We start from the raw sequence: 123568 nt of genomic DNA on the forward strand, positions 1-123568 counted from the left end.
CGCCCCTTCAGGCACTGGATTCCAGATTGTAACCCACTGCATATGTCACTGTTTATTTTGTCAATTGCCTTAAATGTGTGCCACCTGGGCACCAGCTCCCCTGTCAGCGTAAACGGTTTCTTCCCCCAGCACTCTTATCAAATCCCCTCATAATGTTAAACACCAAGTAAATCTAAAACCTTGACCTTTCCCACTATAAGGAGAACAGTCCCAGCTACTCTGGACTCTCCGTTTCCTGATGCTCCTCATCTCTCGTGCAATTGGGTGGCGCGGTGGCACAATGGTTAGCACGGTTGTCTCAGCGCCAGGGACCCGGGTTCAATTCGCGGCTTGGGTCAGTGTCTGTGCAGAATTTGCACATTCTCCCCGTGTCCGCGTGGGTTTCCTCCCACAGTCCAAAAGATGTGCTGGTTAGGTTCATTGGCCATGCTAAATTCTCACTCAGTGTACCCGAACAGGCGCCGGAGTGTGGTGACTAGGGGATTTTCACAGTAACTTCTTTGCAGTGTGAATGTCAGCCCTACTTATAAAGATACTAATAAATGCATTTAAACTTTAATTCTAGTAATTTGCTCTTCAGCCTTGTGCTTGATAAAATATCAGCTGAGACCTAGCCAGCGATTTATAAAGATCTAACGTAGCTTTCTTGCTTTCATATTCTTAATGTGGAGATGCCGGCATTGGACTGGGGTGGCACAGTAAGAAGACTTATAACACCAGGTTAAAGTCAAACAGGTTTATTTGGAATCACAAGTTTTCGGAGCGTTGCTCCTTCATCAGGTGAGTGCTCCGAAAGCTCATGATGCCAAATAAACCTGTTAGACTTTAACCTGGTGTTGTGAGACTTATTACTGTTCATATTAAGGTCTGGGCTTCACAGTCACAATGACAGGGAAATGGTCAGTGTTCACCATCATTACCTGTGTGAAACTGATTGCAACTTCTGGAGTCTGTACATGTGTAGTTGTGATGTGGAGATGCCGGCGTTGGACTGGGGTAAACACAGTAAGAAGTTTAACAACACCAGGTTAAAGTCCAACAGGTTTATTTGGTAGCAAAAGCCACACAAGCTTTCGGAGCTGCAAGCCCCTTCTTCAGGTGAGTGGGAATTCTGTTCACAAACAGAGCATATAAAGACACAACCTCAATTTACATGAATAATGGTTGGAATGCGAATACTTACAACTAATCAAGTCTTTAAGAAACAAAACAACGTGAGTGGAGAGAGCATCAAGACAGGCTAAAAAGATGTGTATTGTCTCCAGACAAGACAGCTAGTGAAACTCTGCGGGGGTTACAAATAGTGTGACATGAACCCAATATCCCGGTTGAGGCCGTCCTTGTGTGTCCGGAACTTGGCTATCAGTGTAGTTGAACATGGAAAATTCAGAAGCTGCTGTCAGTGATTTTGTGCTTCCCCATAGAGTGCAGTGTTGTCAAACCTCCAGATACCATGAAGTAGAAATCGCTGAACTGACCAAAATTTGTTAAAAGAATCCTCGAAAAAGCGATAGAATGTTGAATGAGGTTTTTGATTTGAATTTGAATTTGATTTATTATCACATGTATTGGTATACAGTGAAAAGTATTATTTCTTGCACGCAATACAGATAAAGCATACCGTTCATAGAGTACATAGGGGAGAAGGAAAGGAGAGAGGGTGCAGAATGTCGTGTTACAGTCATAGCTAGGGTGCAGAGAAAGATCAACTTAATTATAAGGTACGTCCATTCAAAAGTCTGACAGCAGCATGGAAGAAGTTGTTCTTGAATCGGTTGGTACTTGTTTTCAGACTTTTGTATCATTTTCCCGGTGGAAGAAGTTGGAAGAGAGTACGTCCGGGATGCGTGAGGTCCTTGATTATGCTGGCTGCTTTTCCGATGCAGTAGGAAGTGTGGACAGAGTCAATTGATGGGAGGCTGGTTTGTGTGATGGATTGGGCTACATGCACAACGCTTTACAGTTTCTTGCGGTCTTGGGCAGAGCAGGAGCCACACCAAGCTTTCTATGGTGCATCTGTAAAAATTGTTGAGGGTCGTAGTGGACATGCCAAATTTGCTTAGCCTTTTGAAAAAGTAGAGGCGTTGGTGGTCTTTCTTAACTATAGCATTGATGTGGAAGGTCCAGGACAGGTTGTCGGTGTGTGAATCTTGAAATACTCCTTATCTAGCTTGGCTTCGACAAAAATCGATTCAACTCCAGGTATCTGGTTAACTTCTTTATTCCCTTTAACGACGTCGGGTCAGCCTTCCGTAATGGTGCGGGTTACCGAAGCCTCCAGCCATCAGAGACTGAACCCAGTTCCCGCGCTTTTTACAGTTTAAATACTGCTTCAGAACCGGCGCCAAAAACATCACGTGACCGCACCAACCGCACATTCAAATACTAGAACAGGCGCCAAAACATCGCGATTTGAGCAACGCTCTGTATATTTACATCCACAGGTGAACTGTGTTTTTAATGGCAAACTAAATTCACGGCTGCTGTTCACCAGATTCCCTGGCCCTGAAAAACTCTCTTTATATCTGTGGAATGTCAACTTTCTCCATTTTGATGATGCCTATATTTTTAATTTCTTAAAATAATGTTACTTCAGCTTCAACCTTAACACCACTCTCTGTAAAATGTTAAAAAGAGAAACATTGAGTAGATATTATTTCCTGGTTTGCAGTCTGTCAGAATGCTGAACTGTGATTGGTAGTTTATCCTGTCAGGTGACATCATAAAATCATCCCAGCCTGGCACTGGATTCAAACTGACTTCAGGACAAAGGAAATGCATTTCCGAGATCTCTGGATCACTGGGCAGCTTACTTCATGGTCAATTGCAAGCTACTGACTGCATAATCTGGAACTAATTCTCTAATCTTAAAGCCCAGAATCCCAAATGCCTTTTTAACAAAGTTATCAATTTGTCCTGATCTCTCCAAAGATTTGTATACGTAAATCCTGAGTCTTTCCATTTCTGCACCCAGTTTAAAATTATGCTATATATTGTCTCTCCTCACTCTCCCTTCCCAATCTTTCACTCCGGAGTTTCCTGCATTCAATTTCATCCGCTGTGTGGCTGTCCTCTTGAATTTGTTCCATCCCTTTCCACGTGTCCAAGTTTTGCATTTGCAAACTTTCGAATTAGACCCATTAACTCCAAGCTCACATCATTGGTATGTCGTAAAAGAGCAGTGGTCATATTACCAACTCCTGGGCAACACCAATGTATACTTTCCCCCCAGTCCAAAAACAACAGTTCACCACAATTCTCAGCGTTCTGTCTCTCAGCCAATTTTGTATCGTTGCTGGGAGATAGTCCCATTGGTCACATGGTCTTTGTGAGCAACTCTTTTTATGTGATATGTTATTAAACATCTTTTAAAAATCCGTGCGTACAGCACAAAATGCACAACCCACATTGACTCCCATAAGTTACTTCAAAAAACTGATGAATGGCAAATGGAGTTTAATATAGATAAATGCGAGGATATGCATTTTGGTAGATTGAACCACAGCAGGATTATTCAGTTAATGGTAGGGCAATGGGGAGAGTTATAGAACAAAGAGATCTAGGGGTACAGGTTGAAAGTGGAGTCACAGGTGGACAGAGTGGTGAAGAAGGCATTCGGCATGCTTGGTTACATTGAATACAGGAGTTGGGACGTCTTGTTGAAGTTGTACAGGGCATTGGTAAGGCCACACTTGGAATACTGTGTACAGTTCTGGTTGCCCTGTTATATACATATAAACTAGGAAGAGTACAGAAAAGATTTATTAGGATGCTACCGGGGCTTGATGGGTTGAGTTATAAGGAGAGGTTGGATAGACTGGCCTGCTTTTCCCTGGAGCGTAGGAGGCTTAGGGGTGATCTTATAGAGGTCTATAAAATAATCATAGAAATCCTACAGTGCGGAAAGAGGCCATTTGGCCCATCGAGTCTGCACCGACCACAATCCCACCCAGGCCCTGCCCCCATATCCCTACATATTTACCCACTAATCCCTCTAACCTATGCATCTCAGGACACTAAGGGGCAATTTTAGCACGGCCAATCAACCTAACCCGCACATCTTTGGACTGTGGGAGGATGAGGGGCATAGATGAGGTAAATAGTCAACATCTTTTTCCAATGGTAGGGGAGTCTAAAACTAGAGGGCATAGGTTTAAGGTGAGAGGGGAGAGAAAAGAGAATCCAGAGGGGCAATCTTCACACAGAGGGTGGCAAGTGTCTGGAACAAGCTGCCAGAGGTAGTAGTAGAGGCGGGAACAATTTTGTCTTTTAAAAAGCATTTAGACAGTTACCTGGTAAGATTGGTATAGAGGGATATGGCTCAAATGCGGGCAATTGGGACTAGCTTAATGGTAAAAACTGGGTGGCATGGACAAGTTGGGTTGAAGGGCCTATTTTCATGCTGTAAACCTCTATGTCACTATGACTAACTTGATCATGGTTGACAGACACAATTTGCCTTTAACAAATCCCAGCTAGCTGTCATTCATGACCCCATGTTTTTCAGAGTGATTGTGAATTTTGTCCTGATTTTTTGCCTCTATAAGTTTCCTCATGACTGATATTGGGGTGACTGGGTCATAGTTACCGAGTGTATCCTTTTCCCCTTTCTTTGAACAGGAGGTCTTTCATATGAGGAAAGACTAAATCGGTTAGGATTATATTCACTGGAGTTTAGAAGAGTGAGAGGGGATCTCATAGAAACTTATAAAATTGTAACAGCATTAGACAGGGTAGATTCAGAAAGAGTGTTCCCAATGGTGGAGGAGTCCAGAACTAGGGGTCGTATTTTGAGAATAACAGGTAAACCTTTTAGAACTGAGGGGAGGAGAAATTTCTTCACCCAGAAGGTGGTGAATGTGTGGAATTCACTACCACAGAAAGTAGTTGAAGCCAAAATGTTGTCTGATTTCAAGAAGAAATTAGATATAGCTCTTGGGGCTAAAGGGATATGGGAGGAAGGGGGATCAGGATGTTGAATTTGATGATCAGCCATAATCTAAATGAATGGCGCAGCAGGCTCGTAGGGCCGAATGGTCTACTCCTGCTTCTCGTTTCAATGGGTGTAATGTGTGTAATCATCCAGTCTTCTGGCACAACTCTCAAATCCAAGTGGGTACAAAGGACTGTTTCTAGAGCCTCTACTTTCTCCACCTTTACGCCTTGTAAAATGTATTACTTTTATTTTAGCTGCGAACCTCTGACTGATTTTAGTTGCAGCAGTAATTGGACCACAAGCTCTTTACATTTCACAGTGGGCTTACGTTGTCCAGTGTAACTCAAGGACACATCTTTGGTAGCTTTGCCATATGAATCAGATATCTGTGTATTTAGTCTCCATACGCCTCTCCAATTAAAGCCCTGGTAAGATGAGGTCTGTATTGAATGATTATATTGCTTCATATCAGATGTGTTTAAAGAGCAACAGTTATGCTCACCAGAATAACCCTTCGCATAATAATACAAAATGAACAAATCTGCTATGTTTCTCCGTGTCTATCCTGCTTGAATGAAAGAAAATAACAGATAATTAAACTCCTACGCTCTCTTTCTGAGCCTCGCCACACTTTTCTCATGCAGCTTTCTGGTTTAAAAAAGCCTAGTAAGAAGTTTCACAACACCAGGTTAAAGTCCAACAGGTTTATTTGGTAGCAAAATCCACTAGCTTTCGGAGCACTGCTCCTTCATCCGGTGAGTGGGAGTTGTGTTCACAAACAGGGCATATAAAGACACAATTTACAAAATAATGGTTGGAATGCGAGTCTTTATAGGTAATCGAGTCTTAAAGGTACAGACAATGTGAGTGGAGAGAGGGTTAAGCACAGGTTAAAGAGCTGTGTATTGTCTCCAGCCAGGACAGTTAGTGAGATTTTGCAATCCCCGGCAAGTTGTGGGGGTTACAGATAATGTGACATGAACCCAAGATCCCGGTTGAGGCCGTCCTCATGTGTGCGGAACTTGGCTATCAGTCTCTGCTCAGCGACTCTGCGCTGTCATGTGTCGTGAAGGCCACCTTGGAGAACGCTTACCTGAAGATCAGAGGCCGAATGCCCGTGACCGCTGAAGTGCTCCCCAACAGGAAGAGGACACTCTTGCCTGGTGATTGTCAAGCGGTGTTCATTCATCCGTTGTCATAGCGTCTGCATGGTCTTCCCAATGTACCATGCCTCGGGACATCCTTTCCTGCAGCGTATCAGGTAGACAACGTTGGCCGAGTTGCAAGAGTATGTACCGTGTACCTGGTGAATGGTGTTCTCACGTGAGATGATGGCATCTGTGTCGATGATCCGGCAGATGACCTCTTGCAGAGGTTGCTGTGGCAGGGTTGTGTGGTGTCGTGGTCACTGTTCTCCTGAAGGCTGGGTAGTTTGCTGCGGACAATGGTCTGTTTGAGGTTATGCGGTTGTTTGAAGGCAAGAAGTGGGGGTGTGGGGATGGCCTTGGCGAGATGTTTGTCTTCATCAATGACATGTTGAAGGCTCCGGAGAAGATGTCGTAGCTTCTCCGCTCCGGGGAAGTACTGGACGATGAAGGGTACTCTGTCCACCGTGTCCCATGTTTGTCTTCTGAGGAGGTCGGTGCAGTTTTTCGCTGTGGCGCGTCGGAACTGTCAATCGATGAGTCGAGCGCCATATCCTGTTCTTATGAGGGCTCATGAGTTCATGTCACACTCTCGGTAACCCCCCACGACTTGCCTGGGCTTGCAAAATCTCACTAACTGTCCTGTCTGGAGACAGTACACATCTCTTTAACCTGTGCTTAACGCTCTCTCCACTCGCATAGTTTGCACCTTTAAGACTTGATTACCTGTAAAGATTCGCATTCCAACCATTATTTTGTAATTTGAGTTTGTGTCTTTATATGCCATGTTTGAGAACAGAAAAGAGGCCCCGGGCCAATCGGGAGGCCCGGAACCATCGCAGCTCAGCCACAACCACAGCATCATTGTTTTAAAAAAAAAATATGATGCTATTTTCGAATTATTTTTCCTTTCCTCGTTTAAAAATGTATCCGATACCAATTCCAGGCGGTTTATGAGTCTTATAATACTTGACCGAAATTCAAGCAGTTCGGCACCAAGGAAAATGGCGGTGAGTCCGGGTAACTCACCACAACTGAAACCCCAAAATATTCACATCATCCGCTGTGAGAATTAGGGTCAGCTCCGGGAGACCGAAAACCGAGCAGGTGGCATTTTTACAAACTCGGATTAAATCGGATGCACTCGTGGAGGGGAAAAAAAATCGAGCGACGGGTCTAAAAAAACCCGAATCCGCCCGCATCGAGGGATGCAATTTAACCGACAGCCGGCATAGTTCCTTGGACTACATTCTGCTCAGCCTTCAACACTATTATTCCCACGAAACAAAAAATAGAGAACAGAACTCCCACTCACCTGACGAAGGGGCAGTGCTCTGAAAGCTCGTGGATTTTGCTACCAAATAAACCTGTTGGACTTTAACCTGGTTTTGTGAGACTTCTTACTGTGTTTACCCCAGTCCAACGCCGGCATCTCCACATTATTAAAAAAGCCTGCCCGGCTTGCAGCCTTGGTTGTACCTGACAATGAAACATTTCCATTTCAAGGAGAAATTCGCAGGGCTATAGGGATAGAGCAGGGTGGTGTGGTTAACTAGTTCATAGAATGTGACCGTACAATCCCCACAGTACAGAAGGTGGTCATTCAACCTATCAAGTTTGCACCAACAACAATCCCACCCATACACCCCGCTAATCCCTCTCACCCACACACCCTGGGACACTAAGGGGCAATTTAGCATGGCCAATGCACCAAACCCACACATCTTTAGACTGTGGGAGGAAACCGGAGCACCCGGAGGAAACCCACGCAGACACGGGGAGAACGTGCAAACTCCACACAGACAGTGACCCAAGCCGGGAATCGAACCCAGGTCCCTGGAGCTGTGAAGCAGCAGTGTTAACCACTGTGCCACTCCTTCAAAGAGCCGACAGAGGCACGGTGGGCTGAGTGACCTCTTTCTGTGCTGTAAAATTCGATGCTTTTGGTTTTTATCTTTGGCATTCAGACCCTGCCAGTTCACACATTTCTTAACAATGGGTGTGAGGTATTTACTAATAAGTTAATTAATTGTTTATTCTTCAAATTGTTTGGGGGAAAATAACACCAGTGTTTATCTCTCTAACCTGTGATTCATCTTTCACCGAGATTTTAAAAAGAACTACTGTAAATCACTTTAAACGACTATTATTTAAAACTTGTTTTATTTTGCCAAGTGCTTTCTGTGGGAACATGGTGAGCGAATCCTCCCAATGCGATGTCACTGTAGTTAATCAAGGAACAGAGACTGGGGCAATTGATGAGCCGTGAAAGGTGCACAATCTCTCTGGTGGTTCGAGGGAAAGTGAAGAGGATCATAGATTGTGTTGCAAGGCAATTTTTGAACAAATTGAAGGATACCAAGGCTGTGAACGGTTCTGATAATACACTTCCGCAATTATTGCATCCAGTTTAATTCCCACATAATAGTTAAGAATAACTAGGATCTGGAGGTAGGGACGAGACTTCTTGAGTGTCAAGGTATGTCCCAGTGGTAGGAGTATTGTAGGCATGATGGGAAAGTGGCCAAGGTTTTTAAAGTTTTTAAAGATGAAATGACTGGACACAAGTTGGATAAGATATTTTAAATTGATACAGAGAGTAGAACTATTAAATCTGGAGGCAAAGCATTAGCTGAGGTACCAGAAGTATTTGTTGTCAACTTACTATCCTTTGCAACAAGTACTGTGATATGGTTGGTACAGTATTGCTACAATGCTTTAAAAGAAAGCTGACAGCTTCTGAGATGAGATCTCCGGTTATAAAGAGCTAGTTAGCAAGCTAGTTAGAGGGCGGCACGGTGGCACAGTGGTTAGCACTGCTGCTTCACAGCTCCAGGGACCTGGGTTTGATTCCCGGCTTGGGTCACTGTCTGTGTGGAGTTTGCACCTTCTCCCCCTGTCTGCGTGGGTTTCCTCCGGGTGCTCCGGCTTCCTCCCACAGTCCAAAGATGTGCAGGTTAGATGCATTGGCAATGCTAAGTTGTCCCTTAGTGTTATGGGGATGGGGCCTGGGTGGGGTTGAGGTCAGTGCAGACTCAAATGGGTTGAATGGCCTCCTTCTGCACTGTTGGATTCTAAGTGCTGCTTGAGAACACTGTCAGTCATACCTTCTGTCATTTTGATAGTTGAGAGTCGACTGCTGGGGTTGCAATTGTCCAAATTAGACTTGTCTTGCTTTTTGTTGATGGGAAACATCTGGACAGTTTTCCACCCTGCTGTTTAGATGCCAGTGCTTTAACTGCACGGTAATGGCTGCAATGTAGAGGCACAGCTAGTTCCAGAGCACTTCTTCAGCACCACAGCTGGGACGATGTCATGCCCCCTGGCCTTTTCTGTATCCAACCACTTCTTGATATCATGGAGTGAATCAAATTGTCCGGTGGGTGGCACCCATGATGCTGGGGTCTTCAGGAGATGATTCATCCGTTCGGCACATCTGGCCGAAGGTGGTTGCATCTGTCTGCTTTGTGAACAGCTGCTTTGGAGGCTGTTTATGAAAGATACAGAAAGTGCATTTATTTAGCAACATTTTCATCTTCAGATCATCCCCGTGGAATAGATCATCACTGATTGAGGGAAGAATCTTAGCCAAAGAACTGGGAGAGCTGTCACGTCTAAGTGGGCAGGTGAGGCCACCTGGATGGTGGTACATCTGGCAGAGCTGTGCTCTCTCCGTACTTCAGCCTAGCTATTACCTTCAAGTCTTTGAAGTGGAACTTGAATCTACGACCTACTTTCTCAGATGCAAAAGCACTCGATTCTGATGCCTAGTCACAAAGCAAACATTGCAACACTGAGTGGATTTCTAAGTTCCATTATTGGCATTGGCGGCATGCTGAGATTGTGAGAAGTGCTACATCAGTTCCCATTGTGACTCCAGCAGTTCAAATTGTTGTGCCTGTGAAAGTGTGGTTGGGGGGTGGTGGGAGGACGGAATTGTTAGAGTGGGATGAGGGAGTTGCAATGTCATTTTTAAAAATTCATTCATGGGACATGGGTGTCGCTGGCTGGCCAGCATTTATTGCCCATCCCTAGTTACCCTTGCTCAGAGGGTAGTTGAGAGTCAACCATATTGCTGAGGCTCTGGAGTCACATGTAAGCCAGACCAGGTAAGGGCAGCAGATTTCCTTCCCTGAAGGACATCAGTTTTAGTTAAGTTTATTTATTAGAAACATAGAAAAACTACAGCACAAACAGGCCCTTCAGCCTACAAGTTGTGCCGAACACATCCCTACCTTCTAGACCTACCTATGACCCTCCATCCTATTAAGCTCCATGTACTCATCCAGGAATCTCTTAAAAGACCCTATTGAGTTCGCCTCCACCACCACTGACAGCAGCCGATTCCACTCGCCCACCACCCTCTGTGTGAAAAACTTACCCCTAACATCTCCCCTGTACCTACCCCCCAAAGTGTCACAAGTAGGCTTACATTAACATTGCAATGAAGTTACTGTGAAAGTGAACCAGATGGGTTTTTTCGACAATGGTTTCATGGTCATCAGTAGATTCTTAATTCCAGGTATTTTTTGTTGAATTTAAATTCCACCATCTGCTGTGGCGAGATTCGAACCCGGGTCCCCAGAAAATGAGCTGAGTTTTTGAATTAATAGTCTAATGATAATACCAGTAGACCATTGACTCCCCAATATCGTTTTGTAAATTTTGAACTTTGCCTTTCTTTCCAGTGGCTTTATGTAGATAGGGTTGTCAATTAGTTTAATGTGCTCAAACATACTTGTACATTTGTCAGACTGAAGTGTAACCCTGCAATTTTGTTTGTTATGACAGGTGGAGATGACCGTCGCGTCTTGTTGTGGCACATAGATAAGTCAATTCATTCAAAAGCGAAACCTACCCAACTGAAAGGCGAGCATCTATCCAACATCTTCTGCTTAGCATTTGACAGCACAAATACCCACCTCTTCTCTGGAGGTAAGAAACCTCGGATCCCATAAAATGAAGATTATCCTCACTTAAACATTGATTCCTTTGAACATTAAATGTGGCTTTGCTAAGCATAATTTAGATTATAGATATCTAACAATTAACGGAAACGAATGTCCAACAATTCTTGCTTTCTGTAAACAGCTGTGCTTCATCTGATTTGAAATCATTCAGATGGGCCTGTTCAACATGGATGTGTGCGCTTGTATTTTTCTTTGATATGTCGGCGTAGGCTAATTAAATGATTCTTTAAATTCTTCCAAAATGGTGGAAGGGAGCTTATTTAAGTGAGATGCTGAATGCTGTGCTAACCAAAGAGTAACATGAGCAAATTGCAATTTTGGTCAAAGTTTGAATGGGCTACAAATGATTAGACCTGATCCGTGTGTCTGCTGCTGTGAATGGGTGACGGGAGTCTTTTGCAGAACAAAGGCTGAATCAACTAGCTTTCTCTGAGGTCCTGGACAGAATTCAAGTGAATTCAGATTTCAAGTGAAGCAGTTGAGGCGACCTCATTGAATGTTTTAAGACAAGGATAGATAGATTTTTGAACAGTAAAGGAATTAAGGGTTATGGTGAGCGGGCGGGTAAGTGGAGCTGAGTCCACAAAAAGACCAGCCATAATCTTATTGAATGGTGGAACAGGTTTGAGGGGCCAAATGGCTTCCTCCTGCTCCTAGTTCTTATGTTCTTATGAATGCCAATAAATTCCAGTGATGGACAGTATGGTTTCAGCTTTATTTTATAAATCTGAAGTTAAAGCCACACAATGTTCTATTCAAGTATGCCTGTGTTGCATTTAATTTGGTTCACGAAACATTGAAAGCCCTCGTATTTCAAACCTCGGTTCTCTCGACAGTTCTGCCAAGCCCAGGATTTCCCTTGTACAGTAATGCCAGATCAAAGAACCACCTCATATTTTCAAACTCCTGCAGCGCCACCACCGTTCTCCCTCTCGGAACCTCACCTCTATACATTCTGCAAGCCCTAAAGTTTATTTATTAGTGTCACAAGTAGGCTTACATTAACACTGCAATGAAGTTACTGTGACAATTCCCTAGTCGCCACACTCCGGTGCCTGTTCGAGCACACTGAGGGAGAATTTAGCATGGCCAATACACCCTAACCGGCATGTCTTTCAGTCTGTGGGAGGAAAGCGGAGCACCCGGAGGAAACCCACGCAGACATGGGGAGAATGTGCAGACTCTGCACAGACAGTGACCCAAGCCAGGAATCGAACCCGGGTCCCTGGCGCAGTGAGGCAGCAGCGCTAACCACTGTGCCACCCTAGGATCAGCTGAGTAATTGCATTACCCCTTTTCAAGACGGGTTGATATCAAATACCTCCCTCCAGCTGATACTGACTTGTTGTGTCTGCAGTTATAGAATGGCAAGGAATAAAAATTAAACTGGTTAATGTAGAATCCACTACTGCATAATCTCCACCACGTATTGGAGTTGCAAAATTCAATTTCAACAACACCGGTAAAGGTCACAGAATGCTGTTTAATAAAAATGGAATTTGCCTTGCTCATTCACTGTAAATCTGTGGCCCCAATGCTGTTCCCATAATTTGAAAATGGCAAATTCACTGAAACACATTAGGCCATGGAAAACCAACTAAAATAATCCTGCATTTCAGATCTTTGTTATTGCTTGAATCTAATTTAGTTTAAGAAAGGTCCATATAATGAGGCAAAAGGCCACTTAATTTTAAAGGAATCTATGAATAATACTGCCTTTGGTTTATAATGAGAAGGCCCAATGAATGTCTGCAAAACCACAGCCAAGATGTGCCCAATAAGTCGGTCAGTGGGGTGGCACGGTGGCACAGTGGTTAGCACTGCTGCCTCACAGTGCCAGAGACCCGGGTTTGGGTCACCCTTTGTGGAGAGTTTGTACGTTCTCCCCGTGTCTGCGTGGGTTTCCTCCGGGTGCTCTGGTTTCCTCCCACAGTCCAAAAGACATGCTGGTTAGGTGGATTGGCCATGCTAAATTCTTCCTCAGTGTACCCGAACAGGCGCCGGAGTGTGGCGACTAGGGGATTTTCACAGTAACTTCATTACAGCATTAATGTAAGCCTACTTGTGACCCTAATAAATAAACTAGACTGAGTCACTATTGAGCAACATCTGAGCTGAAGTCCTTTGTTACTCCAACTGTTGCAGAGAACATAGATGTGTTTGAAGTGCTTCTTATTTTTGGGCCAATTCAACTCTCTGTGATGGCTTTCAACACCAGGTTAAAGTCCACCAGGTTTATTTGGTAGCACAAGCCATGAGCTTTCAAAGTGTTGCTCCTTCATCAGGTGAGTGGGAGTTCTGTTCACAAACAGGGCATACAAAGGCACAAACTCAATTTAGAAAATAATGGCTGGAATGCGAGTCTTTACAAGTAATCAAGTCTTAAAGGTACAGACAATGTGAGTGGAGAGAGGGTTAAGCACAGGTTAAGGAGATGTGTATTGTCTCCAGCCAGAACAGTTAGTGAGATTTTGCAAGCCCAGGCAAGTCGTGGGGGGTTACAGATAGTGTGACATGAACCCAAGATCTCGGTTGAGGCTGTCCTCATGTGTGCGGAACTTGGCTGTCAGTTTCTGCTCAGTGATTCTGTGTTGTCGTGTGTCGTGAAGGCCTCCTTGGAGAAAGCTTACCCGAAGATCAGAGGCTGAATGCCCGTGACTGCTGAAGTGTTCCCCAACAGGAAGAGAACACTCTTGTCTGGTTTGTCTCAGCCGAGGGCTCAATTTCTGCCCCACCACCAAAATAGACCCCATCAGTCTCGCAGCGGACACAGAGGAATTCATCAGGCGAATGAGGCTGCAGGAGTTCTTCCACAAACCCCAAGAGGCCAACAGCGAACACAATGAGATAGTCAATGAACTGGAACAGCCGACAGAGATCTGCGGTGCAGCAACCGAAGAGGAAAGAGTTGAATTGGACTCCTCCGGAAGGCCGCTGCCCTCGACATGTATGCCCAAGCTGTCAGGAGGTGCGTCAACACCAGATTCATCAGCCGCACTCAAGACAGCCCCGAACATCACCCAAGCACAATGCAACGCCATCCGCACTCTCAAGACCAACCGCACCATTGTCATCAAACCAGCAGACAAAGGAGGGGCCATCGTCATACTGAACAGAACGGATTACTGCAAAGAAGTACCGACAACGGGAAACACTACAGTCGGCAGATCTGACCAAAGAACACACCCGTCAACTCAACAGACTGATCAAGACCTTTGATGCGGACCTTCAGAGCACCCTCCGTGCTCTCATCCCACGTACTCCCTGCATTGGAGATCTGTACTGCCTCCCAAAGATACACGAGGCAAACACACCTGGCTGTCCCATCATATCGGGCAATGGGACCGTGTGAGAACCTCTCCGGCTATGTCAAGGGCACCCTGAAACCCTTTGTACAAAGAACCCCCAGCTTTTGTCGCGACACTATGGACTTCCTACAGAAACTCAGCACACATGGAGCAGTTGAACCAGGAGCACTCCTCGTCACAATAGATGTCTCGGCACTCTCCACCAGCATCCCCCACGACAATGGCATTGCTGCAACTACCTCAGTACTCAACGCCGACAACTGCCAATCTCCAGATGCAATTTTACAACTCATCCACTTCATCCTGGACCACAATGTCTTCACCTTCAACAACCAGTTCTTCATCCAGACACACGGAACAGCCATGGGGACCAAATTCAATATGCCATCATTTTCATGCACAGGTTCGAACAAGACTTCTTCACCTCACAGGACCTTCAACCGATGCTATACACTAGATACATCGATGACATTTTCTTCCTTTAGACTCATGGTGAGCAATCACTGAAACAACTATATGATGACATCAACAAGTTCCATCCCACCATCAGACTCACCATGGACTACTCTCCGGAATCAGTTGCATTCTTGGACACATGCATCTCCATCAAGGACGGTCACCTCAGCACTTCACTGTACCGCAAGCTCACGGATAACCTCACGATGCTCCACTTTCTCCAGCTTCCACCCTAAACACGTTAAAGAAGCCACCCCCTACGGACAAGCCCTCCGTATACACAGGATTTGCTTAGATGAGGATTGCAACAGACACCTCCAGACGCTGAAAGATGCCCTCATAAGAACAGGATATAAGAACATAAGAAATAGGAGCAGGAGTAGCCCCTAGAGCCTGCCCCGCCATTCAATAAGATCATGGCTGATCTGATAGTGGTTTAGTTCCACTTACCCGCCCACTCCCCATAACCCTTAATTCCCTTATTGATCAGAAATCTATCTACCTGTGACTTAAACATATTTAACGAGGTAGCCTCCACTGCTTCAATAGGCAGAGAATTCCAGAGATTCACTACCCTCTGAGAGAAGAAGTTCCTCCTCAACTCTGTCCTAAACTGACTCCCCGTTATTTTGAGGCTGTGTCGTCTAGTTCTTGTTTCCTTTCTAAGTGGAAAGAATCTCTCTGCATCTACCCTGTCTAGCCCCTTCATTATCTTATATGTCTCTATAGGATCTCCCCTCAGCCTTCTAAACTCCAACGAGTACAGGCCCAATCTACTCAATCTCTCCTCATAAGCTAACCCCCTCATCTCCGGTATCAACCTGGTGAACCTTCTCTGTACTCCCTCCAAGGCCAATACATCCTTCCGCAAATAAGGGGACCAAAATTGCACACAGTACTCTAGTTGCGGCCTTACCAGTACCTTGTACAATTGCAGCAAGCCCTCCCTGCTTTTAAACTCCATCCCCTTCGCGATAAAGGCCAACATTCCATTTGCCTTCTTGATCACCTGCTGCACCTGCAAACTGAGTTTTTGCGATTCATGCACAAGGGCCCCCAGGTCCCTCTGCACAGTAGCATGTTGTAATTTTTCACCATTTAAATAATAGTCCATTTTACTATTATCCCTTCCAAAGTGGATAACCTCGCACTTGTCAACGTTATACTCCATCTGCCAGATCCTTGCCCACTCACTTAGCCTATCCAAATCTCTCTGCAAACTTTCCGCATCCTCCACGCAATTTGCTTTCCTGTTCATCTTTGTGTCATCCGCAAACTTTGTTACCCTACACTCGGTCCCCTCCTCCAGATCGTCTATGTATATGGCGCTCGACTCATGAATCGACAGTTCCAATGCACCACAGCGAAAAACCGCGCCGACCTTCTCAGAAGACAAACACGGGACACAGCAGACAGAATACCCTTCGTCGTCCAGTACTTCCCCGGGGCGGAGAAGCTACGACATCTTCTCCGGAGCCTTCAACATGTTATCGATGAAGACGAACATCTCGCCAAGGCCATCTCCACACCCCCATTTCTTGCCTTCAAATAACCACACAACCTCAAACAGACCATTGTCTGCAGCAAACTACCCAGCCTTCAGGAGAACAGTGACCACGACACCACACAACCCTGCCACAGCAACCTCTGCAAGACGTGCCGGATCATCGACACGGATGCCATCATCTCACATGAGAACACCATCCACCAGGTACACGGTACATACTCTTGCAACTCGGCCAACGTTGTCTACCTGATACGCTGCAGGAAAGGATGTCCCGAGGCATGGTACATTGGGGAGACCATGCAGACGCTACGACAACGGATGAATGAACACCGCTCAACAATCACCAGGCAAGAGTGTTCTCTTCCTGTTGGGGGACACTTCAGCGGTCACGGGCATTCAGCCTCTGATCTTCGGGTAAGCGTTCTCCAAGGTGGCCTTCACGACACACGACAACGCAGAGTCGCTGAGCAGAGACTGGTAGCCAAGTTCTGCACACATGAGGACGGCCTCAACCGAGATCTTGGGTTCATGTCACACTATCTTGAGTGCGGATGGCGTTGCATTGTGCTTGGGTGATGTTCGGGGCTGTCTTGAGTGCGGCTGATGAATCTGGTGTTGACGCACCTCCTGACAGCTTGGGCATACATGTCGAGGGCAGCGGCCTTCCGGAGGAGTCCAATTCAACTCTTTCCTCTTCGGTTGCTGCACCGCAGATCTCTGTCGGCTGTTCCAGTTCATTGACTATCTCATTGTGTTCGCTGTTGGCCTCTTGGGGTTTGTGGAAGAACTCCTGCAGCCTCATTCGCCTGATGAATTCCTCTGTGTCCGCTGCGAGACTGATGGGGTCTATTTTGGTGGTGGGGCAGAAATTGAGCCCTCGGCTGAGACAAACCAGACAAGAGTGTTCTCTTCCTGTTGGGGAACACTTCAGCAGTCACGGGCATTCAGCCTCTGATCTTCGGGTAAGCGTTCTCCAAGGTGGCCTTCACGACACACGACAACGCAGAGTCGCTGAGCAGAGACTGGTAGCCAAGTTCTGCACACATGAGGACGGCCTCAACCGAGATCTTGGGTTCATGTCACACTATCTGTAACCCCCCACGACTTGCCTGGGCTTGCAAAATCTCACTAACTGTCCTGTCTGGAGACAATACCCATCTCTTTAACCTGTGCTTAACCCTCTCTCCACTCACATTGTCTGTCCCTTTAAGACTTGATTACCTGTAAAGACTCACATTCCAACCATTATTTTGTAAATTGAGTTTGTGTCTTTATATGCCCTGTTTGTGAACAGAACTCCCACTCACCTGATGAAGGAGCAGCGCTCTGAAAGCTTGTGGCTTGTGCTACCAAATAAACCTGTTGGACTTTAACCTGGTGTTGTGAGACTTCTTAGTGTGCCCATTCCAGTCCAACGCCGGCATCTCCATATCATGTGATGGCTTTTCCACAGGCAATTTTTTGACATGTTTTTTCCAGGTCAGGCGCATGCTGTGTCAGTTCAACAGATAATCTACATAATATTCTATTATAGTTCTCCAAGAGTATTAATTTTCTTGTTTCTTCCAATTTCTTAATAGAATGCTTTCATGAATTAGGTTTTCCTTATTTTCCTTTCTGGTGACATTGATAATTTAGTAAGTAAGAGAGAGGTTTGGTGTTGAACCTATCGGTTGTCCTCTGTAACTGGCTGCAGAGACGTATGAGGGGTGGTGTATAGGAACATTTTTTGTGTGTGTTCGTGTTCCCAGCCTTCTGTTGCAGAGAAGTGATGTTGATCAACCAACCAAAAATTGGAACATTGCCACTTTGGAAATTGTTGGCCTATACTCGCATTCTTTCAAATGATGAAATGGTTTACCGCCGTTCCATGGTAGAGAAAGACAAGCTGAAGCATGGACTGCCAGGTTCATGCAATTTCCCCAAAGAATAAAGCCATTATAAGAGATATCAGACAGTAAATTTAATTACTGAGTCTGTCTTAAAGGATTAAATTTCAGTATGAATAAATCAACATAGGATAGAAAATATGAACAGGAGTAGGCCATTCCGCCCTTTGAGCCTGCTCCGCCGTTCATTGTGATCACGGCTCATACTCTATCTCGACACAATACTCCCAGCGCTTCCCTTGGGGAGGCAGTGGTGTAGTGGTATTGTCACTGGACGTGTCATTCGATGGTGTAATCTGAATCCAAATAAAAAAAATCTGGAATTAAAAGTCTAATGACGACCATGAAATGATTGTTGTAAAAACCCATCTGGTTCGCTAATGCCCTTTAGGAAAGGAAACCTTCTGTCCTTACCTGGTCTGGCCTACATGTCTACATGTGACTCCAGACCCACAGCAATATGGTTGACTCTTAAAATTTCCTCAGAGGTGGGCAATAAATGCTAGCTCAGCCAGCGACGCCCGCATCCATGAACAAACTTTTAAAAAATACCCTTAGTGTCTAAAAATCTATTTCCTGGTGTATAGATTTTTCGATACTTTTAAATTTGTTCTGTGGTAGAGAATTCCACAGGCTCACCACCCTCTGAGTGAAGATACTTGGGTTTATCTCAGTCCTAAATGGCCTACCCGGTATCCAGAGGTTGTGACCCTCTTGTTCGAGACATAGACACACACTTCCCAGAGGAAACAGCACCCCTGCGTCCAGTCTGTCTAGCCCTGCCAGGATGTCATACATTTCAATTAGACCCCCTCTCATTCTTCCAAATTCCATCGAATGCAGGCCTAGTTGACCCAATCTCTCCTCATCCGACAACGATTTCTACTGACTTCAATAAATTGCACAGCCCTCAGTTGATGATGGTTTAGTGTTGTGACGCTCTGTGATCAGTAGCTTGTTCGAGCGTGGTAACATTGGACTGAGCAATTGATTTTGCTGCCTGTTGTTGTCTGGAAATCTTCATCTTATACTTTGAGCTTGCAAAAGCTTCTCATGTTTAGATCTTGCTTCTCCCTGTGACGATTTGTTTTAGCTTTAACTATCACCGCTAGGCATGTTGAACTCGAAACAAAGACTTCATGAAAAGGTCAGCTGAGCTTGTTTTCATGTTAGTTAGAACAGTGTCCTGATTTTTAACCTTTGAAGTGCTGGTAGTTTGCGTCCCATAAAGATTTGGAAAGCAAAAGACCCATTAATTTGGGTTCAGTGACTGGAATCTAATCTTGAAATGCACGCTTGAGAGCATTTGGTGATGGAATCAAATTTTCTATTCTTCCAATGGAATTTACCTGCTCCTCTAGGTGAGCTGTGTGTAATGCAGTGAACAGTGAAATTCTGTTCCAGCATTTAAACATCTTTTACACCAAGTTAATCCACTCATCTGAGTGGATTTGGCTTTGATAATGAGGAATTCTGGGCTCTGTGTTATGTCTTTTACGCACAAGGTTCCAGTGGATTGAGGACTCTGGGTCTGTACTCGTTGGAGTTGAGAAGGATGAGGGAGGATCTTATTGAAACTTACAGGATACTGCCTGGATAGACTGGAGGTGGAGAGGATGTTTCCACTAATAGGAAAAACTAGAACCAGAGGGCACAACCTCGGGCTAAAGGGACGATCCTTTAAAACAGAGATGAGGAGGAATTTCTTCAGCCAGAGAGTGGTGAATCTGTGGAACTCTTGGCCGTAGAAGGCTGTGGAGGCCAGGTCACTGAGTGTCTTTAAGACAGAGATAGATAGGTTCTCGATTAATAAGGGGATCAAGGGTTATGGGGAAAAGGCAGGAGAATGGGGATGAGAAAAATATCAGCCATGATTGAATGGCGGAGCAGACTCGATGGGCCGAGTGGCCTAACTCTGCTCCTATGTCTTATGGAATTTTATTTTCTTTCACAGCCTGCATCAATTGATGTTGGTGTGTCCCATCAGTAACTTCACTCCCAGGATCTCTGAAAGGAAATCAGCAAAATGGTCTCCTCAGATATTTGCTTCCTTTTTAGACAAAAGTAGCAAACTGGAGCTTGTAGGTCAATGCTTAATGTATTGCGCTTCAGAGTTGCTTTGCCTCGTTGGGTCAATTGTACAGATGGTGAGACCAGATCTGGAGCAGTGTGCACAGTATTGGTCACCACATTTAATGAAGGATGTAAATGCATTGGAAGAAGTTCAGATAAAGGTTTACCAGAATACAAAGAACAGTGCAGCACAGGAACAGGCCCAAGCTGTGCCAACACGTGATGCCTGTCTAAACTAAAGACCTTTTGCCTCTACTCAGTTCGTATCCCTCTATTTCCTGCCTATTCATGTATCTGTCAAGATGCCTCTTAAACGTTGCTATTGTATCTGCTTCTACCACCTCCTCTGGCAGCGCATTTCCATGTACTTAACATGGAAGTAACAAAACCTGCCTCTTACATCTCAATGCCTCTACTTTCTCAGGAGACTAAGGAAATTTGGCATGTCTGCTATGACTCTCACCAACTTCTACAAATATACCCTAGAAAGCATTCTTTCTGGTTGTGTCACAGCTTGGTATGGCTCCTGCTCCATCTAAGACTGCAAGAAACTAGAAAGGGTTGTGAACAAAGCCCAGTCCATCACTCAAACCAGCCTCCCATCCACTGACACTGTCTACACTTCCCGCTGCCTCAGAAAAGCAGCCAGCATAATCAAGGACCCCATGCACCTCGCGTCTCCTTTAAATTTCCCCCCTTTTTTTAAGCCTATGTCCCCTAGTAATTGGGAAAAAGACTCTGAATATCCATCATTCTAACCGTGCCTCTCATAATTTTGTAAACTTCTATCAGGTCGCCCCTCAACCTCCGATGTTCAAGTGAAAACAAACCAAGTTTGTCCAATCTCTCCTCATAGGTAATACCCTCCAAACCAGACAATAACCTTATCTGCACCCTCTCCAAAGTCTGCACAACCTTCTAGCAGTGTGGCGACCAGAACTATACACATCATTCTAAATGTGGCCTAACTAAAGTTCTATGCAGTAATGCCTGGAAAGGATGCATTGTCTCATGAGGAAAGGTTGGACTGGCTAGGCTTGTATCCGCTGGAGTCTAGAAGAGTTAGAGGCGACTTGATTGAAACCTTTATAATCCTGAGGGGTTTTGACAGGGTGGATGTGGAGAGGATGATTCCCCTTGTGGGAGAATCGAGAACTAGGGATCAGTGTTTAAAAATAAGGGATCATCCCTTGAAAGCAGATGAGGCAAAATCTTTTCACTCGAGTCTTTGGAACTCCCTTCCTGAATAGGTGGTGGAAGCAGTCTTTGAATATTTATAAGGCAGAGCTGGATAGATTCTTGGTGAGCAAGGAGACGATGGGTTATCAGGGAGGCAGGATGCAGATTTGAGGTTACTATCAGTTCAGCCATGAACTAGCCGGGGGGGGGGCGTCATGGCGGCACAGTGGTTAGCATTGCTGCTTCACAGCGCCAGGGACCCGGGTTCAATTCCCAGCTTGGGTCACTGTGTTGAGTTTGTACGTTCTCCCCGTGTCTGCATGGGTTTCCTCCGGGTGCTCCGATTTTCTCCCACAGTCCAAAAGATATGTAGGTTAGGTGGATAGAACATGCTAAATTCTCCCTCGGTGTACCCAAACAGGTGCCGGAGTGTGGTGACTAGGGGATTTTCACAGTAGCTTCATTGCAGTGTTAATGTAAGCCTACTTAAAAGTAAAGTTTATTTATTAGTCACAAGTAGGCTTACTTTAACACTGCAATGAAGTTACTGTGAAAATCCCCCAGTCTCCACACTCCGGCGCCTGTTCGGGTACACTGAGGGAGAATTTAGCACGGCCAATGCACCCTAACCACCACATCGTTCGGACACGGTGAGATCGTGCAGATTCCGCACACACACTGACCCAAGCTGGGAATCAAACCCAGGTCCCTGGCACTGTGAGGCAGCAGTGCCGACCACTGTGCCATCGTACTGCCCTACTGTGCGCCGTCTTTTAACCCTATGGTTAAATAAACGATCGATTTGTCACCAGCACTGTATAAACTTCAATATCAACAAATGTTTTATGTCTTCATATCTCATCAAGAAAAGGCATAATTTGAAACTGTAAATTCACAAGATGCTCATATTCCAAAGCTCCAGATTTCTCAACTGCCCAAAGAAGCAGGAATTCCCTAAGAAACCAAGATACGGATTATATCCACTATTAATTTTGAAGATCAAATTTGGACAGAGTAATTGATAGGTCAATTTAATTGTGCATGACACTCTTGTAACCTTACTTTGTCCAAATTTGATCTTCAAAATTAATAGTGGATATAATCCGTATCTTGGTTTCTGAGGGAATTCCTGCTTCTCTGGGCAGTTGAGAAATCTGGAGCTTTGGAATATGAGCATCTTGTGAATTTACAGTTTCAAATTATGCCTTTTCTTGATGAGATATGAAGACATAAAACATTTGTTGATATTGAAGTTTATACAGTGCGGGTGAGAAATCGATCGTTTATTTGCTTTTAATCAATTTTACTCAATAAATATGGTTTTCTCGTTGCGATTTGTAGTTGTTTGTTGGAGCCTTTTATCCTAGGCCACTAAAGTCATATCGAAGAGCCAAAATGCTAACTCCCATTTATTGATTTACGCAATTGAATACGACAGGAGATTGATAAATTGTGACCATTTGAAACCTGGTATTCTTGTGTTTGTCCTGATGAGTGCAAGATGAAAAGTTTCAGCAACGATTGCTCTCTTTTCAGCAATCTTCAACAGGTTGAGTTGAGCTGTGCTAGTAGCTTATATTGCACTGCAACGCAATGGGCGAGACTCTCCGGCCTCCCAGCCACGTGTTTCCCGCCGCCGGGAGGTGGTGCGTTGTTTGCTAATGGCGGGATTCTCTGGTCCTGCCGCTGTCAAGGGGAATCCCATTGACGTCACCCCACTCCAGCAGGAAACCCGTGGGGGGGCGGGGTGTGCTGCCGGCGGGACTGGAAAATCCCACTGGCATGAACGGCCGGAGAATTCTGGCCAATATGTTTCTTCTCGTATAGTAACATTTAAAATTGAGAGAAAATGTAGAATTTGGAAATCTGAAATAAAAACAGAAAATGCTGAAAATACTCTTGATTCTGGCAGCACCTATGGAGGGGGAAAAAGTTAATGTTTCGGGTCTGCAGTGTTTCGCCAGCACTGACCTGAAACATTAACTCTGTTTTTCTCTCCACAGCTGCTGTCCGGCATGCTGAGTATTTCCAGCATTTTCTGTTTTGATTTAAAATTGAGAACAGTCATTAACTGGGAGTAATTGTAAGATGCAATCTAACAAAGTAGTTCAGATCGCATTCATACAGCGAGATAAAAGCTCAAGCTCCAGACAGCTGACCTGAGAATGATGGTTGAAAACATGCCTGCTTTTGTTTGGTGTGTATGTGTGTCACGATATCCCTTTAGTCCTTCAAGTGCTGAGTGGTAATGACAGTTGACCACACATTCTCAGCCATTTGATGTGCTTTGATGTTGACAAAAGAGCAATGGCGTTTTTGATACTGAAGTATATTATAGCTTGTAGTTATTCAACGAGGAGTTTTATATTGAGTCGCCATTTTAACTTCTGAGTGATTGAAAAATACAGACGACATGAGCATGACTTGATGTGTGCAAGATAACGTTTGAGCTTCAGATTGTCTGGAAAAATTGGAATTGGTGTACATTTACACGGTGGTGTGTGTAAATGAAGTTTATTTATTAGTCACAAGTAGGCTTACATCAACACTGCAATGAAGTTACTGTGAAAATCCTCTAGTCGCCACACTCCTGCGCTTGTTCGGGTACACTGAGGGAGAATTTAACACGGCCAGTTCACCTAACCAGCGCGTCTTTCGGACTGTGGGAGGAAACTGGAGCACCCGGAGGAAACCCACGCAGACACGGGGAGAACGTGCAAACTCCACACAGTCACCCGAGGCTGGAATTGAACCCAGGTCCTTGGCGCTGTGAGGCAGCAATGCTAACCACTGTGCCACCATGCCACTCATAAAAGTGATGATTTACCCAGTCTGCTAAACTTCAAGGCCAGTTGCATTTGGTTAAAGGCTGCAATCCCAAGCAGTGACTTTCCCAAGAGCTGCTTCCCTCAAACCCAACCATAAAGCAAGTTTAAGTTTATTTATTAGTGTCACAAGTAGGCTTTATTTAACACTGCAATGAAGTTACTGCGAAAATCCCCTAGTGGCCACATTCTGGCTCCTGTTCGGGTACACTGAGGGAGAATTTAGCATGGCCAATGCACCTAACCAACACATCTTTTGGACTGTGGGAGGGAACCAGAGCACTCAGAGGAAACCCACGCAGACACGGGGAGAACGTACAAACTCTGTACAGACAATGACCCAAGCTGGGAATTGAACCCGGGTCCCTGGCGCTGTGAGGCAGCTGTGCTAACCACCGTGCCACCCAAGTTGAAATAATTATCCAAGATATTTTAGTAACATTTTGGTTCATGAGTGACGGCATTCATGTGGGAGGATGGTTATACAGCACCTTGATGCTTAGGAATGATCCACTTTCAGATTGTGACAACATTATCCAATAACGTATCATACGCTTCACCTGTTCATGTAACCATATGTTCATGGCATATCATTTGTAACCTTAATATAATTCTCCCCTGTGGTATCAAAGATATGATTCTTTCATTTGCCTTCAGGCAATCCTACTGTATAATTTCATGTCAAGTTATGTACTATGTAAACACTGTCATGTAATATCAGATAACCTTGCATTGATGCCTCGCATACAACCTCTTTATTTTAAAGGTACTCGGTATCCATTTTATCTTGAGGAAAGGTTTTGAACTATGTCCTCTGGATTTTTTTAAAAAGGTTTAACCGATGGTTGCCAGGTAGAAAGCGGTAAAGAAAGATAGCTCATAACACATCCCGCTAAAGCAGGCACACTAACTGAGCTTAGACCGTACAATCCAAATTCACCACTCAGAATCTTGTCAGTCACGTTAATCTAAAGCTCAGAATCATAGAATCCTATAGTGCAGAAAGAGGCCATTCAGCCCATCGAGTCTGCACCAACCACAATCCCACCCAGGCCCTATCCACATATCTCTACATATTTACCCACTAATCCCTTTAACCTATGCATCCCGGGACACTAAGGGTCAATTTAGCATGGCCAATCAACCGAACCCGCACATCTTTGGGCTGTGGGAGGAAACCGGAGCACCCGGAGGAAACTCACGCAGTCACAGGGAGAATGTGCAAACTCCACACAGACAGCGACCCGAGCCGGGATTCGAACCCGGGTCCCTGAAACTGTGAAGCAGCAGTGCCGCCCTTGTCAGGTTGTGGGAGAGGATGAGACTTCAATTAACAACTTTCATCAAGACATTAAAGGCCAAAAAAAGACCGTGAAATGGATCAATTTAATCATGCAAAGTTATATAATTACGGTTTTTAGTTTATTTCAATTGTTATTTAGAATAATTGAAATTTCTGAGATTCAGAGGGAGTGACAGGTGAAAGAAAATCATTAAGAATTTTGGGCTATTTCTGGGATTCTGTGAGCACTCTATCCCTGATGCTGTCACTAAAGAGCAGCTCCTGTGTAGCACACTTAACATTGAAGGTATCTAAGACTAAGGAAATTTTAGCTACGACTCTCACTAACTTTTACAGATACACCATAGAAAGCGTTCTTTCTGCTTGTATCACAGTTTGGTATGGCTCCTACTCTGCCCAAGACCGCAAGAAACTACAAAAGGTCCTGAATGTAGCCCAATCAGTCACGCAAACCAGCCTCCCATCCATTGACTCTGTCTACACTTCCCGCTGCCTCGGCAAAGCAGCCAGCATAATTAAGGACCCAGTGCACCCCGGATATTCTGTCTTCCACCCTCTTCCGTCGGGAAAAAGATACAAAAGTCTGAGGTCACGTACCAATAAACTCAAGAACAGCTTCTTCCCTGCTGCCATGAATGGACTTACTTTGCATTAAGTTGATCTTTCTCTACACCCTAGCTATGACTGTAACACTACATTCTGCACTCTCTCGTTTCCTTCTCTCTGAACAGTATGTTTTGTCTGTATAGCGTGCAAGAAACAATACTTTTCACTGTATACTAATACATGTGACAATAATAAATCAAATCAAAATCTATCACGCTACTATTAGGGGAGACAGTAGCGTAGTGGTAATGCCAGGGGACTAGTATTCCAGAATAGTTTAGATGGGTTTGAATCCCACCACAGCAGCGGTGGAACTTAAATCCAATTGATGAATTTGTAATATTGTCAGTTGTCTTAAAAACCCAACTGGTCCACTAATTCTGTTAACTTAGTTCAAAGACAATTAGGGATGGGCAACAAATGCTGGTCTTACCAGCAACATCTCATGAAAGATTTTTTTAAATGTAAAGAGCCAGGAGGTACATAGATTGGAACATGCTCCTCGTAAATGAATTTTAATACATAATAGGTGCTGCCAGTGACATCAGTAACTCGTCCCTACTGACCAAGCTGGCCAGGATAATATAGCTGCAAGACTGGGCAATAAATGCTGGCTAAGCCTTGCATCCCACAAATTATAAAACAAAAAATAAAATAATCATGACTTTTACAGAGTGTATATGTTTAAGTTCATTAAGCACTGTAGAAAAGATAAATCATTACAAGTATAGGAAGCATACATTCTACTAGATGAAAGGTGAATTGGGATCATGGGTAAGCTATGTAGCTTCCACGGTTCGATTTCTGGCCATGTGCTCAAACCCAAAACGAGCGTCCCACAGCTCTGAAGCGTGCTAACCTGCACGGTAATGGGCAGGAGAGGATAATCCAACTCCAAGAGTACATTTACTCAAACACAAAAATTGAAAGCAGGCTTGGAGATGAAACGAATATGTTACTCTTCCACAAGACACCCAGATGATTAGGAACAAAAACACAAACTTGACATGAGGTGACCTAGTGCAGGAATGGTGGTAAAGTTGAACATCCAGACAACTAAAGCCACAGGCCGGAAGGTGTATTGACAAAAAGCTGTACAGTGATTATGCTTTCAATTATTTGAAGTGATACCACAATGTAATGTACCGCATTTTAGTGTTCACTGCAGCTGCCGTGTTTTAAGTGCAAAATAAATCACCGCTTCAGTGTCTGTATATAAACTAACAGAGTTGTTCCCTGAGATCTTTGCCAATACAAGTAGAAGTACCAAGTTTCAAAGCAATGTTTTTTAACAGCAACTTCTTGAGAACAAACTTCTGGGTTTTTTTGACAGCTAATTTCCTTCCTTTTCTCCTTCCTGTAGGAAACGATGAGCAAGTGATTGTTCATGATGTTGAAAGGTAAGAACAAAAAGCAAACTTCAATCTAAAGCTGCATCACAGCATTTATAAACAGGGCTGAGAACTTCATAGAGGTACAGAGGAAAATAATCTATACTTCAAAGGAATTATTAAAATAGCAATTGATAGGGTGATGTGAGCAATATTGAGGGCACTTTGAGTCTAACTTCTTGTTTAGATTGTGCAGTTTATATAAGTACAATACGTCTGATTAGCTTGGTTACAGCATTTTCACAGAATCATAGAATCCCTACAGTGCAGAAAGAGGCCACTTGGCCCATCGAGCCTGCACTGACAACCATCCCACCCAGGCCCCAACCCCGCTAATCCCCCCCAAGGGGCAATTTGGCACGGCCAATCAACCTAACCTGCACATCTTTGGACTGTGGGAGGAAACCGGAGCACCCGGAGGAAACCCACGCAGACACGGGGAGAATGTGCAGACTCCACACAGACAGTGACCCAAGCCGGGAATCGAACCCGGGTCCCTGGCGCTGTGAGGCAGCAGTGCGAACCACTGTGCCACCGTGCCGCCCATTTTGAAGTTCATGTCCGAAAATGAAAATATTCATCAACTTGTGTGTGCGCTAATTTGTACTAATTTAATAAAAGGTCATTCTACCTAATTCTATTCCAGTTTAAATTTTGGTGTACGCCAATCTAATTTTGGGTGTGGTCTTGATGTACCCATGGTTGAGAAGGGGGTCATGGATTAGTGTACAATGGTAAAATGCAGACAGTGAAGTTCTTGATGGGTTCAGGAGTGAAACCTGGGAGGCTGCTAATGCTTCAAGATGCGAACAGTATGGACTGCAATGGGAACAGGGGTGGGGATGGATGTATTCTGGAGGTGGAAGCAGACACTGCGGATGACTGACTCGATATGGAATTTGACATTCGACTCTGGGGCTGACAACAAGCTTGCCATTCAGCAAGCAACCCTAATGGATGGTGGAATAAGCACCATATGCATGCATATAGGACAGTATGGCTTCCGCCATGCCAGTTTTTAGTTGGAATTAGCACGAGTGCAAACGCGTGTTTGCCTTGTTGAAAGTCAGCAGTACAAATTCAGGTCTATTCAGTCCACCCACATGGGTTCAAATCCTGAACTTGGATTACTTGGCAGCAATGTTTTGTGTACGCAGATCTGTGGCGCAGACAGTTTTACATGAATGTGCTATCCATCTCGAGCTGTCCAGAAAGCTTTGTGTGATGCTTTGAAAATGCAAATTGAGCTCGGTGGTGAATACTTACAGCAGTTATATGTAATCAGTCCTAGAGACATAGGGCTGTTTGTGTTCAGTCTGCCTTGAATGCTCTTGGTTTATTGCATGGACGCTCTAAATGTTTGATAAAAGAATGAGTCATTGCAGTGTTTCAGAGCAGCACAAACTGCAAAGTGTTATGGAAAAGGGCTATGCTCGTTTTGGGAGGTGAGGAATAAAGTACAGCTTATTATTTCTACATATCTGGTAAATGGATTATACAAATCATCTGTTTCTATCTCAGCCTTTGGCTAAGATCAAGTGTAGTTTTGCTGTTCTGATAGAAGTCAATGAGGTTTCACTGAAGCTTCAATTGAAGCAATTTTTTAAAACGGCATCTAGGCCTTTTGGCTAAGATGCAAATGAGATCAAGCACTGGAGTGGGTGTAATGCCTACTCCTATCGGCTTGGATCATGTAGATCAAGCCCAAGACAGGAAGAGGCTTGCCTGTCTTGTCAGCTTAAGTTAAAGTTTATTTATTAGTGTCACAAGTAAGGCTTACATTCACACTGCAATGAAGTTACTGTGAAATTCCCCTAGTCGCCACACTCCGACACTGAAGGAGAATTTAGCATGGTCAATTCACCTAACTGCATATCTTTTGGACTGTGGGAGGAAGCCGGAACACCTGGAGGAAACCCACGCAGACACAGGGAGAATGTGCAAACTCCACACAGACAGCGACCCAAGCCGGGAATCGATCCCGGGTCCCTGGCGCTGTGAGGCGGCAGTGCTAACCACTGTGCCACCACCATATGTAATGTTTCACTGGTTGAGACTTTGAATTAGATTAGATTGGATATAATTTTTTTTAAAACTTGTTTTCTAAACATATTGTTACTTGCATCTATTTCCAACTTTGCTCTCTCACTCGCTCCTTTATGTTATGATGTGAGTTTAGTATCTCCTGTTCCTCCCATCTCTCCACAGGTTAGCAGCTCATCTGGAATTGTTAATGGTGCAAATTTAGGTACATTTTCATCCTCTGTCATTTTCTTTCAGCACTGAAATAGTGAATGTTTTCCCCCATGACGATGCTGTGTACGGCCTGTCCGTGAGCCCTGTGAACGACAACGTGTTTGCCAGTTCCTCCGATGATGGCAGAGTTCTCATCTGGGATATTCGGGACTCTCATGGAGGTGAGCGTTAGAGAGTGCGTGATACACACGGTATCACCCATGTCATTCAAACAAACTACTAAGCTTCTTGGAACTAGATTATAACCTTTTTGTTTGCTTATGTAACAGTTACTAGACATATGTGTGCGTGTGACTGAATGTGTGTGTGTGTGCGCGCGCGTGCGTGCGTGCGTGCATACCTTGCGTCTCCGTCCATCCCGAGAATGTAACTTGGGCTGAAAGATGGCAACTGACATTTGCGCCACGCAGATGCCAGGCAATGACCATCACCAACACAAGAGGATCTAATCAGCGCCCCTTGATATTCAATCGCATTACCGTCGCTGAATCCTCTACAATCAACTTCCTGGGCAGGGCTACCATTGGTCAGAAACGGAACTGGACTAGCCATATACTGTGGCTATCAGAGCAAGTCAAAGCCTAGAAATTCTGCGTTGAATAACTCCCCTCCTGCCTCCACAATGCTTGTCCACCATCGACAAGGCACAAGTTAGGAGTGTAATGGAATACTCTCCACTTGCCTGGATGGATACAGCACCAACAACACTCAAGAAGCTTGATTCGTCCAGGACAAAACTTGATTGCTGCAGACATTCAATCCCTCCACCACCAATGAACAGTGGCAGCAGTGTGTACCATCTACAAGATGCACTGCAAGAAGTCCCCAAAGCTCCTTAGGCAGCACCTTCCAAACCCATGACCACTCCTATCTAGAAGGACAAGGGCAGCAAATAAATGGGAACACCACCACCTGGACGTTCCCCTCCAAGCCACTCTCCATCCTCATTTGGAAATATATCGGCCGTTTCTTCACTTTCGCCGAATCGCAATCCTGGAACTCTCTCCCTAACAGCACTGTGGGTGTACCTACACAAAAAGACTCCAGTGGTTCAAGAAAGCAGCTCATCACCACCTTCTGAAAGGCAACTAGGGATGGGCAATAAATGCTGGCCAGCCAGCGACACCCGCATCTCAGAAATGAATTTTTAAAAAAATGTCTGCTTTCAGATTAATGAGATTTAGTCGTTGTCCTAAGCTGACAAAGATGTCTTTGATTAGAATACTCTATGGTCTTGATATGCTTCACTGTGTGCATAGGAGAGTCAGTGATTGTAATCCCTTTCACCCCCACCAAAAAAGATTCCAATCCAGGAAACTGTTCCAAAATATACTGAGGTGTTTTTCTAAATAAGCGCATTGCAGAACACTGCTGACTCTCAAGTTGAAGAACGCAAAAAATGCCCTTTATTTCATCCCTGCTCTCCCCCATTTTGTTTCGTACTGAAGTTACACACCTGGGCTGCCCATTTGCTGTTGGACAGTTTTGTCCATGTGCATTTTGTTTTGTTTCTTTAACCGGCGGCGAGACTTTTTCGGCCGCCACTTCTTTTTGGCTGTGCTTCTGTGAAATGGTCCACGGTGCTTTTCTGCATTGAAAGTGCTAGATAAATGCAAGTTGTTGTATTTACTATCCCTCCTATCCGTAGCTTTGCCTAATGTTTGAAGTATACAGGCCTAATCAGTGATGGAGTGCCTCAGTCAATACCCGCAGTTTGTTCATTTTCCTTAGCGAACAAGTTGTTAAAAATCAAAAGAGAAAATGCTGGAAAATCTCAGCCGTTCTGGCAGCATCTGTGAGGAGAGAAAAGAGCTGACGTTTCGAGTCCAGATGACCCTTTGTCAAAGCTAAAAGGCAGAGAAAGTGAGAGAAATTTATACTGCAGGGGGAGGGAATGAAAGATGAGTCATAGCCAATGAAACAAGGGGAAAGGCTGCTAATGGCTGTCGACATAGAGAATAGAAGGTGTGAATGGCCGAACAGCAGAGAAGCTGAAATCAGAGGGTAAACGGTGACAGATGAAGATGTGGGGGGAGAGGGAGAGATGGGTGGGAGAGAGGTAAAATAGAGAAAAGGGGGGAGAAAATACAGGGAAAGAGTGGGGGAGAGGAAGAAAAATAAAGAAAGGCAATAAAGAAATAAAAGCTTTGACAAAGAGTCATCAGGACTCGAAACGTCAGCTCTTTTCTCTGCTTACAGATGCTGCCAGACCCGCTGAGATTTTCCAGAATTTTCTCTTTGGTTTCAGATTCCAGCATCTGCAGTAATTTGCTTTTATTAAATTGTTAAAAATTATTCTCTGGATTAAATGCCGGGCATATTATCTTCTAATGTCAGTATTATAAATTCAAGACAATTAGACTGCCAATTTGTTCGTCTAGTTATTATTTAAATATACAGATCAAATCTAGTGCAGTATCTCTCATTTCCCTAATCGAGTTTTCATGATACAACAATATGACAACAAAAGAAAGCTAAAAATACCAATACATCTACCATGCAAGTGTTTATCTTTGTGGTTGCAGAAGAGCTATAGTTTTAAGGTGGAATTTAACACGTTTTTTCTTCCTGATTTGGCTCCTGACGCAGTTGAACTGAAATATCAAGGTTTTGCAATTTGTGTAAAATCTGCAAACATGCACAACAGGATCTTTACAATAGTCTCCAACATTGGAATCCATTGATATTTATTTCCACCTGAATTTAAATATGTATCATGTGTACACTTCAATGAATTAAATTTAATTAAATCTAAAGTTACATAATGTTGTAGTGAATGATTAGTTAGTTATATCTATATACAATAGTTTGGTATCAAAGTAAAACCAAGCAGCGTGCCTTAATGACTATCGGCCGGTGGCTCTGACATCCATCATTATGAAGTGCTTCGAAAGGTTAGTCATGGCACGAATCAATTCCAGCCTCCCGGACTACCTGGATCCACTACAGTTTGTCCATCGCCGCAACAGGTCCACAGCAGACGCTATCTCCCTGGCCCTGCACTCCACTCTGGAACACCTGGATAACAAGGACACCTATGTCAGACTCCTATTTATTGACTACAGCTCAGCCACCAACACTACTATTCCCATAAAATTCATCTCCAAACTCCATGGCCTGGGCCTCGGCACCTCCCTCTGTGACTGGATCCTGAACTTCCTAACTCACAGACCACAATCAGTAAGGATAGGCAACAACACCTCCTCCACGATCATCCTCAACACCAGGCTGTGTTCTCAGCCCCCTACTATACTCCTTATACGCTTACAACCAGATCACCAATAACCTGTCCTGGTCCCCCAACGCCTCCACTTTCTCAGAAGACTAAGGAAATTTGGCATGTCAGCTACGACTCTCACCAACTTTTACAGATGCACCATAGAAAGCATTCTTTCTGCTTGTATCACAGCTTGGGTATGATATGCTCCTGCTCTGATCAAGACCACAAGGAACTACAAAAGGTCGTCAATGCAGCCCAATCCATCACGCAAACCAGCCTCCCAACCATTGACTCTGTCTACACTTCCCACTGCCTCGACAAAGCAGCCAGCATAATTAAGGACCCACGCACCCCAGACATTCTCTCTTTCCATCATCTTCTGTCGGGAAAAAGTTACAAAAGTCTGAGGTCACGTACCAACCGACTCAAGAACAGCTTCTTCCCTGCTGCTGTCAGACTTTTGAATGGACTTACCTTGCATTAAGTTGATCTTTCTCTACACCCTAGCTATGACTGTAACACTACATTCTGCACTCTCTCCTTTCCTTCTTTATGAACGGTATGCTTTGTCTGCATAGTACACAAGAAACAATACTTTTCACTATGTTAATACATGTGACAATAATAAATCAAATCAAAATCAAAAAGCTAGAATTTGCTGGCAAAATAGCGGATAGTTGAAGGCGCGCATTGTTATTGGTATGTAAGTGACCCAGTAGTTTACGGTCAGGAACCGTGCACATTGTGTTACGACTTGCCACACATTTCTGGATCATTTGTGCTGTTTCGCCATTAGTCTTCCAAACATCAGAGCTCTCCATCAACCTCTCCATGTGGAACAAGATATTTCTGCATTTTCTCCATAAATGCAAATTAAACTCATCGCAGAAAGTTCGGGCTGTTATTTAATGCTTTGAGAGCCCAGTTGTGACGTATTTAATGTTTCTCGTGGCCTTCCACTTTGGCAATTAAATGACTGTTATCCTGCACACACCACATAAAACGCACGACCAGAATACCAGTTAAACTGATTTGTTAAATTGATTTGCGATGAATTATGACTCAGAGTAAAGTGAGTGCTAAATTGGTTTCAGCTTGGCAAGAATTAACTATCACTCCCAGCTCCCATCCTCCTTGCCCCCAGCCAAGTATCTTGGGTATATAATTTATAAGTAACCAACCATTAACATGCTGATTCCAGAAATGATGTCTGCTTCGAATTGCGAGACAATGTCCAGCTTTTGTGTATAGGCAGCAGATACCAGCGGTACCTGGACTTAACCTGAACCCTGGGCAGTAGGCTTAGATGTCTAGATGCTGGGTAAGCACAGTAAGAAGTCTCACAACACCAGGTTAAAGTCCAAGTAGGCTTAGAACCATAGAATCCCTACAGTGCAGGAAGAGACCATCCAGCCCATCGAGTCTGCACCAACTCTTCCGAAAGGGTATCCCAATCAAGCCCTCCCCTCTGCCCTATCCCCGTAACCCCACACATTTATCATGGCTAATCCACGAATCCTGCACATCTTTGGACACTAAGGGGCAATTTAGTATGGTCACTCCACCTAACCTACACATCTTTGGCCTGTGGAGGAAACCTGAGCACCTGGAGGAAATCCACGCAGACACAGGGAAAACGTGCAAACTCCACACAGAGAGTGACCCGAGGCTGGAATTGAACCCGGGTCCCTGGCGCTGTGAGGCGGCAGTGCTAACCACCGTGTCACTCTTTCTTAGTCATCTGTTCGTGTCATGTGCCAAATGTAGAACAACTTGGAGCTTTTTTTTGCATTAAATTAAGGTGATAAACTTTGCTAAAATAACATCCAAGCTGTGACTTCAGACTCTGCTAGGCATTTAAGTCCTTAAATTTAATTGGTTAAGGTGATCAATTAGTGGTCCTATCATTCACCCAGGTCCCAAATATAACTTATCATCAAGTCACACTTCCAGCATTTTGCAGCACTCATGCATGAGTGAAGGAACCCAACCCCTCTGAGATTCCCCTCTGCAGCAAATCCTGGGTCACTACAACCACCTGTTTATATAATATTCATTTTGAATTAATAGCCTGAATGAAACTTCGTACCTTTACTCCACCACTGCAGGTTTTGACCTTTGAATGCACCTTGTTTATTCCAGAACCATTTTGTTTGGCAAATTACCCATCGGCCTTTCACAGTGTGATGTTTAACCCCGTGGAGCCCAGACTCCTGGCTACTGCAAATTCCAAAGAAGGAGTGGGCCTGTGGGACATCCGCAAGCCTCGAAGGTGAGCTAATTCTCCGCTTTGTCTTTTAGTGTTTGAACGATTCATGCAGAACCCGACGCAGCAAAACTACCAGTGAGTCTGAATGCTACCCTATCGGTGAGAGGGTTGGGGACATGACCTGCCACTCTGGAGCGAATCAGAATTTAACATATGGTTATTGCTATCAATTTGTTCTTACTGTCATGGATTAAAAGAACATTGGCATCCTCAGCAGTTGATTCGGTTACATGACATTTGGTTAAGAGGTCTCTGTAGTTCAATAATACATGTAATTAACCAGCAGGGCAGTGGGCTAAGGGAGGTAGCGGTATTATCACTGGCCATAGAATCCAGAGATAGCAGGCAATGCTTTGGGGACCCGGGTTCTAATCCCACCACAGTAGATGATGAAATTTGAATTCAGTTCAATCCTGTGGTTGAAAGCCCAATGACCATGAAGCCATGAACAATTATATATAAAAAAGGTACGGTCTCAACATCGAATTCAACAATTTCAGATGATTCGCTCTACCCCACTTTGACCCCTTTGTTTTCATTTTATTTAATTTTTAACTGTTCTCTACTTTTTACTTTTCTTATTGTCTGTCTTTATTTTTCTTCCCCCCCCTCTTTCATCACATTTTATCCCCCCTTTTCTCCCCCTTTGCTTCCCCTTTCTCTCCATTTTACCTCTCTCCCACCCATCTCCCCCTTCCCCCAACATCTCCATCTGTCACAGTTTACCCTCTGATTTCAGCTTCTCTGCTGTTTGGCAATTCACACCTTCTATTCTCTCTATGGGCTGCCATTAGCAGCCTTTCCCCTGGTTTCTGTCGCTATGACTCATCTTTCATTCCCTCCCCTGCAGTATAAATATCTCCCACTTTCTATGCCTTTTAACTTTGACAAAGGGTCATCCAGACTCGAAGCGTCAGTTCTTTTCTCTCCTTACAGATGCTGCCAGACCTGCTGAGATTTTCCAGCATTTTCTCTTTTGGAGCCATTGCTTGCTTGCTGCTAGATGGCGCAGTGGCTTAGTTGGTTAAAGCACCGTCTAGTAAACAGGAGATCCTGAGTTCAAATCTCATCAGTTTGGTCAATTAATAGCTTTAAGCTGCTGGCCGGTGAGCTCAGATGATTAGAACGTGGTACTAATAACGCCAAGCTCTCAGGTTCGAACCCCATACAGGCCAACATCACTAGCCTGTCTTAAAACAAGCATGGTGCCTGTTACGTTCAGTTCCAATTGCTTTACCATCATAGTGCAGGATGCTTTCGAATAAGATGTCTCAATCCTGTAGCATCACAGACTCCATTTTATCAGCAGAACTGGCTCAGTTGGGAGAGTGTTAGACTGAAGATCTAAAGGTCTCTGGTTCGATCCTGGGTTTCGGCATGCAGCTACATGCCGGTTCCCTTCTCTATCACCTAATTCTCACTGATTTTAGTGCTCGTTTCTGCAACACGTACAAAGAAGATTAGCATGGCCCCTACATGTAGATGCCACATACATTTGTGAAGCGTTCCATGTTTTGCACTTTCAAAACATTGTAGCATGTGCAGTAATCAAGGAGCCTAGGCCGTGCTAAATTGCCTCTTAGTGTCTGGGGGATTAGCGGGGTAAATACGTGGGGTTACGGAGATAGGGCCTGGGTGGGATTGTTGTCGGTGCAGGCTCGATGGGCCAAATGGCCTCTTTCTGCACTGTGGGAATTCTATGATTCCATGACCCCGCGCACCCCGGACATACTCTCTTTCACCTCCGTCGGGAAAAAGGTACAAAAGTCTGAGATCGTGTACCAACCGATTCAAAAACAGCTTCTTCCCTGCTGCCATCAAACTTTTGAATGGACCTACCATACATTAAGTTGATCTTTCTCTACACCTCTAACTTTCTCTAATTTTCTTTGTTCTTTTCGGTAAGGGGAAGGGTAGGGGGTTTTAGTTCAGTCCGGCAGCATGGTCGATGCAGGCATGGAGGGCCGAAGGGCCTGTTCCTGTGCTGTAATTTTCTTTGTCCTTTGTTCTTTGTTCACCCTAGCTATGACTGTAAACACTACATTCTGCACCCTCTCCTTCCCATCTCTCCTGTGAACTCTATGAACGGTATGCTTGTGTCTATGTAGCGAGCAAGAAACAATACTTTTCACTGCATCCCAATACATGCAACAATAATAAATCAAATCATATAATGGTGCCACTGGATAGGATTGGTGAGTTTGACCGATTAAACATGTTCTTGAAAACAACAACAAAGTCTTCAAAGTGAACTGTTTTACTCTGTGACATGACCATCTGCAATGTTGGTCCTAAATTGGCATGGTGTGATTTTGTTGGTGAGCTGCAGAACCTGCAATTTTAAAACCTTGACCTCATTAATTTTCACCCCTAAATTCTAGACGTTTTACTGATCAGCTAAATTTTACAAGTTGCAAACACTCAGGAGTTTTGTAAGTTTTTTCTCTTGAGCTTCAGTGGAACCAAAATTGCAAATGCAGCCTTAATTCAAAGCTGCTTAATTCGCGTTGTCTGATAGTTCAGTTTTTAGCATAAATTCCCACGTTGCAGCATTTAAATTCCGTAATTTCTTTGCGCAGTTGACAAAAAGCAATTTTGAAGTATCAGGAATTGATTCTAAATGAATCTTGACGCGGCCCCCTGAGACACACCTAAATAATTCACAGGCAGTGAAATTGTAAAATTGTCTTTGGTGTTGATTAGTTTTCAAATTTTAAAAGAAAAATTGTCATAATCGTTTGGATTGATGCTTTTTTGGGAGATAATTGAACCGCTGTGTATAATATAATCAAGTAGAAGGGAACATTCTTGATTGGTGAAACCATCATGTGAAAGGCAGTATAGTGATTAAACCATTCAGTTATGAAATCTGTTATAGATTGTAGTTGAATGGAATTTAGGAAACTAATATTTTAATTATTATTTAAGTTGAATAATATAAGTTTTCTTTATTCGTCACAAGTAGGCTTACATTGACACTGCAATGAAGTTACTGTGAAAATCCCCTAGTCGCCACACTCCAGCGCCTGTTCGGGTACACTAAGGGAGAATTTAGCCAATATACATACCTAGCGCACCTTTTGGACTGTGGGAGGAAACCGGAGCACCCGGAGGAAACCCACGCAGACACGGGGAGAACAGGCAAACTCCGCATAGACAGTGACCCAAGCCTGGAATTGAACCCGGGTCCCGAGCGCTGTGAGGCAGCAGTGCTAACCACTGTGCCACCGTCCTGCCCTGTGCTAATATAAGGTTTTTAACCAATTTTATTGAACAGAAAATTACAAGGCTAGTGATTGAAATTATAAAATTCTGCAATCTGTGCAAATTCACAGAATAGCTTAATTAACCTAGCAAAACATACATAATTGTTACTGATTGCTGTACATTTTTAATTATTTCTTTTAAAAAAAACAATGAACATAATCCTGTTTTTTCTACTGATTTGTTTTATACTCGCTACTCTATGATACCAGAGTGTGGCCAGGTGACAGTCTAACTCGCTAAGCCATGGGCACCCAAACCAACCAATCAGTATATTTGCGATAAAAAAACACGACTGTTGTGTAGGTACACCCTCAGTGCTGTTAGGGAGAAAATTCCAGGATTTTGAACCAGTGACAGTGAAGAAATGGCAGTGTAGTTTGAAGCCAGGATGGTGAGTGGCTTGGAGGGGAACTTGCAGGTGATGGTGTTCCCATGTATCTGTTGCCCTTGTCCTTCTAGGTGTTGGCGCTAGTGGGTTTGATCAGCACTGTTGACTGAGACTTGAAGGATTTCTGCAGCATATCTTGTTGTACATCGGTGATGGAGAGAGTGAATGTTTAAGATAGCGGACGGGGTGTCAATCAAGTGGACTGCTTTGTACTGATGTTGAGCTTCATGAGTGTTGTTGGAGCTGCTAAGTGTTCAGTATTCCTTCACACTCCTGACTTGTGCCTTGTAGATGGTGGGCAGGAAGTGCATAGCTCTTTGCAGAATTCCCAGCCTCTGACCCGCTCTTGTACAAAGAAAATTACAGCACAGACCCTTCGGCCCTCCAAGCCTGCACCGACCATGAACTAAAACCCTCTCCCCTTCCAGGGAACATACCCCTCTGTTCCCATTCTATTCATATATTTGTCAAGATGCCCCTTAAAACTCACTATCGTATCTGCATTGTAGCCCCATTATTTATATGACTGGTTCAGTTGAGTCTCTGGTCAATGGAAGCCCCAGGGATGTTGATAGTGGGGGATTCAGCAATGATAATGTCATTGAATATCAAGGGGAGATGGTCTGATTCTCTCTTGTTGGAGCTGGGACCTATTGCATCCATATCATGTTCTCTCTGGGAACTCCCAAGATAATTTACACGCCCTTGATAACCATGAGTGCAGGGAGTGCCACGAGATGCTTGAGCTCAGTTTTTTAACTTGAGAAACAGCTGGAGTTGGTGCTGCATCCAGAAGTCTGAGCATTTCCTCGACTGTACGATAATGGTAAGTGGTCATTACACAGCTACAGGTGCAGGTGCTGAATGAATTCGTGACTGCTGGACAAGTTAGAAGGAAAACACAGTGTAGAAATTTCCCAAGTCACCAGCACCCACTAACCTGTTTTCAGTTTTGAAAACCAGGGAGTTTGACTACTGCTTGGCAGAAGGCAGTAACAATCATGCCACCATCATTGTGGGAGATTTGGCTGTACTTGGCAAAAAAAGGAGAGTAGTAATGGCATTGTCCAGGACGTTTCGATAGTTAGGGGAACAGACAAGCCTTTCTATAATTGCAAATGTGATTCGAGAATGGCTTATTGCCTCCCTAGCACCAAAGTGAAGGACATTACCAAGCGGAGGCTGGATGGTCAGTGATGAATAAGGGAACAGCAAGAAGTCATGGGTGGCACAGTGGTTAGCGCTGCTGCCTCACAGCGCCAGGGAGCCGGGTTCGATTCCTGGCTTGGGTCACTGTCTTGTGCTGAGTCTGCACATTCTCCCCGTGTCTGCATGGGTTTCCTCCTGGTGCCCTGGTTTCCTCCCATAGTCCGAAAGACGTGTTGGTTAGGTGCATTGGCCGTGCTAAATTCTCCCTCTGTGTACCTGAACAGGCGACAGGGAGTGGCGACTAGGGGATTTTCACAGTAGCTTCATTGCAGTGTTAATGTAAGCTGACTTGTGACACTGATAAATAAACTTTAAACTTTTAAACGAACACGGTAATCCAGACTACGATTGACCGCCTGTCTATTGTTTTAAAACTAAGGGCAAGAGAATCAGTTTTAATCCTGGCCATAGCAGAATTTAGCAGACATACAGGGCAGAATTCTCCCCAGGAAGATCCTGCCCGTGAGAAGGACCAGGAAATTCAGCTCACGGGATAAGTTCTCCTCTCATCACTTAAATTAGCAACATTATTGTTGGTTAGAACGAATACGTAATGAATATTTTGGGAAAGGTTATCTTCTATGGATGTCTTTTTGTGAAGGTGGTAGAGGCAGATTGCCTCACATCCTTTTAAAAAGTATCTGGATGAGCACTTGGCACATCATAACATTCAAGGTTATGGGCCAAGTGCTGGTAAATGGGATTGGGTAGGTCAGGTGTTTCTCACGTGTTGGTACAGACTTGATGGGCCGAAGGGCCTCTACTGCACTGAGAGATTCTATGATTCTATGGATTAGTGATTACAGGAATTTTAATGAACATTTCAAGTTTTTGGAGCAGCCGAATATAGGATCTGTGCTTGCTTTAAAAGTAAAGTTTATTTATTAGTCACAAGTAAGGCTTACATTAACACTGCAATGAAGTTATTGTGAAATTCCTTTAGTCGCCACACTCCGGCGCCCGTTCGGTCAATGCACCTAAGCAGCACGTCTTTCGGACTGTGGGAGGAAACCCACGCCGACACGGGGAGAACGTGACAGTGACCCAAGCTGGGAATCAAACCCGGGTCCCTGGCGCTGTGCAGCAGCAGTGCTAGCCACCGTGCCGTCATCGTTTTGCATCATTTGTGACACGTATGCTTTTTCTGATAAATGAGTGGCCCAAACTGACTTTCACCCGACTGTGCAATCTTCCCCTGTGAGCCATGTGTATCAATTTCTGTAGAATCTGCCATCAACCGAGCGAAGTGCGCTGCTTAAGGGAGTTCAGACAGATGTTCAGCTGCATCTCCTCGTGTAGATTTAGCAAAACATTGCAGAACAGGTAAGGAACTAGGCATTCATTCTGTTGGTGTTGGATGGATAGCTAGGTAAGTTACAGGCCAACGAGATATAAATGTATTATTGCTACTCCTGTTCTCTCCTCTGTTCACAATCCTGTGTCACACACACACTCAGTAACTAACATCGCAAATTAATTGCACCGGTTCCTGCGGGATTCTTAAGGCACATCATGTATGCGAGTTAGTGTATTATGTGACTTTTGATATCTCTACTCATGCGCTGTGGGAAGCTTTACAACTTCAGGTTTATTCACCGATTAAATAAACTAGTGAACATCCTGTTGTAGATCAAGATTGTTTTCAGATATTAAGTTCCCCGTACAAAAGAGCGGGTACATTTGTATTACATCCAGACGCCCGTGGGGTTGACGTGTTACCTGTTGAGTTTTGTCCCTTAACAGATCTGAATTTGTAATTGCTGTTCCTAATTTTGCGTTGTATTGGGATTCTCATCTTTTCAAAATGGTTTTGATGATGCCAAAGCTAACATTTGGGAGCGTGGGGGGGTGATTGTGATTGGTGAGCAGTGAAGGTAGAGAAATTGAGAGGGATTTATGATTTAGACGCATTGAGCAAAATAATGAAATTAAGCAGCAGGTGGCTCCAGAAATACATTACTGGACCCCTTTGATTTGTATCCCGATGTAAAAGGGTAGACTTAACTGGTATTTGAACTGCATTATCCCCAGTTGTGTTTCACCAGCTCTCGGCTGGTATACTATATTTTTCAGTATAATGTGATTGCTGACCCTATCAGATGAACCTCATACTTAATCTCCTGTCCAAACCTGCAATCGATTAGCCATGTTATGAAAAAAAACACTGCTGCCCAATAAACCTTGCGGGTTTTCACGTGTCTTAGTCGGGATTGATTTTTCTATATGGAGCCATTGATTGCTTGTCCGAAGCAGATAGGTTTATAGTGGATCCCTATGTAACATAACCTCATGATGTGGAGATGCCGGTGTTGGGCTGGAGTGGACACTATAAGAGGTCTTATAACCGCTCGACAATCACCAGGCAGGAATGTTCTCTTCCTGTTGGGGAACACTTCAGCAGTCACGGGCATTCAGCCTCTGATCTTCGGGTAAGCGTTCTCCAAGGCGGCCTTCACGACACACGACAACGCAGAATCGCTGAGCAGAGACTGATAGCCAAGTTCCGCACACGTGGGGACGGCCTCAACCGGGATCTTGGGTTCATGTCACACAATCTGTAACCCCCACAACTTGTCTGGGCTTGCAAAATCTCACTAACTGTCCTGGCTGGAGACAATACACATCTCTTTAACCTGTGCTTAACCCTCTCTCCACTCACATTGTCTGTACCTTTAAGACTTGATTACCTCACATTCCAACCATTATCTTGTAAATTGAGTTTGTGTCTGTATATGCCCTGTTTGTGAACACAACTCCTCACTCACCTGAAGAAGGAGTGATATTCCGAAAGCTAGTGCTACCAAATAAACCTGTTGGACTTTAACCTGGTGTTATGAGACCTCTTACAGGTCTTATAACACCAGGTTAAAGTCCAACAGGTTTATTTGGAATCACGAGCTTTCGGAGCACTGCTCTTTCCTCAGGTGAGTCACCAAATAAACCTGTTGGACTTTAACCTGATGTTGTAAGACTTCTTATTGTGACATAAACATATAGCTCATCATGAGCTTTCGGAGCTCTGCTCCTTCATCAGGTGAGTGGTCCACTCACCTGATGAAGGAGCAGTGCTCTGAAAGCTCGTGATTCCAAATAAACCTCGTGATTCCAAATAAACCTGTTGGCCTTTAACCTGGTGTTGTGAGACCTCTTACTGTATCCACCCCAGTCCAACGCCGGCATCTCCACACCAACATAAGCTCATGGCAGAGATAAGTTCTGGAATAATCAGAATTTTGGCAGGTGAGTACGTTTCTGGATATTTGTATTTTGTAACCCCCCTGACCCCCTTGTGTTTTTCTTGTAGCTCCTTGCTCCGCTATGGAGGGAAGCTCCCCATGCAGAGTGCCATGAGTGTCCGCTTCAACAGTAGCGGGACCCAGCTGCTGGCGCTGCGACGTCGGTTGCCTCCGGTGTTGTATGACATTCACTCGCCGCAGTCTGTGTTTGAGTTTGATAACCAGGGATACTTCAACTCCTGCACCATGAAGAGCTGTTGCTTTGCTGGAGACCGTGACCAAGTGAGTAAAAACCATTTAAAAGGATTGACATAAAGTAGCTTTTCGCTACTTACGTTCGCACCTGCTGCGAGTCTGAGGGACTTGAGTAAGCTGATCACTCTCATTGTGGTGTGAAATTATTTGCAGAATTGCTCAATTAAGTCATGTGCCTACATTTCAAGGTAATATAGTGTCGCTGTATGGGCGGCACAATGGTTAGCATTGCTATTTCACAACGCCAGGGACCCGGGTTCGATTCCCAACTTGGGTCACTGTCTGTGTGGAGTTTGCACATTCTCCCCGTGTCTGCGTGGGTTTCCTCCGGGTGCTCCGGTTTCCTCCCACAGTCCAAAGATGTGCAGGTTAGGTGGATTGACCATGCTAAGTTGATGGGGGGCGGGGGGGATGCTGTTTCGGAGAGTCAGCACAAACTCGATGGGCTCAATGGCCTCCTTCTGCACTTTAGGGATTCTGCAGTTACATAAAGTTTAAAAGTTTATTTATCAGTCACAAGTAGGCTTACATTAACACTGCAATGAAGTTACTGTGAAAATCCCCGAGTTGCCACACTCCGGCGCCTGTTCAGGTACACTGAGGGAGAATTTAGCATGGCCAATGCACCTGACCAGCACGTCTTTCGGACTGTGGGAGGAAACCGGAGCACCCGGAGGAAACACACGCAGACACAGGGAGAATGTGCAAACTCCGCACAGACAGTGACCCAAGCCGGTATTCGAACCCGGGTCCCAGCACAGCGATGCAGCAGTGCTAACCACTGTGCCATCCCATAAATGTATGCTGTTTTAGGGAATGTATCATATTGTTCACTAACCTGTTGAGCAATATAAGCAGTGGCATGGAGAAATATTTTGGGGAAAAAATACACATTAACTCACCAAATGGGGGAAGAAAAGCAGTACCACACCAGCATTTAGAAACCTTTCAGGGAGATAAATGCCTGTTTGTCCATGTCAGACGTATTTCTTCTACATTTAAACTGTGAAGTATTCTGTTGCCATTATTCAGTGCAGGAGTATGTTTGGAATGTCTAGTAGACTTGTTATATTTTTATCTTCCTATGTAACTAGAGTCTTGCCTTTATGGGTGAGCTCATCGACTAGAGATTTAATTAATTTCCGTAATAGACAAAACTTTTGAGCATTAATGTACTGTGTCCATATTTGAATCGTCTTCCTTTGCGTATGTGGGAGTACAAAAAAAAATCAAAAATGTTGATGCGATATTCTTTAACTTATTTGAATGGTAAATTAGTTATAAATATAAAATGGTGGATCTATGAGATTAGGACTATTGTTCATGTTAAGCGTTGGCGACAGAGTGTCGTATTGCTGACTTTGCATCACTTGGTATTTGGGCATAGCAGATTACAATGCAAATTACAATGTACTCGTAAAGCTGAGTTCAGGGCCATCCATTCATGGTAGAATGGTGGAAATTTCCATTTGGGTAAATGTATACAATTCCCCATTTCACATTCCCCGTTTCAGGGTGGCACGATGGTTAGCACTGCTGCCTCACAGCGCCAGGGACCCGGGTTCAATTCCGGCCTCGGGTCACTGTCTGTGTGGAGTTTACACATTCTCCCCGTGTCTGCGTGGGTTTCCTCCGGGTGCTCCGGTTTCCTCCCACAGTCCAAAGATGTGCGGGTTAGGTTAATTGGCCACGCTAAATTGACCCTCGTGTCAGGGGATTAGCAGGGTAAATATGTGGGATTATGGGAATAGGGCCTGGGTGGGATTGTGGTTGGTGCAGACTCGATGGGCCGAATAACCTCCTTCTGCACTGTGGGGATTTTATGATTCTATGAATTGCTAGCCAGGATTTGAATTGCCCTCTGGCTGGTGTCCTCCATTATGCTGGACTTGTGTGCATTGCTAAAAATATGAAAATGTTGGTAAAACTTTATTGACAATCCTGTTAGCACAGCATTATCTATCTTCTGAAATATTATTGTCCCACTAAATTACAGGCAATTCTAAAACCAGTGTTTGTCACGTGAATCATTTGACAATAGACCTTTGTTGTTCCTTAATAGAAGTGCTTTAACTTTGGGGAGTTTGCCTCATAATTGAGGCAGTGTTGATTTATGCTGCTGAAGCTGGACATTTTTAACTTTCATCCCTTTAATTTGAAGTGTACCATGGTTTGTGTTTTTATTAGTGTTGATAATGTTAAAAGAAGATGGCAAATGCTTTGGTTTACTTCAAAGGCAGCCATGTCTCCTCAATCTCATCTCCGACAACAAGTGCGAGGAGTTCAGGAGCTTTCTTTTATGAAGATCAAGACCATCCTTCAACTGCCTCTGCAACTTCCTATCCCTTGACCAATTCTATATCCATCCTGCAATTGCCCCTTATCCCATGGGCTTAATTTTGTTAACCAGTATCTTGTGTCATACTTTATCTAATTTTTTTGAAAGTCCACTTTATAACATTAACTGCAGTGCCCTCTCTGTCACCTCAATAAAAAAATCAATCATATTAATGATCTCTCAAATTCTGAAGGAGCTTAACAGGGTAGATTCTGAGAGGGCATTTCTCTGGGTGGGAGAATTTAGAACTGGGCACACAGTTTAAAAATAAGGGGCAAAAACAGAAAAATGCTGGAAAATGTCAGCAGGTCTGACAGCATCTATGGAGAGACAATAGAGCCAACTTTTCAAGTCTAGATGACCCTTCCACAGATACTGTCAGACCTGCTGAGATTTTACCTAGAATCCTACAGTACAGAAGGAGGCCATTTGGCCCATCGAGTCTGCACAGACCACAATCCCACCCAGGCCTTATCCCCATAACCCCATGCATTTACCCTAGCTAGGCCCCCTCACGCTAAGGGGCAATTTAGCGCGGCCAATCCACCTAACCCGCACATCTTTGGACTGTGGGAAGAAACTGGAGCACCCGGAGGAAACCCACACAGACACGGGGATAATGTGCAGACTCCGCACAGACAGTGACCCAAGCCGGGAATCAAACCCGGGTTCCTGGCGCTGTGAGGCAACAGTGCTAACCACTGTGCCGCCGTGTCGCCCCAGCATTTTTTTGTTTTTGTTTCAGATTCCAGCATTCGCGGTATTTTGCATTTATCTTAAAAATAAGGGGTCTCCCATTTAAGACTGAGATGTGGAGGAATTCCTCTCATTGGGTTGTTAGCCTTTGGAATTCTCTTCCTCAGAGAGCAGTGGAGGCTGAGCCATTGAATCTATTCAAGGCCAACTTGGACAGAGGTTTGATCTGGAAGGGAGTCAATGGTTATGGTGGCAGACAGGGAAGTGGAGTTAAGACCACAAACAGATCAGCCGTGATCTGTGTGGCACAGTGGTTAGTACTGCTGCCTCACAGCGCCAGGGTCCCAGGTTCGATTCCTGGCTCAGGTCACTGTCTGAGTGGAGTTTGCACTTTCTCCCCATGTCTGTGTGGGCTTCCTCCGGGTGCTCCGGTTTCTTCCCACAGTCCAAAGATGTGATTGGCCATGTTAAATTGACCCTAGTGTCAGGGGGATTAGCAGGGTAAATGCGTGGTGTTATGGGAATAGGACCTGGGTGGGATTGTGGTCGGTACAGACTTGATGGGTCGAATGGCCTCCTTCTGTACTGTAGGGATTCTATGATTCTAAAAGATCTACTTGAGTGGTGGAGCAAGCTTGAGGGGCTGAGCAACCTACTCCTATTATGGTCTTGCGAACATCGATGGTAATTCCTCTTGTACATTGTACTGTACTGTCAAAGCTAAAAGTTTTGCAAGTAATGTTATTTTACACTTACTGTGTCTGGTATGTTTGAACTAACCAACTTACTCTGGCAGACTGTGAGTTCGTCCAGTGTGCAGCTAAACCACATAGACGCAAAAGCCCCATGTTTAATCCCCAGTCTCTGCGCAATTAACAACAGTGTTTAGAATATCCCATTTGACAGCAACCCTCGGAGCAATTTCTGACCCAACAGTACATGTCTGGCTCTGGGTGCTGATCCATTCTGTGATAGCATGCCTGTCCAACAGTAGCCCCCTGTCTCTCTGTATTCCTGGTCAAGTTTCAGGTCATATCAATGGCAGAATGGATCGTTGTTTTTCACTGGTGGCTACAGGATTGATATTTAACTAAATTGAATCATTGTGTCGTGTCTGAGCTGATTAAAGGTCTCAGAGCTTGAAGATTGTGAATTAAAGGGTTTTGCTGAGAGATACCGGTCTGTTTGAATGTTGGTAAGACAACTGTTCTGGGGACAGAACAATTTGCATTTTTAACGTTGAAGAATTGTTAAGAGAAGGAAAGAAAAGGACATCTGGAGAAGTGACCAAAGGCCTGGGCATTGGTGCATGTCCGAAACGGATCAGAGGGGGATGGCTTCAGGGCCCAGTGCTGAAGACACGGTGTGGCAACCAGCTAGAGATAAGAAATGGGAGAGGCAGAGAAACAGAGAGCCTGCTGTGGGGGGTAGGGGGGTTGCCACAGGGACACAACAATTAGGAGATTGCAGAGGCTGAGGGGAATTCAGGAACTGGTTAGTGGGTTTAAAATGGAGGTGCAATGCTGGGGATCCAGGAGCCAACACTATCAGAAAGGGATAAGGATCATAGGAGAGGGGAATATGGTGTGCGACGCAGGCAGCAGAAATTAGCATAAACTGAAGATTAGGACTGGGAATATTCCTATCCAGAGGTGACAAGGACAGGGTTGAGTGTTTCAGAGCTTGAACTCCCACCTTCCTCCAAAGATGTGCGGGTTAGGTTGATTGGCTACGGTAAATTGCCGCTAAGTGTCAGGGGGACTAGCTAGGGTAAATATGTGGTGTCAAGGGGATAGGGCTTGGGTGGGATTGTGGTTGGTGCAGACTCGATGGGCCGAATGGCCTCCTTCTGCACTGTAGGGATTCTCTGATTCTCAGTTTACATCATCTTTGCGATTGCGTAGCATTTCTTCTCACTGTGACGCTGCTTGTTTTAACTGCTACACAAGCAGAGCTGTAGCCAATTGTCCAATTTGCCAACTCTGAGGATTGAGCTTCAACAGTTAATGATTTGGCATTATTAATCGAAACTCCCATCTTTGAAGTCCTGTGATCGATCTCTCAGCCTTGCCAGCATTAATCAACCCAATCTGTACACTGCATGGAAAGAATGAAGGATCCAGTGTAGCTCATTAACTGTTTTGATATCTTTTTAAGAGGGATTAATTGGGCGAGTTTTCTGGCAAAGTGCAAACCTGTAAAAACAATCAAAAAATTTTCATTAATCCTCAAATCCGTGCCGATTCCAGTTCCAAGGTCAGGAATGCAGTGGAATTGTGATCTTCAATAATCCAGAAGCTTCGGGTAAATTCATATAAATTAGCTCATTTGAGAGTTAGTTTAGCCCTGTATTGGGAATTGACAGGACCTAACCAGGACTGTGGGCAACAAGCGTGCACTGTACTGACTTAATTTCTCTCACTCCAGGCACTTGGCAGTTTGATGGTACCTGCACTGCAGGCAAGTGTATGGAATGCCGTAAAGTTGTTTTGTTTGGTCCTATACCTCCTGAACCAAAAGTCTCCTGCTGTTGTAGCTGATTCTCTCTGTGGACTTCAGAAAGCTTTTGAGAAGGGTCTGCAGAAGAGATCATTAGCAAGAATAGCAGCAAGCTGAATTGGAGGTAACCTTGCAATTGTGTCATTAATTAGTTGGAAGGTAGGAAACCGAGTAGGGATGAAAGGAATATATTCTGATTGGCGGAATGTGACATGTCGTTCACTCGGAATCTGTACTGAGGGCTCAAGCTTTTCACCAGATGGATCAATCATAGAGTCCATACAGAAGGAAGCCATTCGGCCCATCGAGTCTGTACCGATCACAATCCCACCCAGACCCTATTCCTGTAATCCCTCATATTTACCCTGCTAATCCCCCTGACACTAGGATTAATTTAGCATAGCCAATCAACCTAACCCGCACATCTTTGGACTGTGGGAGGAAACCGGAGCACCCGGAGGAAACCCACGCAGACACGGGGAGAACGTGCAAACTCCACACAGACAGTGACCCGAGGCTGGGAATCGAACCCAGGTCCCCTGCTGCTGTGAGACAGCAGTGCGAACCACTGTGCCACCCAGTCGGATAAAACATCAGCTGTACTTTCAAGCTCGCAGATGACACTTGTGTTAGGAGGCAAAGTAAGTTGTGTAGATGGGAGCAAGAAGTTACTAAGAGGCATGAACAAGATAAATGAGTGGACAAAGCTAGGGCCAATTTGAGTTCAAAGAAGGGGAAGTGTGAAAGTCAAGCACCTTGGATCCAGGAATGAAACATCACGATAGGTTCTTCATGGCAAGAGGGTAGGAACTGTGGAGGAACAAAGGGTTTGTGTGTCCAGGGAGATAACATTAAGTGCTGATGAGCAGGTATAAAAAGAAATCACAATGACTGGTGGACTTTTAGCCTTTATCTTAGATTTTAGTTTGGTAAGCATATCCAGGGATATTAATCCTAGACAGGTCAATGGGCGTGTAAGCACAGACCAGTTGTGATCTAATTGAATGGCGAAAAAGGCTTCAGGAGCTGTGTAGCCTATTCCTACCCCAATGTTATCAAAGTGTCCAGCTCCAATAGATTTGATGCAGCACCCAAGCCGGAAAGCTTTTGGGAAAACCCTTCAGCTCATTTCTCCAGCATTGCTTTCGCCAATCGCATTCTGCTGACTCCCTCCAGTCCTCTAATACCAGAAAGAAGAAACTAGGCTGCGTTTATTTGTACCACAACACTAAATCGAGCACTTCCTGAACACGTGCAGATGTAGTTATGGCGATGCAGGAATTAGTGTTGCATCCACCGTATATTCCACCCTGAAAGTGTGCCTCAAAATTAAGACTAGCTTCACAAAACCACACACACAGTAAGAGGGGAAAATACCAGCAAGAAAGTGGCGGCAGTGCCAGCAACAATAACTGGCTCCCTCTGTGCTAAATCCAAGTGCCTTCCAATGAATGTGTCAGAAACAATGTTTCGTAATGGAAAAAGCCATATCTGTCAAAGAACTGTGTCCAAACTACCTTGTCAAGACATTTCTTGCTTAGTTAATAGAGTACAATTTATTACCACCTTAATTTTTTTATTGAATATTTTAATTATCACCCAGTGTGGTGCTGGAGGCCATGAAGCTGGGATTAAGAGTCCCATTCACAACCAACTGAGCTAGCCGGGCCATGCAACAACTTGCTCCACGAAGCCGTTGCAACTTGAGTGATGGTTCCACAACTCACTGCCCGAACCCTTTCAAAGTTTTGTCCCCCGTAATTCTGAACTAGAAACCTTTTGGACAAGGGTAGTCTGGACACAGTTCTTTTTGCAGCTGTGGTGTGCTCCGTGACAATGTTGTAGCTGACACACTCATTGCTGTGGCTGCCGGCACTGCCGTGACTTCCTCATTGGCACTTTGCCCTCTTATTCTGTCGTGGATTTGCTACCCTGTCCCTTGTCGTGAGACGTGATGACACTGGCAAAACAGGTTTTAAATTTGCCCATTCTCCTGCCGCCAACCGGAAACGTGTCAAGAGCAGTTGCGCATGTGCCGGTGACAGCAGTGAGTGCGCATGTCCTCCCATTCCTGATGCCTGTCCAGTTGGCGGCAAGAGTTAGAGAAATAATTAACATATTAGGAAAATCAGTAAACTCGATTAATTTGCCCAGCCAATGCTACTTTTTTGTTTAACCTGCAGTTAACAGCAAAACAAAGCGTTAACACCAGATCTTTATACGGATAAACAAATGTAACAAATTTAGACATATGTCTGAAAGTTAATGGGTGGGATTTTCCAGCTGGAAGTTCCCGCCCGAGGTCGGCAGATCTTTACTCGCTCCGCTGAATTTTCTGTCCTGTTACAGGTGGAATGGGAAATTTCCGGCCAATGTCTCCTCAACCAATGGCAAGCTGAAGCCTCCTGAGTTCGTTCCCATTGACTTTTTTTTTAAAAAGAAAGAGTATTGAGTTCAGTATCTTGGGTCCAGTTTGAATCATATTAACACTCCCTAAATTGGACTGGTTGTGCCGGCTGGTTTTTATGTGATGTCTTTTCCCTCTTTGCCTTCTCTTCGAACCAAAATAATAAACATCATCTCAAAGCACCTTTTTAATCATTTCACCCATTCAAGGCAATCCTTTGTTTGTAACACAAAAAGCAGAAAATGCTAGCAAATCTCAGCATCTGTGGAAAGGGAACAGAACTAATGTTTCGAGTCTGGATGAGTGTCTGCCAGAGCTCTGACAAAGATTCATAAAGACTTGAAACGTTGGCTGTGTTCTCTCTACAGACGCTGAAATTTTTCAGCATTTTCTGTTTCAGACTCCAGCATCCTCAGTAATTTGCTTTTACCTTTGATTTTTAAATGATGTTGAAAGCATTGCGTAATAGCATTTCACAGATAGGTTTGCTTGCCGTGTACAGACTTCTGAGATGCAGTGTGAACTTCACAGAGGGCTGTCTGGGCTGTTGAGCAGGGGGGACCGGCCAGCTTTGCTTTTCCAACAATTAGAACACCTCCACGTACAAACTGTGAGTGCTTTGAACTTTGTACCCGAGGTAACCAAGCGATGGAGTGACATCCTGCTTGTTGTATTTGTAATCAGATTAACCTGCCATTCTCTATTATTAAACTGTCTTGGTTTCCTGGATAATTTCACAAACCGACAGGTGGAGGGAAATATCACTACTGTTTCTGATCAATCCTGCTTGTTGTAACCAACTTGCATCCTGAATAATAGTTTTACTTCCTCCTGCTCCTCCAAAACAAGGCAGCGCAGTGGTTAGCACTGCTGTCTCACAGCGCCGGGGACCCAGGGTTCGATTCTTGGCTTGGGTCACTGTCTATGTGGAGTCTGCGCGTTCTCCCCGTATCTGTGTGGGTTTCCTCCGGGTGCTCCGGTTTCCTCCCACAGTCCGAAAGACGTGCTGGTTAGGTGCATTGGTCGTGCTAACTTCTCCCTCAGTGTACCCGAACAGGCACCGGAGTGTGGCTGCTGGGGGATTTTCACAGTAACTTCATTGCCGTGTTAATGTAAGCCTTATTGTGACAATAAGGCTTACTTTAAAACTTTTAACAAATTTCAGTTGTGTTCCAGCTCGCGACAACTTATATTTATATAGTACAGTTCACCTAATGAAAAGCATTATAAAATAAGGTATAGCACTGAGCCAGATATTAGAGCAGATGACCAAAAGCTTGGTCAAAGAGAGAGTTTTAAGGAGTGTCTTAAAGGAGGAAGGCAGGTTAGAGAGGGATGCCAGAACTTGGGACTGAGGCAACTGAAGGGATAGTCACCAGTGGAGGAGCAGTTATGATTAGGAATGCACAGAAGGGCAGAATTAAAGCATGCATATCTCATGGGGTTGTAGAGTTGGCAGTAGGGACGGGCGTGGCGTGGATGGATTTGAAAACGAGGATGAGAATTTAAAAATCAAGATGTTGCTCGACTGGCAGCAGTGTAGACCAGCAAGCATAGGAAAGGGGAATGGCTCTGAGTTCAGGCATGTGCAGCAGAGTTTTGGATTACTTTAATTTGTTTTTAATTGGGCCAGATTTCTGAAATGTTTGTGGGGTTAAATTTAGGAACTTAACCTGAAACCTGGTGTCAAAGCGCAATTGTGTAGGGTGGGAAAGATTTTTTTAAAATTAAAACAAGCAAAACAATTTGATTTTCGACAGTCCACCAGCTCTCCAAGCTTTTATGAGTTGAACATTTCCTGGAACATGTTGGTTATATACTATAACTTTGGCTACCAATGGCAAGTCGGAGAATCTTGGGTTGCAGTGTGGTTTGTTTTGGTTTCCAGAAATAAATGCTGAATAAAATAGATTATTTGAATATCAGCTGTTTAATCTAAACATGCGGGAATTTTTCATGCCATTCCATTCCCCCCCCCACCATCCCATGTTAGAGGTTTGTGCTGGGGGTGAGGTTCCGAGGCTGATCTTTTGCAATTCACCCAAGGAGGTAATGTTGAATCGACAGATACTCGCTGAAATTTAGTGAAGTTTTTGGGAGGATGAAAAAGTAGATCAAATGGCAAACTTTGAACAAGGAGTGGACGTGCACAACTTAGTAATTCCGATCTTAAAAACTGTGTGGGGGGGGTAAGAATGTGAGAGGGATAAAAAAGTTATCTTTTTTAAGGTGAGAGGGATTAAAAAAGTTATCTTTTTTTTTTAAATTCCCAGGATTTTAGGTTTTAGAAGCAAGGATGCAGAGTACAAAAGCCAAGAGGTGCTGTTAAACCTGTACAAGTCAATTAGTTACACCATGATTGCAATATTGTGATTTGATTTTTTGATTTGATTTATTATTGTCACGCGTATTGGTATACAGTGAAAAGTATTGTTTCTTGCACGCTATACAGACAAAGCATACTGTTCATAGAGTACGTAGGGGAGACGGAAAGGAGAGGGTGCAGTATGTAATATTACAGTCGTAGCTAGGGTGTAGAGAAAGATCAGCTTAATATGAGGTAGGTCCATTCAAAAGTCTGATGGTAGCAGGGAAGAAGCTGTTCTTGAGTCAGTTGGTACGCGACCTCAGACTTTTGTAACTTTTTCCCAATGGGAGAAGGTAGAAGAGAGTATGTCCGGGATGTGTGGAGTCCTTGATAATGCTGTGTCAGGTTTACAAAGCCTCCAAGTGTCACCATCTTCTCTGTGCGTATCCTATTAAATCCTTTCACAATCTTGAAGACATCTGATTACTTCTCATCCTTTCAATTTCTGGAGAATAGAATCCCAACCTGTTTGAACTTTCTTGATGGCTATAATCTCGTAGTTCTGGTATCATTCAAGTATTTTTTTTTTACATAACTTCTCTGCTTTTCAATTCTATCCCTCCTGAAATGAACCCCACTAATATCTTTTGCTTTTATTCGAATGCCCTTTTAGCATTGCTATTGTTAATAACTCTTGTATCTTTCTGTTCTACTCCTTTAGAAACTTATTTTTCAAAACCTACGTGTTGTCCTCATTCGTCGTAACAAAATGGACTACCTTCCACTTAACTGTATTGAAGTTAGTTTTCCAGTTACTTGCCTATTCTGCAAGTTGATTAATATCTTCGTGCATTGTGTCACACTCTTCCTCTGTTTAGCTGCACCCACCCAATTTGTCATTCGCAAATTTTAAAATTGAACTTCCAATTTCCAAGTCCAAATGATTTATGTAAATGAATCACATCAGTGAACAACAGTAGTCCTAGTACTAATTGTTGCACGCCAGCACTTATTAGTTTATTTATTAGTGTCACACATAGGCTTACATTAACACTGCAATGAAGTTGCTGTGAAAATCCTCTAGTCGCCACACTCTGGCGCCTGTTCGGATACACTGAGGGAGAATTTAGCATGGCCAATGCACCTAACTAGCATGTCTTTCAGACTGTGGGAGGAAACCGGATGAAACCCATGCAGACACTGGGTGAACCTGCAGACTCTGCACAGACAGTGACCCAAGCCGGGAATTGAACCTGGAACCCTGGCACTGTGAGGCAGCAGTGCTAACCATTGTGCCAACACCAATCTGAGTGACTGCCTTTAACTCGTATTCTCTGTTTTCTGTTTCTTATCCACCTTGTTATCCATTCCACTACTTGTCCCCTGACTCCACATGTTATATAGCCTTTATAACAAGACTATAGTGCAGCACCTTATTTTTGGAAATCCAATTATACTGCTTCTGTTACATTTACCCCTAACTACGCTCCCTATTCCTCCTCCAAAAGTATCGTCTGGAAGCATTCAAAATTTGTAAAGGATGTGATACGGTGACTAAGAAAGAAACTATTTCTACTGGTTGATGAGCCAGTAAGGAGGAGAAATTTAATGTAATCACCAAAAAAGTGAAATAAGTTAGAAGAGCATTTTTGCGCAGGAGGTTGTTGAGATGAGGAATGGCTTACCAGAAAGAGTGCTTTTTCAAAATGTGGATAAAACCAAATGACAAAAATGTGAAGGGACATGTTGGGAGCATTTTTTTTTACTAAGATGGGAAATGCCGTACCAGAAGTAGCGGTAGATACAGAACCCAGAATGGTTTCTAAAAAGGAAATGGATACACATCTTAAAGGAAAAGTTACAATGGCGTGGGAAAGAGCCAGGTGAATGGGACTAAGGGGCAGCTCTTTGAGTGCTAGTATACATATGATGGGCCGAATGGCTTCCTATTCATTAAACTGTTATTATTCTATTCCATGATTCCTGGTATTGAATGAGCCTGTGCCAGGCACGTTTTTGAGTTATTGATCATGATAGTTGAACTGAACTCTGGCTTCGCCCAGCATCCAGATGTCTGCCCATTAAGCAGTTGTTAGATATTAATTAGAAGCTGCCCTTCACTCCCAAGCGGTTCTGAAGCAGAAACAACACCCTTGATGCTCTTTTAGCCACAATCAGCACACGGGGGATTAAATGTCCTTGGACTGTTGCGCTCCTGTGTGACTCTGTGCTGCAGCCAAAGGACAGCTAACCGTAAACTCCTTTGATTCATCTTCCTCATAAACTGCAAAGTTCCTTAAGCCTATCCTTCTATTCGGCCACCTGTGCTAGTATGTACGCGCGCCCAGGCAAATATATCTGAAATATGAATGGCGGCGGTGATGCATATGAAGTCCATTCGCTCAGCCATTGAATGATTCACTTTAAAGGAAAAATAATTGTCTGATTTGTTAGTTTGAGTAATAAACGATCAGTTGCATTATTATTAATTCTAAATTTCAGTGCTTAGACCCTACATTTAAATTATATAACGGTGAAACTCATTCCCTTGTCTAAAGTGGCTAATTGTGTGCGTGTGTGCGCGTGCCTGTTTGTGCGCGTGCCCGTGTGTGCGCACACGCCTGTTTGTGCGTGTGCCCGTGTGTGTGCGCGTGCCTGTTTGTGCGTGTGCCCGTGTGTGCGCACACCTGTTTGTGCCCGTGTGTGCGCACACGCCTGTTTGTGCGTGTGCCCGTGTGTGCGCGTGCCTGTTTGTGCGCGTGCCCGTGTGTGCGCACACACCTGTTTGTGCGTGTGTGCACACGCCTGTTTGTGCGTGTGCCCGTGTGTGTGCGCATGCTTGTTTGTGCGTGTGCCCGTGTGTGCGCACACGCCTGTTTGTGCCCGTGTGTGTGCGCGCATATGCGCTCGTCTGTGTGTGTGTGTGTGTGTGTGTGTGTAGTCACGTGCTGGTAAAATTATCATTTTATTTGACGTAAGTTTGCACATATTTATTTATCAGCTTTGTGTCACATTTGTGTGCTGCACTGACCCAGCTCTAGTGGAAGAACTTTTGTTTAAAAATGCAAAAGAAAAAAATGCTGGGAAGTTGTTAGATTGAGAAAGGAGTCAAGTAGCTGCCACTGTGGAGACGCAGCAACAATTAACTCCCATTCACTGAGAGATCTATTTGGACCACATCCTGAAGAGAACCTGATCTTGGCTTAAAGATCAGTAGGTAAATATCAACACACCCCAAGCTAATTGTGCACATTGAGCTCAGCGAGTCATTTTTTTTAAGAATAGCGCACTGTCTCATATCTGGGAGTTCTTTGTAAAACTAGTCACAGTCGCTGATGAATTTACAAAACTGCAAATAACTCTTACGCTTAGCATGGTGAGCATTCTGGTTTCATCTCCCTGCAGCCTCCTGGGATTCCTGAGTGCCACGCAGTAATAAAAAGGGACAGATGTGTGCTCAACAAAATTAATATTTACCAAGATGGCATGTTGTGTTTCAAAATTGCTTTCCATAATTTTAATCCACGCAAGATGCCTCCTCGTTCACTCGTGACCTGATTATTGTGTCTGATAAAACTTTGTGTGTTCCTATCAAACACAGCCACAAAACTATAATAGACATAGAACAGAACAGGCCCTTCGGCCCACAATGTTGTGCCGAACCCTTTCTGAAACCAAGATCAAGCTATCCCACTCCCAATCATCCTGGTGTGCTCCATGTGCCTATCCAATAACCGCTTGAAAGTTCCTAAAGTGTCCGACTCCACTATCCCAGCAGGCAGTCCATTCCACACCCCAACCACTCTCTGAGTAAAGAACCTACCTCGTACATCCCTCCTATATCTCCCACCATAAACCCTATAGTTATGCCCCCTAGTAAGAGCTACATCCACCCGAGGAAATAGTCTCTGAACGCCCACTCTATCTATGCCCCTCATCATCTTATAAACCTCTATTAAGTCACCTCTCAACCTCCTCCGCTCTAAAGAGAAAAGCCCTAGCTCCCTCAACCTTTCCTCATAAGACCTACCCTCCAAACCAGGCAGCATCCTGGTAAATCTCCTTTGCACTCTTTCCAGTGCTTCCACATCCTCCTTATAGTGAGGTGATCAGAACTGCACACACTATTCCAAATGTGGTCTCACCAAGGTCCTGCACCAAGGCAGCATAACCCCATGGCTCTTAAACTCAAACTCTCTGTTAATAAACGCTAACACACTATAGGCCTTCTTCATGGCTCTATCCACTTGAGTGGCAACCTTCAGAGATCTGTGGATATGAACCCCAAGATCTCTCTGTTCCTCCACATTCCTCAGAACCCTACCTTTGACCCTGTAATCCACATTCAAATTTGTCCTACCAAAATGAATCACCTCGCACTTATCAGGGTTAAAATCCATCTGCCATTTTTCGGCCCAGCTCTGCATCCTATCAATGTCTCTTTGCAGCCTACAACAGTCCTCCACCTCATCCACTACTCCACCAATCTTGGTGTCATCCGCAAATTTACTGATCCACCCTTCAGCCCCCTCCTCCAAGTCATTTATAAAAATCACAAATAGCAGAAGACCCAGCACTGATCCTTGTGTTACACCGCTGGTAACTGGTCTCCAGTCTGAAAATTTTCCATCCACCACCACCCTCTGTCTTCTATGAGATAGCCAGTTACTTATCCAATCGACCAAATTTCCCTCTATCCCACACCTCCTCACTTTCTTCATGAGCCGACCATGGGGGACTTGTCAAATGCCTTACTAAAATCCATGTATATGATATCAACTGCTCTACCTTCATCGACACACTTAGTTACCTCCTCAAAAAATTCAATCAAATTTGTGAGGCAAGACTTATCCTTCACGAATCCGTGTTGACTATCCCAGATTAAGCTGCATCTTTCTAAATGGTCTTAAATCCTCCCCCTCAGGACCTTTTCCATTAACTTACCGACCACCGAAGTAAGACTAACCGGCCTATAATTATCAGGGTCATTCCTATTTCCTTTCTTGAACAGAGGAACAACATCCGCCACTCTCCAGTCCTCTGGCACTATCCCCGTGGACAGTGAGGACCCAAAGATCAAAGCCAAAGGCTCGGCAATCTCATCCCTTGCCTCCCAAAGAATCCCTCACTCTGCCATTTCCTCCCTGTCTGACCGGGACATATCTATCAAGGACACGCAGTATTTGTTCCTTGAACAAGCTCCACTTTTCATTTGTGCCTTTCCCTGACAGTTTCTGTTCCCATCTTATGCTCCCTAATTCTTGCCTGATTGCATCATAATTACCCCTCCCCCAATTATAAACCTTGCCCTGCTGTACGGCCCTATCCCTCTCCATTGCAATAACGAAAGACACCGAATTGTGGTCGCTATCTCCAAAGTGCTCTCCCACAACCAAATCTAACACTTGACCCGGTTCATTTACCAGTACCAAATCCAATGTGGCCTCACCTCTTGTCGGCCTATCCACATATTGTGTCAGGAAACCCTCCTGCACACACTGCACAAAAACTGCCCCATCCGAACTATTCGACCTATAAAGGTTCCAATCAATATTTGGAAAGTTGAAGTCACCCATGACAACTACCCTGTGACCTCCACACCTATCCATAATCTGCTTTGCAATTTCTTCCTCCACAACCAAATTTTTCATTAGAGACTGATGGAAATGCAGTTTGATTAATTGGAATAATTAATTCTGTTTAATGATTAATTATTCCATTTAATTATTATGATTCTGTAACCAGCACTGGTGAATCAGTTGTGCGAACGTGATTTTCTGATTAAAGAAATACTTTGCTGAACAAGGCTTCCAATTGGAGCTTTTCTGATTACACTGTATGGACTGCACAGTGGTTAGCGCTGCTGCCTCACAACGCCAGGGACCCGGGTTCAATTCCCGGCTTGGGTCACTGTCTGTGTGGAGTCTGCACATTCTCTCCGTGTCTGCATGGGTTTCTTCCGGTGCTCCAGTTTCCTCCCACAGTCTGAAAGACGTGCTGGTTAGGTGCATTGACCCGAACAGGCGCCGGAACGTAGCGATTAGGGGAATTTCACAGTAACTTCATTGCAATGTTAATGTATGCCTTACTTGTGACTAATAAATAAACTCTAATTTTATTTTTTTACATTATATTGTCTGTGTATGCATGCGTACGTGTGTGTGTGTACGTGTGTGTGTACGTGTACATATGACTTTATATCATAGAGCCCCACAGTGCTGATGGGGACCCTTCGGCCCATCGGGTCTGCACCGACAACAACCCTACCCGGCCCTAACCCTGTGTATTTACCCTGTTAACCTCCCTGACACTAAGGGGTAATTTAGCATGGTCAATCAATCCAACCCACACATCTTTGGAGTGTGGGAGGAAACCCACGCAGACACGGGGAGAATGTGCAGACTCCACACAGACAAGTCACCCAAGGCCGGAATTGAACCCAGGTCCCTAGATCTGTGATGCAGCAGCTCCACAGCTTCAACTGTGATATTGGCTCAGTTCCCTCCTCCCCCTCCCCGCTCATATTCACGTCTCTTTCCTGTGTCGTCTTTAATTAGTTTTGAAGACTGTCACAATTTTAATGTATTTTTAAGTCTTTTGTGGCTGAAAGCCTGTCCAAAAGTAAATCTTTGCAATCTGTCAAAAGCCCATTTCCTGGAACATCATAGAAATCATAGAAACCCTACAGTGCAGAAGGAGGCCATTCGGCCCATCGAGTCTGCACCGACCACAATCCCACCCAGACCCTACCCCCACATATTTTACCCGCTAATCCCTCTAACCTACACATCCCAGGACTCTAAGGGGCAATTTTTTTAACCTGGCCAATCAACCTAACCCGCACATCTTTGGACAACTTGGGGCAACTTGAGTCTCAGTCATTAAACATAACGTACGTTCAAATTGGCATTGGCCAGACTTCAGGAGTTGGCTATTTGATGGTGAATCATGTATACTGTGGTACTCTGTTCACACACAAGTATAATATTGCAGAGAGCAGCAATCTGAAATAAAAACAAAATTACAGGAAATAATTATCAAGTCAATAATATTTTTAACCAAAAGAGAGAATGCTGGAACATCTCAGCAGGTCTGGCAGCATCAGTAAGGAGAGAAAAGAGCTTTGGCAAAGGGTCATCTGGATTCGAAACGTCAGCTCTTTTCTCTCCTTACAGATGCTGCCAGACCTGCTGAGATTTTCCAGCATTTTCTCTCTTGGTTTCAGATTTCAGCATCCGCAGTAATTTGCTTTTATAATAATGTTTTTAACTTGTTCGATCACCACTTCCCAGTACAGAAATTGCCATCAATATTATTTTACACCTCTGTGATGTGCCTGAGGATGTTTTTTTTTCTGCATTGAAGATTACTCTACAATTAGCAGCTTGTGATTTTTCAAGGATGTAGAAGTGTTAAAACCTTAATCTGTACAGGCTTTATTGTGGCATGAGGACTATGGAAACAGCATTTAAACCTCATTCACATTGAGTCTCCTTTTTCCAAATAAAAAGTGCACCCTCTATGCCCGACTAAAGATGATGTCTAGTTCCCTGCTCTCCCAGTCCAGGTAAATGTGGTTGAAAAGCTCAAAGCTTTTCCCTCCATTGGTAATGAGCTCTGATTGCTTCACCACACTTGGAGCTCTTTGTAAACTGCTGCAAAGTCCACCTGCCGTAATGGCAGCAATTTCCATTTTTAAGCTTAACCGCAGTAACCAAAGTTTTGAGCAAGTCCTCCTTTTGACGAACACAAATTCCAATCGCAAGTGTTTATTTGAGCTTTGGGGAAGTGATTGCCGAACCTGACTAACTTTCTACCGATTCAACAGTTGCATTTTTGTGTCTATTGATGAGGGCCCAAGATAACGTAGAAATAACATCCTGATGTAACCTGCGGACAACACTTAAGAGCAAAGGAATAAAGCAGCAACATTCCTTCTGTAAGGAAGAGAAAATTGCTTAGCATAGTAGAATCCAATAGGACAGAAGGAGGCCATTCGGCCCATCAAGTCTGCACCGACCACAATCCCACCCAGGCCTTATTCCCGTAACCCCATGCATTTACCCTAGCTAGTCCCCCTGACACTAAGGGGCAATTTAGCATGGCCAATCCACCCAACCTGCACATCTTTGGACTGTGGGAGGAAACCGGAGCACCCGGAGGAAACCCACGCAGACACGGGGAGAATGTGCAAACTCCACACAGACAGTGACCCAAGTTGGGAATCGAACCTGGGTCCCTGGTGCTGTGAGGCAGCAGTGCTAACCACTGTGCCACCTTTCCTGCTTGGAAAACTATTCTCTCTATTCAGCTTAGGGCATTAAATAATGGTTTAAATAAAGTTTTAAAAAGAAAAAACAAAGCAGAAACCACATTTTTGTCAAAAAAGCCACTTAGATTTAAAAACAGCCCAAAACTGTTTGTAGAAGTGTGGTTAAAAATTACAAGAGAGGAGTTAAAGATTTTGTTGGTGAAAAATTAAGGTTTTAAGAAGGGTCTTAAAGATGTTGGTAGGGCAGAAGCCTTAGGGAAGGAGCATGCAACCTAGGTGGCAGATGGTGCAGCAGTGGGACAAAGCAACCATAGGGGAGTGTCGTGAAGAAAACCATTTAATAGGCTAGAATTGCAAGAAGGAAAGTTTCCACTGAACTAGTAGAGGGGCGAGACCATGAGGGGATTGAAACACAATGGTGAAAGTTTCAAAATGGAGGTATTCTGGTGTTATTAAAAAGGAAGAGAGTAACTAAAGCAAGTGTTGGTTCCTTAGAGCGGGTGAAACTGGGAATTAATAATGGGAAACAAGGAAATGGCAGAGACAAGTATTTTGTATCTGTCTTCACAGTAGAAGACGCAGCAAGCCAAGAATAGTAGAAAAGTGGGGTGGGGGGAGTGGTAAAGGAGGGGGGAACTTAAAACAATCAGCACTACCAGAGAAAATGCGCTAGGATAACAAATGGGACAAAATTACAACGAATGGGACGAAGATACAAAAGTCTGAGGTCACGTACCAACCGACTCAAGAAAAGCTTCTTCCCTGCTGCCATCAGACTTTTGAATGGACCTACCTCGCATTAAGTTGATCTTTCTCTACACTCTAACTATGACTGTAATACTCTCTCGTTTCCTCCTCTATGAACGGTATGCTTTGTATAGCACAAAGGAAACAATACTTTTCACTGTATGCTAATACATGTGACAACAAATCAAACTATTCTCTACCTCAGTTTAATTTCTTATCGGGAGATTTTCTATTTATTTTTCTAAGTTTAGATTCTACTGGTTCAAGTCCATGTCATTGCTTGTTACAGATGCGTAATTTAATTTCGGATGGCGACGGGAAAGACCCGTTGCTAACTTTAAAACTGGCTGCCACCTGTTAGTTATCTCCCTTTCCACCAGCAGCTGCTAACGTGATTGCATGCTGATTCCAGCTGTAAATGGCATGATGTGAACCATTTGTATCTCCTGTTATCTGTCTGGTCTTAAAGCATGGCTGACTGGAAATGTTGGTATCTGCATCAATGGTAATAAATTGTCCCTGCGAAAAGTTTTAGTGTGTGTTATTGTCATCAAATTTAGCCTCCACTCCTGAGTCTGATCGCAGAAACATTAAAAAAAAGCAAGCCTCCCCACTTTGGATGGAGAAAACTGGCTCCTGGCTGTTTTCTGGGTCTTTGCTGAGCATGCTTTCTCAGTAACACATGACCCAAACACTTCTGGAAGCTGCATTAGTTTCATTGAGAGCTTACTGTTTAAATTTCACTGCACAGTTCAACTATGATCCTGATTTTGTCGTCTTCGTAACCAGCAACTCCAGCCGTGAGTTCTCAAGCTGTCCTCCCACCATTACCTTGGGTATACCTCCAAGAAACCCTCCTCTGACCCCTCACTTACTGCCCATCGCCAATAGAGGCCAACCAAATCACACGTTTTTGGCCTCAACTACATTCTGTGATAGTGAATTCCACATATTCACCACCCTCTGGATGAAGAAACATCTCCTCACTACTTCTACCGTTGTGAAATCTGCCTGCTCCTGACTCAACCCTTTGCCCTCTGAATCTCTGATTCAAGTCCTTACCATCTCCAAACTTGACTAACCCAATGCTCTGCTGGCCAGCTCTTCATCCTCCCATGTCTTTTGAACTTCGTCTCATCCAGCAGTCTGCCCACATTCCGCCTTTTCCCAAGTCCTCCTCATTCTCAGTCCTCTTGTCCTCGCTGTGCTACTCTGGCTCCTGGTTCTCAGGCCTCCACTTTATTTTCATGAGCTTGTGTTTAAATCCCGTTGTGGCCTCTTTCCCCCCTCACCCCATTCTGTGTCCTGAATCAGCCTGTAATCTCTCCTCAATCCTGTTTCCTCTAATTCTGGCCTTTTGTGTATTTTTCCCTTTGCCGTACCCCTGGTAGCCATGTCATCAATTGCCTCTATCCCATACTCTAGAGTTCCGTTCCTGCACATCTCCATCTTTTCACCTTTAAACATTTTCCCGATAACCCATCACCTTTAATCACATTTTTGCTCATTCATCCTAATGTGTGGCACAGTGGTTAGCACTGCTGCCTCACAGTGCCAGGGACCTGGGTTCAATTCCAGCTTGGGTCACTGTCTTTGTGGAGTTTATATATTCTCCCTGTCTCTGCGTGGGTTTCCTCCAGGTGTTCTGGTTTCCTCCCCGACTCCAAAGATGTGCGGGTTAGGTTGGTTGGCCATGCCAAATTGCCCCTTGGTGTCAGGGGGATTTGCGGGGGTGGGGCCCTCGGTAGGATTGTTGTCGGTGCAGACTCGATGGGCCAAGTGGCCTCTTTCTGCACTGTAGGGATTCTGTGATTCTATGAAAATGGTTGATTGGCCATGATAAATTGCCCCTTGGTGTCAGGGGGATTAGGAGGGTGAATATATGTAGGGTTGCGGGGATGGGACCTGGGTGAGATTGTTGTCGGTGCAGGCTCGATGGGCCAGATGGCCTCCTTCTGCACTGTAGATTCTATGATTCCCTATTTTAGCCCTTTGTTTTAGTCTGTACGCCTCTGTGAAGCTTCTTGCGTTTTGTTTCTACACTAAAGACACTAGACAAATGTACCTTTTTGTAGTTTCATCTCAGTAATTTAATTTGAAGTTAAGAAATACACTGATGTTAGACACTGGATCAAACTGCTTACTTTGCAGTAATCTTGGTCTGGCTTGTGGAAAAGATTCTTCAGTTTGGACTATATTCCGAACATGGAATTAAATTGCATAATCTTAGTTGGCTTATTTAAGAACCTTTGTCCATTTTCTTTCTAATCCTTTTGAAACAGGAACTACTAGAACAATAGAGCAGACTTAGAGTCATAGAGGTTTACAGCCTGGAAACAGGCCCTTCGGCCCAACTTGTCCATGCCGCCCTTTTTTTTAAAAACCCCTAAGCTAGTCCCAATTGCCTGCATTTGGCCCATATCCCTCTATACCCATCTTACCCATGTAACTGTCTCAATGCCTTTTAAAAGACAAAATTGTACCCGCCTCTACTACTACCTCTGGCAGCTTGTTCCAGACACTCACCACCCTCTGTGTGAAAAAATTGCCCCTCTGGCCACTTTTGTATCTCTCCCCTCTCACCTTAAACCTATGCCCTCTAGTTTTAGACTCCCCTACCTTTGGGAAAAGATATTGACTATCTAGCTGACCTATGCCCCTCATTATTTTATAGACCTCTATAAGGTCACCCCTCAGCCTCCTACGTTCCAGAGAAAAGAAAGTCCCAGTCTATCCAGCCTCTCCTTATAACTCAATCCATCAAGTCCTGGTAGCATCCTAGTAAATCTCTTCTGCACTCTTTCTAGTTTAATAATATCCTTTCTATAATAGGGTGACCAGTATTCCAAGTCTGGCCTTACCAATGTCTTGTACAACCTCAACAAGACGTTCCAACTCCTGTATTCAATGTTCTGACCAATGAAACCAAGCATGCCGAATGCCGCCTTCACCACTCTGTCCACCTGTGACTCCACTTTCAAGGAGCTGTGAACATGTACCCCAAGATCTCTTTGTTCTGTAGCTCTCCCCAACGCCCTACCATTAACTGAGTAAGTCCTGCCCTGGTTCAATCTACCAAAATGCATTATTATTGACACGTGGAGAACGTGCAGACTCCACACACAGACAGTGACCCAAGCTGGGAATTGAACCCAGATCCCTGGTGCTGTGAGGCAGCAGAGTTGCTAACCACTGTACTACCGTGCCGCCCAAAATAATCATATTTATGCAAATCTGTAAACTCACTCTTTCGCTAAATCTCAAAAGAATTTAAGTTTGTGGTTTTAATTTGGAAAAACAAGTAGTTGTCTTTAGTACACACACCTACTGTCAAAATTAGATATTTTACCAGTTTTGCAAGCTGTGTCTCCTTTAGTTTACGTGCTTCTGGTTTAGGATCTTCTCCAGTTGTTGGGCTTGTGTCTAAGAGTAATCTGTATTTAAAGGCTATGAAAGGATTGCATTTCTGCATCGCTGTAAAACATAACGTAGCATGGCACGGTGGCATAGTGGTTAGCACTGCTGCCTCTCAGCTCCTGGGTTCAGTTCCCGGCTTGGGTCACTGTCTGTGCGGAGTTTGCACGTTCTCCCCGTGTCTGCGTGGGTTTCCTCCGGGTGCTCCGGTTTTCTCCCACAGTCCAAAGATGTCCAGGTTAGGTTGATTGGCCATGGTAAATTGCCCCTTAGTGTCGGGGGATCAACAGGGTAAATACATGGAGTTATGAGGATAGGGCCTCGGTGGGATTGTGGTCAGTGCAGACTCGATGGGCCAAATGGCCATCTTCTGCACTGTAGGGATTCTATGATTCTAAAAAAAATAAGTTTGTAACATTGCATTGATTTGTCAAACTAGCTCTGTAAAGGAAGATATAATTTAAGAAATCTGAGCTTAGAATGAGGTGAAAAACAGCTTTGAAAAATTTATAATTTGGTGATGCAATGCAAATAAATGTATAGGCTGTAAGAGTAAGTATCTTCAACTAACCCGAATGCTAGTAGTTATGACTAGGTATTGGTACTTTTTCTGTTCTTGTTAGCAATGAGGGTGGCACAGTGGTTAGCACTGCTGCCTCATAGCACCAGGGACCCAGGTTCAATTCCGGCCTCGGGTCACTGTCTGCGTGGAGTTTGCACGTTCTCCCCCGTGTCTGTGTGGGTTTCCTCTGGGTGCCCCGGTTTCCTCCCACACTCCAAAGATGTGCAGGTTAGGTGGATTGGCCATGATAAATTGCACCTTAGTGTCCCAAGATGTCTAGGTTAGATGGATTAGCCATGATAAATGTGTGGGGTCACGGGGATAGGGCTTGGGTAAGATACTCTTCTGCACTGTAGGGATTCTAATTCTATGAGAGAAATTTAGAGCTGAACCAATAACAATCTAGCTTTCTGTATATTGTGGATCTTTGATCACTGCAACCAAAAGGTTGTAGGATATGTAGGGCTTTCTGCCAAAGGAGCTGTAATGGCCCACAAAGATGCGTAACTAACATGGAAAAGGGAAACCTGAAAATGCATTTTTAAGAGATGTAATCGGAATTCTGTCGAGTTACATACATATAGAGCACAGAAACCGACCATTCGACCTAACCAACCTGTTGTGCGTCATCTCGTATTTATCTATGCTAAAATTAATTTTCTCATTAACTTCCCTGTCTGCAAGTTTTCAAATCTTAACCTTTGCAAAAATAAACAACCTTGTGGGAATCCACATGAATAATGGATGCTTTTTCTATTGTTCCAGTTCGTTTTATCTGGCTCCGATGACTTTAATCTGTACATGTGGCGCATTCCTTCCAGTTTGGAGACAGGTGAGTTGATATTTTGCCTGACCTGATTTACTCTGATGATTTCATATCTCTTTTTCTCTGGTAACTAAAGAATAAAGAAACACTGAACAATAGCTCTCACTGAAGAGAAGCTCAGGCTGCAAATAATTTGTCGTCAAAGCTTTTTTTAATACAAACCTGGACCGATGATGGCCTTCCAACTGTAAGGATCTCATGCAAAGTGGAGTTCGATGGCTTCCAAATGGTGTTGGTTCAAAATCCAAAACTGCCTACTGTTCAACACCAATTGGGAAGTCTCAGTCCAACTGTGGGAATTTAAAGAAATATTAGCCCTCTAGAGGCCAATTTCTAAGATTTGGATTGAGGTATGTTTTTCTACCACCTTGGAGGAGGAATCCCTGATCATTAATGCCAAGTTTAGCAATTTCTTTGAAGTTACTGTATCACAAGTGGAGAACTGTTCCATTCTCTAATCATAGAATTCCTACCGTGCAGAAGGAGGCCATTTGGCCGATCGAGTCGGCATCGACTCTCCAACAGAGCATCCCACCCAGTCCTGCTTCTTTCCCTATCCCCGTAACCCCACGCATTACCCCGCTAATTCCCTTAACCTACATATCTTGGGACATTAAGGGGCAATTTAGCATGGCCAATCCATCTACCCTACACATCTTTGGAAACCGGAGCACCCGGTTAACCAAAGATCCTTAGACAGCGCCTGCCAAACCCACACTGCTCCCATCTAGAAGGACAAGGGCAGCAGACACATTGGAACATCACCACCTGCAAGTTCCCCTCCAAGCCACTCACCATCCTGACTTGGAAATATATCGCCATTCCTTCACAATTGCTGAATCAAGATAAGACCATAAGACATAGGAGCAGAATTAGGCCACTCGGCCCATCAGGTCTGCTCTGCCATTCAATCATGGCTGATATTTTTCTCATCCCCATTCTCCTGCCTTTTCCCCATAACCCCTGGTCTCCTTATTAATCAAGAACCTATCTATCTCTGTCTCAAAGACACTCAATGACCTGGCCTCCACAGCCTTCTGCGGCAAAGAGTTCCTCAGATTCACCGCTCTCTGGCTGAAGAAATTCCTCCTCATCTCTGTTCTAAAGGATCGTCCCTTTAGCCTGAGGTTTTGCCCTCTGGTTCTAGTTTTTCCTACTAGTGGAAACATCCTCTCCACGTCCACTCTATCCAGGCCTCGCAGTATCCTGTAAGTTTCAATAAGATCCCCCCATATCTTTCCAAACAACAATGAGTACAGACCCAGAGTCCTCAACCGTTCCTCATACAACAAGCTCTTCATTCCTGGGATCATTCTTGTGAACCTCCTCTAGACCCTTTCCAAGGCCAGCACATCTTTCCTTAGATACGGGGCCCAAAACTGCTCACAATACTCCAAATGTGGTCTGACCAGAGCCTTATACAGCCTCAGAAGTAACATCCCTGCTCTTGTATTCTTGACGTGAATGCTAACATTGCATTTGCCTTCCTAACTGCTGACTGAACCTGCACGTTAACCTTGAGAGAATCTTGAACAATGACTCCTGGAATTCCCTCCCTAACGGCATTGTGGGTCAACCCACAGCACGTGGACTGCAGCGATTCAAGAAGGCAGCTCACCACCACCTTCTCAAAGGCAATTAGGGATGGGCAATAAATGCCGGCCAGCCAGCGACGCCCATGTCCCACGAATGAATTTTTAAAATCCCAGAGGGAACCCTCACAGACATGGGGAGAACAGACTATCTAATCAACTTTGACAAAGTTATGATCATTTTCCTGCATCCCTTCTCACAAAACAAAATGTGTGAACTGGTTTGAAATGAGCCCCTTGTAAAAACTGCCCCAGCTGAGAGCTGAGCCTGAACTAGCTTAGGAGAGCAGAACAGCACCAGGGTCAACTTGCGGAGGCAAGGACTGGGATGCAAATACTGGAACTCCAGGAATACACAGCAAATAGTGTGAGTTAGCGTTCAGTTTTATACCTTACAATTTGGGTTTCCTTCCACTAGTTAATGTGTGCTTCTTGTACAAGCTGGTCTCCATAGTGAGTGTGAAACGCCTTATATAAACCTGGCCTTGAATACAAGGTTTGCTTGTTGCAACAGTGAATCTGCTATTGATATATATTGGAAACAGTACGGGTGACGTCCTGTAACGTTTGATCTCCATAGATGGACAGTAAATAATGAGAAACCATATATGGTTCAAGCTATAACAGGAATATTGTATGCTCGCCTCGTAGACATAGTAGTTGGCTAGCACCCAATTAGTTTCGAGTTTTAAATCTCACCATGGCAAGTTGTGAAAATAAATTTAATAATTTTATGAAATGTTCATGAAAGCTGTCAGATTATTGCAAAATCTCAACTGGTTCCTTGATATCTTTCAAGGAACCCTGACCCGAGCTTAGCCTACACATGACTCTAGTTCCACAATATATGTTTGACTCCTAATGCCTTCTGAAAGCTCCACAGTCTTGTCAAGCTGACTCGGAATGGGCAATAAATGCTGCCGTGTTGGCATTGCCAAACTCAAAAAGAAAGAAGAGAATTGGTTATTTATCAAAGCCAGTACAGTGACGCTGGCCAATGTTTCGAAGCTGTTACTAAACCTCTTGAATACATTGCACGAACCTTTTTGGACCACATGGCTTTGATGGAAAGCTCTTACATATGAAAAGCACCCAGGACGCGATCTGACTGGCCGTTCACATCACACTCCTGCTGCGCGGTCGGAGAATTTGGCAGCAGCTAAATCTCTGTACATTGCAGCAGGATGGGAAAATCCCGCTGACGCAAATGATAAGATTCCGCCTCCACTCATTAAACACTGACCTATGGAGTGAGAAGGGAACTGGAGAATCAGGATTGCCTCTGATTGGGGCAGCACGGTAGCCCAGTGGCTAGCACTGCTGCCTCACAGCACCAGGTACCCGGGTTCAATTCCAGCCTCGGGTCACTGTCTGTGTGGAGTTTGCACATTCTCCCCATGTCTGCGTGGGTTTCCTCCAGATGCTCCCATTTCCTCCCACAGTGCAAAGATGTGCAGGTTAGGTTCATTGGCCATGCTAAATTGATCCTTGTGTCAGGGGATTAGAAGGGTAAGTATGTTGGGTTACGGGAATAGGACAAAAAAGTTGGGGTCTGATGTTGCAGATGTATAGAACGTTGGTTCGGCCGCATTTGGAATACTGCGTCCAGTTCTGGTCGCCACACTACCAGAAGGACGTGGAGGCTTTGGAGAGAGTACAGAGGAGGTTTACCAGGATGTTGCCTGGTATGGAGGGGCTTAGTTATGAGGAGAGATTGGGTAAACTGGGGTTGTTCTCCCTGGAAAGATGGAGGATGAGGGGAGACTTAATAGAGGTGTATAAAATTATGAAAGGCATAGATAGGGTGAACGGTGGGAAGCTTTTCCCCAGGTCGGTGGTGACGTTCACGAGGGGTCATAGGTTCAAGGTGAAGGGGGGGAGATTTAACACAGATATCAGAAGGACATATTTTACACAGAGGGTGGTGGGGGCCTGGAATGCGCTGCCAGGCAAGGTGGTGGAGGCGGACACACTGGGAACGTTTAAGACTTATCTGGACAGCCATATGAACGGAGTGGGAATGGAGGGATACAAAAGAATGGTCTAGTTTAGACCAGGGAGCGGCGCAGGCTTGGAGGGCCGAAGGGCCTGTTCCTGTGCTGTATTGTTCTTTGTTGACCTGGATGGGATTGTGGTCGGTGCAGACTCGATGGGCCAAATGACCACCTCCTGCACTGTAGGGCTTCTATGATTATATGCCTCTATTTCTTTGGAAGGTAAACTGGTTCAAAAGATGCATTAAAAATGACGCCTTCACAAAGTAATTAAAACAGCAAATAGATTTCAACAGCTTAAGGGTAGCCTCTTGTTACCCTGGCCGACAATTCACGTATTCAGGACAAAGCAAAATGGAAAATGCTACTTGTTTGATACGCTAATGGAACAATTGCAAAGGTCACAGCCTCTATCTGAATGCGGTTGCTAGTTTAGAGATCACTATTGCCAATTTTTAAATTACCTTAGTTGCTTGCAACCTTTATCTCAAACACCGATGTCATCGCCCACATGGCAGCCTCGAGTCATTGGTAGCTTTTGATTAAGGAAGTTGTGGGTTCGGATCCTACTCCAGAAGTTTTAGTGGATAACTCGGGCTCACAAGTCCGTGCAGTACCAAGAGGGTGTTACGCTTGGGGTGAGATGTTAATCCTCAACCCCATCGACTATTTATCAGGCAATCCAGCTTTGTGATGTGGTAGGACCCTGCTGCACACAGTGTGCTTGGTGCATTCCCCTACGTTACAGCAGACACTTTAGGGTATCCAAGGATCGTGAAAAGTGTGTGATAACTGCAGTTTATTTTACTGTTTTGTTACATAATCGCTAGGTTTTTATATTTCTCATCCTTTCCGCATAGAAAATAATACAGTGGATTTCATGGAAAATAGCTCTCGATGACTATTTTTAAATTATTACAATCGTGGCATGCAACAAGTCTAAATAAATATGTTTTCTTAGTTCGTTTCCGACCTGAAGCCAGGCAGTAAAATGATATATACATTTATAAAATATTTAGTTCCTTGAGATTTTTGGAACTAATTGATTTGAATTGCCAACAGTTCAAATGGTAAGATTGGTCTCCAGATCTGAGCTTTAAACTAGCTGGCTGGGAACATATTTAAAGTTTATTTATTCGTGTCACAGGTAGGCTTACATTAACACTGCAATGAAGTTACTGTGAAAATCCCCTAGTCGCCATACTCCGGCGCCTGTTCGGGTACACTGAGGGAGAATTTAGCACGGCCAATGCACCTAACCAGCACGTCTTTCAGACTGTGGGAGGAAACCGGAGCACCCGGAGGAAACCCACGCAGACACGGGGAGAATGTGCAGACTCCGCACAAACAGTGACCCAAGCCGGGAATCGAACCCGGGTCCCTGGTGCTGCGAGGCAGCAGTGCGAACCACTCTGCCACCGTGCCACGCCAAGAGAGTATATCCAATTTAGTTTATAACTGTGATCATAACTGCTACCGATGGCAGTGTGACATTACTGATGAAGTTCTACTTGGTTCTTGCTATCCTAAAATAGTTCTATAATGTGAACATTTGGTTTTTTAATAATCTTTATTTCAGATGTGCAGAGCGATAAACCTCTGATGCTTTGCAGGCATGTTTCGATGAGATAAAGGCCGTGGCATTTGAAGTGTCCGTGTGGAAGAAACCAGCCATGTTTGATTTATCTGGTGGTGTTTTGAGAATTGGGTTTCTGAGATGTATTATTTATCACTATGATGTCAAACACCAGCTACTAAGCAAAGTTGGTAATGAGATACTTGTGCTTAAGCCTAGCATCCCGTAAGCAGTCTCTCTCAACCTAGCCGTAGGTTGGGCCAGATCGTGCTGGAAAAAGTAGCACGTGATAGCATAGAGCATTATTCATGTGTGAATCAGCCAGGGGATTAAGAGATACGCCATGGAGTGTGAATCTCCAGAACATGCTGGTTGATTTATGCCATCCTGCTGTCTGCTTCGCAGCAAAGATGTGGCAGCCTCCCTGCTACTTTTAAGAACTGGATCGATTTGTGCATTCAGTTTCCATTAAACTCACCGTAGGAAGCTGAGTCTGGTAATTAAGAACGCAGCTTCTTTTTGACATTGTGATAGTTGTTAATGTGATGACAGAGGGGGGACAATTTAAACTATGGGGTCGTTTTCGTCAAGTGGTAAATTGTTACCAAATTGAATTTCTTTTGCTCCTTTTTTCTCTCTGCTCTTCCTCCTCTTGGCTGTTTCTCCGATTCATTCCCTTTCCTTAATATTTCATTGGCTGAGGAGATAGCCTTCCAGCAAGTAACATTTTGTTTTTGAACTGGAGGGTCCAGAATAAATGGTTAACAGAGCAATTCTGCAAGTTCTGCAGCAAGATCCTTCCATACAGTCATGTCTTGTGACTGCGTATGGCCCCTCTGTTGGCTTTTGATTAATCTAACATGATATACAATGTAATAAATCAAAAATTGATTTTCACCCAACTTTCCCCAATACAAATGTCAATGTCCACATGTATAATGGAGCTGTTTGTGTAAGCTTTTCAAGCCGCAATTATACTTTCCTGCCAAGGGAGACACTACATCACCACTGGCAGGAGGGTGTGTTTACAGTGTGACCGTTTCTGTTGTAAATGTAAGTACAAGAATTCATAATTGGAAAGTAAGGGCCTAATTATGAGATGGGGATGGAATTATGTCTGTGCCCCCTGGTCCAATTAATCCTCGCCATCTAACCACTTGCCTCTATACTTGGTCTCAATTCATTGTGAGCACTGCCACAGGAGACTGATTCGACATGTGAAAAATTAGCCTGTTTGGCCCTTTCTATTTTCCGTGATTCCAGAAATGCAACTGGAGTTGGCAGCAATGTCAAATAGCAACCGTCCCAATTTTCAAACTTCAGGAAATTCATAGAAAGTTGCTCAGTGAAGGAGAAATGCTGGTCTCAGCCGCAAATAGAACAAAAAACAATACAGCACAGGAACAGGCCCTTCGGCCCTCCAAGCCTGCGCCGCTCATGTGCCCAACTAGACCATTCTTTTGTATCCCTCTATTCCCAGTCTGTTCATGTGGCTATCTAGATAAGTCTTAAACGATCCCAGCGTGTCCACCTCAATCACCTTGCTTGGCAGTGCATTCCAGGCCCCCACCACCCTCTGTGTAAAATACGTCCCCCTGACATCTGTGTTGAACCTTGCCCCCCTCACCTTGAACCCGTGACCCCTTGTGTTCGTCACCTCCGACCTGGGAAAAAGCTCCCCACTGTTCACTCTATCTATGCCCTTCATAATTTTATACACCTTTATTAGGTCGCCCCTCATCCTCCGTCTTTTCAGGGAGAACAACCCCAGTTTACCCAATCTCTCCTCGTAGCTAAGACCCTCCATACCAGGCAACATCCTGGTAAACCTTCTTTGTACTCTCTCCAAAGCCTCCACGTCCTTCTGGTCGTGCGGCGACCAGAACTGGACGCAGTATTCCAAATGTGGCCTAACCATCGTTCTATACAGCTGCAACATCATATGCCAACTTTTATATTCTATGCCCCATCCAATAAAGGCAAGCATGCCATATGCCTTCTTCACCACCCTCTCCACCTGTGCTGCCACCTTTAAGGATCTGTGGGCTTGTACACCCAGGTCCCTCTGTGTGTCTATACTCCTGTGTTTGATTTTCTTTGAATATACTGTCATCATCGAGTTGGATTCGAACTCTATACTTGCTGAGTTATGCAGTATTCTGTTTAGTCAGTCACCATTACAGTATCTAAGGATAAAAGCAAATTACTGTGGTTGCCGGAATCTGAATCCAAAAGAGAAATCGCTTGAAAATCTCAGCAGGTCTGGCAGCATCTGTAAGGAGAGAAAAGAGCTGACGTTTCGAGTCCAGATGACCCTTTGTCAACGCTCTTTTTATGAAACCAAAAGAGAAAAAGGTCGTGAATGTAGCCCAATCCATCACGCAAACCAGCCTCCCATCCATTGACTCTGTCTACACTTCCTGCTGCCTCGGAAAAGCAGCCAGCATAATTAAGGACCCCACGCACCCCGGACATTCCCTCTTCCACCTTCGGGAAAAAGATACAAAAGTCTGAGGTCACGTACCAACTGACTCAAGAACAGCTTCTTCCCTGCTGCTGTCAGACTTTTGAATGGACTTACCTCGCATTAAGTTGATCTTTCTCTACATCCTAGCCATGACTGTAACACTACATTCTGCACTCTCTCCTTTCCTTCTCTATGAATGGTATGCTTTGTCTGTATAGCGCGCAAGAAACAATACTTTTCACTGTATGTTAATACATGTGACAATAATAAATCAAATCAAATCAAAAACGCTGGAAAATCTCAGCAGGTCTGGCAGCACCTTTAAGGAGAGAAAAGAGCTGACGTTTCGAGTCCAGATGACCCTTTGTCAAAGCTCTTTTTATGAAACCAAAAGAGAAAATACTGGAAAATCATTAGCCTGACAGCAAATGTAAGGAGAGAAAAGAGCTTTGACAAAGGGTCATCGAGTCTGCACTGACAACCATCCCACCCTATCCCTGTAACCCCACATATTTACCCTAGCTAATCCCCTGAAATTAGGGTCAATTTAGCATGGCCAATCAACCTAACTCACGTATCTTTGGACTGTGGGAGGAAACCGGAGCACCCGGAGGAAACCCACACAGACACGGGGAGAATATGCAAACTCCGCACAGACAGTGACCCGAGGCCGGAATTGAACCCGGATCCCTGGTGCTGTGAGGCAGCAGTGCTAACCACTGTGCCACCATGCCGCCGTGGAGATTTAGTCTTTCAACTAAATTGCAAATCAATTACAACACTGATAGAAACTGTTGGCTTCAACTAATCTGTGGTGTTTATCCTTCACCCAAATACCACCACTCATCCCATGTCCCCGCCATGTTTTAATTTTCCATTTTCTCCTGTTCTTTCTATTAGCTTCTTACCCATTCTTAAATGTTGACATGACTTCTGCTTTTATCACTCCCTTTGGTTGTGCATTCTGCTATTGCACAACCTTTGATGCCAAAAGTGTTCTTCTGTCCTTCTGGCAGCAACCCCTTGGACTTCATCTTGTCCCCTTATTGTAGAAACCATAAAACAGTCTGTTTCTATTGACCTTCCCCTTGGCTTAATAACACCGTTCACCCAATCACCTTGTGAAAACAGCTCCAGTTTTAATTTGTGTTTCTGCATTTGTATTGCTTTCGTATTTTTATTTTACTTTATCCTTCCAGTAGTGTGCAAGTCAGAAGTGCTGCCTTAATTAAAATTTTACATCGATTCATCACAGCAAGTCATTTTGTATGAGTGAGTTTTGCCAGACCATTTAGTCTCAGGAAGGAGAGGGTACGCAAAGACTGAGTCTGATTCTGCCCTCATGTCCATCTTCTTGCAAGTTTACATGCACAAAAGTTTGAACTATTAGTTGTAGCATAAAGCTGAGTTCTGGGTTCTAGTTGTTGGTCAGTCTTGCCCTTTGGACACGGGATCGGGAAAGTTAATTGCTTTCTTGATTTTTGTTCCGAAGAATAATTCTCAAGTCTAATTTCCCAATTTTATTTTTCCATTTATCCCCGTCTTAAACCACTTCGAGCTTGAAATTTAATCACCTCTTTTCAAGTAACAAACACTTAGGGATCCAATATTCTAAGGAGCACATAGGCGCAACCTGTGCCACAAACATACATTGCCAACCATAATGGTTCATTTCCTAGAATCCCTACAGTGCAGAAGGGGGCCATTCGGCCCATCAAGCCTGCACCGATGACAATCCCACCAGGGCCCTATTCCCATAACCCCATGTATTTACCCATCTAATCCTCCTGATACTAAGGAGCAATTGCGTGTCCAATCCACCTAACCCGCACATCTTTGGACTGCGGGAGGAAACCGGAGCACCCGGAGGAAACCCACGCAGACATGGGGAGAATGTGCAGACTCCGCACAGTGACCCAAGCCGAGAATCAAACCCGGGTCCCTGGCACTGTAAGGCAGCAGTGCCAACCACTGTGCCAGCACGCCACCCATGGGTGTCTAGACAGCAAAAGCATTCAGTAATTTAATTGCCATATTTAAATAATTTTAATTATTTTAGGGCCTGTTAGTGAATTAGTTCACCCCAGTGCCTGATTCATCATGGCAATGCAATATTATTACATTTTAAAATGTGCTGAAGTTTGTGACTTTTTGTCCCTCTAGCGTGATATATAATGTTTAACTCTGCGATGTGAACTATTTCACAGGGAGAAGGCAGCAAAATAAAACTTTAAGTATTTTCTGAATGATTTGTGTAGATTTCCCCGTTGTAATCACAAGTGGCTTTAATAGAAGCTACCTCGCATCCCCAACAGTATTTATTTGATGGAGGGAGTCTCCCTTCTTGTGACACTAATAAATAAACTTAAAACTGTGCTGATTGTGCTATTTAAAGTACAGCATATATTCTTGTTTAAAAATACAGACAGCATCTGTTTACGGACGCCCATTTTCGCTGCTTTCATTTTTAAAGTCTGAAGTCCACAGAAAATACACTTAACGGGGCGGTGCGGTGGCACGGTGGTTCGCACTGCTGCCTCACAGCGCCAAGGACCTGGGTTGGATTACTGGTTTGGGGTCACTGTCTGTGCGGAGTTTGCACATTCTCCTCGTGTCTGCGTGGGTTTCCTCTGGGTGTTCTGGTTTCCTCCCACAGTCTGAAAGATGTGCTGGTTAAGTGCATTGGCCATGTAAATTCTCCCCCGGTGTACCCGAACAGGCGCCGGAGTGTGGCGACTAGGGGATTTTCACAGTAACTTCATTGCAGTGTTAATGTAAGCCTACTTGCGACACTAATAAATAAACATAAACCTAAAGAAATGGACACTCTCTTGAGCTCTGACGAGGGGTCATAGAGACTCGAAACATTGGCTGTATTCTCTCCCCACAGATGCTGTCAGACTGGCTGAGATTTTCCAGCATTTTCTGATTTTGTTTCAGATTCCTGCATCCGCAGTAATTTGCTTTTAACTCCCTCTGCGGATGTTTGGTTTACTGTTTAGGATGTTTTGTTTATACCAAAATTTGTTGATGCAATTAAATTGACCACATTTCACATTGTCACTCATCTTGGGTGTTCGTCTGCAGGAATAGAGTCATAGAGCTTTACACCATGGAAACAGGCCCTTCGGCCCAACTTGCCCATGCCGCCCTTTTTTTTAAACCCTGAAGCTAGTCCCAATTGCCCGCATTTGGCCCATATCCCTCTATACCCATTTTACCCATGTAACTGTCTAAACACTTTTTAAAAGACAAAATTGTACCCGCCTCGACTACTACCTCTGGCAGCTCGTTCCAGACACTCACCACCCTCTGTGTGAATAAATTGCCCCTCTGGACACTTTTGTATCTCTCCCCTCTCACCTTAAACCTATGCCCTCTAGTTTCAGACTCCGGAATGAACAAGAAAATGCTGCATTGACCAAATAGTCAGTTACCATAACCCGATAGCTACAGTGTAAAATGTAAATTGACCCCCTTCCTGCCTGAGTTCTCCACCCCCCCCCCCGACACACACACAAAAAGAATGCCACCAATAGTCACGATTTTTCTGACAAGTAATGAATTCCATACAGTTTGATAAAGTGACATTAAGATGGTGGGTAACTGAATTGTAAATTAACAGCTCCACAAAATGGAGTGATGGAAATTTAGCTTTTCCCTCCCTTCCCCAGACATTTATGTATTTACTTATTAGTGTCACAAGTAGGTTTACATTAACACTGCAATGGAGTTATTGTGAAAATCCCCTCGTCGCCACACTCCTGTTTGGGTACACTGAGGGAGAATTTAGCATATTCAATCCATCTAACCAGCACGTCTTTCGGACTGTGGGAGGGAACCGGAGCACCCGGAGGAAACCCACGCAGACACGGGGAGAATGTGCAGACTCCGCACAGACAGTGACCCAAGCCGGAAATTGAACTCGGGTCCCTGGCGCTGTGAGGCGTCGATGGTAGTCATGATGTGGAGATGCCGGCGTTGGACTGGGGTAAGCACAGTAAGAAGTCTCACAACACCAGGTTAAAGTCCAACAGGTTTATTTGGTAGCAAATACCATAAGCTTTCGGAGCACAGCTCCTTCATCTGACAAAGGAGCTGTGCTCCGAAAGCTTATGGTATTTGCTACCAAATAAACCTGTTGGACTTTAACCTGGTGTTGTGAGACTTCTTGCTGTGAGGCAGCAGTGCTAACCACTGTGCCACCCTATATACCAACAGTCTCGGTCACACAGCTCTAAGAATGTGCTTCACTCATCAAAAGGGTGGGTAGAGAGGTCTGAGGGAAAATATTTTGTTATAATTGGTCTGAAAACAGCAGTTGTCTTGATTGGAGGAGAAAGAGGGAGTGGGTGGTATAGAGGACATTTGGTGCTCTTTTACGAGTGAATGAAGAAAAGCATGCTTCAAATTGCTATTAGAACATAGAACAGTACAGCACAGAACAGGCCCTTCGGCCCACGATGTTGTGCCGAGCTTTATCTGAAACCAAGATCAAGCTATCCCACTCCCTATCATCCTGGTGTGCTCCATGTGCCTATCCAATAACCGCTTAAATGTTTCTAAAGTGTCTGACTCCACTATCACTGCAGGCAGTCCATTCCACACCCCAACCACTCTCTGCGTAAAGAACCTACCTCTGATATCCTTCCTGTATCTCCCACCACGAACCCTATAGTTATGCCGCCTTGTAATAGCTCCATCCACCCGAGGAAATAGTCTATTCTAAGGTTCTTGTGATTTTTATTTTACGCTCCTGCACAAACAACCTTTTACGGTCTCTCTGGATAAGAGTGCTCAATTGTAGCAGAGTTGGGTAGATTTTGGGTGAGTGTTTGGGCCCACTGGCAGCCGAGTCCAAATTGTCCGGTCCCGTTTAAGATGGGAGCTGGTTGAGATTGACAGCCCATGGGTTTCATGCGAGCTCAAATTCAGAACTAAAAATAGGGCATGATCCCAATGGGCTGAACTTTCATGCCTTCCACCCAACGGGACGGTAGCACCCTGATGATGGACTGCAAGAACTTGCTGCCTCGCTGTCAACTCGTTCTTTGATGGAGACCTCAGTGTTGGTGGCCTAAGCAGCTGCTTGAAGAAGGCACTCAGCCGATTGCACTATTTGAATCGGGGTCCTGTGACGACAAAGTACAACCCCTCTGCCATTCTCGGGCTGAACTGGGAGCTTGCACGGTGGAGCGTAAGGGGAAGTTGGACTTGTCGGGCCAGAAGGAGCAGGAGTGTCCCTCCAAGTTTTACAAACCCAGCCACGGCTGCTGCTGCTGCTCCCCCCATGGACCCACCTTCGATTTCAGAGTCCCGTGGCCAACTGCCCTGGGACGCTCATCAAGTTCTGCCGCACACCGGGCCTCCTGCCAGGACAGCCAGACTGCCAGCCTATATTCTGCTGTGTAGCCTTGACAAAGGGTCATCTGGACTCGAAACATCAGCTCTTTTCTCTCCCTACAGACGCTGCCAGACCTGTTGAGATTTTCCAGCATTTTCACTTGTGGTTTCAGATTCCAGCATCCGCAGTAATTTGCTTTTAGGACAAAAAAAAACAAAGAACAGTACAGCACAGGAACAGGCCCTTCGGCCCTCCAAGCCTGCGCTGATCATGTTTACCTATCCAGACCAACCGCTTCTATCCCTCTATTCTCCATTTGTTCATACGTCTATCAAGATAAGACTTAAATGTGGCTAATGTAACTGCCTCAACCACTTCACCTGGCAGTGCATTCCACCACCATCTGTGTAAAAAAAAAACTTCCCCCGCTCATCTCCACTGAACCTTTCCCCCCTTATCTTGAACTTGTGCCCCCTTGTAATTGTCATTTCTGCCCTGGGAAAAAGCTTCCAACTGTTCACCCTATCTATACCCCTCATAATTTTATAAACTTCTATCAGGTCGCCCCTCAGCCTCTGTCTTTCCAGGGAGAACAATCCCAGTTTATTCAATCCCGCCTCGTAGCTAATACCCTCCATACCAGGCAACATCCTGGTAAACCTTTTCTGTACCCTCTCCAAAGCCTCCACATCCTTCTGGTAGTGTGGTGACCAGAATTGGACGCAGTATTCCGAATGTGGCCTAAACAGCGTTTTATACAATTGTAACATAATTTGCCAACTTCTATGCTCGATGCCCTGGTTGATAAAGGCAAACATGCCATATGCTTTCTTCACCACCTGTGCTGCCACTTTTAAGGATCTGTGGACCTGTACTCCCAGATCTCTGGTGTGTTTATGCTGCTGATGGTTCTGCCATTTATTTTATGAAGCTTCAGGCAGTTGGGGGGACCCCAATTTCCTTTGGTCATTAGGTTGTTGAATGCAGCAGTGCGTTTCAGTAATTTTGACAAAATGTGTGACCGGGGTGATTGGTAGACCAAATTACCTTGCTTTACTTATCGCAAAATTAAATATGTGGCCAAAAATGTGCTGGGATCCAATGTGTATGTACTAATAATGGACATTTTTATGTGCGTTTAAAGTCAAGGTGATGTGTAATCACACTTCTGTTTGCAGGAGGCCCCGCCAGAATTGTGAATGGTGCATTCATGGTGCTGAAGGGTCATCGCTCCATCGTAAATCAAGTGCGCTTCAACCCTCATTCATACATGATCTGCTCATCGGGAGTGGAAAAGATTATCAAGGTATGTCGTGTCCACCAGCGGGAACCTGATATTGGTCACAGTGGAACTTCAGCTACTTGGCCGTCTATATACACTGAGCCCTCAACTAAACTTACACTGTTTGAAGAAATCTGTAACAAGACTACCATTTTTGTAAGCACAAACAAATCTGAAATCCTTAATATAGCTGGTAGTGTAGACGGTAACCTTTGTTAACGCCAGCATTTGACCAGGTCTCGGTAAGTATTCTTGTATTCCATTTTACAGAGCTGAATAGACAAGACAGTTCTGAGTTCCAGATTTATCAGCACGTACATCGTAATAGGTCACTTATTTCAATAACAATCCTCCTTTGACTACATCAATTTGTTTAATCTTTGTGTAGTTTTGCATGCATCTTCAAAGCTTGCTGTCTAACAGCGTAATTATTTTGATGGCGTAGTGGCACAGTGGTTAGCACTGTTGTCTCACAGCTCCAGAGACCTGGGTTCGATTCCCGGCTTGGGTCACTGTCTGTGTGGAGTTTGCAAACTCTCCCTGTGTCTGCATGGGTTTTCTCCGGATGCTCCGGTTTCCCCCAAAGATGTGCAGGATAGGTTGACTGGCCATGCAAAATTGCCCGTTAATGTCCTGGGATGCCTAGCTTAGAGGGATTAGCGGGGTAAATGTGTGGTGACAGGGATAGGGCCTGGGTGGGATTGTTGTCGGTGCAGACTCGATTGGCCGAATGGTCTCCTTCTGCACTGTAGGGTTTCTATGATTCAATGACTATATTTGTGGGTGCCTCCTGTGTGTGTGTGTGTGTGTGTGCGCGTGTGCGCGTGTGTGCGTGCGTGCGCGTGTGTGTGTGTCCTATTCCTACGAATGTGCCCTTCAACGGTAATGTAATGCCCATTGATCGTTTGCTGTCCTCTTTCTATGTTGTGGAGCGAGCGATCTGTCCATTTGGCACATTCCTCACACCATGATAATTCGAATATAAACTTCTTCTTTGGGCTTCCCCATTTGTTCTCCTGTCTGCAGAAGCTCCAGTTCCTGTTCCTCTGCGTTGCGGAACGCTAGCTTTTGGATTTCGGTGTCTAATGCTACATTGTCCATCAGCTGATCTCAAAGTATTTTTTCCAGCTCTGAACATTGCTGTTTGAGGCACCAAACCTGACACTTGTATTTTGCACCATCATCGGCATGGCTAGCACTGCTGCTTCACAGTGCCAGGAACCCGGGTCCGATTCCCGGCTTGGGTCACTGTGTGGAGTTTGCACATTCTCCCTGTACCTGCGTGGGTTTCCTCCGGGTGCTCCGGTTTCCACCCACCGTCCAAAGATGTGTGGGTTAGTTGCATTGGCCATGCTAAATTGCCCCTTAATGTCCCAGGATGTGTAGGTTAGAAGGATTAGCAGGGTAAATATGCGGGGTCACGGGGATAGGGCCTGGATGGGATTGTTGTCAGTGCAGACTCGATGGGCCGAATGGCCTTCTGCACTGTAGGGATTCTATGATTCTATCGATTCAACAAGCAGGTGCAGTCTTCTCAGTGAGGCACTGAGCCTTCTCGAAGTCTTGGCTGCTATTCAGTGCCTTTGGTATGTGGCGCTTTCAGAAGAATTTTACATCATTGCTTGTGAAGATTCATGTGAATGCATCTCATGCGATGGAGAATTGACCTTGGAAGAACGTCGAGCGGCAGTAAGAGGCCGTGCATTAACTTCCATACCTGGGAACAGACACGGGGATTTAACTCATCAACGTTCCGGCAGAAACAAGTTCCCTCTTGCTCTTGAACCTAGCACAACTCTGGAGAAAAGGACCAGATGGTGTTGGGAGCAGACTGTTTCTATTTGGGTGCACCCCGCGGTGGTGTAGGCGGCAGCATCCGTTTGAGACAGGAATTTGCGAGCCTGTGTGTTTTATTTAGAAAAAATCTTTTTAAAACAGATCAGGAACTGTGCAGAGATTGAAGATTTTACAAGGCAAGTCGTACAAATCGGTACTGCCTGGTTTTCAGCATTGAGTGGCACTTTGGCTCTAAAATGGGTGACGTGGGGTGAGTGTTGACATGCACACAGGGAGCATCTGTGTGTGGGGGGGGTGAGGGTGGCATTCTCCAGCCCTCCTGTCTCCACCCTGATTCAGTTTGTGACAGGAAGGCCCGTGGATAATCTTCTGCCCCACTGCCGATTAAAGGCCCTCCATGCTCACTTAAGGGCCTCGTGCCACTGGTATTAGCCCAACGGCAGGTGCTGGGGGTCACCTCGTGGGGACCAGCAGACCCCGACCCCTCACAGTCCCCCGTCGAAGTCTGAGCCCCCATATCCTATTCATTTACCTTTGAAACTTGCCTTCTCCCTTTTGATGGTGCCTTTAAACTCACCTGCTTTACGGCAGCGAGTGCCACAGGAAGGGGGCACACCATCCGTCGCTTCCCTCCGCTCATCTCCACTGGAGCCCCTGAACTGCTTCACTGTCTCGGTCTCACCCGGCCTGAATAGGGAAGGTCGGGTGAGACGGGGCTTTGGATTTCTAACGAAGGTAAGCAGTCACAGCGTGGCAATCCGCCGGTGATTGCCACTTCTAGGAAGTTACGGCCCAAGATTAGTGAAGGCGATGGCTTAGTGGTATTATCGCTAGACTATTAATCCAGATACTCAGCGAATGTTCTGGGGACCCGGGTTCGAATCCCGCCACGGCAGAAGGTGGAATGTGAATTCAATAAAAAATATCTGGAATTAAAAATCTACTGATGACCCATTGTCAATTGTCGGAAAAACCCATCTGGTTCACTGATGTCCTTTAGGGAAGGAAATCTGCCGTCCTTACCCGGTCTGGCCAACATGTGACTCCAGAACCACAGCAATGTGGTTGATTCTCAACTGCCCTCGGGCAACTAGGGATGGGCAATAAATGCTGGCCCAGCCAGCGACACCTGTGTCCCACGAATGAATAAAAAAATCTTCCCGTTTCCCATCCACCATTGTGCAGTGGAGGTTAGTGAGACTCTGTATTCCAGGAGATCTGAACATATTTTGTTCTCTTGCTGGAGAGCAGCAAGTGGATCAAGCCTGTGGCTTTCCCACGCTGCAAGGTGCCATGAACAGTGTGCCGTGTGTCTGAGCGGCACCACAGCAAAACTCTCTCGACACACAGACTACACACAGCGCATCTTTCAGGTTGTTGCCCAATATGCTGGGAGTGACCATGATCCTTTCACTCAGCACAGTCCACTGTGCCATCTGCATTTGAGCCCTCGGGGAAGCCAGAAGGTTGCAGCAGGTGACGAGGGCTATCCTTTGACAACATGGCTCGTGACGCCTGATCGTAACCCATGAAGCCGAGACGCCGTACACAGTATGTGCTTGAACAGTGCTTCTGTTGCAAGGCTCAGCAGCGCCTGGGTCAGAATTCAAGTGCTGGTACACTGCATGCTACACAACCATCACCAAAGCATCTCCTAGCCACTAGCTGTATAGCCATCAGCTAAGGAGGCGAGGAACCAACATGACCCCTTTCCGACCGGTCTGTTCAAACTGGCTGAGCTCCCTGTAAGCGTGACCCCCATTCATCCACCGACTACCCCCCACCTTGCCTTGTCTCTGTTTCTCTGCCTCACAGCATCCTCTTGGCCGCAATGCAGAAACTAATGCCACCGCAAGATAAACATTCCAAACCACATTTATAAATCAAACCATGTCACTTTTCTTTTTACAATCATGTAGCCCAATCCATCACTCAAACCAGCCTCCCATCCATTGACTCTGTCTACACTTCCCACTGCCTCAGCAAAGCAGCCAGCATAATCACGGACCCCACGCAGCCCGGACATTCTCTCTTCCACCTTCTTCCTTCGGGAAAAAGATACAAAAGTCTGAGGTCACGTACCAACCGACTCAAGAACAGCTTCTTCCCTGCTGCTGTCAGACTTTTGAATGGACCTACCTCGCATTAAGTTGATCTTTCTCTACACCCTGGGTATGACTGTAACACTACACTCTGCACTCTCTCCTTTCCTTCTCTATGAACGGTATGCTTTGTCTGTATAACGCGCAAGAAACAATGCTTTTCACTGTATGTTGATACATGTGAATCAAATCTCGGTATATCTTTACCGAGTGCTCCAACACAGCGCTACCCCAGCGACTGCAGCATGGCTGGCCGTACTCTGCTGCCATTCAGTCCGGGAGACAGCAAATGCCTTTGCAGGACGACTTCAAGCATTTCTGGGCCGAGAAGACCTGGCTTCAAACTGCACCAGTTCGGTGTGGGCAGCAGCTGTCCGGCCGACGATGCTGTCTGCACGGGGACTGGGGTGAGACTTGTGAGCTGGTGATTGTTAGTTGTCTTGCAAAGCAAAGGTCTGACTTGTTTTTGTGCTTTTGTTGTCACTCTGGAGACAAAGTGTTCTTGAGTTTGGGCCCTACAGACTTGTGGGCCAAGCCCTGCAGCTAGTTCCATTCCATCTGGCCTGAGATTGCTTCCTGCGATATTGCAATACAGTATCTGAAATGACACTCCAAAATAATTCAATCTCTAGACTAATGGAAACAAAATCACACTAGTTTTCTTCTTCTAATAAAGTTTGTACAGGCGAACTAATATATTTTTAGATTCTATATTTCACTACTCAAAAGTAACTTTATTTGTTATAACTATTCCTTATGTTTCCTTATAATACCACCTCACATTAAGTTGATCTCCCTCTGCACCCTAGCTATGACTGCAACACTACATTCTGCCCGCTCTCCTTTCCTTCTCCCCTATGTACTCTATGAATGGTATGCTTTGTCTGTATAACGCACAAGAAACAGTACCTTTCACTGTATCCCAATACATGTAGCAATAATAAATCAAATCCAAACATAGTCTACTTTTTTCCATTTGTACATGCATGCGTTATAACCCAACAGGGTGTAATCTTTACAAAACCAGAAACATATTGCACCATATATGAGACTAGAAAAGTTAAAGCATTAATAAAACCCAGTATAATGAAATTATGCTACAATAACCATTGAGAAGCTAAAAAGATCAGGCGAAACCTGTGTTTTCTTCACCATCTTAGTAGCAATGCGCCTTTCACGTTTGTGAGTCAGACATCTGTGTTGAAGATGGATATCTAATTTCTTTCCTGCAACAGCCCATTGCTGTTGCTAACTGGTGTCAGCTGTGGTTTCGTGGTTACCTCAGAGTTGTGGGTTCAAGACACTCCAATTCTGTGCTAAGTGCTGCACTGATGCGGAGCTGCCGGCGTTGGACTGGGGTGGGCACAGTTAGAAGTCTCTCAACACCAGGTTAAAGTCCAACAGCTTTATTTGGTAGCACAAGCCCGAAGAGCTGCTCCTTCCTCAGGTGAGTTGACGAAGGAACAGCGCTCTGAAAGCTCGTGCGACCAAATAAACCTGTTGGACTTTAACCAAGTGCTGCACTGTCAGCTGGTGTTTTTTTTCTGGAGTTGACACTAAACCAAGACCCCGTCTGCTTTCTCAGATCAATGTTAAAAACATTCTCGAGGAACGGTTTCAAAGAGCAAGGGACTTATTTCTTGGCTAATATTTATCCTCAGTCAATATCGCATCAAGTTATCTGGCAGTTATTACATTGCTGTTTGTGGGAGCTTGTTATGTACAAATTAGTTGCTGGGTTTCCTACATTGCAGCAGTAACTACACCTTGAAAGTATGTTGTTTGTGAGGTGTTTGGTGATGTCCCAAGCTTGTGAAAGATGAATGCAAGTCTTTTCTATTTTAAATATTAATTATTTTCTGCATCTGAAAAACAAAAAGATAAATATTTACTGATATTTGGTTCCCTGTAGTTTCCAACCGCACAATCCTTTGTTGCCTGGCTCCGACCGGTTGCCCTTAAGTGTCTCGAGCCCTCTGTCAGAACACAGCCAGTCCAGCAACATTGCCTTCCCACGTCCCCACAACAATATCTTCTAAATCCACTTTCTCTCTGCTCCACTCCTTTCTCACCTGGGTGACCTTACCTAGGATATAGGGTCAGCTTTCACCTTTGTGCTGATTTAGCCCAGCTATGCCCTTTGTTCAACCCCCAGGCCACCTCCATACAGCCATGTTGCCTGGCAGAGTGATCATTTTGTGGTGCTTTGCTGAATTCGATTATCCCAGTCATCTCCATCGAGTCTAACATGTACAAAACTTGACTTTATGCTTAGCATCACTAAGTCCCACGATTGCACAGGTCTACATTAGTGTCCTGCCGTACCATTAATTCAAGAATCATCTTTAAATCTACCTTGTTTTGTTCCATCACAGCATGGTCATTTCCTTTAGCGTTTGGATCTCTCCTTTAATCTTTGATCTCTGGCCCTTTGATTATTTTATTCATTCGTGGGACATGGGCGTCGCTGGCTGGCCAGCATTTATTGCCCATCCCTAGTTGCCCTTGAGAAGGTGGTGGTGAGCTGCCTTCTTGAATCGCTGCAGTCTATATGCTGTGGATTAACCCACAATGCCGTTAGGGAGGGAATGAGTTTGTGAACCCATTCACTCCACAATTGGTGGAAATCTTCGGCTGCCTCTGCCCGACTTCATTGAGATTCCTGCACTTCTCGCTCCATCTTTTAAAGACAAAACTTCATTTAAATCCATGTTTTGGATCAAACCTTCAACCAACCCTTCTCACCTCTCCCTCAGCATTTACTCCATAACATATTTTGAAGAGTCTTTGGAGTGTTTTTTGTGTTAAGCGTGCTATATAAAAGCGAATTTTGTGCTGGTGTTCCAGCAAATGTTTGACAAAGTAAAAGTTAAGTTTATTTATTCGTCACAAGTAGGCTTACATTAACACTGCAATGAAGTTACTGTGAAAATCCCCCAGTCGCCACACTCCGGTGCCTGTTCGGGTACACTGAGGGAGAATTTAGCACGGCCAATCCACCTAACCAGCACATCTTTGGATTGTGGGAGGAAAGCAGAGCACCCGGAGGAAACCCACGCAGACACGGGGAGAATGTGTAAACTCCACACAGGCAGTGACCCAAGCCAGGAATCAAACCCGGGTCCCTGGCGCTGTGAGGCAGCAGTGCTAACCACTGTGCCACCCTTCTCTGATATGACCGAGACTATTGTAATATAAATACAAAACTAGTTCTTAAAGTTGAGCTTAAAATGTTTCCCCTTTCAGTCACATTCCGTTTGAGAGCAATAAATTTTAACATCCATGCATAGAATCATAGAATCAAGAATCATAGAATCCCCACAGTGCAGAAGGAGGCCATTCAGCCCATCGCACCTGCACCAACAACAATACCACCCAGGCCCCAGTCCCTTAACCACATGTATGTACCCTGCTAATCCCCCTGACACTAAGCGGGATTTTCCTGCCACGTTCCCCCCAAGACTGGAAAATCTCAACCAAGGTCAACGGACCTTTGCATCGTAGAATCCTTCAGTGCAGAAGGAGGCCATTCAGCCCATCTCACCTGCACCAACCATAATCCCCCACCCCCTCCCCCCAGGTCCTATCCCCACAACCCCATGCATTTACCCTAGCTAATCCTCTGGGGGCAATTTAGCATGGCCAATCCACCTAACCTGCACATCTTTGGACTGTGGGAGGAAATCGGAGCACCCAGAGGAAACCCATGTAGACATGGGGAGAATGTGCAGACTCCACACAGACAGTGACACAAGCCAGGAATCGAACCTGGGTCTCTGGCACTGTGAGGCAGCAGTGCAAACCACATGTATGGTCCGCCCCCGCCTGCTACGATCCCCGTGGCAGGCAGGAAGGGAAAATACTGCCGTAAGTGTCAATGTAGCATAGCCAATCAACCTAACCCGCACAGCTTTTGTTTGATTTATGTTATGAAGCATTAATCCAGTTATAAAGGAAAGCTTTCAGCAAAATTGTTGAGTGTAAGCACTAAATGTTTTTTGTGCTTTCCAAATACAGGTTTGGAGTCCGTACCTACAACCCAATTGTGCTGGAGACCTAGAAGGCGCAGTGGAAGATGACACCCGCAATCTTTACACCCATGAAGAGTACATCAGCCTGGTCTTGAACAGTGGGAGCGGCCTATCTCATGATTACGCTAACCAGTCGGTTCAGGAAGATCCAAGAATGATGGCCTTCTTCGATTCCCTTGTAAGGCGTGAGATTGAGGGCTGGAGTTCTGACTCTGACAGTGACCTGAACGAGAGCACAATTCTCCAGCTGCACGCAGGGGCCAGCGAGCGATCAGGCTACAGCGATACTGAATCCTCTGCTTCGTTGCCTCTGTCGCCCCAGCAAGGTGACGATTCGGACGAGGTGACCTACACGGTGGACCGCCAGAAGCTACCCAACGCCTCCGCAACCCGGGAAGACCTGCAGTCTCGGCGGCAGAGGTTGTCCGCTCTCAGGCGCTACCAAGATGAGCGACTTCGAACCCTTTCGAACGACTCTGATTCCTCAGAAAACAACTATCAGCAAGTCAACACAGACTCCGACCCAGACCCTGTGAAAAGGCCTCGATCTCCCAGCCCAGAGGCCAATGATTCCAGTAGTTCCAGCAGCAATGGGAGGCGCCGCGCTTCCATGCGGCAAAGAAATGCTGCGAGGGCCAAGCAAAAACTCCGCCGGGAGAAACGGGGTCCCTCGCAACTCAAGAAAATAAAACCGCGTAGCGCTGAAGATAACGGTAACTATTCTCAAGTACACGACGGCGATAACTCATCAGCTTCGTCCTCCCCAGAGAGGAGCAGCACCGAGTTTGATCATCGCAGGGGGAGAGTATCTCCTTACTCGGACAGCGAATCGGAGGTCAGGAAGGTTTATAAGGCTTACAGCAAAATCCAAAACACCTTCAAGTCGCAGCTGAAATCGAAAGGGGGCACCATGGCGTTTCTGCCGCTGGCGGACCTGCCGGGCACGAGTGAGAGAGGCAGTTTGTTAAGTACTTTAGCGCCAGAAAGTGACACCGTGAGTAAAGGCGCGGTGCCTCTCCACTATAGATTTCAAGAGGACAGGTGCTTCGATGAGCGCAATGGCGAGGGCAGCAGCTCAGCCGAGAATGCGCACAAACAGGCAAGGGGCAAGCAGTCCGCCTCGCTCGCTCACGACTGCGGCACGGTGATACCCCTGAAGGAAATGGCGTCCGGAGAGCAGGGACGTGCTGCTGCTCAGGATGCCCCCGGCAGCTGTGCCGAGCCCTGCCACGAGGCCAAAAAGGTTAATGGCAAATCGGTGTGTGTGGGGAACGGCAGTAACCTAACGAACCAGTGTCAGGCCTTTGGCAGCTCGGCACAAGAGCTGTGCAGCCACGCGGAGGCGCTGGAATGTGCGACCTCGCAAACTGTACAGCAGATGACCAGCGAAGAATCTGGTCAGGAATTTAGTAAACCCACGTTATCTCCAGCGATCCCGTGCGCAGAGACGCATTTACCCGGGGCGAGAAGTAATTCTGACCACGTTGAGAACTCCAAAGCCAGGACTTGTGAGGTGGAGGACAGATGTTCAGAGACCTCCTGCAGTAACGGCCTTCTCGAGAGGCAGTGCGCAGGCCACAGTAAACAGACTTGCCCAGAGCCCGGGGATTCGGCTGCGGCCTCCAAGTCGGAGGCTGGCAGCTACGTACAGGTAGCCTCGCTGCACCACAAGGAAGAGTGCTCCCAACCTGGGCTAAACGAGCATTACGAATGTGCTAAGAAAATGATAGCGCTGCAGAATTTTTTTGATTGTCGCCAAGGGAGCCTGTCGCCAGTCGAGACCGGCCAGCCTTCTGGGGTGTTGAAGAGGTTTCGGAAAGAGCTGGAACCTGACTACTCCCCAGCCGAGAAGAAACAGAAGACATGATACGATTTGCACTTGTCCTGTACCAGTGCCTCGGAATGACACTGACGAAAGCATTTAAGTAGGGACTCCACAAGACACTGGCCTGTACACAGTGAGAGCTTTTGTTAACAATTATGTAAATAAGTCAATTTATTGAAGAAATGCTAATACAGAAATTTGTAGAATGTGTATGATAATGGTATATAAAATACAAATTATTTGGAGTGATTCTAATTTTGGATTCAGATATCCAAGGTTTGTACCTCTTCTGTTTAAAGTATTCATTATGCCAAGCGAGGGTTCACAGTGCATTCGGTCTCTCAAATCGGACAAATTATTATAAAGCTTCCCGTAATAACTTGGTAAAGGTGGGCAGATTTATATCTGTCCCAAGTATTCAAGCCCATAGAATAATAACTCAACAGGTAAAGACTTTTTGAAACCTTAACACTTTATAGTTCTTGAGGGTTTTTCCTTTGGTCTTATTTTAAGTTCCCACTTTTGTCGGTAGCCTTTTCTTCGTGCGAGGGGTAGACAGTTTGATCCTTAAGGAAAATGTTTGACATGTTGGTTACGTGTGTGGGACACTGATCTGTTGACAAAGAAGAGAGAGTTCGACTTGAGCAGCAGTCGGGAATAAAGTTTTGTGTTTTGCGTTTAATTTCTTAATGAGAATTATTTGAAGCACAATTATTTCCGCACAGTAGGTGCGTGGTCAGCTGGCACCTTTCTCCACGGGCGAGAGAAATAAACGTGGTCGTTCGCAATTCCTTTTTGTGTCCTGCTGCATTTCTGCCTCCACACCATTCCGCTGCGGCTCCAGAGAGGGCAAGGTACGGCACAGTGGTCAGCACTGCTGCCTCACGGCGCCAGAGACCCAAGTTCGATTCTCGGGTCGGGTCACTGTCTGTGCCAAGTCTGCACATTATCCCCGTGTCTGCGTGGGTTTCCTCCGGGTGCTCCAGTTTCCTGCCACAGTCCAAAGACGTGCTGGTTAGGTGCATTGGCCATGCTAAATTCTCCCTCAGTGTACCCGAACAGGCGCCAGAGTGTGGCGACTAGGGGATTTTCACAGTAACTTCATTGCAGTGTTAATATAAGCCTACTTGTGACACTAAATAAATAAACTTTTACGGTAATGTTTCACAATCACAGGGAGATCTTTGAGTGTTAATTTGAACCACAATCCCCATTATGAGTTTGTATTCCGGTGTGCTTTTATTTGGAGTTAGGAAGGTCTAGTTCCATGATATTGTCTTTGAGCCATCAGGTCGTATCGACTGATCAATAAATCCCTCCGCAACTCCCCTTCTGAGTTGGCAGAATGCATTTTGTGGCTCGATTGGGAAGGTTCCTCTGGCCGCCTGTGCATCTTGGAGGTGAGGATCCTTCATTTGGCAGCCTGCAATTGCCAGAAGCAAAGCTGAGAGCACCAAGTTGACACAGATTGTATTACTGAAGCTAGCTCAGGATCTTTTCAGTGTTAAACCTTTGAACACAGCAAACGTGTACAACTGTAACGAGACTAACATTGTCTCTTAGAAATGAGTAACAGTGGGTTGTCCCTGTGTTCTTTCGTTCCAGCCCAGATGTGCTGAAAGACTCACCTGTGAAGTGAGATTGGACAGTCCAGTTCTGAATGAGCCTGGAACTCTTTGTTCAACATCAAGTCATGCTGAATGAACAAAACTAGGATAACTGGGTTGGGAAATGGAAGAATACGCAATGGTGTAGCAGGAGATACTTGTCTGAGATCAGTATTAAGATGCACCTCTCGGGCAGAATAGAAAGTTCCTTTATCCAGTGTCCAGCATCCACAGCATTTGATTGGTACCGATTTACCCTAAGCAGGGACATCCCTCACTTAAAAACGAAAGGAAGAAGAAATGCCAATGTAACAAATATTGCTGAAAAAAAAAGATATTATTTGTCAAAACTTTTCATCTTGTACTCATCAGGACAAGAATACAAATTCAAGGGAAACAACAAATTGATACTGCATGAGTGCACTGATTGGTACGTGGACTCTGATAGAGGTGTTGCCATGGGGATTGCACCATTTGATGGTGACTGACAGTTAACTGCCAAGCATTGTTTTAAATTTAAGCCAGATTGGTCAAGACTGAGAATTGAATCAGTGAATGGGCTGTCACTTATTTTGTTTAGCTGAAACAGGTGCAATGTGTACACCCTGCAGAGAACAGGGCCCATGAGAATATGTTGCTGCTTCCCTTGGATTTGTAATTTTGCGTTTCTGATGAATGCAAGATGAAAAGTTTTAACAAATAATGTCTCATTTTTTTCAGCAATACTCAAGTTCTGTACCACCAAATAACAATGTAATAAATTTATGACAATGACAATTTGTATTTATTTAGAGTCGTTATTGTAATAAAACAACAAAGCAAAATTAGACACTTAAACATAAGGGGATATTAGGGCTGATGGTCGAAAGCTTTAGTTAAAGGGACTTGTTTTAAGGAACGTTTTAGAATCATAGAATCCCTACAGTGCAGAAGGAGACCATTTGGCCCATCGAGCCTGCACTGACAACAATCCCACCCAAGCCCTTTCCCTGTAACCCCATATATTTACCCTGCTAATCCCCCTGAAACAAAGGGGCAATTTAACACGGTCAATCCACCTAACCCGCACTTCTTTGGAGTGTGGGAGGAAACCGGAGCACCCGGAGGGAACCCATGCAGACACGGGAAGAATGTGCAGACTCCGCACAGACAGTGACCCAAGCTGGGAATCGTACCCAGGTCCCTGGCGCTGTGAGGCAGCAGTGCTAACCACTGTGCCACCGTTCTTAAAAGAAGAAAGATGAGGGAATTTTAGAGTTTCAGAACCTAAGCAACTGAAGGCACAGCAACCAGCATGAAGAATTAAAATCAGAACTGCTCAAGAGACCAGAATTGGATGAGTGTAGATATTTTGGAGAATTGTGGAACTGAAGGAGACAACAGAAATTGGGACGGATGAGGCGATGGAGGGATTTCCAAACCAGAAGGTGAATTTTGAAAGTCGGGAGGTTGCGTGATCAGCAGCTACTGTAGGCCAGCGAGCACAGGGGCGAAAGGAGAATAGGACTTCATGTGAGGAAGGGCATGTACCAAGTCTTGAACGCACACACGTACAAAGGATGAAATGTGGGAGCCCAGCAATGTATGCATGAGAATAGTCACATCTGGAGCTAATATAGGCATTGAATGAGGAGTTCAGCAGCAGATGTTCTAGGGTCACAAAAGGTTGCTGAAGAAGATTGGGTCACACAGAGTTGGTAGGGTGTTAGCGTGGATTGCGGATTGGCTATCCGACAGGAAGCAAAGAGTCGGAATAAATGGGTGCTTTTCTGGTTGGCGGATGGTAACTAGTGGCGTGCCGCAGGGATCGGTACTGTGGCCTCAACTATTTACCATTTATATAGACGATCTGGAGGAGGGGACTGAGTGTAGGGTAACAAAGTTTGCAGACGACACAAAGATAAGTGGAAAAGTGAATCGTGTGGAGGGCGTAGAAGGTCTGCAGAGAGATTTGGACAGGCTGAGTGAGTGGGCGAGGATCTGGCAGATGGAGTATAACGTTAACAAATGCAAGGTTATTCACTTTGGAAGAAATAATAGCAAATTGGATTATTATCTAACTGGAAAGAAATTACAACATGCTGCTGTGCAGAGGGACCTGGGGGTCCTTGTGCATGAGGCGCAAAAACCCAGTCTGCAGGTGCAACAGGTGATCAAGAAGGCAAATGGGATGTTGGCCTATATCGCAAGGGGGATAGAATATAAAAGCAGAGATGTCTTGCTGCATCTGTACAGGGCATTGGTGAGGCCGCAGCTGGAATACTGTGTGCAGTATTGGTCCCCTTATTTGCGGAAGGATATATTGGCCTTGGAGGGAGTGCAGAGAAGGTTCACCAGGTTGATACCAGAGATGAGGGGTAATGATTATGAGGAGAGACTGAGCAGGTTGGGTTTGTATTCGTTGGAATTTAGAAGGCTGAGGGGGGATCTTATAGAGACCTATAAGATAATGAAGGGGCTGGATAGGGTAGGGATGGAGAGATTCTTTCCACTTAGAAAGGAAGCTAGAACTAGAGGGCACAGCCTCAAAATAAAGGGGGGGTCAGTTTAGGACAGAGTTGAGGAGGAACTTCTTCTCTCAGAGGGTGGTGAATCTCTGGAATTCTCTGCCCACTGAAGTGGTGGAGGCTACCTCGTTGAATATGTTTAAATCACGGATAGATGGATTCCTGATCGGTAAGGGAATTGGGGGTTATAGGGATCAGGCGGGTAGGTGGAACTGATCCATTTCAGATCAGCCATGATCTTATTGAATGGCGGGGCAGGCTCGAGGGGCTAGATGGCCTACTCCTGCTCCTATTTCTTATGTTCTTATGACGGGTGAATTTGGCTGATGTTTGGGGAGGGGGTGCAAATCGGCAGTCTTAGTGATTTGTGGTTGAAAGTTCATCTGGGATTCACATATGGCAGTTTGTTGCAGGTAGTCTGGTGGCACAGTGGTTAGCACTGCTACTTCACAGCGCCAGGGACTCAGGTTCAATTCCCAGTCTTGGGTCACTGTGTGGCATTTGCACATTCTCCCCGTGTCTACATGGGTTTTCTCCAGGTGCTCCAGTTTCCTCCCACAGTCCAAAGATGTGCAGATTAGATGGATTGGCCATGCTAAAATTGCCCCTTAGTGTCCCAAGATGCGGCGGTTAGATGGATTGGCCATGGTATTTGTGCGGGGTTATGGGGATAGAGCCTGGGGAAGATGCTCTGTCAGAGAGTCGGTGCAGACTCAATGGGCTGAATAGCCTCCTCCTGCATTTGTAGGGATTCTATGATTTAGTGCCTGGGAAGAGGGATGTAGTTGGGAAAAGAAGAGTTTGGAGCGGGGACCGTAAATAATGGCTTCAACTTTCCCAGTGATGTAAGAAATTTCTGCTCATCCAGTACTGGATATTGGACAAGTAATCTGATAATCTTAGCATCGGGGGGGAGTCGAGATGGGTGGTGGTGAGGTGAGGCTGGATGGGGGCAGCGTATGTTTGACACCACCATTTGCGGATTTTGAATACTGTCACTGAAGGGACTTGTAAATCAGGAACAGGTAGGAGGCTAAGGCTAGATCCTCGAGAACTACCCAAGGAAGTGGTACAAAAGTGGGGGGGAGAAAAAGATGATCGCAAGTGATTTGTGGTTACTCCTAGACAGATAAGAATGACAACAGATGAGTATTATTCCAGCAAGCTGGCCGTTAGTGGAAAGGTTTAGGGGAGATGATAGCTTAGTGGTATTATCGCTCAACTATTAATCAGCTAATGTTCTGGGGACCTGGGTTCGAATCGCGCCACGGCAGATGGTGGAATTTGAATTCAATGAAAATTATCTGGAATTCAGAATGACTGATGACCATGAAACCATTGTTGATTGTCATAAAAACCCATCTGGGTCACTCCTTTAGGGAAGGAAATCTGCCGTCCTTACCCGGTCTGGCCTACATGTGACTCCAGAGCCACAGCAATGTGGTTGATTCTCAACTGCTCTCCAAGGGTAACTAGGAATGGGCAATAAATGCTGGCCAGCCAGCGACGCCCGTGTCCCATGAATTAATGAAAAAGAGGATGGTGTGGCCAAAGGTGGCAGGCAGGCGGAGAAGAATGACTCTCATCATTTGTGTTTGCATGCTCCAGCCATTCTCCAGTTCTCCAGCCATTCGCGCCGGCAGGATTCTCCAGTCCTGCTGGCAGCGCACCCCTTCCTATGTGTTTCATGACAGTGTGTGGTGACATCAATGGGGAATCCCATTGGCAGCAGTGGGACCAGAGAATCCCACTGCCAATGAACAGCATGCCACCTCCTGCCAGCGGGAAACACGCGGCTGGAAGGCCGGAGAACCCCCCTCCTCCCGCCCCCGATGACAATTGTGACTTTGATAGGACCTGTTTTGGTGCTATGGCAGGGGTGGAAACCTGATAGGAGGGATGCAAACATGCGTGTTCTGAGAGAGATGGGCACGGATTTGGGAGAGGGCAACATACCCAAGGATTTCGGAGAAGATTTGCAAGGACTTGTGGAATGAAGAGTTGGTTTTCGAGTAGAGAGGTGATGACAGCAGCTTTAACAGAGAGCATGTACGGAGAGAGAACAGTTTACAACATCCGCGAACATGGGGACCAGGAGTGGAAGTTAAAGTTTTTAAAGTTCAAGTTTATTTATTAGTCACAAGTAGGCTTACATTAACACTGCAATGAAGTTACTGCGAAATTTCCCTAGTCGCCACACTCCGGCGCCTGTTCGGGTACAGTGAGGGAGAATTTAGCATGGCCAATGCACCTAACCAGCATGTCTTTCTGACTGTGGGAGGAAACCGGAGCACCCAGAGGAAACCCACGCAGAAACGGGGAGAATGTGCAGACTCCACACAGACAGTGACACAAGCCAGGAATTGAACCCGGGTCCCTGGCACTGTGAGGCAGCAGTGCTAACCACTGTGCTACCATGCCACCCTGGTGGTTAGGTGGTCAGCAGTTGAGAGGAAATAGAGTTGCGATAGACTGTAATAAGTCCTTGGGGATAGAAGTCCCTTCATCAAAATCGCTTTATTTACAAGTCTGACAACAGCATACAGAGTGCTTCCAGTTAGCCGTCTACACTAGGAGTCCCAGAGGAACTGACACGCCTGGTTAAGTACAAAGCAAGAGGCTCCCTGATTGGCGCATCAATTTGGCCCTTAATCAGGGACATCTTTTGTTGTCCAACCAAATAAAATCAAATTAACTTAGGGACAACTCAAAAGGGGCAGCTCCCTAAAAGGAGGGGAACCACCCGAAACAAAAGACAAGGTGGAGAGGAAACTTAAACCATCAAATTAAAATGTGATTAAAGGGGTCTATAATACATCCCAGTCCCTGCGGTGCCCAGCGGGCATGGAAGGCATCAACTGTGCCCCCGGACACCGCATGCTCCCTTTCCAGGGACACCCGGCCGCGAATATAGCCGCGGTAGAGGGGCAGATAGTGGGGATGGATGACCCCCTCAATCGCCCGCTGCCTGGACCTGTAGATGGGGCTCTTAATCAGGGGGTTCATGTTCTAACAGGCCTGATTGCCTGATTAAAGTCGTTACACAGACATTGGCATTACAGGAGATGGGAGGGATACTAAAGTGAGATCCAAGTTCAGGGCGAGCGGGGAGGGGTTGCGGGGGCAAACCTTCAAATGGTGTTTGGCCCAATGGATGAGTGAAAGGGAGGGAAAGGCAAAGGGGGCTGATCAGATCGTCTCAATCTTTAGTGGCAAAGAAATCCATCAGCACTTAGGTAGTGGTGGTGGAAGAGACAGAGGCAAGGGGTTTAAACAGACAGTTTGAAGTAATGAAAAGCTTATCTTTCCATTCCAAGCTGATCTGGGAATAATGAGAAACTCGATGCACGCTGGAATCACTTTGTTGAGGCTGCCTGAGGAAAGTGTATAAATATTCTCTTCATAACACGGGGGGGAAAAGGGAGCGATTCCTGTGGTGAAATTTGATGCAAGAACATTTCATTGTTTTTGCAGCATTTAATGCACATTTGCTTCAAATATAAGTGAAGTTATGTACAAAGGTTTGAAGTAAATCATTAACTGGTTGGGACAAAGATGTCTCAAACGCATTAAATTACCATTGGAGTGAATCAAATGGATAATATACCAATGGTTCACTGCTGTGATCTACTTGACTGCTGCCATTGTTTATCTTCTGAAATCCTTGTAAAACCTTGGAGGAAATTGGTAATTATGTAGTGTGGTTCTTTCACAAATGCTGTTCCACAATGAACAACAAGAACTAATTATGTTTCATCTCAAAACATCGTACTTACGTTATATTAGCTTTTTGTTACTTAAACAGTCGAGGGATTCATGTGGCTGCCAAAGTCTGCTGCAAAGGGTAGATCCAAAGAGAATTGTTCCTCGCCAGATCCCTTACTCCAGTTTGATCTGCGTCGGTTTACATTGGACACCACTGAAATACCTCAGAATTTACAACGGGTCTCCCGGCTTGGGTCACTGTCTGTGTGGAGTTTGCACGTTCTCCCCATGTCTGCGTGGGTTTCCTCCGGGTGCTCCGGTTTCCTCCCACAGTCTGAAAGACGTGCTGGTTAGGTGTATTGGGCCATGCTAAATTCTCCCTCAGTGTACCCGAACAGACGCCGGAGTGTGGCGACTAGGGGATTTTCACAGTAACTTCATTGCAGTGTTAATGTAAGCCTACTTGTGGAGTGAATCGAATCAGCTAATGACTGGAATGCGTGAAACTGGGGACCTCGAGTGAGAGAGGGCCAAGATGGATCATCCACTTGGCTAAGGTGTTTGCAAATGTGTCAGCCTTGTCTTTTGCACTAATGTGCTTGGGCTCCCCCGACCTTTTGGGGATGTTTATGGAGCCGTCTCCTTCAGTTAGTGATCCAGGTTCAGTATACACAGCCTGCCGCACATGTTGCCATTTCCTTTCAGCCTCCAGGACAGTGGATTTAGCAGATGTCATCGATGCTCCAGCACCTAAATCAGATGTCACTTTCTACAGTAAGTGGCGGCAGCACATTGTCTGTGAGGGAGGAACATTCAAAGCCAAGCTCAAATTAGCTCTTTGTCCAACAGTGTGCCAACACAGGACTGCAGTTGCATCAGGCCAGTCGCTATGCATCCTAGAGCAATTATCTGGCAATCGTCAATTCCTGTGGTAGTGAATTCCACACATTCACCATTCTCTGAAGAAACTTTTCCTCACCTCAGTTATAAACGATTCACCCTTTAACCTCAAACTATGACCCCCTAGTTCTGGATTCCCCCAACATAAGGAACATTCTTTCTGAATCTACCCTGTCTAACCCTCTCAGAATTGTATAAGTTTCTATGAGATCCCCCCTCAATCTTCTAAACTCCAATGAATATAATCCTAACCGACAGACCTGCCATCCCAGGAATCAGCCTGGTAAACCTTCTCATGACTCCCTCTATAGCAAGGACATCCTTCCTCGGATAAGGTCACCAAAATTTGCACACAATACTCCAGATGTGGCCTCACCAACGCCCTGTACAATTGCAGTAAAACATCCCTATTCCTCGACTCAAATCCTCCCGCCCTAACCTGGGATGACCGCACAATGTAAATCAGACATCAAACCGCCTGTCCAGTGTGGTTTCAATACCATGCTGGGGAAAGTATTTACTGACTTGCTCATCACAGGAACTGCAAATAAACTTTTTCAATGTTGTTTTTACATTTATATCATCTGTTCTCTCCAGGAGGTGTTAATTCCTTTGCTCGGGTAAAGTCTCATAAGAATTGGCACCTTCAAGTTTCTTAAGTAAACAGCATTTCATTAGCAGAAATGTAAATGATAAATGTTAAAATCCCTCAGTGCCATTTTTTGAACATTTAAAATCATAGAATCCTGCAGTGCAGAAGGAGGCCATTCGGCCCATCGAGTCTGCACCAACAACAATCCCACCCAGGTCCCAAGCCCGTAACCCCACATATTTATCCTCTTAATCCCCTGACACTAAGGGGCAATTTAGCATAGCCAACCAACCTAACCCGCACGTCTTTGGAGTGTGGGAGGAAACCGGAGCACCTGGAGGAAACCCACGCAGACGCGGGGAGAATGTGCAGACTCCACACAGACAGTGACCCAAGGCCGGAATTGAACCCGAGTCCCTGGCGCAAGTATTTCCTCACATCCCTCCTAAATAACAAATGGGATTACGATCTCAATGGAAACAAATTAAAACATGCTACCGTGCAAAGGGACCTGGGGGTCCTTGTGCATGAGACGCAAAAGCCCAGTCTGCAGGTACAACAGGTGATCAAGAAGGCAAATGGGATGTTGGCCTATATTGCGAGGGGGATAGAATATAAAAGCAGGGATGTCTTGATGCACCTGTACAGGGCATTGGTGAGGCCGCAGCTGGAATACTGTGTGCAGTATTGGTCTCCTTATATGAGGAAGGATATATTGGCATTGGAGGGAGTGCAGAGAAGGTTCACCAGGTTGATACCGGAGATGAGGGGTTTGGATTATGAGGAGAGGCTGAGGAGATTGGGTTTGTACTCGTTGGAGTTTAGAAGGATGAGGGGGGATCTTATGGAGACTTATAAGATAATGCGGGGGCTGGATAGGGTGGAGGCGGAGAGATTCTTTCCACTTAGTAAGGAAGTTAAAACTAGAGGACACAGCCTCAAAATAAAGGGGGGTCGGTTTAAGACAGAGTTGAGGAGGAACTTCTTCTCCCAGAGGGTGGTGAATCTCTGGAATTCTCTGCCCACTGAGGTGGTGGAGGCTACCTCGCTGAATATGTTTAAAGCGCGGATGGATGGATTCCTGAGCGGTAAGGGAATTAAGGGTTATGGGGATCAGGCGGGTAAGTGGTACTGATCCACGTCAGATCAGCCATGATCTTATTGAATGGCGGGGCAGGCTCGAGGGGCTAGATGGCCTACTCCTGCTCCTATTTCTTATGTTCTTATGTTCTTAAACCTCCTGCCCCTCACCTTGAACCTATGACACTTTGTGACTAACCCTTCAACTAAGGGGAACAGCTGCTCCTTATCCATCCTGTCCATGTCTCTCAATCTTGTACACCTCGATCAGGTCGCCCCTCAGTCTTCTCTGCTCCACCAAAAACAACCCAAGCCTATACCCAACCTCTCTTCAGAACTTAAATGCTCAATTCCAGGCAGCATCCTGGTGAATCTCCTCTGCACCCCCTCCAGAGCAATCACATCCTTCCTCTAATGTGGTGACCAGAACTGCACACCGTATTCTGGCTATGGCTTCACCAAAGTTCTAACATGACTTCCCTGCTTTTGTAATCTATGCCTTGACTGATAAAGGCAAATGTCCCATATGCCTTTTTCACCACCCTACTAACATATCCTTCTGCCTTCAGAGATCTGTGGACAAACACTGCAAGGTCCCTTTGTTCCACAGACCTTGTGGTGTGCTACCATTCATTGAGTACTTTCTTGTCAAATTGCTCCTTCCAGAATGTATCACCTCACACTTTTCAGGGTTAAATTCCATCTGTCACTTAGCTGCCCATTTGACCATTCCATCTATATCTTCTTGTAGCCCAAGACACTCCGCCTCACTGTTAACCACTCGCCAATCTTTGATTCCCCTTTCCTTTCAGTCCCTTTCCCCTTGCGGATTTGGAAAATGCTTTCAAAGAAGCTTTGACAAGTTGCTCCAGTGCATACGAATTGGTAGGCCATTTGGCCCCTTGAATCTTTTCCACAGTTAGATAAGAACAATGACTTATCCACGCGTGACCGCAACTCCTGTCCATCCTTTATAACCTTTGCCTCCTTTGTTGATCAAGAATCCATCTAACTAAACCTTGAACATATTCAGTGACCCTGCCTCCATTGCTCTCTTGGCACTGGTACAGTGTGCCTGGTACACACTGCCACCAGGGTGCGCCAGTGATGGAGGAAGTGAATTTTTAAGATGGTGGATGGGATGCTACTCAGAAAGATTTCTTTGTCATGGGCGGTGTTGAGTTTCTTGAGTGTTATCTTAGGGCGGCATGGTAGCACAGTGGTTGGCACTGCTGCTTCACAGCTCCAGGGACCTGGGTTCGAATCTCGGCTCGGGTCACTGTCTGTGTGGAGTTTGCACATTCTCCCTGTGTCTGCGTGGGTTTCCTCCGGGTGCTCCAGTTTCCTCCCACAGTCCAAAGATGTGCGGGCTAGGTTGATTGGCCATTCTCAATTGCCCCTTAGTGTCCCGGGATGCATAGGTTAGAGGGATTAGTGGGTAAATATGTAGGGGGATAGGGCCTGGATGGGATTGTGGTTGGTGCAGACTCGATGGGCCGAATGGCCTCTTTCTGCACTGTAGGATTCTATGATATGGTTGCAGCTCTAATGAATGGGGAATATTTTACCACACTCCTGACTTCCATCGTATAGCTAATGGACAGACTTTGGAGGAAGCAGGCGATGAGTTATTTGTTGTCGAACTGCTGACCGGACTCTCTGATCTGTCGCCACATTATTTGTGATTGGTTTAGTTAAGTTTCTTGTATTGGCCACCCCCAGGATGTTGATGGTAGAAGTTCAGTCATGGCAATGCCATTGAATATCAAGTGGCGATGGTTAAATTCAATCTTGTTGTAAATGGTGGTTGCCTTTCATTTGCTTGGCACAGATATTAGTTTCCACTCAGCCCAAATCTGAATATTGTCCAGGTCTTGCTGCATATGGACATGGATTACTTCAGCAGATGAAAAGTTGCAAATGGAACTGAACACGGTGCAACTGTTACAAATATAAGTTGAGGAATCAATATTGGTCAAATGTGAGAATCATAGAATCCCGACAGTACAGAAGGAGGCCATTTGGCCCATTGAGTCTGCACCGACTCTAATAGAGTATCTCACCCAGGCCCCGCCCACTCCATAACCCCACATATTCACCATGGCTAATCCATCTAACCGACACACTTTGGGACACCAAGGGACAATTTAGCCTGGCCAATCCACCTAACCTACACATCTTTGGGCTGTGGGAGGAAACTGGAGGAAACCCATGCAGACACGGGGACAACGTGCAAACTCCACACAGACAGTGACCCAAGCCGGGAATCGAACCCGAGATCCTGGCGCTGTGAGGCAGCGGTGCTAACCACTGGGCCACCGTGCCGCACCCCCCAAAAAAAGTATTTGAATTTGTGAATCAATAGTTCACAATTATTGGAGGAGAGCGAGGAGAACGTGCAAACTCCACACAGACACAGTCACCCGAGGCCAGAATTGAACCTGGGTCCCTGGCACTGTGAGGCAGCAGTGCCACCCGTCTCTGCTTTTAAAAGTAGTGTCTTGGGATTGTCAATGCAGAGCTGAGAGGAGCAATCTTAACATTTTATATCAATGATGGCACCTCTGAGAGTGCAGCAGCCTCCCAGTCGTGCACTGGAAGGTTTGATCTGGAGTGGAACTTGGTTGTACAACTTTCTGTCTCAGGTGAGAGTGGTATCGTGCAGTCAAGACTGAGACTATGTACGAAACTCCAGATGGTGGAGTCACTTCAAGAAGCAGAAAATGTTACATTTTCATCAGTAACTGGCAATATGTTTGGTTCCCCTGAGGGATTTGAGTTCGAACCCAATTTTGGCAGAAAAGTGAACTCTCCTAGTTACAGGAGGAGCCACTTGTCAAACTATTTAACAAAGAAATCCTTTAATGAATCCGTACCTTGGCTCTTTCTGCCCTGCAGTTAATAGACATTTCTTTACAGTTGACTGCTATTGTCTGAACAATGTTTCCCCTCTTCTTAACAAAAAATACATTTTGCCCAGACTTCACTCGGAGTTTTTGGGAAGGTGTTGTTTTCTGAAGGTGTTCAATGATAAGAGATTGGGATTAAAAATCCCAATGGGGCGGCACGGTGGCACAGTGGTTAGCACTGCTGCCTCACAGCACCAGGGACCCAGGTTCAATTCCCAGCTTGGGTCACTGTCTGTGCGGAGTCTGCACATTCCCCCCATGTCTACGTGGGTTTCCTCCAAGTGCTCCGGTTTCCTCCCACAGTCCGAAAGACGTGCTGGTTAGGTGCATTGGCCGCGCTAAATTCTCCCTCAGTGTACCCGAACAGGGGTGTGGTGACTAGGGATTTTCACAGTAACTTCATTGCAGTGTTAATGTAAGCCTACTTATGATATTAATAAATAAACTTTAAACGTCACTTGAATCTTACCTTTGCACATCGAACAATTTGCAACATCAGCCAGGTGTTTTGTTACAAATGCAGAAATGTCATCATTTAGAGAAAGCCAAATGTTTGTTCATTTTCCCAGGGCAATGTGGAGTGAGAAGTGGAGTCTTGGGATTGTGGAGTGAGAAGGTTTTGCAGCTGATATCACGCGCTAGTGCCATGCCTGCATTTCAAAGTAACTTCCATCATTTTGGTGAGTGTGTGCAGAAAATCAACAACATCTCCAGTTGTACAGAAGATTTAACATAGAGAAACAACCCTGTGCTTCACAGGGGTGTACGGAGAGACACTGAACTAGAGGTGTCATTAGGAGAGGTGACCAAAGACAGGTATACAAGACAGTCCTTTTTTTGTTTAAAAAATAGATGAAAAGTTGAGGAGTTTTGGGAGAGTGTTTTGGGTGGCACAGTGGCACAGTGGTTAGCAATGCTGCCTCACAATGCCAGGGACCCAGGTTCAATTCTGGCCTTTGGTGACTGTCTGTGCACGTTCTCCCCATAACCCCAGGTACTTACCCCGCTAATCCCCCTGACACTGAGGGGAAAATAGTGCTAATGCACCTAACCCGCACATCTTTGGACTGTGGAAGGAAATTGGAGCACCCGGAGGAAACCCACGCAGACACGGGGAGGAATGTGCAGACTCCACACAGAATTGAACCCGGGTTCCTGGCGCTGTGAGGCAGCAGTGCTAACCACTGTGCCAGTGGCACACACGAGCAGCATTTTGGATGAGTTGCCCCTTCTTTAGTGTGAAGGGACTCCTGAACTCAAATAAACACAGACATGTAAACAGCTGATGCAGCTGTCTCCCTCCAAAGCACCGAGGCCGTACGACTTCACAAACGGTTTAAGAAGGAAATCTAACCATGTGAAATCCATTAGAAGCGTTATCCTTTCTTTTCAATCAGTATTACTTGTTATGGAGAAGACTAATGGCCCCTCTATTGTGTCTCTTCAGATTTCCATCTGCAATGAGTTAGTCAGCAGACGATTTGGAATACATTGCAGATTTGTTTTCTACCCAAACAGTGCTGCATATTGTTTAACAATACATTGGAAAACTGCATACGAATATCGGAAGTAGAGTTATGAATGGGCCACCTGGACCCTCAGGCCCGTTCTGCCTTTCAATCAGATCATGACTAATTCTCAATCTCGAACCTACTTTCTTGCTCAATTCCCATCTCCCTTGATGTCCAAAAATCTATCAATCTCAGCCTTGAATAGACTTCTGACGGAGCAGCCGTAGTCCTCTGTGGTAGCGAACTCCAGATATTCACAATGCCGTGTGTAAATAAATGTCTCCTCATCTCCATCTTAAACGGCTGCCATCTTACCCTGAGAGCATCCTCTGGTCCTAATCTCTCAAGTTGGGAGAAACAGCCTCTCGATATTTGCCCAACAAATCGTCTTCAGAATTTCCTTTTACATTTCACGATGTCACCTCTCATTCTTCTAAACTCCAGAGAATATAGACCCATTCCACTCCATCTTTCTTCACTGGACATCTATGACATTGCTGTATATTGTAAATAGTGGAAGCCCAAGTACTAATCCCCGTGGTACTCCACTGGTAACATCTTGCCAGCCCAAACGTTACTCATTAATTTCTTCCTACTATGCGGCCAAATGGGCCACCAAAGATGACGATTGCTAAGCATGATGGGATAGGATGGCCAAGTCTGTGTAAAGATCGAGACAAACAGGCTGCAGCCCCAAATGAATATTGGACAAGCCGGCAGCAGCCTTAGACATCAGGAATGCACAGGAAATAGGGCATCTCAAAGACTTTTCATTTGATTTGATTTGATTTATTATTGTCACATGCATTAACATGCAACGAACAGTATTGTTTCTTGTGCGCTATACAGATAAAGCATACCATTCATAGAGAAGGAAAGGAGAGAGTGCAGAATGTAGTGTTGCCGTCATAGCTAGGGTGTAGAGAAAGATCAACTGAGTGCGAGGTAGGTCCATTCAAAGGTCTGACAGCAGCAGGGAAGAAGCTGTTCTTGAGTCGGTTGGTACATGACCTCAGACTTTTGTATCTTTTTCCCGACGGGAGAAGGTGGAAGAGAGAATGTCCGGGGTGCGCTGGTTCCTTAATTATGCTGGCTGCTTTGCCAAGGCAGCGGGAAGTGTCGACAGAGTCAATGGATGGGAGGCTGGTTTGCGTGATGGATTGGGCTACATTCACAATCTTTTGTAGTTCCTTGCAGTCTTGGGCAGAGCAGGAGCCAAACCAAGCTGTGATACAACCAGAAAGAATGTTTTCTATGGTGCATCTGTAAAAGTTGCTGAGAGTCGTAGCTGACATGCCCAATTTCCTTAGTCTTCTGAGAAAGTAGAGGCATTGGTGGGCTTCCTTAACTATAGTGTCGGCATGGGGGGACCAGGACAGGTTGTTCAATCAACGCTCTCTGGTCAAACATACTTGCTTACCAGACAAAGGAGCATCTTAACCCCTGATGCTGGCAGCAGATAAATGGGAACACCCCCACCTACGAGTTCCCCTCCAAGCCACTCACAAATCCTGACTTGGAAATATATCGCCGTTCCTTCACAGTCGCTGGGTCAAAATCCTGGAATTCCCTCCCTAACGGCATTGTGGGTCAACCCACAGCACGTGGACTGCAGCGATTCAAGAAGGCAGCTCACCACCACCTTCTCAAGGGCAACGAGGCATGGGCAATAAATGCTGGCCTAGCCAGTGACGCCCATGTCCCATGAATGAATTAAAAGTAAAATTTGTGAAGGAGGTATGTGCCTCCACAGGCAAGGCTGTCGGGTACACACCCCGAAATCGGTGTGGCAGCACCCGATTGGACTCCATCGATCAGAGTGATCGAGCCTTGACCGATTGATTGGGAGTGATCGAGGGCCCGCCCTAAAGGGCACCAAATAATCCAAGGATAAAGGTGCTACTCAACACACTATGGAGACTCGAGAGACCAACCAGCGTGAAGGACGACCCTAGACCACCCAGAGCAGACGAAGGGAGAACAGACCAGACCCGGAAGAAGAGGATGAGATCAGACCAAAGACCAGACCATACTGAGGAGACTGCAGAGACTGACATGTGGATCCAGGCCAATATCTGCTTGGGTACTTGTCAGTCACTCAAAGTTAAGTCAAAGTCCAGCGTTAAGTTTGAATTTTGATTGTTCTGTAAAAGTAACTACCACAACTAATATTAATTGTCTGAATGAATAAACATTATTCTATTAATAAGAAGTCAACTCACACTGTGTAGCAAGACACAACACTACTTCCTGCTTTCCATCTGTTAACCAATCCTTAGTTCATGCCTTTATATTACCTCCAATGATACCATGGGTGGCACAGTGGTTAGCACTGCTGCCTCACAGTGCTAGGGACCCAGGTTCGATTCCTGGCTTCGGTCATTGTCTGTGTGGAGTGTGCACATTCTCCCCGTGTCTGCGTGGCTTTCCTCCGAGTGCGCTCCGGTTTCCTCCCACAGTCCAAAGATGTGCGGGTTAGGTGCATCGGCCATGCTAAATTCTCCCTCAGTGTACCCGAACAGGCGCTGGAGTGTGGCAACAAGGAGATTTTCACAGTAACTTCATTGCAGTGTTAATATAAGCCTACTTGTGACACTAACAAATAAACTTTAAACTTAAACTGATATGGACAGTAACCTTGTGTAACAATCTTGACTCTAGCATCTGATTTGAAGACCTTTTGCAAATCCAAAACTGCGCCTGATCCCCCTCAAGGCGGGATCAGGCTATTGAGTTGGACGATCAGCCATGACCATATTGAACAAAGAACAACAAAGAACAAAGAACAGTACAGCACAGGAAACAGGCCCTTCGGCCCTCCAAGCCTGTGCCGCTCCTTGGTCCAACTAAACCAATCGTTTGTATCCCTCCATTCCCAGACTGCTCATGTGACTATCCAGGTAAGTCTTAAACGATGCCAGCATGTCTGCCTCCACCACCCTACCCGTCAGCGCATTCCAGGCCCCCACCACTCTCTGTGTAAAAAACGTCCCTCTGATATCTGAGTTATACCTCGCCCCTCTCACCTTGAGCCAGTGACCCCTTGTGATCGTCACCTCCGACCTGGGAAAAAGCTTCCCACTGTTCACCCTATCTATACCCTTCATAATTTTGTACACCTCTATTAGGTCTCCTCTTATTCTCCGTCTTTCCAGGGAGAACAAGCCCAGTTTACCCAATCTCTCCTCATCGCTACGACCCTCCATACCAAGCAACATCCTGGTAAACCTTCTCTGCACTCTCTCTAAAGCCTCCACGTCCTTCACGTCCTTGTGGCGACCAGAACTGGACGCAGTACTCCAAATGTGGCCTAACCAGTGTTCTATACAGCTGCAACATCAGACTCCAGCTTTTATACTCTATACCCCGTCCTATAAAGGCAAGCATACCATATGCCTTCTTCACCACCTTCTCCACCTGTGCTGCCACCTTCAAGGATTTGTGGACTTGCACACCTAGGCCCCTCTGTGTTTCTATGCTCTTGATGGCTCTGCCATTTATTGTATAACTCCCCCCTACATTAGTTCTTCCAAAATGCATCACTTCGCATTTATCCGGATTAAATTCCATCTGCCATTTCTCCGCCCAATTTTCCAGCCTATCTATATCCTGCTGTATTGTCCGACAATGTTCATCACTATCCGCAAGTCCAACCATCTTCGTGTCATCCGCAAACTTGCTGATAACACCAGTTACACCTTCTTCCAAATCATTTATATATATCACAAATAGCAGAGGTCCCAGTACAGAGCCCTGCGGAACACCACTGGTCACAGACCTCCAGCCGGAAAAAGACCCTTCGACTGCTACCCTCTGTCTCCTGTGGCCAAGCCAGTTTTCTACCCATCTAGCCACCTCTCCTTGTATCCCATGAGCCTTAACCTTCTTAACCAACATTGAGTGGCAGAGCAGGCTCAAAGGGCCGAATGGCCTCCTCCTGCTCCTATTTTCTATGTTTCTACATAACCACCCTGCCAGTTACAACCTCAAGAAACACTAATGTACCTACCAAGAAAATAATTTTGCTTTTGTCAAATCCCGTTGACATTTTGCGACTATTCAAATGCCGTGTTCCCACATGCTTAATGATAAATCCTAGCATTTGACGTCTACTGATATCAGGATAACTATCCTAAACTCCCCGCTCTCTAACGGCGGGATGACTTTTGGCACTTTCCAATCCATGGGATCAGGTTGGAATCCAGGGAATTCTGGAAGATCGAAACCAATGCTTCCAATAACCCCACCTCTTTCAGAATCCTAGGATGTAGGTTATCGGTTCCAGGCGATTTGTCAGCTAATAATCCCAGTAATTTCTCCAATCCTTTCTCTTTACTGACATTAATTACTTTAAATTCCACACTCCCATTAGACTCTTGGTTGCCCATCAATGTCTGGTACGTTCTTGTGTCTTTAACTGCAAAAAGACAGACACTCTGGGGGTGATCTTACTGGCCCATCATCCCAGTCGATTGGCCGGGTATGGGAGGGGGGGGGGGGGGGCAGTGGTGGATGGAGGGGGGGAGTCATGGGGAGGGTGATCAGCTGGGGGTGTGGGGAATGTTGGGGCGGGGGTGGGGGTGGCGATATCCGGAGGGGAAGTGGGGGGGCAGACTGACAGATCTCTCTGTATTCTGTTGCACAGAACAGAGGGATCTGTGCAAGCACGATAATGCCCTCCAGTATGAGCAGCCAGCTTTCCAGTATGAACAGACTCCATGCACTCCATCTACTGGCATGAATCACACTTTGCCTCTATTTTTGCACTAAGTGCCACAAAATCTGAACGCCTACTGAAAGAAATGGGTGCGATTCTCTCCTTTGGTACCTAGAATTATTTTTGGTAAGATCACCCTCAAAGTATTTGTTAAACATTATTATTTATTCTGCATTATTTCTTCTGTCTTAACTTCTAAGAGACCCACTTCTGCTTAACTCTTTATATTTCTTGCTCATTTACTCTTGTTCTATTTTTCCCTCTCTATCGCCTCCTATTATGATCACTCTTTCCCAAAGGATCCTTTACAATAAGATTACTAATCAATCCTGTCTCATTACGTGACACGAGATCTAAAATATCCCGCTCCCTAATTGGTTCCCCAATGTGGAGTTCCAGGAAACTGTCTCAAATACATTCCATGAGCTTGCTTTCCATGTTACATTTTCTAACTTGGTTTGTTCGATCTATGAAAGACCCCCCTCCACCCACCACCCAGATTACTGTATTACTCTTGTTGCATGCTCTTCAAATTTCCTTATTTATCTTCTGCCGAAGACCATGGGGGCGATTCTCCCAGCTCAGTGCGCAGCCGGCCGGGAAACTCAAACAGAGGTCGTTTCACCAGCCCCCCCGCCGCAGGCGCCATGGCCTCCGGGAGTCTCCGGTAGCCGGATTTCCGGCACTGTCAGGTCTGCACCGGAAATCAGGGCGGAGCTGTATAAATTACTCAAATTAGTATTTAAATATATTTTACATCTAATTAGCAGGCCCGGAGATTTCAGTATTCCCCTGGTGTTTCACTCCAGCGGGGTTTACCATAGCTCCCCACTTGCAGGGAGCTGGTGGCTCGGCCTTGCTGGAGAGATGGGGGGCCATTGAGGCCGCCCCCCAGGGAGTCAGGGGTAAGGAGTGGGGTGCCCCCTGTGCATTGCCAGTCTGGCAGTGTCAGCCTGGGCCCCCAGCACTGCCCAAGGGGCAAAGTGGCAATGCCCAGGGGGCATCTTGACACTGCCTACTGGGCATTGGGCAGTGCCAAGGGGGCAGGGGGGCTACTGAGGGCAGGGCCTAATGGGGGTCAGGGCCTCTGGGGGAGAGATCGGTGGATTCCCACTGCCACTTTGCACAGGAATTGCAAGCAGAGGGAGGGAGGCCAGTGAGCGGGGCTGGACATTGGGTTGGGGGGGTGTCAGCCTGCGGGGGTGGGGGGAGGGAGGGGGACGGGCTGCCGGTAGTGGGGGGGATCATGGCAAGCTGGGGACAGGGGTGGGGGGGTCAAGGCTGGCCCAGACATGTCCGGGTAGCCAGCGATCGGGCCGTGGGGGGGATCTGTGTGCCAGCGATGTGGGGGTCGCGGGGCTGGCCAGCGATCAGGAGGCCGGCAGTGTGGGGTGACTGCACATGGTGCCGTATCTCGTCGCTGAGAGATTGGCGCATGCACAGTGGCTCACTCAGCATTAAGCTGCCGGCCTTTCCAGTGGGAAGAGGCCCCGCCCACTGATTTTTAGCATGATTCCCGCTAGTGACCTCTGCAGTACACCGAGTGTGGGAGATTCATTCTGAAACTCCTGCTGAAAAAAACCAGCGGGAGTTACTCCAGTTTTTACGCGAATTCGACACTTAGAATGTTTTGGGGAGAATGCCCCCCCCCCCCCTCTCCCCCCGGCCATGATTACTGTTGGGAACTAACCTCATTGGTGTTTGGAACTCTGTCCCCCAGAGAGCTGTGGAAGGCGGGTCATTGAATTTATTCAAGCCCGAGATAGACAGATGTTTGATTGACAGGGGGATCATGGGTTATGGGGTCGCAGGCGCCCATGCTAAAGCCCCAGTCAGATCAGCCATGATCTTTATTGAAAGGCAGGGCAGGCTCGAGGGATCAAACGGCCTACTCCTGCTCCGATTTCTTATCTTCTCGCCTGTATTTTCTGCCCTCTGTCATTTCTTTGCTCTACCCACATTCTTCATCCTGGTTTTTTGAGCTCTACCTTGTTTTCCATTAACCTATCTTTTCAAAAGTTCATGTACCTCTAATAGAAATGAAGATGTGCAGTTTCCATACTGGAGGGTGGTCTGCACCACTGGTGGGCAGCAGGTTGCAAACTTTTGATTTAGAAACATAGAAACATAGAAAAACTACAGCACAAACAGGCCCTTCGGCCCACAAGTTGTGCCGAACACATCCCTACCTTCTAGACCTACCTATAACCCTCCATCCTATTACGCTCCATGTACTCATCCAGGAGTCTCTTAAAAGACCCTACTGAGTTCGCCTCCACCACCACTGACGGCAGCCGATTGATTTATTATTGTCACATGTATTAACATACAGTGAAAAGTATTGTTTCTTGCGCGCTATACAGACAAAGCACACCGTTCATAGAGAAGGAAAGGAGAGAGTGCAGAATGTAGTGTTACAGTCATAGCTAGGGTGTAGAGAAAGATCAACTTAATGCGAGGTAGGTCCATTCAAATGTCTGATGGCAGCAGGGAAGAAGCTGTTCTTGAGTCGGTTGGTACGTAATCTCAGACTTTTGTATCTTTTTACCGAAGGAAGAAGGTGGAATAGAGAATGTCCGGGGTGCGTGGGGTCCTTGATTATGCTGGCTGCTTTGCCGAGGCAGCGGGAAGTGTAGACAGAGTCAATGGATGGGAGGTTGATTTGCATGTTGGATTGGGCTTCATTCACGACCCTTTGTAGTTTCATATCTCTTTGTGTAGGCCTCAGGAAAAGTATTTAATGCCCCCACTGTCTGGGAAGGTAGTGGAGACCAGAAACCTTACAACCGTTGAAAGGTATTTGGGTGAGCACATGAAGTATCAAAACATTCAAGAATACAGGACAAGTACTGGAAAAAAGGATTAGTGCACCTTTAGTGGTCGTTATTGTCGGTGCAGGCTCGATGGGCCAAATGGCCTCCTTCTGCACTGTAGGGATTCTATGATTCTGATATATATCGGGAAAAAGAACAGGAAGATTGGGCTAACACCTTAGCACTGAGGGAGCAGTCCAGTATCAAAGGTGCTGTCTTATGGATATGAACATTAAACACTGCCTTTTCTGTCTTTGGTTCCTTGGCCAATAGCTGATGACATTTAGCTAACCCAAGGTTAGAATGCAGGCAACTAAATACAGATCAGGGGTCAAACACATCGGATGACATTGGCCTGGATTTTGCAGTGATAATGGTGGCAAACATGTCATCACTCACTGAAACTGACAGCAACTTCAGGAGTGCACACGTGCGCAGAATAACGCGGAAATCCAGAAAAGAACAAAGAAAATTACAGCACAGGAACAGGCCCTTCGGCCCTCCAAGCCTGCACCGACCATGCTGCCCGTCTGAACTAAAACCCCCTATCCTTCCGGGGAAAAGATCAGAAAGAAGTTGTACGTTCTCTCTGGTGGTGGGACGCTTTCTCTGGTGTCCCAACCAATATTTACCCGTTGACCAATACCAATAAAACATCGCTGGAGTCTGTGTCAATCTTAAAGGTTTCTTGGAAATTCAAATCTTATGTTTTCACACTTCCTCCAGGAGTTTGAGACTTGTCTGAGCTTTTTCTGCCCCCACCTCCCCCCCACCCCCCCCCCCCCCCCCCCCCCTTCCTCCACCGCACTCCCAGCTTCAGACTGAATCAGCCTTTTATACCTTTCAGAAGAGTTACGGGGCTTAGGGGATTTTAAAAATTTCACCTCTCGACAAAAAAGGAATTATTCATCAGCCTGTAACTGACAAAACTTGCAATAATGCATTAAAATATGCTCGGTCGAAGAAAGTGCTGTTTTTTTAAAACTACTCTAACAGGATTGAAGAGAAAAGGACACAGTAAAATCATGTGGCCAGTTGTTAAACCGAGCTTAGAATAAAAAAAGGTTAATTAAAGTTCTTATTAACTGGTATTTTTTTAAAGTGTCTCTGATGGAAAAATTCACTATTAAGACCAGTTTCACACAAGATTCTTTCCCAACTCTGCTTTACAGATATTGTATTAATTCAGAAATTAAGGTCATCGAGAGGTGCCTTGTTCTATACATTGGCAAAGCATGTACTTGGGGGCAGAAGGGGGAAAAAGCATTGAACTAGCTCAAAGCTAGTGTCAGAATTAAACAGGCCATAGGTTTAGTTCGTGCTATGATTAATTGAGATCACAGTTCTTTTTCTTACTGTTTAAAAGGTTATTTATTAGACACATTAGTTGGGGTGGCACGGTAGCACAGTGGCTAGCACTGCTGCTTCACAGCGCCAGGGACCTGGGTTCGATTCCTGACTTGGGTCACTGTCTGTGTGGAGTTTGCACATTCTCCCCATGTCTGCATGGGTTTCCTCCGGGTGCTCCGGCTTCCTCCCACATTCTGAAAGATGTGCTGGTTAGGTGCATTGACCCAAACAAGCAGGGGAATTTCACAGTAACTTCATTGCAGTGTTAATGTAAGCCTTACTTGTGTCTAATAAATAAACTTTACTTTACAGGTAGGCTTCCATTAACACCGCAATGAAGTTACTGTGGAAATCCTCTAGTTGCCACACTCTGGCGCCTGTTCGGGCACACTGAGGGAGAATTTAGCACGGCAATGCACATCTTTTGGAGTGTGGGAGGAAACCGGAGCACCCGGAGGAAACCCACACAGACAGTGACCCAAGCCAGGAATCGAACCCAGGTCCCTGGCGCTGTGAGGCAGCAGCGTCATAGCGGTTTACAGCATGGAAACAGCCCCTTTGGCCCAACTTGTCCATGCCGCCCCTTTTTTTTTAAACCCCTAAGCTAGTCCCAATTGCCAGCATTTGGCCCATATCCCTCTATACCCATCTTACCCATGTAACTGTCTAAATGCTTTTTAAAAGACAAAATTGTACCCACATCTACTACTACCTCTGGCAGCTCGTTCCAGACACTCACCACCCTCTGTGTATGAAAAAAATGCCCCCCTGGACACTTTTGTATCTCTCCCCTCTCACCTTAAACCTATGCCCTCTAGTTTTAGACTCCCCTACCTATGGGAAAAGATATTGACTATCTAGCTGATCTATCCCCTCATTATTTTATAGACCTCTATAAGATCACCCCTCAGCCTCCTACGCTCCAGAGAAAAAAGTCCCAGTTCCAGAGAAGATCCAGAAGGCCCACTACTCATGTTCCCAAAACCAAAATCATTCCCGAATGCAATGGTTAACAGGGATGTGCAAGCCCAGCAACTTTGAGAGTCCGGAATTACATCTAAATCGGAAGCTCTTGTCTGTAATCCTGTCCTTCTCCAGAGGGTGCGCTGTTGAGGCACTATCCAGCTTGTAATCAATGGAAAATTACACTGAACTTCCACTGTTAAATCTCACTGTAAAAACACTTGAAAAACTTACACTTTGTGAAATGAGGTGCAACTAGGATTTTCATTACACGTAACTCCTACTAAACAGCCTCACTGGCCATGGAAATTAAATTTTATATTTGTGGAATTTGAAATTTCTCCCTTATGATAAATTCTTCATTTTTCATAGAATCCCTACAGTGCAAAAGAGGGCATTCGGCCCATCGAGTCGATTTACAACAAACGCTTATTCATCTTTGGGCGCCTTCTGTACGTTTGAATTAAAAGGATGCAGCGCTTTTGACTGGAGTAATTTTGATTTGATTTATTATTGTCACATGTATTGGGATACAGTGAAAAGTATTGTTTCTTGCGCGCTATACAGACAAAGCATACCGTTCATAGAGAAGGAAAGGAGAGAGTGCAGAATGTAGTGTTACAGTCATACCCAGGGTGTAGAGAAAGATCAACTTAGTGCGAGGTAGGTTCATTCAAAAGTCTGACAGCAGCAGGGAAGAAGCTGTTCTTGAGTCGGTTGGTGCGTGACCTCAGATTTTTGTATCTTTTTCCCGATGGAAGAAGGTGGAAGAGAAAATGTCCGGGGTGTGTGGGGGTCTTTAATTATGCTGGCTGCTTTTCCGAGGCAGCAGGAAGTGTAGACAGAGTCAATGGATGGGAGGCTGGTTTGCGTAATGGATTGGGCTACATTCACGACCTTTTCCTCTTTTGGTTTCATAAAAAGAGCGTTGACAAAGGGTCATCTGGACTCGAAACGTCAGCTCTTTTCTCTCCTTACAGGTGCTGCCAGACCTGCTGAGATTTTCCAGCATTTTCTCTTATGGATTCAGATTCCAGCAACCACAGTAATTTGCTTTTATCCTTAGATACTGTAATGGTGACTGACTAAATAGAATACTGCATAACTCAGCAAGTATAGAGTCGGTTGGTGCGTGACCTCAGATTTTTGTATCTTTTTCCCGATGGAAGAAGGTGGAAGAGGGAATGTCCGGGGTGCGTGGGGTCCTTAATGATGCCGGCTGCTTTGCCGAATGGCAGCAGGAAGTCAATGGATGGATTGCTGTCTGTGGGCATACTTCAGTGTGATTGGCTGATTTCTTTGGCTTGCTGATTTAACTGCTGCTGGCTACCTGAAGAGTGCTTTAACCTGGTGCCAGATTTTAAAATGCCACCAACACAGAGGAAGCCTGTATGAAGATTCCTCAATGTTTGTGGACAGCTTTCTTCAAGCCCTGTTGCTATGCAACAGTCTGTAAAATCAAGGCTATGAACTATTGTCTCTCTCTCGGCCTATGCTGACTGATAGAAAGCCTTCCTGATTTTCTTTGGTAAGAAGGCTTGCCTTTCAGTAATGTCTCAGGTCCTCCCATTGCCGCCAGCGACGTATTTTTTTTTGGAAGTGTTTGCTTGCAATATAAAAACCCACATTCTCACACTACAGCAAAATAAAAGCAAAGTACTGCAGACGCTGGAAATCCGAAACCAAAACAGAAAATGCTGGAAAATCTCAGCAGATCTGACAGCATCTGTGGAGAGAGAAACAGAGCCAACGACTAGAATTCTCCAGCCATTCACAACCCACCACTGCTGGACGACACAGTGGTTAGCACTGCTGCCTCACAGCATCAGGGACCCGGGATCGATTCCAGCTTTGGGCGACTATCTGTGTGGAGTTTGCACATTCTCCTCGTGTCTCCATGGGTTTCCTCTGGGTGCTCCGGTTTCCTCCCACACTCCAAAGATGTGCGGGTTAGGTGGATTGGCCATGCTAAATTGCCCCTTAGTGTCCAAAGATGTGCAGGCTCGGTGGATTGGCCGTGCTAAATTGCCCCTTCGTGTCCCAAGATGGGTAGGTTAAGGGGGATTAGTGGGGTAAATACATAGGGTTCTGGGGATAGAGTGAGGGTGGGACTGGGTGCAATGCTCTGTCGGAGAATTGGCACAGACTCGATGGGCCGAATGGCCTCCTTCTGCACTTTAGGGATTCTATGCAAGCGAGGAGGGAGAATTTGACACTCAGCCAAATTACCATTCACTGCAGCGGGACCAGAGAATCTGGCTGACATTTTGAATCTGGGTGACCCCTTCAATCCTATTGGACCTGAAATGTTAACTCTGTTTTTCTCTCCACAGATGCTGCCAGACCTGCTGAGATTTTCCAGTTTTTCTGTTTCTCTTCCTCACTTTACAGCTTTGTTCACTCCTGGCAGATGCAGTATAATGTCGATAAATGTGAGGTTATCCACTTTGGCAGCAATAATAGGAAGGCAGATTATTATTTGAACGGGTGTAAATTGAGAGAAATGGATACTCAGCGAGACCTTGGTGTCCTCGTGCATCAGTCGCTGAAAGTAAGCGCGCAGGTACAGCAGGCAGTAAAGAAGGCAAATGGTATGTTGGCCTTCATAGCGAGAGGATTTGAGTATAGGGATAGGGTGTTTTACTGTAATTGTATAGGTGTATTTGAGGCCACACCTGGAGTATTGTGTGCAGTTTTGGTGTCCTTATCTGAGGAAGGATGTTCTTGCTTTAGAGGAAATACAGCGAAGGTTTATCGGGCTGATCCCTGGGATGGCAGGTCTGTCATATGAGGAGAGATCAAGTTGGTTAGGATTGTATTCATTGGAATTTAGAAGAGTGAGAGGGGATCTCATAGAAACTTACAAAATTCTAACAGGATTAGACAGAGTAGATTCAGAAAGAATGTTCCGGATGGTGGGGGAGTCCAGGACTAGGGGTCATAGTTTGAGGATAAGGGGTAAACCTTTTAGGACTGAGGTGAGGAGAAATTTCTTCACCCAGAGAGTAGTGAATCTGTGGAATTCACCACCACGGAAAGTGGTTGAGGTCAAAATGTTGTATGATTTCAAGAAGAAATTATGATGTGGAGATGCCAGTGTTGGACTGGGGTGGGCACAGTAAGAAGTCTCACAACACCAGGTTAAAGTCCAACAGGTTTATTTGGAATCACGAGCTTTCGGAGCGCTGCTCCTTCATCGGTGACTCACCTGATGAAGGAACAGCGCTCCGAAAGCTTGTGATTCCAAATAAACCTGTTGGACTTTAACCTGGTGTTGTGAGACTTCTTACTGTGCCCACCCCAATCCTTTAACCTGGTGTTGTAAGAAAAAATTAGACATAGCTCTTGGGGTGGGAGGACAGGGGGAGAGTCAGGATATTGAATTTGATGATCAGCCGTGATCAGAATGAATGGCGGAGCAGGCTCGAAGGGCCGAATGGCCTCCTCCTGCTTCTAGTTTCTATGTTCCACAGATGGGGGCATTTCGCTGACTGAGACAGAGGAGGGAGGTGATGGGGGAGGGGGGTGGGGGCACAGTTAACATCACAAAGAGGATGAGTGGGAGGAGGGGTCAGAAAATGGGATATACACTTTGAGGATAAAATGGTCTGTCCAGTCCTGTTAAAGCTTTACGATCTGTAACTGTTACAGGAACTATTTTTTTTAAACAGAGCAACGTGGATAAAACTAAACAGTTGGAGCTTTGCCTGACCTCTTAAGAAGTTACTCATAAAATATCATCAAATGTGCTTTCGGAACGGGCACAGTGAGACTGTAGCCATAAATTGCGTTGAAATCTGTCTCATGTATCCTGTCTCAATCCTCAGGCTGTTTAGCGTTACCTCCGGCCCTTTTTTAAAAAAAAATTTTTTTTAAACATTTTTTCCCTTATATGGTTGCAATTTTTCTCAGCCTGATACCCTGGTACTGTATTCTGAGAGGCGGGGTTTTCTGTGTGTGTGTTTTAAGAATTGAGAATTTACCTTAGATGGCAAAGGAAGTGTTGCCTGAGGTTATGTCAGAAGCTGTCTCTCTATCCTGCCCCTGCATACTGTCAGGCAACTTCTCATGCCAAAGAAAGTGGAGAAATTGCCAGCAATTTGAGGAATGCAAATGCTCAGAACCAGAGAGAAAGAGGTAAAATAAATGGTTGAATCTAATTTAGGATGTTTACTCCACGCGAAAAGAATTTCTGCTCCCTGGGAGGGGAAATGTGATTATGTAAATCCGTTCACATTCCTCCCCCCCCCCCCCCCCCCCCCACCCTCACCCTCACCCCCACCCCACTGAAATTCATTTTGAAACGCCAGTTATAAACAAGAACCTAAATATTAGTGGTGATTTTTGAGAAATTGTGATTAAAATCTGGTTACCATACTGAATGAACGAGTGCTCCCAGTAAGTTTAAGTTTATCTATTAATGTCACCAGTAGGCTTACATCAACACTGCAATGTAGCTACTGTGAAAATCCCCTAGTCCTCACACTCTGGCGCCTGTTCGGGTACACGGAGGGAGAATTTAGCACGGCCAATGCACCTAATCAGCATGTCTTTCGGACTCAGGGAGGAAACCAGGGCACCCTACAGGAAACCCACGCAGACACGGGGAGAACGTTCAGACTCGGCACAAACTGTGACCCAAGCTGGGAATCGAACCCGGGTCCCTGACGCTGTGAGGCAGCAGTGCTAACCATTCTGCCACCATGCCATCCCCAAGGAAAGCAGTTCTTTGGCGATGTAACATGTTCAAGTGCAGGTTATGCTACTCCAGACTTCACCGTGTTAAGACAGGGGAGGTTACAAATAGGTGCTACACAGTAACAAAACATACATGTTAAATTTTTAAGTTGATTTATTGGTGTCACAAGTAGGCTCACATTAACACTGCAATGAAGTTACTGTGAAAATCCCCTTAACAGGGAAATGCTGCAAATAATCTGGCAGCATCTGTGGAAAGAGCAACAGGAGTTAACTATCTTCCGTCACAATGCTGACTCACCAACTTGTTCCAACTCTGAACTAATCACCCAGATCGCTTGAATCCCTTGTCCCCCATCCTTCCTTAAAGGGGTTTGTTTGTTCTAATCTCACGCACATTTCAGTCACCAACACCCAGTCAAAGGAGAACACTGAGAGTTACACTTGAAGATTTTGCTCCCTTCCTGGCTGGTATCTTGAGTGACTTAACACATCAGAGTCAGACTCCACACAGCTCTCTGAGATACTGCACCAGTTTTAGTGGCACTATCACCCACATGGGCGTCCGGTGCACGGGTGAGATTAATGGGTGTGGGATCGTTGTTAAAAATCATCATCCTAATGAAAAATAGACACATTAAAAAATCCACGTTATGATGATTATAGAGAATGTTTAGAATCACATAGTTTCACATCATGACAATCATTACACCTACAGAATTACTTCTAGAACATAGAATCATAGAATGAAAGCAAATTACTGCGGATGCTGGAATCTGAAACCAAAAGAGAAAATGCTGGAAAATCTCAGCAGGTCTGGCAGCTGAGATTTTCCAGCACTTTCTCTTTTGGTTATAGAATCTCTACCATGCAGAAGGAGGCCATTCAGCCCATCGAGCCTGCACCGACAACAATCCCACCCAGGTCCTACACCCGTAAACCCACATATTTACCCTGCTAATCCCCCTGGTACTAAGGGGCAATTTATCATGGCCAATCCACCTAACTTGCACATCTTTGGACATAGAACAGTACAGCACAGGAACAGGCCAATTGGCTCACGATATACAAATTAAACTACTCCCTTCTGCCTGCCCTTGCTCCATATCCCTCTATTCCTTGCATGTTCATGTACATATCTAAAAGCCCCTTAAACGCCCCTATCGTATCTGCCTCCATCACCACCCCTGTCACCGTGTTCCCGACACCTACCACTCTCAGTGTAAACAAACTTGCCCCTCACATCTCCTTTGAACTTTCCCTCCCTCTCACCTTAAGTGCATGCCCCCCCCTAGTATTAGACATTTCAAATCTGGGGAAAAGATTCTGACTGTCAACCCTATCTAGGCCTCTCATAATGTTATAGACTTCTATCAGGTCTTCCCTTTATGTGACTCCAATCCTGGGTATTTTTTTTGTCTCTGACGAAAGGTCATCCAGACTCGAAACGTTGGCTCAATTCCCTCTCCACAGATGCTGTCGGACCTGCTGAGATTTCCCAGCATTTTCTGTTTTAATTTCAGATTCCCGCATCCGCAGTGTTTTTGCTTTTATTTTTTTTTCTCTACCTTGATTGAAATGATGCATTCTCAGAGAGGGGAGTTCCATTGCACCCGCCCGCAGATATTCAGTGGCTGCACCGTGTCAAACTGCAGAACTCATAATAAACAGGACAGTGTATTTCACACAATTCAAGCAAGTGCCTGCTTGCTGTATTGACAGTGTGTCAACAACATAAAAAAATGTACAAACATCACCCCATTGCCCAGAAGCAGAGTCAGACAGGGCAGCACGGTGGCACAGTGGTTAGCACTGCTGCCTCACAGCGCCAGGGACCCAGGTTCGATTCCTGGCTCGGGTCGCTGTCTGTGCGGAGGCATGTTCTCCCCGTGGGTTTCCTCCCACAGTCCGAGAGACGTGCTGGTTAGGTGCATTGGCCGTGCTAAATTCTCCCTCAGTGTTACCCGAACAGGCACCGGAGTGTGGCGACTAAGGGATTCTCACAGTAACTTCATTGCAGTGTTAATGTAAATCTACTTGTGACACTAATGAATAAACTTAAATTCTCCCCCACTGTACCCGAACAGGCACCGGAGTGTGGCGACTGGGGGGATTTTCACAGTAACTTCATTGCGATGTTAATGTCAGAAGCCTACTTGTGACACTAATAAATAAACTTTAATTGGAGCTACTTGCTGCATTGACAGTGCATCAACAGCAAAAAAAAATGTACAAGCATCACCCCAGAGGCAGAATCAGGTGATAAAAGTGACATGAACAGAATCCATCCTCTCCCTCTCTCCAACCAGACTGAATGATCCAAGACCACAGTTAAATATAAGCTGAATTAGCCAATGCTGCTGCCAGGGGAGGGGTTGGTTTTGATGGACATGTTGGTAGACCAATAGAGGTGGGGGGGGGGTGAGAGCCAATGTGGGGGTGGGAGGAG

General features: G+C 45.3%; 2 protein-coding genes and 3 non-coding genes across 5 annotated transcripts in view; all 5 read left to right on the forward strand.

Annotated features, from left to right (window-relative positions):
* The first annotated feature begins 10848 nt into the window (after positions 1-10848).
* On the forward strand, positions 10849-92558 carry dcaf5 (ddb1 and cul4 associated factor 5). The gene is made up of 8 exons (XM_078233358.1): positions 10849-11016; positions 27561-27597; positions 29869-30005; positions 35207-35336; positions 43502-43715; positions 67697-67763; positions 81909-82036; positions 89929-92558. The coding sequence occupies exons 1-8, from the start codon at positions 10866-10868 to the stop codon at positions 91807-91809; spliced, it is 2745 nt and encodes a 914-aa protein (XP_078089484.1). The 5' UTR covers positions 10849-10865; the 3' UTR covers positions 91810-92558.
* Positions 29097-29290, forward strand: LOC144507378 (U2 spliceosomal RNA). Its single transcript, XR_013500080.1, has one exon. It is a non-coding gene; the product is annotated as a U2 spliceosomal RNA (small nuclear RNA).
* On the forward strand, positions 36639-36711 carry trnaf-gaa (transfer RNA phenylalanine (anticodon GAA)). Its single transcript has one exon. It is a non-coding gene; the product is annotated as a tRNA-Phe (tRNA).
* On the forward strand, positions 36746-36850 carry LOC144507394 (U6 spliceosomal RNA). Its single transcript, XR_013500088.1, has one exon. It is a non-coding gene; the product is annotated as a U6 spliceosomal RNA (small nuclear RNA).
* Positions 92559-120407: 27849 nt separating the features above from the next.
* Positions 120408-123568, forward strand: part of actn1 (actinin, alpha 1) — a 235038-nt gene continuing 231877 nt past the window's right edge. Inside the window, exon 1 of the mRNA XM_078233362.1 lies at positions 120408-120558. Within this exon, the coding sequence (XP_078089488.1) occupies positions 120529-120558 (30 nt within the window). The 5' untranslated portion in view covers positions 120408-120528. The remainder of the gene's footprint in view (positions 120559-123568) is intronic.

Source organism: Mustelus asterias, chromosome 18 (genome assembly GCF_964213995.1).
Source record: "Mustelus asterias chromosome 18, sMusAst1.hap1.1, whole genome shotgun sequence".
In the NCBI taxonomy this organism is placed as follows: Eukaryota; Metazoa; Chordata; class Chondrichthyes; order Carcharhiniformes; family Triakidae; genus Mustelus; species Mustelus asterias.

Bases quoted from the DNA above. Each gene is read 5' to 3' on its own strand.
- dcaf5 (XM_078233358.1), top strand. From the start codon at position 10,866: ATGACAGGTGGAGATGACCGTCGCGTCTTGTTGTGGCACATAGATAAG. The intron at 43,716-67,696 runs GTGAGTAAAAAC...CTATTGTTCCAG, and splicing joins TTGCTGGAGACCGTGACCAA to TTCGTTTTATCTGGCTCCGA. The intron at 82,037-89,928 runs GTATGTCGTGTC...TTCCAAATACAG, and splicing joins GAGTGGAAAAGATTATCAAG to GTTTGGAGTCCGTACCTACA.